This window comes from Bacillus rossius, chromosome 2 (assembly GCF_032445375.1).
Source record: "Bacillus rossius redtenbacheri isolate Brsri chromosome 2, Brsri_v3, whole genome shotgun sequence".
Classification (NCBI taxonomy): domain Eukaryota; kingdom Metazoa; phylum Arthropoda; class Insecta; order Phasmatodea; family Bacillidae; genus Bacillus; species Bacillus rossius.
In genome coordinates this window covers 121,361,895-121,483,790 of record NC_086331.1, presented here as the reverse complement: position 1 = coordinate 121,483,790, position 121,896 = coordinate 121,361,895, and the positions used below count along the sequence as shown (strand labels likewise).

The window sequence follows — 121,896 nt, the reverse complement described above, 5'->3', positions numbered from 1 at the left end:
ATGCGGACAGAAATGTCCAAGCGCCCGCCCTTGCTTAGTAGATATTTTCTGCTCTTCCAACTCTTCTTCCTGAGCCATCCTTCTACTCCCGTAGCTAGAGGTGGGTTGTTACAGCAATTTTCGGTTTCTGTTCCAACCTGATACTGATACAGTAATGAACCTAGTTACAAGTCTCTGATACTTTTGTATCAGAACCGTAGGGGTTCTAGGAAACGACAAGGTACACATCCTCCGTGCCGTCATCACCAGCGTAAAAAAGTATCGGTGTCTCTGATACATTATTTATCACGCCCGGTAATTCTCGACCTCTGTTGCTCTCATGCCCGCCTGATACAGCCAGTATCAATCAGTTCAACATTCACTGCAGTTCGTCCTGGCCGTGTATTAATTACCACCATGTACATTGTTGCGGGCTGTCATGCTTTGTAGTTAGTATCTTTATAGTGAAATAAGGAATGGATAAGTGCAGGAAAAAGACTTCATTTGTGTGGAATTTTTTTACGGAAAATAATGAGTTTGCTAATTGTAATTTGTGTAAACAAAAACTGAGTTATAAATCATCATCGACTAATCTGAAGAAACATTTGAAACGTAAACATTGATATAGTATGCTCACTAATGTACGTATCTGTTTTTTTTTATTTTTTATTTTTGATAAAATCGTCATCTTTTAATGTATGAAAACACTAGTTACTAATTGTTTTTGGAAAAATGTCCATATGTTGATTACATCTGTTATTAGTGTCAACTGAGAATTTTTTTGCATTTTCATAGCTGTTAGGTGCACAAATATAAATATTATATCTTGTATTAATGTACTTTTTAATATTAAAATTTCATTAGTTTTATTATTGAACTAGACTGTGCACGCACTGCGCACTGAGCGTACTTTGATGTGGGAAAATAACCAAACGACTCGTAACAATTTCGCTTTGCACCTCTCCTTCAACGCCTTCCCCTGCGCTTCCTCCCCTACATTATTTCCCTTCTTTATCTCTTATTCGTCGTTCCTGATCCCTCCCCTTTCACAAGCTCCGCCCAAGTGACCGTCATCTGCGATCGGGTTCTGCGCACATTGGCCGTGGTGTTGTTCCAGGCGAATTATGAACTGATACTAAAGTACTTGATACTTTTCAAGTGTACTCGTTTGCCTTTCCTGATACAGGAGTGTATCAGTAACAAAGTATCAGGTTGATACTTTTCGACCCACCTCTACCCGTAGCCAACCTGCATGTAATTAATGCATGAATTTTTGCATCCCGCATGTAAGTGCCCAGGGTTTTCCCTGTGTCTATGCAGGTTTTACCTGGGCCCAAATTGTCTAGAATAGTCAGTGAGGGGAGTTAGTCATGGCGCCAATCGCTGCCATGGCTGGCCAATCCCCTCCTAGCACACAATGCATGCACCCTCTCCCGAATGGCTACCCCTGCATGATTAGAGCGTATAGGCTGAGGCCTGAGACGCACTTAGAGTCTGTCCGTAATCCAGACCCCTCCCAAACACACCTACTTTAATTTAGGTTAGGAAAATAAAATAAAATAATCGCCTAGACAGCTCTCCTCTCCCAGCCAATCTGGGAGAATAAATATTGACACAGGCAAAAGTGGTATTATTGGCTTGTCTTCCTCATTTTCCTTTCCTCAGCTAGCGACTCTTAGTGAGACTGCGGGCTTCCTTCTCTCTCTCTCATTCTACCTCTCTCCGCCCACCCATCCGCTAGCGACTCTTCATGAGACCGCAGGCAATCCTCTGCTAGCGACTCTTCGTGAGACCGCGGGCATCCCCTCTCCAACTTCCATCCTTTCCGCTAGCGACTCTTCGTGAGACCGCGGGCATCCCTCTCTTCTACACCCAATCTTCCTGCTAGATACTCCTTGTCAGCACGTCCTCGGTCAGCTACACTGGGCCGAACGGTCCACTCCCGCCTCAGAGTGTGAGGCTGCTCTACCCAAGAGCTGGCGCCGGGCAAACAACACAACAACTGAACGACCGAGCGACGTCCACCCCGTCTCCACATCTTCACCAGAGACGAGGCCGCGACAAACTTGTCCTTGCTCAAACATTGTTATAAAATCCTAATCATATATCAGCATGTATTGACGTCGTACCGACCATGGCCGTTAAGCCTGTGCTCCGCACTGCCAGAACAGTATCCTGTTTTCAGAGCGGGCCCCTTGCCCAGCCAGATTGAAAAAGCGAGCGCTCCGGGCGTGACCACAATTAACTGAATTAAACATCAGGACACGAAACCCCGGGAGTTTTACTACGGAAAAAATACCCAAACGAGGCACTAGAACGAAATTAATTAATCACAAGCAGTGAGCAAGAGCGTCGTAGAGACTACGTGCGTGCTGCGCACGCACAGAACAGAAAACAATCCTTGTTACTAGCCACAGCGGCTACTGGCCTTGATTAATTGGCCTATGATATTGGTCTAGCCAAACTAAGGGAATTCAAACCCAAACAGTGCACATTGAGACAATTTGTAGTTAAATTTACAGTCGCCAACTTGGTGCCGCATTTTAAATTAGTAAATCAATTAAAACATCTGTTAAGCCTTAGGCAACTATTTACCAGGTGCAAAGTTTTGATTTGCCGTCACCCGACCTCTGTGAAAGGTCCGGGGGGTACCTGACGGGCGCTACGGGCGTCGCGATGCTCTTGTTGTCCGGAGGGGCGCCAGGCTAGCGGGCTGCTAAGCCGTTGATGTTGGGTCGTGGGTACTCTGCCCCCGCGTGCCCCGCCAGGTACACGGCTTGAATGCAACCTGAATGGTTTTACCTTGGTTGTGAAGGCCGCTCGGCCGTGTGGAGGACGGGAGATTACGAAAAATGATTGTATACGAGTTGGTGAGAATACATTTAATTTGGGAAATTTCACCGGATGGTCCATGTGTGTACACTGTACGCTCCACAAGTCCGCTCCGCGGTTCAGTCCTGCCACGAAAATTCTAACCAACACTTGGCGACGTCTAGCTGTTACACAATTAACACAAAAAAGAAATTACACTACGCGACACTAATGGTTACCGTGGCAGTCTCGCGGGGCGTGGGTCGATGCTCGCTGGAGATGGCCAGCGCCGAAAGTTAACGGGTGCAGTGGGGGCTCTATGAGCGGGCTCCTAAATTCGGCGAAACACTTATGTGTGTGCAGCCGGCAGGCATATGCACGGCGTCCTTAAGTAAAAACACTTTCGCTGGAGTCGGCCAGTACCGTACGTTCTGTGATACGATACGTAGCGCGGTATTACACTAATGACGGTCGGGATAGGCCCGGCTCCGCAAAATACGCGCCGAGTCGATGTGGGCAGCGGTGAATTAACAAAAGGTTTTAAATTTAAAGATTTAGTACAGAATAAAAATAATCAATGAAAGAAACTTGGATGCTGCCCACGGACACACGTCTGTTCCCGGCGCGGAGTGGTTGGAGACTGCCGAACATGGCCGCCTCGCAAGGAAGAGAAAACTTTCTCTTCTTTGTGAGTCGGTGTCAAAAAACCTATATTAATTGAATTTACTCTATTACCAGTTAAAACATGTTCCAGGTGCCCAATTAAAATGTAGCACCTGGTAATTGGGTGCTTAAGGCTTAACAATGGTTTTAATGTATTTAATTATTTAAATTGTGACATCAAGTTGGCGACTGTAAATTTACTAACATATTGTCCCACTGCGAATTGTTTTAGAGGGATTTCTCCTATTCTGACTTGATCATAGTCACGGGCATTTTAATTAAGGCCAGTGGCCGCGGTGACTGTTAATGGGGTTTTTTGTCTGCTCCGTGCGTGGTGTACTCGCCCGGAGTGGCTACGACGCACTTATTACATGTCGGGTAATTAGTAATTTCGTACTAATGGCTTTTCCCTTAATTGAATTATGGGTTCGAGCCTCCGGGGTTCCGTACCTTTAAATTTCATTATGTCTATTGGGGTCACGCCCGAGGCACTCGCCTGACTCAATCCGGCTGGGCAAGGGGCGCGCTACGAAAACGGGATACGGTACTGGCGGTGCGGAGCACGGGCTTAACGGCCATGGTCGGTACGACGTCAGATTAAGCACCTGGAGTATGTTTTTTACTCATCATATAACAAATTAAGTTATTATAAGTTTTTGGTGCCGACTCACAAAGAAGAGAAAGTTTCTCTTCCTTGCGAGGCGGCCATGTTCGGCAGTCTCCAACAACTCCGCGCCGGGAACAGACGTGTGTCCGTGGGCAGCATTCAAGTTAGTTTCATTGATTATTTTTATTCTGCACTACACCTTCAAATTTAAATCCTTTTATTAATTCATCGCTGCCCATGTCACCTCTGTGCGTATTTTGCGGAACCGGGCCCATCCCGACCGTCTTCATTGTGATACCGCGCTGCGTATCGTATCACGGAACCTACGGTACTGGCCGACTCCAGCGAGAGTATTTTTAATTAAGGACGTTGTGCATATGCCTGCCGGCAGCACTAACGTAAGTGTTTCTCCGAACTTAGGAGCCCGCTCATCGAGCCCCCTTGCACCCATCAACTTTCGGTGCTGGCCGTCTCCAGCGAGTATCGACCCACGTACTGCGAGACTGCCGCGGTAACCATTTCAGTTTCGCGTAGTTTTGTGTTTTTTTTTGTTAATTGTGTTGCAGTCGCCCGGGTTCTCGTGTTCGAGACTCGGCGGTGTTCCTAGCGGGAAGGCTGTTCTGTTGCGGGGAAACGTGTCCGGGAGGGCGCCAGGCTAACGCGGTGGTTAGCCACGAGTTGGGTCGTGAGGTTCGAAGGCCCCTGCGTGGCCCACTAGGAACTGTGGCGGTGGTGATGATGCTAGGGATCCCTAATGCTTGTTGCCCCACTGGCCCTACACAGCATAGGACGCTGATCCCTAACTGAATTGGTGAGGTTTTAGAAATAATGTACACAATTTTGTAGTCGTTCACACGTCTCGCACAGAGGGTGCGGAGTGGGCTTTAATTACGTTGGTAAACTACACGGCACTTACAGTCACACAAATTCCCTAATACAAAATACATTGTCCATTACACACTATATGCTCTGACGCGCCGTCACTGACATTATGCCCTCACGCCAGTTACAGCTGAGGGAGAGTGTTCGATTAGAGTCGGCTAGTCCCGTAATTGGTAAGCTGCGACGCGCGGGCCCACCTGTGTGGACCACGGCTTGCTATTAAATTAAGAACACGTCTATGCTTGGATGTAGCTAGTGCCTGTGCACTAAGCAATTAAGTAAAGTTCTGTGTTGGCGGGAGTCGGCCCGTGCCGTATATTGCACGGCCCCACGTAATGCGTTGTGTGGAGTGTGTTAAATTGACGCGGCTGAGTTAGGCCCTACACCGGAAAAGGACCGGGCGCACACGGGGAGTATTTAAGAAAAGGTTTCGGTTGTGACTATAATTACAAGATTAAAGTTCGATGAATGCGAAAGATGATTGCTCCCCGTGGGACGTGCGACCATCCCGGTCCGAGAGTCGCGCTGTACTGGCATCTGGCCCTGGCGCGAGGGGAGGGGTGAGCTCCCTGTCGCGTCAGAGTTTCCAAAGTTCCGTTATTCGTAAAAATCTAAATAATTAACTAAATTTAAGTGGCTCTAAATTCACATAATAAAACATAATGATTAATTTAATATCTATATATGTTTTAGAAATGACATTTAATAAGTTTGTCTAAAATAAGTTTGAATATTAGAGTCAAGCTGGAGACTGTCTTTCTTGATAACTACTCCAGTGGCGAATGATAATGCTAATTTGGGGCGGTTTGAGTTACGTCACATATTTCACTACTGAATTTAGGCTGAAGGTCGCAAGGGTTGCACTCACATCTGTTTTAGTAGAAAGCTACACGTGAGTGACCCGGGCACTCCTACGTCGCACTTGTGTTGCATGGTGTTACTAATTCAATGTGGCCGGTTCGTTAAAGTTTGGTGAATTTACTGTATACCTGGCTTGGTTTGTCATGCCAATTAATGAAGGGTGTTGAAATACCTAAGTACCGCGGCACTCGCCTGACTCGGATGGGCCATGGCTAGGGGCGCGTTCCGTTAGCGAGGTTGGATACTGGCGGTTGCAGGTCGGGCTTTAGGGTGGCCTTCGGCCGGACGACGTCAGTGTAACCGCTAGACGTCGCCAAGTGTTGGTGAGAGTTTTTGTAGCGGGACTTAACCGCAGAGCGGACGTGTAGAGCGTACCGTGTAACCAAGCGGACCCCCGGTGAAGCTCTTAAATTAAATGTAATTCTCACCATCTCGTGTACAATCATTTTCCGTAGTCTCCCATCCTCCACACGGCCGAGTGGCCTTCACAGCCAAGGGAAAGCCATTCAGGTTAGATTCAAGCCGTGTACATGGCGGGGCACGCGGGAGCAGAGTACCCACGACCCAACATCAATGGCCTAGCAGCCCGCTAGCCTGGCGCCCCTCCAGACAACAATAGCATCGCGACGCCCGTAGCACCCGTCAGGTAACCCCCGGGCCTTTCACAGAGGTCGGGTGACGGCAGTATATATTGTTGGAATGTGTTGCCATGTTGATTTTATTTTATAAGAAGTTTCTTAAACAGGAGTTGGGAAAAATTATTTTGGGTTGTACCGTTGGTACTTAGATCGTAGGTGCTTCCTCTATGAAAAAATTTATGTGGGAAGCGTTATGTGAAATGTGTTTTAATAAAGAACTGAAGTATGTGGACTGATACAATATTCTCTCATTCCTGCATATTATGGCAATAATCTTACAGGTTATGGGCCCAGGCAGTGCTCTAATAATTTGAGTGAAAATATAATAGGTGGTTCAGCGTGAATGTAATTATTGCTGTGGTATCAAGATGGCAAATAAAATGGAAGATATTGAAAAGTTGAGAGAAGACAATTGGTTTGCATGGTCGCGAAGAATGCAAGCGGCACTAAAGCAAAAACGATGGTGGGATGCTATTGAACCGGGATATCATCACAATAATGATGAAAATTTAACACCTAAGCAAGTGGCGAAAGATAAAGATGCACTCAACTACATTATTCAAAGAATTAGTGACTCGCTATTAATTGATGTGGAAACATGCGAACGAGCCAAAGACGCATGGCTTACTCTGCGAACGGTATGTATTGATTTGGATCCTCTACATGTTGTAACAACACTAGAAGAGATGGTAACGTTCAAAAAAACTAGTGACATGTCCATGAGAGAGTATGTAAATAAAGTGTTGGTGTACTGCAGAAGGTTGGAAGAGAATGAACTAGTGTTTACCGATGCTGCGCGAGCTGCATTCTTACTTTTGGGGTTACCTAGATCCAAATATGGGTCACTAATAAGAAGCATTCATTTGGCAGATGGTCTTAACCTACAAAACGTGAAAAATAAATGGTTGTTAGAAGAACGACAGGAGAGGCTGGAGCGTGATGAAGATGAAGCCAAAGCATTCACCGCAAGGGCAGAGAGAAGTTATTACAGACAAGACAGCAAGAAAAATTGGCATGGTAGCAGGGATGATGACAGAAGGCCAGATGAAAGGAAGACATTTGAAGCCAGAAGAGACAGTGACAGATTGGCAAAAAGAAATTATCATGAAAATAGTGGGCCTATGCTGTGTTTTGCCTGTAGTGAACCAAACCACATCGCCAGGTATTGTCCAAATATGAAGAGAGAACTCTATGGTGACCAAGGTCGACAGCAATATCAACTTGGCATGACACCGAGGGATCAACAGCGACATACTACATATTACCCAGAGAGCTTGAAGGCTAAAGCTCGTACGGCTGAGATGCAAGATCAAGATAACTGCAGGAGGAGGAACGATGACAGTAAGCAGGTTGAAGGTCATCATTCCGTGGTGAAGTATAAAGCATTGAATGTTAAAGGGGGGAAAGCAAATGGCCAAGGAAGTGGTATGTGGCTAATTGATAGCGGTGCATCTCATCATATGACATCAAACAGGTCAGTCTATAGTGAGTTTGTTCAAGCAGAAGGACAAGTTGAAATAGCAGTTGGAGAATTTATTGCAGTAGTTGGTAAGGGTACAGTGATAATGAAAATGTCAGACAAAAGTGGTGGCTGGACAATTAGTCTGAGCAATGTTATTTATGTACCTGAATTAAGTGGAAATTTATTGTCTGTGAATCAACTTGATCTGCAAGGGCTTGAAGTCATTGTTAAAAATAGATGTGTGAAAGTTTATGATAAAAATGACTGTTTGTTTACTGGTCATAATGTTAGAAATGAGCTGTATGTAGTAGAGTGTGAAAGTTACAATGTTAGTGAAAATATTTTAGGGTGTGCTGCACAGATTGAAAATAGTATAGGGGGATGTGTAATGAAAGCTCACAAAGCTGTATTGTGGCACAAAAGAATGGGTCACATGAGCATGTTGCCAAAAGTTTGTGACGTGGAGGTTGAGGATCATGTAGATTTTTGTGATACATGCGTAGAAGCAAAAATGAAACGAAAATAATTTAAAAATAGTGACAGTGAATCTAAGGAGATTCTGGACTTAATACATACAGATGTAGTGGGTAAACTACAACCAAAAACGAATGGAGGTTCAAATTACTTTGTGACTTTTCTAGATGACAAATCCAGGTTTTCACAGGTTACCACATTGGAAAACAAAAGTGAGGTTAAAGGTGCATTAGTATGCTATGTGAACAGTGTAAAGAATCAGTTCAGCAAGAAAGTTAAGTGTCTACAATCAGAACCTTGGGGGGGGGGGGGGGGGGGGGGTATTGGGGGGTGAATACTTAAATAAGGAAGTTGAGAAGTTTTGTAATGAAAAGGGTATAGTACATAGAAAAACAGTAGGATACAGTCCACAGCAAAATGGATGGGCAGAAAGGTTAAATCAGACACTTTTATCTATATCTAGATGTTTGTTGTTTGAATCAGGTCTACCTGCTGCTTTTTGGGGAGAAGCCGTTGAAATGGCCTCTTTTATCAGGAATAGATGTCCGCCAAAGCCACTTAACCTCAAAACTCCATATGAAGTATGGAATGGTAAAGCATTTAGTAAGGAAGATGTTGATAACATAAAAACTTTTGGCTGTGAAGCGTGGGCAGCAACCATACATCATGGGAAGCTGGAAAAGAGGGCGGAAAGGTGTGTGTTTTTAGGTTTTGAACATGGTGTGAAGGGTTACAGGCAGTGGAGTTTGAGGAGAAACAAAGTTATTTTGTCTAGGGATGTTGTGTTCAATGAAAATGTGTTTCCTTTCAAATTTCACAATGAAGAACCAAATACACCCATCCAGCTGTGTAAAACTCTAGAGGTTGAGGATGACATTGGAAATTTGGATGATGTAGGTTCAAGTGAAGTCGAAGGTCATAAAGGAAATTTTCATGATAGCATTCTAGAATATTTAGATACCTGCCCTGTTGTAAACACGAATGATGAACATGTTGCTGGCATTGAAAACATTGAGACTGAGACTAGTGTAGCTGCTGAAAGTGTAGATGTTCACGACAATGATACAAATCCCACTGAAATGGAGAAACTCAATGTTGACCCAAGAGTTGAAGTCAGGAATTCGGAGAGAATTAAAGTACCAAGACAGTCTTCCAACTGTGTGGGTTGTTGTAATTTGTCAGAGTACAGCAATAACAAGGAACCTCAAACCGTAAGCGAAGCTCTTAATTGTAAGGAGAAAGACTTTTGGAGAAGTGCCATGTTAGAGGAAATAGATAATTTACAACTTAATCAAAATTGGATAGTTGTAAAGAAACCTGTAGGAGTAAATGTGATTGGGTGCCGATGGGTGTTCAAAAGGAAATTTAACAAGGAGGGTAAGGTACAAAAATACAAAGCTAGACTTGTGGCTCAAGGTCATACTCAAAAGTTTGGTATAGATTACTGGGAAACATATAGTCCTGTTATTAGAAGAAACAGTATCAGAATAATGTTTGCACTGAGTGTACAGATGGGCTGGGATCTGCAACATGTTGATGTCAATGCAGTGTTTCTAAATAGTGTTTTGAGAGTTCCTGTGTTCATGAAATTGCCTGAAATGTGTAAAGATGATGTCTCAGATGGTGAATATGTCGTTGAATTAAAAAGGAGTATATATGGGTTACATCAGGCTGGCAAAGATTGGAATGATCATGTCTCTAATATAATGCTCAGTCTAGGGATGAAACAGTGTGTTTCAGATCTATGTGTTTTTTCTCTCTTCAAAAAATCTAATTGTTGGTGTGTATGTAGATGATCTGATATTGTTGGGTGAAATGGATGCAATTAATGAGTTTAAGATCAAATTTGGTAATCTGGTTGAAATAAAAGATTTTGGAAGTATGTCAACCTTATTTGGATGGGAAATTTGTAGAGATGGAAAGGATTGCCTAACTGTGAGTCAGTCAAACTACATAGCCAGTGTATTGGAAAAATTTTCTATGAGTCAAACAAAAGGATGTTCTTCGACATACTTGGAAAGCTTGTCAGCCAACTCTGACAATGAACCTTTTGATCAATCTATTTATAGGGAAGCTATAGGCTGCTTGTTGTACTTAGCTACATGCACTAGACCGGATATTGCCTTTATTGTAGGAAAATTGAGCAGAAAGTGCCACAACCCAAGTGTTACAGATTGGCGGGGTGTTAAACATGTTATGAGATACCTTGTTTCAACCCAAGATTATAAATTAGTGTATAGACGTGACAAGGGTTTTGTAAGTAGCTATTGTGATGCAGATTGGGCAAATGACAGTGATGCAAAGTATGTAAGTGGATATGTTATATTTATAGGGAAATATCTTGTTGCATGGAAAAGTAAGAAACAAGGGGAAATAGCAACTTCCACCACACATGCTGAGTATATATCCATGTTCGAGGCATCAAAAGAGTTGGTGTGGATGAAAGAATTTCTGTCTGAATTAGGTATGGGACTATGTATACTGATGGGTCATATGTTTTGTATGTGGATAATCAGTCTGCTAAACAAATAGCTGAAACTAAAAGGGTAGCAGAAAGAACAAAGCACTTTAAAGTAATGTATCACAAAATAAGAGAATACATAAATGATGATACTGTTATTCTTAAGTATGTTCCATCTGGTGAAAATATATCAGACTTATTAACCAAAGGTTTAGCAGGTCCAAAGACCAGCACATTTTCAAATTTGCTGGGTGTTCATAATAAATAAAACAAACAGGCAACAAGGGGAAGTGTTGGAATGTGTTGCCATGTTGATTTTATTTTGTAAGAAGTTTCTTAAACCGGAGTTGGGAAAAATGATTTTGGGTTGTACTGTTGGTACTTAGATCGTGGGTGCTTCCTCTATGAAAAAATGTATGTGGGAAGCGTTATGTGAAATGTGTTTTAATAAAGAACTGAAGTATGTGGACTGATACAATATTCTCTCATTCCTGCATATTATGGCAATAATCTAACATATATTACACTCATGTCTTACCCATGACTCGAACCCAGGACCCCTCACACTGTAAGCCATTGTGCAACTGACTATCCTACGGAGGTCGGCAACGAACTCTTAAATCTCTATAGGAATTTTGATTCTGTCAGCAAAAGAGGCGGCGGAATAATCCCGACAGTTTGTGACATAATTCCGATGTATAATTCCTCTATCTAGTGTTCAAAAATAGGGTTTAGCAAATCTCTGTCAGAAATAAGCAATTCCGCTAGCCGAATTATTCCAACAGCGTCAAGAATAGGGGCCCTGGTGGAATTTGTCATGATTACATGTGAGACAGTGCATGGTGAAACACTATAAGACTAGTGATAGGGGATGCACATGTTCTGGCCATGTCTGAGACTATATAATATTATAGTCTGGGTATGCGGCCGCAAATTTGTCTGAATAATTGTCTAGGACTCGTGTCATAATTATTTGAAGTGTTGCTGGTTTGTCTTGGAGGCCGAAAGGATTTCTGCATAACGGAAATCTGTCTGTTCGGAATCATAAAAACAGTTTTCGGGCGGTCTTCAAGCTATATAGGCAGCTGCAATACCCTAATTTTAAATCAAGTGACGAAAATATTTTTGTGTTCCCTAGTCCGGCTAGTGTGTCGGAGATTTTCAGAAAGGAAGCAAGGCATTTACCCTCACTATGTTTATCAGTCTAAAGTTCGTGCAAAAAAAACTATCTTCACATTATTTTTCTCTGCAAGTACAATCTGAAATTTGTAGAGGATCTCATTGGGCTCGATTATGCCATTGAACAACATTACTTGGTCCTGGTCTAGAATGGTTTTTCGGCTTGAGTGTCTGTAAATTCCTGGTGGAACGAACATTGGTTCATGTGGATGGGTTGGCATGGCATGTTCAGTTATGGTGGTACATTTTAGGGAGTCCATGGTCATGAAAATGTTACAATAATTTTGGTCAAGGACATGTTGGAAGGTTGCTTGGCACTCGTGAGGAACTCCATTTCTAATTTTTCTAGACTGACCTTGTTTTTAGTCGCTGGTGGTGGGTATGCAAGTCCGTAGATGGTGCAGTGGCCCTGAGTGGCGATGTGCATGCACCATTCTCAACCTCGATCCTTGCATCCTGCTCGTAGAGACATGCCAGCCCTAAGATGACATCGTCTCGCAAGTCATAGATCACCAAGGCAGTTTCAACCAATCTCTGATCCCATATGTCCATGTGCAGCATCACGATTCCCTGTGTGTGGCAGGCATCCTGGGTAGTGGCAAGCTAGAGTCGGGCTGGCCTAGGTTCAAACTGAGAAGGCTGGAACTGAGAAGGTTCAGTAAGTCTCGCCGAGATACAGTTGTGGCTGACCAATGTGACAATGAGGGTTTTAATGGCATGACCGTTGACAACAACTGAGGTTCAGAGTAGTTTATAATCTATGGCTTCCATGAAACCCAAGAGAGGTCCCATTGCCATTGACCTCTTGTTATCTAGAGGAGTAGGGGATGTGGGCTGGATTAGTTCGCTGTTCCCTGCCACCCTTTTCCCGACTGCTGTTGTGCCTCGAAGTCTGGCCGAACTTGTTCTACACAGTGTATTTGTGGTGCCACTTTAGTCAGCCGATTCTAGTAATCAACACCACTCATCTGCTGGCTCCAAGCTTCAGCGCACAATCGCACATATCACATGTTCGTATGTACAGGGCTGGTAATTAAGGTAGCTTTACTCTCTCTATCTCTCTCTCCTCACACTCTTCGGAGCCTTTTTCACAGTTCGGAGGGTTATATTTGGTAAAGAAAAATGTTAAAGTTGATGTCACCATATGATAAGGGCACGTGAACTTAGTGGAGACTCCTCTCAAGGAAGGATGTTACCTGTATAGGAAACGAGATTCGGACACTCCCTATACACTTACCGACATTACCAAGGTCTGGTCCACTCATGGCATTGGGCACACAATAAGTACCTATAAGATTTTACAGTGGGCTCTTAAGATGTCCCAAATGCCTGATATCTGTGGCTAGTCGGCACATGGCCAAAAAGTAACACGGTTTCTCAAACACATATTTATTCTCATTGCCAAATTTTCAACTCACTTTTGTATAGTTCTTGTTTGAATCAGTTATAAAGCCTTTAGGAAACCAATCGGTTTAAGAGCTGTGTAAGCCACCCTCATGGCCACACTGAAGATCTCATAGTTAGATTTCAAAGTGTAGGTTAAAAATAAATAATAATTATTTATACAGTCTGCCAATCGAGGCATGCACCTATGACATTAAGGCTAGTATTCCAAGATACAAAAATGAGGGTTTATGTATTTAATATGTTACACCTGTACCCTGACCATATTCCTAGTGCAGGAGAGGACACGGCCAGTACCTTATTTTAGGCTAAAGATTTTGGTGTCTTATCCATTGTCGATCTGTTGGCCAAATAATGCGCATGCGCAGAGCTCACTTTTTTGTTGGTTAAGTCCTAATGCCGGACTCTTCTGATACTATAAACTCATATAATTCAATTTTGTAAATATTGGGGGATATATGTACTATACATATTGGTGTGCTAAATGATACTTTATGGTTGCAAACTATTATGGAATACATTTTGTACACTTGAATGGTCACAATAAGAAATAATCACAACATTAAAAGTAGGTACTTGAGAAAATTAAAATAACACCATTTATTTCGTCCGATGTTGCTGCTATTTCCAGGATTTTGGCGGTAACAGGTATATCGATAGTTGCCAAACATCTGCCAGGTTTCTTTTTACGTTTACAAACTGTGAGAGCCAGCAGAATATTACCATCGTCGGAATCATCGCTTGAATTCCACTGCATTTGTCTTTACTACATAGTAAACTGGACTATTCTGTCTGGCCACCTGGCGCAGCGAACATAGCAAACAACGCAAATATAGCCAACATCGTGAAGTTTCCTTTGTGGTCTCGGCTTTACACAGAGTGTTTAAATTGTATTTATTGTTTGTATTCCAAAGAGTATTTTATAACATATCCGAAAATGCACGAATATGCTCGAACGGGAAAGTCGATTATGACCAGTGAATAACTTGGCTACCCGTCCGTGACAACATTTTTCACCATAGATGTTGGAAATGACAGCTGTTATGTTTTGCTCTCCGTGAGCTGACGTGTAGAAGTGGCGGTGTTTATGTATGTTGGTTAGCTGTTTACTTGCGGCAAAATTCAGACGTAATGGGAGGCCAGAAATTCCAATATGATGAAAGTGGAGGCACATTTTTCTATTTTCTTTTATCTTTTTTAGCGTTATTATTAATTCCTGCAACATATTATTGGTGGCCTCGGAAACAAAAACAAGGTACGGTTATTTATTGTACAAATCACACTGGCTCGAGTAGAAAGAATCAGTGTTAAGTATTTTGGTAATTCCGAAGGTGAGTCAATTTTCTGGGAAATATTTCAATTTTTTTTTAAAATATTTCCTGACATATTTTTTAAATCTTTTTCTAAGAGTGCGTTGTGATAACGTAAGTAATTTAGGATTTAAACCATTGGCTAGGTTAGGTGTATATATTACAAATTTGTGTTATGGTGTGTATGTTGAGATAAATTCTCCTTCTGCTTCAAAATTTTTTACAGGCCAGGTTAGCTACATTAAAATACAGTACTTAAAAATATTGTGGATGGTTAATAGGTTAGCAATATTACAATACTTAAAAATTATATGATTGTTTGGTTAGGTTAGCAGCATTGAAGATAATGTAAAATCATTTCAGTATTTGATTAGGAATTACTGATTTAAAATGTAGTAAGCTTATCATATGTAACCAATTGCTCTTATTGTTGTTTAGTTTTTTTAATGTAGCTAATTTAACCGAACTGACTGTACATGTTAAAAGTATTTTTAATTTATCTAATCCAAGCCAACAGTCCATTCTCATGTAACAAAGATTTGTAATATATAAGGTAATTTTCTTACATTGTGGCTTTTCCAGAAAATAATAATAAAATTCAGAAAATACTTTTTTCAAAAACAAGAAATGTTAGTGTATGAGAAATCACCATTTTTAGCTTACATTATAATACCTATGCATTGATGCAGCCATCGCCATAACTGTTTTACGTTCTTATGCATGGACAATTACAGAATCTGCCATTCCGAGGCAGCATTTGTGTATGTTCGGAATAAATATTTTAAATTTGTTACTTTGTGAGAATTGTCTTTTGGAATAAGGTTAGCTCCATTAAAAATATTTCAATTTATTTTGGATGGTTAGTTAAGTTAGTATATATTTTTAAAAACATTTTAAAATTATTTAAAGTTTGCTTAGAAATTACAACGAAGCATAGCAACCAGTTCGCACAAGTCCATTCAGAGGCCCGAATATTTCCGAAGTTCACAGAATGTTACCAAAGTCCGTAGCTCGCACAAGCAACTCAGTAGCACACATTACAGGATAAATACGTACATGAAAGATGCCCATGTTGTTATTCATATTTCATAGGTTTATGTGAAGGAGAAATTAGAAAATAGTCAAGGTACTTGAAAAATACTTAAAAAAAAGTTTGGACAGTTGATAAGGTTAGTATAGCTACATTAAGAATATTGTGAATGGTTGTTTAGGTCATGATAGCTCCATCATAAATTGGTTATTGCTTATCAACCATTCAAATATTGGAAAGTTTTTTAAATGTAGCTATACTAATCTAACTAATCATCCACAATATTTTAAGGTATTTTTTATGTAGTTTACCTAAATGACTATTCTCAATATTTGACTTAAGTTCTCAGAAAAATAAACACAGACCCACATGGGAAAGCAAAAAAATAGCGGTGGCCGCATCAATGCACAGATATTGTAATGAAACCTATAAGTGGTTATTTCTCAAAAACCAGTGGGAATTTAGAAATGCTGTTTTCAGGGTAAATATATTTTCCAAATTTTATTATTTTATTTACGAAAAAGCTTCAACACGAGACATTTAACCCAAAAATTATTTGAAAAATTATATGAAAAATTATAAAGCATTTTGGATATTTCAATTTATTTTTCCAGACAAGTGGCTCCAATTCAAAATTACCAGTGTTTCTATTAAAAATATAAATCCATTTTCAGTGAACTGATATCAGCCAAACATTTTGGCTAACACAACAAATCAATCTTTACTATGTCCATCACATTACAATCTTGTGATAAAGGACTGTTACTGGCAGATTTCTCTGTTTGCTAGTCCCCTCCTACCTGGTTGACTGAAATTCATCACGGCCCAGTTTGTGGCCGGGCGACAACGGTACGGCTTGGCTGCATATGCGTGGATCTAAAAAATTTGCTTTTTGTTCTTGAGTAACTACAGCAAACATTAGAGAACAGTACCGGACACAGAGGCATATGTTAGCTACAACATATAACAGTGTTCTTGTGTGTTTCAAGTCAGTTATATAAATTTTGTTAATTTTATGCGCCCAAATATTGTAACAGTAAGCATCACTTTACAATATTGTAAGAAAGAACTACCACACTTAAGGGAAAGTTTGTAAAGTATAATCAAATAAAAATTAAGAATTAGGTTTTTAACAATAAAACATGCATTAAATTTTTTCTGAACTAAAAATGTACATACAGTTAGAAGGCACAGATTAAAATGTATAACCACGCATTCGTACCAATAAATTAAACAACTCGTACAAATTGTTCTAAATTCAAGCAACCACAAAATTTCTAGTGCTTATAAAATATTTACGTGGGTTTAATAGAATACAACAACATAACTTTTTAAAATCGACTACAAATACTTAACTGACTGAAATATATTTATAATGTCAAATACTCTTTGTCAATATTTAACAAACACTTAAAGAATATTTACGTTTAATATACTCTATAGCCTTCCCCGCAACTGAACGAGTAGCTGATGTTTTTAGAACAGCTGATAGCATTGCCTTACCTGCATGCCCATCTATTCCCCCCCTCTTGTTCCATACCCTGCTCCCCCCCCCCCCTTCCAACTGAGGTATGCACAGACGTCCGCTGGTACCAGTAGTGTACTTGTATTTTTAAAAGTAACAGCAATTGTTAATGATAGTTAATATTAAGAGAAAATGAAATTGTTAAATTTTTGGATGAAATTCTTTGAAGAAAAACCTAAAATGTGTTGTTACCCCTCGTCATTATTAGTTTACTTTTCACTTTGAAAGAACTCTGGTAATTTTTTAATTTATTAGCTTCTGAATGAAAAGACTTAAAATGAATTATTTTTCAGTTCTACTGACCTTTGTGGTGTTTATTTTGAGGCAGGAGAGCAATATTGTTAGATTTTAATTACCTGCTAAAGATGTTCATTTCTACTTGATCATTTTGTTTGGTTAGCTGCATAGTTATTATGCTATAAAACAGTTGCTGAAGCAGGTTATAACTTCAGGTGTTTTCGTAAGGGCTCGGGAGTATGTTAAAACTAGTTTTTTTAAATATTATTTCATAGTTAAAAACATGTTTTCTTACGGTATTGTGTATTTTGTTTTGGTTTTAATGTTTTTATAGTGTGGTTTTGATATTATTTATAGCTAACTTCTTTTATTTATGGGTATGGTAAATATGTAGTTAGGCGGTATTTGCGAAAAAAAAATGTTAAAAATCCGAAAATACTTTTATTCTATGTTCTTTAACTTCCTCTTTTCAATAAAAGCGGCGGAGGTAAGAAATTCCAAATACTTTAGGAGATATTAAATTTTTAAATTTCATCATATGTAGTTGAGCTGTATTTGCGAAAAAAAATTTTTAAAAAATCCGAAAATACCTTTATTAGATGCTCTTCAACTTCCTCTTTTCATTAAAAGTGGCGGAGATAAGAAATTCCAAATACTTTAGGAGATATCGAATTTTTAAATTTCATCACAATTATACCAGTGTATTCATGTGGCTTTCACAATTGTTTCTTGTTTACGAGTATCTATTTTTTTATTGGATAATGATGTCACGTGATTGTTCGTGATAGGCCAGAATTAAAATGAACCAATACGTGATTATTTAGTTCATTTATTGTTTAAAACAGTGTTTAATTACCGCCTCCAACTTAGGCGAGTTTCTAACGTTTCTAATTTTAAAGTCTTATTTGTTATTGTTGTGCAAGTAATAAGTAACAAAAAAATTTTACGTGAGTTGTTACTGTTCATCCTTTGTCCCGGTTTGTTAGGTCAGGTCAGTTACATTATAAATACTTTAAAACTAAAGAACCATTGAAATTAATTCATATTATTTTTAATGTACGCTTAGTTTCAAAGTATTTATAATGTAACTGACCTGACCTAATCAACCATTTTCATTAATTAGGCATTCACAAACACATGGCAATAAAAAAAATTGCGGCGATCAATTGATTACACAGGTCTTGTATAGCAAAATAAGAACAGCGATATCTCCTAAAGTATTTGGAGTTTCTTATCTCCGCCGCTTTTAATGAAAAGAGGAAGTTGAAGAGCATCTAATAAAGGTATTTTCGGATTTTTAACATTTTTTTTTCGCAAATACCGCTCAACTACATATGATGAAATTTGGAATTTCTTACCTCCGCCGCTTTTAATGAAAAGAGGAAGTTGAAGAGCATCTAATAAAGGTATTTTCAGATTTTTAAAATTTTTTTCCGCAAATACCGCTAACTACATATTTACCATGGGGATATTTTACAGGTTGTTAACATTGCGTTTTGTCATTTTAAACTATTTTTTCCGTTTGAGAGTTCAAACTTGCTGCAATTGGAGCCATTTTCTCCAAGTGAAATAGTTGAGAGAAGAGGTATTTTACACAATATTTAATTGATTTTATAGGGAACACATTTTTGCACATTCCTATTATTGCTAATGGGGTGAGTTATTTAACTGGTTTTGGGTGTTATGATATAAAAAAAATTTCATGAAGGGTCTGGGTCATTTTCTATGTTAGATTAATCATTCATTCCTGAATTAGGTATGAACAATATTTAAAATTATGATATTTCAAGAACTTCTCATGTAATTAACCATTTAAACGTTTGCCTATGCAGTAACGTGGGCACCACCATGCGTGACTGTGAGTTTCTACTGTGCTTGCAAACAGTTTGCCTTAAAACCAGAACTTGTTGCGAAGCGACAGGTATCAAGTGACGTAACAGAGATATTTGCTGCAATCACATAAACCACTATAAATTTTTTTCTAGCTGGATTCTAGGAATTTTGATAGTGGAGAATGACTTTGAAGTCAGCAAAAATTGTGTGGTTTGCCAATTTTAAAAGAGTAAATCCTACTTAAGGGACAACTATTTCATTTGTTTTAATTTTCTTGTTAGAAATATTTAGTAATATTTCAATAACTATTTTTCTCATTTTTAAAGGCTTTAACCCCACAATTTACCCTGATTCATGTCATTCCTTATGAAATCACGAAGATGTGGTTGCTTGACCATTTTAGAAATTTTTTTTGTTTACCAAATAATTCCCTATTAATCAATAGCTTAGTACTAATTTTATTTAATTTTTTTTATTACCCAATAATTCCCTATTAATAAATAGCTTAGACTAATTTTATTTAATTTTATCTGCCACCATTTTGAATCAAGACTTGATTATCTTTGCTACTGCGTGCAGAAACAGAGCCTTGTAGATGTTTTGATAAAAGTTTATTGTTGGCCTTGTCTTAAAAAAAGTTTCTCTTGTTTTTGCTGATGAAAAGAAACATTTATAGGTTTACATACAATTTATAAAAATATATTAAATAATTTTAGGAATCTGAAGTAAAATGACCTTGACTCATGTGAAAATATTGAACATATTCAGCATTTTTTATGACCCTCTAAGGTTTTGGAACCATAAGACAAAAATTTACATGTAATAACTATGGCTAAAGTATTTTCCTGCTGTGTTGAGTTAAAGTATGGGTGTTAACCATTTCCTGCTTCTTTTTTTTTCCATCAAATGTTTAAATTTTGCTAATTTCAAGGTCAGATATCTTAAAAGGAGGACCGGATAAAAATTTTCTGTTTATGCCAAAAATGCTTGTGTTAATGCTTATCAAAATCTGCAAGTTTCGTTTTGTGGTTCAAACTAGTTTTAAATTCACACGTTTTGAAACACGTGTTAAATTACTATGTGTATTATTCTAACTTAAGAGTTACTTACTTGTTAAGATAGGCAGGACAACATAAATGTTAGAATTTTGATCTAATTATATAACATTTTTATTGAAACTAATAATTTGGGCATCTCTGCAATTCGGCCAGTCAATTTGTTTATTTTATCTTGTTTTATGAGAGACCAGGGGAGATACTCAATACAGGAGAGAAACTAGATGTACAGTGTAGGTTACTTGTTGAACAGGAGAGGTATTTAATAGTTGCTTTATGAAAGAAAACAGACTTTCTTTTAAGAATCAACTTTATTTTATTATTTTATAATTATTAATTATCAGACCTTTTATTAATAATATTGTGAAACTTTATAACAGAAATTTGTAGTTGAATAATAATCTTAGCATTGACTTGAACATAACACAGATATCTCTTACCATAAAAAAACAAAAATTTAAAGGTACCTAAAGGTTTTTGGTTCTTACAAACAAAAATCAGCACAAAATAAACATGAAATCAAAAATACAGTTATTAAATTATAACTCACCGTTCAATGTCAACTTTAAATTAAACAAAAAATCACTCTTACCATTAAAACAATTCTAAAGGAAACTAACAAAACACTAACTGAAAAATTAAAAGGTAAATGTATTTTTTTATGACCTGCTCATAGATATTAATATTCTCATTGAATGCATAGAACATTCACTGTCCTTTAATTTTTAGATTTGGTGCTCGTAGATCTTCTATACTCTGATCCCATGTGATAAATGAAATATCATTATTGTCAATTTTGAAATTCTTTTTAGTGTTATCAAAGATTTTACAGAATATTACTTGAACTTTATCCTCTTCTTCAACACCAGTGCACTTGGCTACATAATGGTATTCTGTATTTCTCTGTAGATGTTTGACCAGCATAACAATTTTTTCCCTGATGTTGAAGGCCTCAGGTCATCTTCTACCTGTCTCATCTTTTTGCAAAATTATGGGTCAGAGAGCTGTGGAAATTCTTGTGTCTTCTCCATGTCATTCTCAGATAGTGATGCTAGTGGTTAATCATCAGAATCAGATATGGATCCATATATATTAGACGTTTAGGATTAATTTTTGAATAATCCAAGGTACCCAATGTAAAATGACTGCAGTTACCAAGGTTGCAGAAACAGCTTAACTTTTCACTGCCAAACGATTGGGAAGAAATACACTTCCAATAATTTGGTGAACTTTTAGTGTGCCTGAAAATGTTTTTATATTTTCTACTGATTCCAGTTTCGTTTCTTGTCCAAAATGTCTGCATCATCAGTGGTAAAAACTTTGATGTTCAGCAAATTTTCTGAAGTGCCTGGGATAAGTCTTCTAACGATGAAATATCGGTGCCACTTGTAGCAAGTCTATCTGCGGTCCTTTTACAAGTTACACACACCCCATCTGGAGCTCCCTTTCCATGGCCGGCCTCGTGATAATTCCACGTAAAACTAAGCAGATTAAGGTAAAACTCTTATAGGTAATGTAAGTTTTGCAAATTATCCAGTCACATTCGGTTGTGAATGTCAAAGTTTTTGTTGAAACATTTTTCAAAAAATTGGCACTTTATTTGGAATTAAGAATATTCTTGACTCCGAAGAACCCCGTCCCTTTTGGCCAAGATGCTTTCGATATTTCTTTGGAACATCTTTTCCCTCGAGTTGGCTTCACCCTTCACCCCGAGCATGACCTTTCCAGATGGTTACTGTAAACAGCTATTGTAGAAATACAATTTTCACATGGTTACTTACTTGTGCTTTATTTACACCATGTATTTGTCAGATCTTTTTTTTTTTTCTTTATCAAAACCCCCCTTTCTGTATTTTTTTTTGTATGACACAAAACTCGCTAATGGAAAATCAAAAATAGTTTTGATAGTTTGTATAGAAAATTTAGCTGTCAGTGACGAAATGTCAATTGAAACACCAGTCGAAAATTGGCACTTTATTTGTAAAGAATTTTATTTTGCAGCGCGTAGAACAGCTGCTATCATCGCTCAATCCCATGCACAAAACTTGAAACTGTGGAGGTTTTTTTTTTTATAATAGGACATTTTTCATTAACACTTAGTTTTAGATATTAAACCCTTATAATATTCTTCTACACAGAATTTAGCTATAAAAAACATTAACTGAATAAACTTATCAAACTGTTGCAGCAGATATGTTTCCAACTAATATTATGTTATGCTTTGTAATATTTTCTGACTATTTTATTTCACAATGGGAGGGAGTCTCCTTTTTTTTTCTTGGGCACGGCCATGTAATCACTGACATCTACATAACCCATTAGTGTAACATTCCACAGATATGTCTATGACACTTTTTCATTGGTGGCTTTAATGTTGTACTTTTGACTTTGTTACAATTGGCAATATGACAGAGAAACACAAAGGTTTTGTGGCAAGATAGTTATTTCTTTTAGAAAGTGAACAACTTAATAATTTTTTTTTTTACTTAAATTTAACTATGTAAGTAGTCTAAATTAAAGTGTTATTATATCATTGAAACTGGTACATTTTTTTATGGACAGCCTGTACTTTTGACATTACATTTAAATTATTTGATATGACTTGTACAGCTGCTGGGAAAATATGCAGTTGCTCTTGTATTCCTTCATTCAGCCACTTTCCTGGCAATAATGGGGTTGTGGCTTAATAATACAATATAGTATATACATAAAGAACCACACACGAAACAACCCTATATTTATTGAAAATCATGTTAAAAATGATGTGACTTATATGTTACTCGCTTGTCTGCAATGCAGAGTATCTGGCTAGTTATGACTGGTGAATTGTGGCTACTCAAGAACACTCGAGGTCTGTTATTACAGTCACTCTTGATACTAGCTTTACGACCCATTGTTATTTTTCTTAGGAATTGACTTAACAATTTTACCCTGCAAAATAAGGCAATGTATATCACCACCGGGAATATCGGCGTATTGTTATGGTGGTTGCTCGCCCGATTAAACGCTGTGCTCTACGGGGAATGGAGATATCCCGGACCAGTGAGTGCATCGCACCCTCCTGGTATGTTTGTCGTGGGATATGGGCATCGGGAGTGACTTTTTGTGGGTGCACCCCGCTCGGCACTCGTTCCATAGTCCAACCAGCGAGCACTACTCACCTGTGCTTAACTCACTCTGTGAGTTGTGGTGACGCCGATGGCTGCATCATCTCCTTCCAGCTCCAAATCACCTCATGAATCGTTGCGTAATAACAAGCAGTGACTACTGTTTGTCAGTGGACAACTTGCTCTGCGAGTTGTGGTGATGGGGACGGCTGCATCTCCTTGCTGCTTGCCACTTGTTGGGTCGTGTATGCAGTGAGTACTACTTGCCCAGGTGCCTGATTGGTCTGCGACTCGTGCTGTGTCTGGTGTCTGCGATTCGTTGCAGGCCTCACTCGTGGCTCCTCTCCTGGCGTGTATCACAGCTTGCCCACTGGTACCTGGCTCGCTCTTTGGAGCCTTCACCTGTACCCTTCCTCTGGTGTGTGTCCCCTCTGCGACTTTCTGACTCGTTCAGCAGTCATGGCCTGCGGGACTTATACCACCAATCCCCTTGGAGCTGTAGCATTGATGTTATACGTGGAAACAGACCAGCATGACAGCTAACTGGCTGACATAACATAGTGCGAAAGCACAGTGGCCTTTGCAACTTCGGCCCTTCTGGTGCATCATGTCAACTCGTAGATGGTGGTAGAGTAAAGTCAGTCTTGCGACTGTTCCTATTTGTACACTCTGGTGCAAACTATTTAATTGCTGGTCGACTATAGTAGAAAGTTCTTTATTGGCCTGGGCAGTGGACACATCCACAGGCCCAGACTCAGGCTCGAACATATCAGAGCTTAAGCATCCACTGAGCCCCATTCAGGTTTCAAGTGAAAGGTGCTGGGGAAAACCGTAACGGTCGTGCATACTCACTTGGTATACTGAAATTTCAAGCATATTCTTCTCATTTAATCTAGAAGCAAGTAATTCAGATGATTCTTTTGAGGGACTGAGGTCCCTTATTAGTTAACTTAACTCATTTTGATTGAAACGCTAGGACTTGATGATGCTCCCTCATAATCATAGTCGCTCCTTCAGTCCTCATTTCAAGAAACATCAGGTAGATGAAACTCATACTCATAGACCTCTGGAATATAAAAGAACGATGGAATAGAAATTTTGCCTAAGTGAGGAACAGGCCGTCTTGAAGATGCTAAATCAGGATATGTCCATTTGCTGTGATTATTTCATTTCAAGCTGGTAATATTCATAATATAAAAATAACAGTCGTAAAAAAAGGTTTTTTGGTTCTCTCCACACCATTGGGACACCAAGTTTGATACATTATTTTTCCACAAGTCCACTGTCACAGGTGTGCAGTATAAGTTTTACACACAATGTGTAAGCAAAGTTTGATAAATAATAACTTTATGTATTTTAGACATTTTGTTTAATGTTGCTCCAGAGAAACTAAAATATATATTGGTGCTCAGCAATAGAAACAAACATAACATTATTAAGGGCTCAGTTCACTGTCATGGTTGTGATTCTGTTTCACTGGAGAGCACTAGTAGTCATGTTTGGTAGAAGACTTATCATCACAGGCATATCATCTTCCATGAAGGTGTGGCATTGCCATGCGTTATATGAAGGTGCATATTTATTTGCGAGTCAAACTGTTCGCGAGCCGCTAGTTCTCATGATTAGGAGGGAAAGACGTCACTTCCATGTTGGGGATATTTCCTATTGGATAGTCTCTTTTGGGAGTGGTGGGTGAGCAGTAGGTCTCCGTATACATACCAACCTCAGTCTATAAGGACAAGGAAAATCTATTAAATCATATGTAAAAAAGAAGCATTTTTAATACTTAGTGGTGCTCTTGTTGTGCATATTAATGCCAGTAACTAATATATATGTTCATGTTGAATGTCTTCCTTTTGTCAAAATATATTTTATGTCTTTATGCTCAAAAAATGTATTTTTATGGCCATGCAAGTGGCATTTTGGTTGATTTTTTTTTTTTTTTTTTTTCATAGGCTAGGTATTTTGTCAATAGTCTGTCATTATGTTGAGGTTTTTGTTTATAACTCACACTCAACATCTTTTCTGGCCAATTTTTGATTTGTGTAATGAATTTAATTAGAATTTTCAAGTTGTCTAGCAAATATTTGTGTGTAAACTATAAACACCTGTCACAAAAACAAATTTGAGTGTAACAGTGCAACCACTTTTAAAATAGTTTTATATATATCCACAATGGAGGTAATATTTTAATATATGTAAATTTTTTTCGCTCAATTATAAAACATACCTTAAAAGTATATGGCTTGGTACATTATTTTGAGGTTGGTAATAGCGTAGGTACAGACTTCAGATAAAAGTTTCATAGCCCCTATCTAGTATCATCCCTCTGATTGGGACAGGATTTTTAGCACAATGAGCTGCTCGCGAACCGCTCTTGGTGATCTACCTGATTTTTCTCTGACAAATACAAAGACAGCATCTTTGTGTGTATTTTATCTGATATCTTTCTGCTCACAAACCTCCAGACTCCATTGTTTGTTTTAACTTGTGCTTCTTGATTTAGTTTCACCATTTTTGAAGTGAAACTTCTTTACAGTTGGTAAAGTAAGGTGAGGTGTTGAAGTATAAATGCATAGCCAAAATTATAAAGTTGAGTGGGTAACGAATAGTGCAATGCGAATTTGTGTACCACACTTAAGCTATAAAATTACTTGCAGAAAACACAGATGGCAACAGCTGCGATTGATGGTATGTTTGCATTATAACACATTTATATACTTGTGCACTAGCACATTTGCATACTTGCTCACTCGCATACTTGCTACTCGCCTGCAGATCAATTCTTTGTTATACCAAACGTATAAAATTTATCATGCTTTCTATTGCTTCTAGCTTTATTAATCAATGAAAACTTGAAAAATAATCCACATAGGATAAACAATGTTTTTATTTCATTGGTTTCGTTTGTTTCCGTGTATTTTTCATTAATATTAAATGTAAATTATTTTTTAGTCTTAATATTACATTTAAAGAGTTCAATCGGCCCAACAATAAATATTTTATACATTTAGCACAAGCCGTGTTATTTGTTTTGAACAAGTGTTGCTATATTTCTAGCATGGTAAATATTTATATATTACATTATGTTTGGATCAATAAGAAGACACTCAATTGTGCAATGAACTAAAATACTTCAGTACACTATACACAAGTGTGGGTCTTATTGACAGTTATAATAAGAGTTAAAATAAACTCATCTGCATATTGTGATGTTTTTCATTGTCTACCTTTATTCCCTTCCCCTTTGAAAAAAGAAGCTGAAGCTGCCCACATTGGGTGTTTTTCAATGTGCAGAGCTTTGGCTGCTACATACTTGTTTAATGTTGACCTCTCATTGCCACCTCTGAGACATTTATTAATAACATTTAGCGATCATTCCATGTCTGTACACACATCACATCTAATTCATGTATTCAAATTAAATTAAACAACTTCTGAGAACATCAAAACTAGACCTTACAATTAAATAATTGTTTTTCGTCAAATATGTTGTGACAATCCAGACCTCCGGCTGGCTCACAATTGATCTAGATTGCACATACATAAAAACTTGAAAAATTATTACATCAGAAGTTGCAGGTAGTCTGGTGTAAAGTTCTGTTTATGACTGTTAAATGACTCAAAACAATTAATGGTGATTCTCAAATAAAATCAATTGAAATGAATTTGGACTTTTATTTTTCTCACAAAAAAAACTACAGGGCCTTTACATGATAGCTCTGAGTAAAAACACTCACTCACTTATGCTGATCGCTACTCACAGTCCTCTGCCTTTATGAAATGTCCCTAGCGACCTCGTTGTCTAGGTACGAAACAACATGGGAACTACGTCCCAGTGAACCAACAGACCATCGGGGCCTGTGCTGTACGTTTGGGGCCTAATTTATAATTCAAACGTCCAAAACATAAAAAGAAAACAAGATTAAAACTTAGCAGCACTTTATTAAAACTCCTTATATTATCATAACTAAAAATCAAATATCTCAATTAATTTGAGGAAAAAAGTACAAAAGTTCATACAGGTAACTAAAATGACTGAATAAAATTCTGTACAAAATTTTATTAACATCCACCAAATTTGTTTTAACTAGCGCATACTTTTAAACCTCACTACTTCCTTGAGTAAAATATATTGTTTAGAAGTTTTGCTGGTAAAAAAAATCTAAGATACAAAATAGAGAAAAACAGAGGTTAAAGCACCGAAGCACATTAAAAATTTAGTTTTAATGGCATTACATAATTTGGCCAGGTGAATCATTAAGTTAAAAGTAAAATAAATATATAATAATAAAAAAGTAAGTAGGTTTTATCTTTGGCTTTCAATAGTTTAAAGTTCTGCAAACTGTAAACAGCTGTATGGCAAATGAGAGTTTTAAAAAAACTACAAAGGAAATGTGTTTGATTATAAATGCTCAAGAAAAACCTATGAAACACTGGAGGGTTTACAATATAATTTTTATATTAGAAATAAAATTGAGATTTTGATTAGCATTAGTTGTTTCATATTATATGTAAAACATATTAAAGTTTTTTTTACTTCCATTTATGGCACTTATTTGCCTGTGTACCCAGCCGCGGTAATGAGGGATGGATATTGGCCCGAGGAGGTTATCTACATCGCAAAGTGGCTCTATGTCTCGGAGGCAAAACCATCCTGGGTATACAGATTCGAACAGGGGCTTGAACTCTGACTTGAACAGGTTATTGAACCAGTAGATGAACTTGGTAATTGAACCCCACTGCGACAGTGTAAAGTATCGCAGTGATAAAGAGTAAACCAGGCGAAGAACAAAAATGGTGGCAGAAGGAAAATAAAAGTCTTTACAAGTGAATAATAGTTTGGTGGGTTCCACTTACCACTGTGGGGAGTAATTCAAAATCTACATAATTGCAGCACTAAGACAATCACTACAAATCTGGAGAAACTGGTGAACCATTTAAACCAATTAAAAACAATTTCTTCATGGTAAATAGAAACAAAGTGGATAGGAAAAAAAAAAAAGGAAAAAGACTCATTGTAGTCCCTTATTATGTTTATTTTTTATTCATTTATTTACATTTGTAACATGCCCACTGACATCAGGGAAACTTGTTTGGCGAGCACAATATAAAAACACAGAAACAACAATTACATAAAGAAAACAAATACAAAAGTACAAAACAACACACATACATTAACAAAGACATTGACATATACAAGACATGACAAACAAAACGGAGAGGAATATGTAATATGCAATATAATAATATTTGAACAAGTAGAGACTGATTGCAAAAATAAAAAATAAAGGGTAGCAAATAATTAAAATATAAAATCCTTATCTGTTTTATTAAATTTAGAAATGTATCTATAAGTGAGATCATTATTGTTAAGTAATGTACAAAACATATCAGGTAAACAGGTCGGCTCCACAGTCCCGAAATCTAGGACCCTAAGTATTACACGTGTTAGCTTAATAATGACTGAAGTTTTCATGAAGATTGCAGTAAAGGGGTAAAGGCTGAATATAGTTAAAGACCCAGGGAATAAAGCGAGAGAGAACCGAGAAGCTAGTTGCGTCAAGCCACCTGGAGAAAACAAAAGTGGAAAAGTCCATACAAAACATCAACATTCAATTGAAAAATTTAGAAATATTAACATTAAAAAAGCATAACCTGATATTCTTTTAATATCCTCAAAAAAGTTGTGCCCATTTATTAACTGATTAGCAGTGTATTTATTCTACCACATAACTTTACTTATAATATAATTATGAGTTAAAAAATTTTGGTAAACTTATTAGAGAATATAAATTATTATCACTTTTTTTGTAATTTCCCATGTTCAATTTAATAGCACCCAATTATAGCTGGAAAAACTTCTATAAACTTAGTCTTCATAAAACCAAACAAGCTTAATAAAACTAACTGAGTTATAAGTTAACCATGGTCAGCCATGTGAGTTCAGAGGCTCTTGAACTTATTTGTGACATGAATATCAAACTTTTGTCTTTCTCCATTAAGTCGAAACAATTAATTGTGTTCAATAATACACTACAATCCCCAAAAATGAGTTTAGTGTAGCAACTGAATCAATATTGCTATAATTAAACACTGCGTGTTTGTAACACATCATAAATATTTATTACAGTTTTAAAGACTTTTCTATGAGACTGCATATCTTATCGAGGGCATCATACCAGAAGGGCGTATCAACACTTTTTGCAATATGTTGATACGCCCTTCTGGTATGATGCCCTCGTTATGTTGCATCCAAATATTGAAAATGTATACACTAATATCATCACATATCTCTTCTTCATCTTCTTGGAAAATAAATATTTGCTTTTCCTAATAACAAACACAACACACACATTTAAAATTTTATTTTTTAAAGTTTGTAAAATATTCTGATTATTACAAATGAAATAATTTAATTTATCAACATGGCACTTGCACATGGTAAACAGCTTAAACTAGAAAGCAGCCATTTTACAACATATTCCAAGTTTAAAAAAAAAAGCTTGTCACTAGAGCCATAGTTGAAAAACGAACTAATGAGACTGTCCACAAAATACTTATAGGATAACATGTCCTGATTGGCACATGAACAGAGATGATGCATACAGATCAAGTAATATCTGGAATTATTTGTTCTGCTATAAACATGAACATTCACTGCCAAAGAATTAGCCACTGTCAATGCTTCTGCATCGACAAAGCAGACTCACCTTATTGGCCAGACCATCCTCCAATCATGGCCGCCTACAGGGAGCAATCACAGCTTGCTATGAGTGGTCCTATAAAAATTCTGTGCCAATTACCAGGCCTTCACTGGTTAATAGCCCTTAAAGATGACTGCAACAAGACATGGTTCAACATTAGGCTTATCAATGTTTTCACAGGGCTCAACCTAAAAGCCAAGAATCTGTTAACTAGAGTTTTGAATAAAGTTGGGCCGTATCTGCTATTCTACTTTAAAGTAATGATGCAAGCTAGTTTTTGAGGAGTTGCTACCAAATTTTTAGGAAAACAATGCATGATTAGAAATTAATGCAAAATTAATAATTAAAGATTTTTAATTTAAAGGACAATGCATTAATTTCAGGGCAACAAACTTTAAAATATAATGACCATGTTTAAGGCACTGCAATGGCTTTTATTATGGCAATGAATAAAAAAAAACAATATTCCTATGTGAGTTTTACCAGATAAATGCAAGTAATTTTGGTGGTTTGATTTGTGTGAAAGGAGACTGCAATATAAAATTTTCATTTCCCTATTTTTTCATGTGGCAATTGATTGTATTTTTTAAGTGAAACTTCTCTACAACCAGTAGGGTGTCATGGTGATGACTCAACTGCTAAGCTCAGGAGTGGGGTGCTTGAAGGTTGGGGGGAGGGGGAATAGTGAATAAAGTAATCTGACTCTTTGTAGGTTTTCATCAACATGTTTGTAACAATTGTGAACCTCTTTTGTCTACTTTATGTAAAGTATATATAATAATTTAGCTATGAAATTACTTGCTGAAAACACAGATGGCAGCAGCTGTGTTCAATGGCATTTAAATTATTGCACACTTGCACTCTCGCATACATGTGAACTTACATACTTGCTTGCTAGCGACTGGTTCATGTGCAGACATCTGTACTCCGATGCTTGCACATGCTATACACTCGCATACCTGTACCTGCCTTTATGCTTGTTTACTTGCACACTTGTACATGTGTTTCAAAAATTTGTGTACCTGGCAAATTTCCTAACTCTATGTGTGAAGTTTTGCTTATAATGCACATGATGACAGTGCACACATTTATTTTTTGTTTTTATTAATTTTATTTTTATTTATTGGTGTGGCCAGCAGCTAGAAACTACTAAATGATAGCAATGATTTTTATGTACATCCTTGTGTTTATGTTGTAGAATGTAAAAACAAGTTATTCTTGTAAGCAATTTTTATTAATGAATTAAAAACTTAAAAGGCAAGATAATTATTGTAATGTTTGATTTTTGTCTGTAGGATTATAACAATTGGTTTCTCCATGCATTGCTTCCTAGCAAAGGAAAAGAACTGAGCTTTTAAAATATCCTAGCAAGGTATTTTCATTTAATTAACAAAAATCACAGTTACTACAAAGAAAAGTATTTTTACTTTATTTTTTAATTTTATTATTTTGTATTTTTTAAACTCTTAATTTCTTTTACATATTTCACCATTCACAAAATATGAGTCAAATTACTGGTATTTCTGGACATTTAAGAACCTACTATTTGGATTTAGATTGTTCTAATAGCAAACTATGAATTTCAAGGAATATAATTTGTAAATTTAGCAGGACCTACTTTACACTTACACGCTTAGTTTAATTTTTATTTAAATCTTTCTAGCTAGCAAAACTTAATCAAATTACTATAGCATTAATGTTTATTATTTGTATTGAATGACACTTTTATTATTTTATTCTTTTTAAACTGTTATTTAAAAAGGGTTGAAATACTATGCATTTATTTTTAGATCAGAAACAACTAGAAAAAGAATGTCAGTGCCGAGGATGCCAGAAGAAAAAAGTCATGCTTCTCACCAAACAGCCATGGAAAGAAACCAAACAGATTCTGCAGTAAGTCTGAACAAACCATTAATTGTAACAGTATAGCCTGGGGTGCTGTTATGTAGTATTAAGTGTAGCACTAAATTTTACACATGCACCTTGCCAGGAACTGGGAAATAGTGCCACAGATTATTCAAACTATTTGATAAGACAACGTTTGCACCAGATATTGTAATAATCTTGAGTGCAAATACTTTTTCTCTCATAAAATGGCAGTTAGCTGGACTGTTTCTAAAAAAAATGTCTTGAAAGAAGCGAGAAAATTAGTAAAGCACTTTTCTGAAGTTCAAATAATAAATGTATACAAAAATGTTGAACAAGGCATTCATTCATTGTTTGTTGTTGGGGAAATGACATTCTATTAAGCACTATAGAAAAATAAAAGATATAAGTAAATAGTTCATAGATCAGTAATCCAAAATAGCCTAATGGTTAAATGTGATGAATATATGGTGTTAAAATATTTCATATTTAGGGGTAAATTGCAGTGATATGGATGATTTTTTTTTAATTTGTAAATGTTTTTCAATACTAATTCCTTATAAAATCATACAAAAGAGTAAAACATTTTCTTGTTTGGTTGTCATTTTGTGTGAAATATTTTCGACTTTGACAGTGCATACAACAAAGAACTTGACAAAATAGTTTTGCTTATTATGTGTAGTTTTGAACTAAACATAAAAGAAAAAACAAATCATATCAATGGGGTTGGTAAATATGCAGCTATAATTTAATTTTTCATCAAAATATTAAAGACTATACACACACATACACTCTCACTCTCACTCTCTCTCTCTCTCTCTGTCTTTCTCTCTCCCTTTCTCTCCCTCTCTGTCTTTCTCTCTCCCTCTCTCTGTATTTCTCTCTCCCTCTCTCTGTATTTCTCTCTCCCTCTCTCTGTATTCCTCTCTTTCTGTCCCTGTTTCTCTGTCTGTCTTTGTACCTGTCTCTCTCACTACCTCTGTCTCTCTCTCTCAATCTTTCTCTCTCTCACTCTCTCTCTCTGTCTCTCTTTCGTGCTCGCTGTCTGTGTCTTGTCTTTCTCTGTGTCTATCCCTATCTGTGTCTCTCTCTGTATGTCTTCTAACATACTGATTTATGCAGATATTGATATAAATGGTGTATGTAGATACTTGAAATTTGTTATAGTAATTTGCTACTAGGAGTATGAAAGTTTAATATGACCAGTTTCAGAATATATTTACTACATTTAACTTATAATTTTATGTTATGCACTTTTCCAAATATATGTTTTCGAGTTGCTAAATACTGATCCTCCATCTTGTGGCATTTTTTTACGTAGTGCCAGTTGCACGAGCTCGAAAGGGCATGCAAATAGCATCCGGATGATTTTGTGCCTTGATGATGTCCAAGGTACATATGTCTAATGCCATGTGGTTTTACTGAATAGCTGTGGAGGTGCAAACAAGCAAACTGACTAGCGCTCAATGCAAAAGTTAAAGAATAGCACCCCTGGTTTTTTTTAAGAAATTAACTATTTATGTTATTGTGGAACACTTACAAACTTCTTTCCAAAAACCTGCAATATTTAATTTATTTTTATTTATATTACTGCCTGCTGTTAGTGCACATAATAGTGCCTGAGCAGAAGTCATTATCCCACCATTGAGTTTTTTCATTTCTGCCAGTTTTAATTTTCATGAACATTGCTATACATTTGGTCCTAATTTCATTGAAAATTAATGGGAAATGTGATATAAATTTTATTGAATTTGCTAGTTTGGAAAAATTATAGGCTTTGTCATTATTGTTTACTTTTGTTGGTGGGTGCTAGAGATAGACTTTTTTTGTTTAGATATAAGCCTCACTAACATTCAATTAAAATTATTACTTTCTCTTTAATTATAATTTTTTATTTTAATATAAATAACAAAAAAAAATTTTTATTTGTACATATGTAATTTATGCCACTAATCTCAATCATAATAGTTAAAAATATTGCATACACATTTGTTTGGAAATCATAGTTTGTATCTTCTCCTGGTAATATAACAAGAACCAGAGGAGTTGTTTTTTAATTAATGTTATATTCATTTCATTCTTCATCTCCTCTTGGTCACTCTTAAGTCCCCTGATTTCATCCTTCATTTTGATCAAGAAAGCCATTATGTTAAGTTTGTTGGCCAACATTTTCCTTGTCCACATACACTATTAATCTGTCACTATCACTACTGTCTTATTACTACACTCAAAACTTAACTACAGTTCTTAACACCAATTTTAATCATGAAAATCTAAAGTCTAATGTTTTTTTACTTTCTTTAGTTATTTTTATTCACTAATTAATTATTCATAAAGCCTTTAATTAGGGCTGTCCCACTTCTGACACTGAGATGTTACGAGTGGGGAAAATAGGGTTCATAAGGATAGCCTAATTAATTTTATACAGTTTTATTTGCTACTAATATTTACATGACTAATTAAGCCACTACACTCAATGCCCGTCCACAAATCACTAAGTATCTGTCAAGTCCACAGTTCACACTCCTCGCTGGAGCTAGGCTCAACAGTGGTTCACTCCTTACCTTATGCCTGTCCACACACACATACACAGTCTCGCTCCACATGCATGGTCCCTGTCCACTCACATGGAACCTGTCATATCCGCTTTTATACCCGTGGCAGTCTTTCTGGAACTGACTGGAGTGGTTGTGATGTGTCGTGTCATCCCGGCCCGACCCGACGCTCGAAGCATCCAGAATAGCGCCGCATTATTCACGCCACTTAACACGGTGGCCTCATTAAGCCGGCGGAATTCGCAGGTCGCTAAGGGATAGAAAACAGCGGGGGGGGGGGGGGGGAGGCCGGGCCACTCTGTTTTTCAAACTGCATGTGTGCATGACGTCAGTGGCGCCGTGAGTCCCTGGGCCAGACTGATGCTGGAAGGTCCATTCAGGTACCTGGCACGCATCGGCCCTGCTTCCCAGCTCATAACAGTATTCATATTTGACTTGACTTTTGTACCTATTAACATTCATGGTGAAATATTCATGATTCACAATGAATGTGGAAAATAGAAACCAATAACCACTTAAATTATATATAATTCTTTATCTCAATAAATTGCTTGTAGGTTCAAATTTATTCCAGCTTCCTTTTTTCTTGTTCCAATGAACAAATAAAAATAACTAAATACATTTATAAAATCTCTTTATGTTGTAAATCATGCAATGACAAACAAATTAATGTAAAATAAAATAGTTCACGGGTAAAATACTTCTAGTAATATTATAAGACTGTGAAGTTAAATAACATAAAGTCACTGCTGTGAGCATCTTAACTATGGTAAATTCTTGACTGCTCTGAGCATATAAAGTGTGGGTATTATAGAGTTCTTCCTGTTGCATTCAAGCAATATAATTTTTTGGCTGGTATGAGGGTAGTGGGGGTATATATTTCTTTTTTGCTTGAAGTGTAGTTGACAGGAGACATGGTGCAGTAGAGATGACATTGTAGTGGCCTTTTAAAAGATGTAGACCATGGTGTTGCTAATTTGTTTTTTAGTATGCGGGGTCTTCCTGGCTGATTGTAGCCAAGGATTGAAGATATTTGTTTATTTTGAATTACATTAGTGTTATTGAGGTTCAGTTAAGTTAAATAAGTTGATACTTTTAATTTGGTATATAATTTATCTACTTTTCCCTGTAAACATGTTTAAATCAAAGAAGATTTAACAAAAGTTGAGAGTTTTTAGTTTTAATCTGTTTTTATTTCAGCTAGGCTGTTCTCATGGTTTGTTTTTTTACAAGAGTTACCTCGAGTTGAATGCATTTTTGCAATGGTTGTGTTTGTACACTGTGTATATGGCTTAAGGAACAGCCGTGTTTTTATGTTATAGTTTTAATTTCTAATTTTTTTCCCCCCTCTTGTGTTCAAGAGATAAATATTTTATCTAGTTTTAGTGACATGTTAATATTTCTTTAGGATATATATTTCAATATTGATATAAAGTATTTGATTTTTTTATAGTTGTGAAATTTTCCCGATTTAAATCTTTGTATGAGTTAATGTATAAATTTGATTTATTGTTATCACTTTAAATTAAGGCAGTAAAAATAAGTCCTTTCGAGTCAGCAGTCAAATTTATTAATTTGTTAGCTAACACTGGTTATTTTAACTATGCTGTTTGTTGACTTTAGAAGAAATCAGTAGCTTCAGTTGGTTCAGCCTCAGTATGAACCCATCCTGTAGAGAGTGTGTGTGGACCAACTTCTCTGGGCAATTCGAACACTGATAAGAAATTTTATTTGTTTTGAGAGAGTGTGATTTTTTTCATTTGTTCTAGCCAAGTGAGTAAATGAGTCTCAAACTATGTACTTACTTCTTGAGCCACAAACTCCAACTTATATTTTCCCGTCTAATACTCTACCATTAACCTAACATACCCCACAATGTTAGTTGGCATAGTTTTTGAACTTGGTCTTTGTTTCAGAATTGTACTTATTCTGAGTGGATGGACTGTATTGATATTGCTGGCGTACAAAGTGTCACAGTTTGATTATGAATATGCCAATTTTGATCCGTATGAAATTCTTGGCATAACAACTGTAAGTACTGTAAACAGCATCATTATGGTAGATTGTTTTTTTTTTTCCAGAGGTATGGTGCTTTGCTGATCAGTGCTTTAACCCCATTAATTTTTAAAATATATTTTTATGATATTTTATGTTTGGTGTTCTAAAAAGACAATGGGAAATTTACAGATGTGATAAATATGATTAAGTTTATAAAAGCACTTATTACACCATACATATGTTTAAGTAGACATGCATAATTTGCTTTGTCAAAATTGGAGTTAACAATATGGTTCAAACAGGTATTTACATGGCCCTTATCATATGGTAACAAAATGCTTTCACATTGGTTGACTCTGATCTGGCCTTACTAGTACATGGCAAACTGTAAGCTATAAGCTGTTAGTGTCCAGATGTCATGATTTCAAGGACTAAATCTTTGACAGACCAGTTGGCAAAAGCTTAATCTGATAATAAACTACAAGTCGATAAAGTAAGAGAAAATATGATTTAAATGTAGATTAATTTGTGTACCTGAAAGGAAAGTAATTATATTACAAAAGTTAGTGTGCGTAGCTTTTTATTTTGTGATCTAAGAAAGGTCTTAAAAATTGTCCAGTATCCTACATAGGTTTGGGCTCCAAAAGCAACAACAAAAGGGTTCCCATTTCATTCATTAACTCCCAACTTGGTCACAAAGGCCAAATCATGCTTCATATCAGGATTGATAGTACACTGACGATGTGTGTAAATGATATCCAAGAGTTGCAAATATTTAGCCTTACCTAACTACTGAAAAATATAGGCCTAGACCACCTAATAAGATGACTTGTGTTGATTATCCCTATGTGCAAATTTCTTGCGCGCGGTTTTACGCCCTTCTTTAAAAAATTCAAGAATTCTCATTGAACTATTGTGATTAGGCAGTCAACATTTTTTGTATTAAGTTTAGTATGTGATAGTATGTGTGAGTATGTGAATGATTGGACTAATTAATTATTTAATTTCATATTAAAGTAAACCCTGGGCCGCTGGTATGAACTCCGCATCAGAGCACTAGGAAACCAGAATTTCTTTTCAAGTCAACATACATGTGGTTCATCAAATGACCAAGTGCCCATGAAAGTACTAGCCTGAAAAAAGAATATAGGCATGTGTGTAAAAAAAACTTATATTCAATAATAATATTTACATGAAGGATAGTCAAGAAAATGCATATATCAATTAACACGAAAACATGCAGAAAATATGACATACAAATGCACGACAATACATTACATCAAATACTGTAATAGCCTGAACACAAGGGCTTATTCTTTACTTTAAAAATACTTCACTCACTTATATGCTTACACAAACTAACAAGAAAAGTCTTTAGTTGCCAAACAGAATGAGACATACATCTGTTCTGCACTGTTTTGCATACAATTATGTGGCATGACCTTAGCTTTATTGGCAAATTACAACGAATAAAAACAGGTATACAGAAAACCATTGGCTTTTATCATTATTCCTAAATACTTAAGTGCAAGTGTGTACTATCCAATTTAAAGAAAGTTCTTTTAAATGAAAGACCTTGAACGCAACACAAGCGCGACAACAATTTGAACTCTTTACAGGAACCACACAGTGCTCATAAAACTTAATGCGAAACTAAGGCTGCACAGGTGACCTGTTGCCTGCACATGGGGCAATTCAGCACCCTCCACAAGAGCCAAAGAGCCACAGCAAAATTCCAAACACAGGCGCTTAACATACACAGCAATTTGAAGCTACACATGCAAGACACAAGCAAACAGATTAGACAATTCTTGCTATACTTCATAAAAATGCAATATTTACCATGTGGCCCCAACAAAGTTATAAAGTTAACATGGCAGACACAAAATGCAAAAGAAACCTACTAGAAAGGAAATGGCACTAATGGCGAACTTTTTTGCAGTAAGCTTGTGAACTCTCACATGCAAAAAGTTACAGACAGTGTGATCGTCACTGATTGATAGACTGGTAAGATCGACTAAAGAACCTGTGAAGTAGTAATGCACTTAGGTACATAAAGCACTCATCTCGAAAGATTCAGAAAAATTGTACCTTCTTCGAGGATTTGAATGTGAAAAACCTTGTTGGTTTATTTTTTGATTAAACGTTTAGACGTTCTGATCTCATACAAAAACATCCAGGTAGATGTTTTGTCAAGTGTTCAATATAACTTTTGGCTATGTTGAACAGAAACTAAAATCACTTACCATGCTTCAGTAGATGAATTTATTTCACATTTACATTTTTTTTTACAATCAACACAAAAGTATTTTTTTAACAAGCCAACAAGTTAGTTGTTGAGAACATTTCCATGATTGTATTTATTGTTTCACTGCTACAAAGTTTGTGGTTCTGCCATTTTATCTGATACTGAGCGTGCATTACTTTACATAAGTACAATTTGTTCAAATGTTGAATTTTTTCTAAAAAGAATATGAAAAGACAAAACTTATTTTTCTAAGGTTAATATGGAGTTGATTGAAATTAGTTTATAAAGGTTTAGTTGCATTAATTTTATTAATAAGTACACACTTTTAACTTTTTTGTACAGGGTGCATCTCAAGGAGATATTAAAAAAGCATACAGAAAACTATCACTTATTTATCACCCTGACAAGGAAACTGGAGATGAGAAGACTTTCATGAAGCTTACAAAAGGTAACTTGTTTAGACATACTTTTAATCTTTTTAAACTTAAAGTTCCCAGTGTTTTATGTGCCCAATGTTTATTTCTTATAGATTTTCTTAAGTTTTTTGTACATAATTATATGTTTGTTGTGAAAGGCCATTATATGCTATAGTTAAATAAAAAGATTCCTCAAATTTTGAAGTTAAATGCAGTTAGTTAAAGGTAGGTAGTGAGGAAGGGAACAGCTGAATACCTCTTACGTGTTAAAGAATAAAGATATTTTGCTGTAAATGAATTATTTTAAATACTTTGTTAATATTTTATTGGGCTCAGTATCTATGTTGTGTACAGAATGTATACAGGTCTAGAAATTCATGAAAAAATAACGAAACTGAAAGGCTGGTACAAAAATCTAAAAAAGGTTCTGAATTAAACAGTAAGTCAAAAAACTTTAATTTTCAATAGAAGTTTGCTAACTTGCATTTTGTTTTTTGATGAAAGGTTTTTAAATTACAAAACCTCTATAATACTGAATGTTCGCACACCCTACATATTTTACCACAGCATTTATTACTGTGAACTTCTTTGCTAGTTTTTTTGTAAGGTTTTTCATCGCACGGTTATGCACAGTGGCTTTAGGTGATGGTACCTTCAAGATTATAGTGTGCTCCTAACTACCTGGGTACCAACTCTGTGCTCATACATTTTGAGCCATGGCCATAACCCTTGTCACATGAGCGTGATGCATTTATGATCAGGTTCACAGAGGACCCTTTTTTATAATAGTTAAATACAATAATGTAATCAGTATTAAATTGTAAATATTGATTGTTAAAATTAAATCAATACTGAAATGGTATGCTAAATGTAGATCATGAATTAATAATCTTCTTTTGTCTTGTTTACTGCAATTACGTAGACAATTATTTTACTTGTTTTTTTTCGTAAAAATTTGTAATGTTACTTTATCATCATGTCAGTATGTATAATTTTCATTTGTTGTTTGTTAACAGCGTATCAAGCACTCACAGATGATGAAGCTCGTCGCAACTGGGAGAAATATGGCAATCCAGATGGTCCAGGGGCCATGAGTTTTGGTATTGCTTTACCATCATGGATTGTTGAAAAAGAAAATTCTGTTTGGGTGAGAAACATTTTAAGTTGGTTATTAATAGACCTAGAACTGTGTTAAGTTTCTGGTGGTAGTCTTAAAACAGTACAGGATTTATACAATACCAGTATTACATACACTTCAAAGAGTACTTTGATAATAAGCAATTTGGATACACCTATATTTTTACAAAACATTGAATTTGAGCCATTAAGTGTCAATGCTATTTGCATTGTTTTACGAAAATTTATTTAATTTTCATAACATTGAGGCATGTGAATGTTCTCTAAGATCTAATGAAATTCTGTATTCTAGAATGATCTTTTTTTTTATGCTGCTGCTATATGAATTATTTGTATTGCCTAGCCATTCAATTTATTTCAGGAAAAGTGTTTTATTTGTTAGTGTAAGGGTTTTATGTGCTGACTCATTCAAAATTATTCCAAAAGAACTATGAACTAAAATTATTTGAAATTTTCATAAATTTTTTTACTTACCTTTCACAATAGGTTATGGTTGTTGGAATAATTTGTAAAATATTATTTTATTTTAATGGAATGAGTTCTAAATTAATAAGATTTATTATTATTTTTATTATTATTATTATTATCATTATTATCATTATGTTTGCAATAAGGCAGATTTTACAAAGTAGTTCTAGACTTAACTTGTTTGCTGTTAGCTAATAATAGCAATGTTAATGCAATTTTATGCTGAATAGAAAAAGTTATGATAGTTAAGCTACAAATATTCTTTGCAATGAAATTAGACTAGCAAAAAAAATATTTTTTTATTGTTTAAATATTGGCCATTTAAAAATAATAAGTTCCCTGTTATTTTTATTAAATTACTGAAATTTTAAAATAAAAAAAATATTGTTTTACAAATTTATGTTGAAAATATTTATAGTTTCTCTAATTTAAATGAAATTTAAAAAAAAAATTGTTTTATGAACACCATTATGCACTCAAAGTGATTTTTATGACTAAATTTTACCCATAAATAGTTTACATGACATTGTGATGGTAATGTAGAAAAATACGCACATAAGAAAAATATTTGAAGAAAAAATCAGAATCAATATTTGATTGACTGTCATAGCTAGTTTTATTCACAGACCAATTTTAAATCACAGTGGTACTAGTTGGGTCAGCCCGGTTAGTGACTCAACAGTCAAAATACTAGTTAGTTAGACGTTCACACTTTTGCATATCGATGTCTACAATTGAAATAGATCTTTGTTGAGTATTTGAACCATTGGTCCTTTCTGAATTTTTTTTTTCATAAATGATAACTTATTGTGCTAAGCCTTTCTGTTTGAAAATTTAAAATTGTGTTAGTATTCCTACTCCTTGAAGCAACACCCTAATTCGTCCCAGGAAAACAGAGTGCTAATCAAAACAGCATTAATAAAATAGTATTTTCCATAAGAGAGTATGTTAATGAAAATGATTTGTTTTCCAATCAGGTAAGTGTGTTGTCAACTACCATTTTAGTCTAGACACTACGCATAAAAATTAATTTACATTATTAATGTATGTCTAAATACATTTGTAGTACGTACATTTAAATAAATATGAATAACATTTCAAGATTAAATAACTTAAAATTACATTTAAAAAAACTCATGTACCGCATTGTTTACATAATAGGGCTTGGGCATAACATTCCTTAGTAGGCAATAACAACATTTCTGAGTTACAACATAATAATGTTATTAATATAGGAGATACATTTCAGTTCTAATAAGATTTTAAAAGCATAAACTTTGTTTTATATTATTAGAAAGATAAGTTTTACCACTTAACTTAATTCCAGAGTTTTGTTTGCTAAATGCATTTCTGCCATGATTTGCCACTAGCACATCGTAGCAGGCATGAGGTAAACTAGCCCTGAAAGCTTCTGGCTTTACTCGCTGCTGACATGCAGGATGGCGGAATCTTGTCTTCAGAACTGCTACTCTTACTTTAATGCTTTTTATTACTTTTTGTGTACATCCAAAGGGAAAAATTTGTATGTTTTTGCATAACCACACTTTTGCAATCACATGTGCTAAATGTTTTATGCACTCCTATTCTACTGGATTGTTCCTAATCTCGCATTGTGGATCTGTTCATGCAGAACTTCCTTTACACAAGGACAGATGAGTTTGCATTCTTAGAATACTATTTGTTTTACAGGTACAAGTTTATCAGGACACATAAAAATATGAAAATACAATAAGAAGTACTGGTGGTTTTTACTAATGGTTGTTTTTTTATTTTGGATTTTTTGGATTAACTTCCAACATAATTTCGGGATTATTTTTGAGTCACAAATACTACTTCAAATGTAATAATGGCATACTTTTTGTTTGTTTGTAATATTGAACTTAATTTTGTTCATTAAGTGGACAGTTTATTTTATTTCTATACATATATCTTTTCTCCAATTTACGTTCATGCATTTTCACAGGTATTTTTAAAGGAGTAGTTTTTTTGCAAATATGGAAGCATTTTATTTCCACCATTCTGTAGCAGATTAAGTAAAGTATTTATGCTTTTTTCGGTGCCATATTTTACTATCAAAAATTTTATGAAGTTTGGTAAATTGAGTAACAATTTGTTTGTACGTAACAGCATTCAATGTTAACATTATTAAGATCGAGGAATGTGAGTTTATTTTGTGTATGTCAATAGTCTGCTGTGTCAACTAAACACTGTTCTCTAGACAATATAAAAACATTACACTGGACCTATAAGAACAATTTTGTGAGATATGTATTCTTTATGCTTGTTTGTTATAGGTTCTTGGTTTGTATGCACTGGTGTTCATGGTTGCCCTCCCAACGGCTGTTGGCATGTGGTGGTATAGATCTATCAGGTACTCAGGTGACCAGGTAAGATTAATTAGTTTGTTAATTTTTTAAATCTCTGTAACATCTTAAATCTGCACCATATGAATCCTGCTCAGTTTCCATTAATCCTGTCTGTACTCATTTTATTCTGGTATTGCTTTTTACTCTATTCATATGACTGCTCATAGAATGGGTCAACTGGACCACAGCCTGTGTAATATAGTCAGTCAAATGGACAATTTCATCACTACATTTGTAACTTGGTCAAACAAATTTTAGTCATATAACACAAAAGAATTAAAGTTATGCTTCCCTCTCTGTCTCTCTCTCTCTTTGTCTTTCTCTCTTTCTATCTCTATCTGTCTTGTCTCTTTGCCCCTTCCGCATCCAGAAACCTACCCCTTTGTTCTTAAACACAATCTTTATTTAGAAAAGAAGCATTCTATACGTACGTTTTCATTATTTACAAAAAAAATAGCATCACAGCAATATTACAAAACAACTTTGAAAGTATACTAATGGCTGGTTGTTACACTATAACAAAATTTTAAACAAAATTGTATGAAAAAAAATTGATAAAATCATATTTTACATAAAGGAGAGTTTGTCTGTCTGTAGTGCTAGGAGACAGAGAGGCCTAGAGCTGTGAAATTTGGTATGTATATTTTTTGTTTGAATTTTGTTAAGTAGATCTGTTAGACCCACATAATATTTTTTTAAAAATTAAATTAATTGATTTGTATTTATTTTTTTTTTTTTTTTTTACCTATTTTGTCTTTCAATATTGTGTGCAAGGGTTTAAGTAGAGAACACTGTCATGTCTTAGGTGCTGTTGGATACAACTCAGATGTACTACTATTTCTTCCACAAAACTCCTTGTTCTATGGCTGTCAAAAGGGTGATCATGATCCTTGCAGCATCTCGGGAGTTTGAAAAAAGGCACAATAGTGAGGTTGTCGAGCGACCTACTGACAACGTAGAAGTGCCACAGGTTGGTAATCTTAAGCTAATGAGTTTTACCAACAGTCTGAGTCTTTTTTGTTCACTTGGCAAATAATGGTTGTGACTTACAGTTGATAAAACAAATTCCAAATCTGAACGAAAAAAATCGAGAACCACCGCTTTGCCATCTATACTCCATCAAAGCTCGGGCCTTGATACATGCTCACCTGGGCAGAATTCCACTGCAGGCAGATACGTTGGACAAAGACAGACAATACATAGTGAAGAAGTGCCCATATCTTGTACAGGAGATGGTGAACTGTGTCTCTCAACTTATCCTGCTTGCATATGCTCATAGAAGTAAGTATTACAGTGACATTTAATAACATTTTGTTCAGAAAGAGAGAGAGAATTCAGTATATTTGTAGTAATGGTTCATTATGTATATTGATTAAACAGAGTTGGGAATTCAGCTTGTGCAGAAACGAACATACAAATGAGACTTAAACCAGCTCTTTATTATTTTTTGACATTTATTAGTTTTTTATGTTTTCTGCAATATTGTGTTTTGAACTAAAGGAAGGTGACTATTGATAACACACGCCATGAGTTGACTAGTTTCCTGGACGTCATTGCAAGACCCCTCTAGGGAGTATGCTACGTGTGCTACGAATTATTAGTTACAGTTTTATTAGAAGAATAAACATTTCCAGTTATTTTTATTTTAAAAACAGTAATATTTTGGAACTTCCATTTAAGTGTTAATGTTTGTTTCATGTGTCTGCTGAGTCTGTCACTGTGACGTTTGCGCAGCAGCGCACCAATAGGCGATGACATTTCTAAAACCCAGGAACTTATAACTATTTGAAATACACTCAATCTTCTATGTTTAGCCGCCAGATGTGTGGATGCAGCAAGAGAAGCATTGCAATAATTAGTGAAAACTAGTAGGAAAGTATTAGCATCTATAAAATCTATGATGGTCAGGAATAAATATAAATGCATCTCAAGTTAGTAATATAGAGCAGCACCCTAGAGTGTTGTATGTAGGTGTGTTTTCATATTTTAAAGAACTATATCATAAGACCCTATTCTTCCTCTACATTGTCAGTTTAGTAAAGACAGTTAAATGACGCCAAGGACATGATTCAAAACCGGAACGTCCTATCGAATGAAACCCAGAGTTTTTATAAACTAGAAAATATTGCATAATTAAGACAGTAATTTATTAAAATGAGAGTGAAATACTTATATTTCTAAAAATTCATATAAAGAGCAGTGAGAACACTATAAATTCATTGGTCCTGGGAGCAAGACCTTTTCCTTACCACATAACTAAACATGTCGGAGAAATTCTAAATAAAACATCTATTGAAGTTATTGTGTTGTGCAGTAGTATAAGTTTGGAGTTAACATTGAAATTAGTGATTGAAAATACTGTTATGAATGCTTGTTTTAGTAATGTACCCATCATAAGTCCTGTTAATTATCAAGTTTTGAAGTAATACAGTTCTGATATCTGGTTTTGATAAACATATTTTAAATAATATATTAAAATTTATTGAAATGTTTGTCAAAGAGATATTAATTATCAAACCTGAATTTTTGTGTGTGTGCTATTCACTATTACACAAAGAGTCTAATTATTTGTATTGACATATTGCAAACAGTATTTATAGTTTTTTCTTTAGTTATTGTAAATATATTTTATTATTAATGTATTTTCCCCCCCTCTTGTACTGTAAATCCAGGATAGACTTCATTATTGATCTTTTGAATTGAATATCACACACACAGTGTATAACTGTATTAACTGTACACAGACAGGCTATAGTAATATGAGAAACCTCCTGTTCTATATACTATATCATATTACTCACCTACAGATTTTGATGTACACAAGCTGGGTCATTTAACACCTGTTTTTAAATTGTACCATTTTTGAGAAGTAAATTTTATTAAGCTGTGTTGAAGGTAGAGAATGTTAATGCAACCATAATGAATTTTAAATCTTTTTCTGTTAGCCTTTTTTTTTTGTTAATGCTTTACTACAGTAAGTAATACTTAACCCTATAAGATAAGTATTTCAGGCCTGATGTGTGATTTGTACAAAGAATTTATTTTTTAAAAATTTAATGATATAATTTTTTTCAGTTCCGAGACTTCCCAACATAGAAACCATAGAGAACTGCATGAAGCTTAGTCCAATGATTGTACAGGCCATGTGGGAGTATAAGAATCCACTTCTTCAGCTTCCTCACATTACAGATGAGAATCTCAAGTATTTCTCCTCTAAAAAGGTACTTTATTAGGTGTTAATAAAAATTAATAGAATTTTAAACATATATTATGGAGCTGTGCAATTATTGATATGAAAACAGTTCAAAGTGTTTACTGTATGAAATATTAATTATCAAAATACATGTTGAGTTTTTCTGAGGCATATTATTTTAAATTTTCCTTTTAATATTTATATTTTAGATGAGCTCTAGTTTTATCAGTTAACATTTGAACAACTAAAACTCTTTCTGTAATTAATGTCTAATTTCTTTATGCATTATGCAGTGCTGCCAAGTATTATACATTTCCTGTAGTCATTACTGATTTAGACGTCCAGTTACGGAATTATGGAGTGATATATTTATTATTGAACAGAGAAATTGAAATGACGAGTCAGAAGTATTGTACGTCGTATCAGCGTTTCGAACAATAAATACTTGTTCTATGATGTGATGAATTCGCAAATAATAGTGAGTCGATTTAATGTTAACAGCAATGTTTGTTTACAAATGTGACATTTTATGAACATTATTTATTGAAAATTTAAATGGGCATAGAAATTTTGCCTGGTTGTATTATGCATGGTAATTATTTAAATGTCATTAGCAAAACAAAATAATTTTATTAAAAATTTTTGCTATTCTAAAACGCAGTATTTTATTTTTTAAAATACTTTTCAAAAGTAAATTAGAGTTTTTTTTTCCCCCACAGGTTTAGTATTAAGTTAAATAAGCATCACTGTCTCATAATGAAAAACGTTAAATAATTACTAGGGCACTGCAAAATAATTTCATTTTTATGTTGCTTTGGGACACTTCCTACTACTAGGGGTGTGCAAAACTTCGGAAAGTCGAATTGAAGACTAATTTTCTTTGACATTGTCTTTGAAGAAGCTAAACAACTTTAAAGAGAGTCCAAAGATTTTTTTAGAGCATAGTACTTCAAAAGCAGAATTTGACATCATTGTCTTGAGCCATAAATAACTTTGTAGGTGCCAGCTCCTTTTTTTACCGGGAAGAGGACCACTCAAATGGTTAAAGATGGATGAGAACTGTTAGCAAGTTTCGGGGGTAGATAATACGCTGCGCCGACTGGCCACTTGCCCGGCAACCAGATGCTGGCCCACCCCATGCCTCTTGTCCAGCTCAGGCATAGCGTGGGCAACCAGATGCTCGCCCACCCCATGCCTCGTGCCCAGCTCAGGCATAGCATTGGCAACCAGATGCTCGCCCACCCCATGCCTCGTGCCCAGCTCAGGCATAGCGTGGGCAACCAGATGCTCGCCCACCCCATGCCTCTTGCCCAGCTCAGGCATAGCGTGGGCAACCAGATGCTCGCCCACCCCATGCCTCTTGCCCAGCTCAGGCATAGCGTGGGCAACCAGATGCTCGCCCACCCCATGCCTCTTGCCCAGCTCAGGCATAGCGTGGGCAACCAGATGCTCGCCCACCCCATGCCTCTTGCCCAGCTCAGGCATAGCGTGGGCAACCAGATGCTCGCCCACCCCATGGCACGTGCCCAGCTCAGGCATTGCTACAAAAAATAGGTGGACTCACGTTCCACATAAGCAAAAAAAAAATTGCTGGTGCCTTTCACACAGGTATGCTGGCGTTGGAGAATAAAAAAAACTTGCTAAACTTTTTCTTCAGCCTGTTCAAGAAGAGGTGAGACATCTTTGGCAAGTGTTCAGTGGACATTTAGACCTTGGAAGCTGGCTATTCTTAAAAAATTAACAAAATATTTATATAAAAATGATTTGTGTTTTTAATAACGATAATGAGGCAACACAGTGTGAATATTTTCCAAAGGACCGGTCAAAAAAGTCTCATTTTACTGGGGAAAGAGTGGATCTTCTCTTTCCTACACATAAGTTAAACTAAAAAATACTCTTAAATGTTTGATGCTACATTGCATGATAAACAGGGTGTCCCTGAAGGGCAAGCCAGCCATGAACTGTTTATAGGCTAACTAATGGTTTTGAATAGAACAAAGTTTCATAAATAATATTTATCAAGTGAGAGTTTTTTTTTTTAACTTCTACCCTTCACTAAAGTGATACTGAGACTACAAATTTCCATATTATACTATTCTATTTTTTGTTGTGGAATCTTGAATAACCTTACCATTGATAACAATTCAAAAGAAAATCAAATACGCATACCTGGCAACCTTTTAAAGTCTCTGTCAATAAATGTTTGGAAAATATATTTAGCATAAATCATACGCAGCACATTTTGGGTTACAATTACAATTTCTCAATTTGGGGCAGTTTTTTTTACATAGCCTAATTTTCTTTTAGTGCTACTGAATGTGCACAACCAACTCTGTCTTTAAAACATGGTAAGTATTTTTATAAATATATGTTATTTTTAATGCAAAAATTTGCACTCACACTTTCTAATAAAAATAAATGTTACATATATGTACCTGTAAGAAACACAGTATGTACATGGATTTGAACTAAAATATGAATCTCTACACATGGTGCATAAAAATAACTAGCCTAATACACAAAAGACTTACTTGGCTATGTCAGATGCCTTAAATTTATTGCAACCTTTATTTATTCTAACTCATTTCATTGCAGAAGTTAACACTCGTGTACAGCACATTTGTTTAGGTACTTGTTACCTAAAAAATTTATGACCTTGACAAAAATAAACCCCTCATATAAACAAATTAAGGGAAAAACACACAAATATATTTTCTTAAAGTCTTTTTTAACACGTATTCGCATAATGCACCAAAAAAAACTTTAGTGCCAAAAAATCTGGGCAAATTCAAACTTTAGTGCCAAAAAAGTAGGCTACATGCAGTGTTTAAAAGGCTAGTAAGAACTCTAATATAAATTTTTTTTCTTAATACAACATTTTTTACAATAAAAAAATAACTAGTTTAAAAAGTTCTATGTTACCAGTAGCCCAATATCCTATGTTCTTGAATAAATTATAGCGTGTTTGGCCAACATCTTGGCCACCATCTTTTCTCTGCATATTTACTCTTACTCCCCATGACGACAACTGATGAAATGAAGTATAGAAAAATTAATGTTCAATTAGACACAAAAAAAATATTTGTCATAGATGTAGGTTAGCACCACTACAAATGATATGCATCATGGAAATGCTGGTGCAGTATGGGAGTAGTCAAGATGGCGTCCTGAATGTGGAAGTGACGTTGATATTTTAGAAATGATTTTATAACACGTGTCCATGCAGCAGTATACTGTTACAGGGTGGCCACCAAGCTTGAATTTGTGGAAAAGCAGGAAATATGCATGAATTTTCGTCATCAGGAAAAAAAATCTGAAATTATGCTTGAATTACTTGTTATCGCTGGGAATTTCATGTATCACTCTCGCAGACAATATGCCTGCTAGTTTGACAGGTTATGTCAAACCCAGACTTTTGAGGAAATTGGAATCACATTTCATTGTAGCAAAAAAACAGTAATAGTTTTTTTTTTTTCCATTTGATAATTGGTGGCAGTTTTGCATTAAAGTAGTTTTGTCAACTTTTGTTTAGTATGAGTTATTTCATACCTTTATCATGTTTATTGTTTTTGTATTTGTATCTTAGGGTAGTTAGGCCATCGGCCTAACCATTTGTGTGTCCTTATGCTGCTTACACTGGGCTCCACGTTTTTAGCGGTGGAGTATGTGCCACAAATCAGTGCTTTTGTGGCAGAAATTTTAGTTTTTATTTTATTGGTGTTTTTAATTGTATTTAAGAGGTCCTGATTGGTTTTTTTTTCCTACTGTACCTTCTAAGTCCCTCTCGACTTATACTACTTTACCCAACCAATTTAAGACTGTGTCTCGGCGCTTTGGCCGGACGTGCTACGGGTCACATGCAACGGTAGCTGCACGATTCCCGTTTCTCCTGCTTCCTTGCATGAATCGGGGTGTTAATTTCCTCCGACTTGCTACCCGTCTCGAACCTACAGCCAATCTCAGCACCCCCAAGTCATGGGGCTTGTTTGAATACCGGCTGGTCTCTGAAACTTTGGGTCAGGCGGGCAGATCCTGTTTTTTTGTGCTCCAGAGCACGGCAGTGCAGCATTTTTGACCGCTTTTGCGCAGTGCCACCCTGTTACCCCGTACCCTGCACCCTCTCTGTTTTTTGCTGTCTCTCTGAGAATTCTGGGCATGGGCCATGATCATTCCCTTCCCAATTTCCTCCCCCCTCCTGTGGGGCACCTACCACACCTATGCTTGCGCCCAGCATGCCCTGTCTGTATGTGTGATTCCTCTGTCATCTTCAGTACTAAGTGCTTATTAACTCTTGTGTTTCCTGCCAGGGAGCCACACCTCCCAGAGCCCCTTGCTCCAGGCTGCATGTACCACTGTTGCCACTCGGCGCGCAAACTGTAGGCTGGCACAGCGTTGTTTGTTTTCTTGGGCCCCTACCACTCGGGACCATAAAAATAACAATAACCTGTGACCCAGTAAGTCATTTTACAAAACCTGTACCTGGGCTAGTAAATATTATGCCAAAAATTCTGATTAATAATTTACCAAAATGACAGTAATGTTATTACATTATAATAATTACTGAAACTCCCCTCGTAAGTGTATGACTTGACAACAACAAGTGAGTGGTAAATAAACAAATGAATAACACAACTTAATATAGTGTAACAATAAAGTGAAGTGAACTATCAATTATCCCTACTCGCTTAGCATTCATACTGAAGAAAACAGCAGAGCAGAGTTCAAAATGACGTATGAAATACTCCAACTTGCTCCAGCTGAACAGTGTCGTATTATTGTTCCAACTATTACTTGAAGAACTGGATATTATGTTAGTCACTATACTCCACCCGAAAGGCTTGGCGTACTTCAGTAGACGTTGCTCGCCTGGTAATAGTTCTCCAGAACTGCCTCCGTGCTGAACTTGGACGGTGCCTAGTGAGAGGGTTACTCGTGGTCCTATGCGCCAGGACCCCTCACTCGTAGGTTCCGTCCGCAGTCCCGTTCCCCTGCAGCTGGTTGGACTGATGACTGACGGCCTTGATGATGTGCCCAAGTCTCCTGGTCACTACGGGCCGGTGGTCCCTTCTTGGTTAGCGAGCGTGGCTGACTCGCTCTCTCTGTGTCCCTCTTCCATCGTGGAGTCTGATGTCTCGTGTTCCAGCACTCAAGACAATCACTAGCGTAATCATACTGATGTAGTGACATGGTGACAGCCGAGTGCTGCACTAACTGTTGTCTTCGTAGAGGGTGGGTCGCGGACCACAGCTTGATAACCCCTGACTCGTACATGTTCATCGAGTGACCAGCACCGCCGCGCTGGGCGCACTTATATAGCTAGCCGGGCGTGCTGTTCGATTGCTGGTAGACTAGTCTGTAGAGTTCTTTACTAACCTCATCAACTGTTGGCCTTACACATCCCCACTCAGGAAAATTCATTACAACCTGACTATAGGTCAGTGAACTATGTTATTTACCAGTTGTATTTCCACTTACCTCATCGCCAATGTTGTGTTCCGTATACACATGTTTATTACTTTTCACAATTCTTCTTGCAGATTGGCGACATTGCCACACTTGTGCAACACAACTGTCTCTCAGCCAGTATTGCCACATTGATAATCCTAATATTCCCTCACTTCTCCAAATATACCACAACATGTCCCACATAATCACAGAGTATGGCTGATGAAATGATTTTATAAACTGCCATACTGCCAAAAAAAAAAGTCTTACATCACGGTCCACCTCACACTTCTGTTGAATAAAATATTTCTTTGCACTCATTGTGTATTAATCCGAACAACAAGGATATTTTCAGTACGAAACCTGAAAAGTAATGTTTTGTCTTCACAAACGGGCAGTTGCAAAACTTACCTACAAATAAACGTCAAATAAACATATCTGCAAGCAAATTCATTGACTTATTTTCTGTTTTTATGAGCAGTTAAAAAAAAAAACTTATATTGAGACTATAGTAATAATTACTTAATATCTAAGAAACAGTTTCATGAAATGAAGATAATTTAACTGAATGTTGCTTTTCATATTTTTCATGGCATAATGTACTAAATTAAAAAAAAAAATTAAAAATTTAGTACATACATTTGGATCACACAACTTGTCATAATCATATGGCTTTAAAATATTTCCTAATGTTTTAATTCTAATAGAGTGTTAGTTAGCAATGAATATAAATTTGTTGATATGTATATAAAACTGTTCATTTATCAACTTTAATAGTTATATTTTAAACTTTATTTGTTTGTTTGTATTTTGTTTGTATTGTTTATATGCTGTCGTTGTATATATGAGTCGTGCCCACCGCTAAAGCCCTCAGCTATTGGTGGGCATGTTACAATATTAATAAATAAATAAAAATAATAATAATACTAAAATCAATTGAACTCTTGAAACCGGGGTAAAAGTCTGTAGGATTTCCAAGGAGGGCCCGAGGGGTAGCATTTATCATTCATTTCACAATTACGATTTTGCATGCACAAGCTGTACCTTTCCCCCTCCCCTCCCCACACCAAGTGATGGGCTTATTAATTCCAAGGGGGCCATGGCCACCTTTGGACCCCCAGGATTTACACCCGTGTCTTGAAATATTATTTCTAACACAATATACCTAAATTAAAACAAAAACTGGAACAGGAAATTTACAATTACATGTTTTAAACAAACAGTTTTAATTTACAGAGGTATGTACTTAATAATTTATTTTTGTGACAGTGTGGATAACAATGATGCTAAACTATTTTTTTCATGTAAAATAAGGGTAATGTATTTTTAAAATAAAATTGGTGATTTTTATTCCAAATCATCATTTTAGTTCTCAGGAATACTCTGTGAACTTATGCACAAAAATGTAATTCGTGTGTATCTAGTTTGTATTCAGGCAGTTTTGAGCTGACTATAGTTATAGATTTCCATCATTAAAATCTTTGTGCATAGCAGGTTAACAAAAATCTTAAATTTAATTTAATTTAAAATAATCTTTGCTTTAATAAACCATGGGTGGAAACTCAGAGAACACACCACCCCTTTTACCTGCTAGTAAAGCCCAATGTGCTGTTGTATTATTGTATTGATTAGCATACTGTCTGAGTCCTCTCTTGCCACTGTTAGCAGTGCTATTTCACAATGTGTATAGTTTTTACAATAATCCTGCTACCAAATTAATTGGAATTTTTATTGGAAAACATTTCTTTTTTACTTTCTGAACATTTACAGAAGGAAGTTGCTATAAAACTGCAGATTGTGCAAACAGCCACTTATGAAGATGCCATGGCCTTAAATGAAGAATAGTTAGCAGAGTCTTTTACAGGTTCAGCTAATAATCATTCCACAAGCACCTGAAACAATACTAATAAATTAATGAAGCCATACTTTTAAACTATTCATAAGGCTGCAATGTTGAATTTATTATAATCTATTGATAAATATTTTAGTTAGACTTCACTTAAATAAATCATGTTTTTGAAAAATAGCTTTCTTTAAAATTTACACATTTCTTCAGCAAAATTTTTTATTCTAAATTCTGCTTCATGACAAAATTGAATAAGTATTTTAACTGCAAAATCATCTAAACATGACCAAATATGCTTATGTAATTAGGACTAAAGCTGTTTCTGCCAAAACGAATTTGTCTGAGTGAGCAAAAATGAAAAGAATATTCTTTATTGATAAGTTATTGATACAGGAAAGCAGTTGAAAACCAAAGAAACGGGTTAAAAACATGTATAGGGTAGCCAAAATATAAATAAAAAATTTACCAGTACTGAGGAAATGGTTATTTTTGCTTAATATACTCTATAAAATGGTCATTTTTTGTGGAAATACATGGACGATGGTTGTTTTTGCTGAACACATCATATTTCAGGGCTTTGTACCATACAGTGGTTTTTGCTTTAAAACTATGCATGCCCACCAGGGATCACCATAGAATGAACCAAAAAATGCAATATTTTATTATTGGGACTATGGTGGTTTTTGATTTTTACCTTTCTTCTCATTTACAACTAGCTGCCTCCCTTGCTAACATTATTGTTGTCAGTTTAAAATATACTGGAATAAATTTTTCGAGTTTGTCCCAGAACTTTTTTGTTTCATACTATCAAACTTGATTGCATACATTCATTCACAGCATTCATATGTCACAAAATAAGCTATTAAAACTGTGTCACACAGTCTGTGTGTGTATTATTTTGGTCCAAACATATGTTTACAAATGCTAAAAATTCAATAGATTCCATGTCCACATTCTAGTCTTTCCTTCTTGATACTTGCTACTGAAAAACAAGCTCAGCTGAACTAGAAGGCTCTAAATATCTGCCAAACACATGTTCTGAATTGCTTCTTAGATGAAACAGGTTAAATTTGAATTTAAAATTTTAACTTTGTTTAGCTACTTTTGAATTAGCTAAAAAGAGGTGAATCCATTTACATTATGAGATTTGGGAAACAGTTTATAACAAGAATTGTAATTTTTTTTCTATTTTATTGCAATGTAAATTTTTTTTATGCTGATTTACAACCCATGAGTTTCACATTTAAATTATTTAACTGGTTGGTAATTTATTCCTGTTACGACTATGGTAATAATGGGTGATAGCATTTTCTCTTTCTTGGATTCCCATTTGCATTCCCATTTGATACATCTTCTCTGTAGCTAAGTAATGCTAGGCAGCTGATAATTTTTCCCCCTTTTTTTCAGTTGTATGCCTAACTATATGTGTGGAAGTTCCCTGCCACCATACAGATGTCTACATATTTTGAGTGTTTTCCTAAGCTTGTTTTAACATTTTAATTCAACCGAAATGGTTCTAGGCAGACTCTGATTCCACTGGATACAACATTTGATGTTCTTTAAATGTGTTCTTATTTATTTGTTGTCTTCAGTCATAATTTCCATTGAAAGAAGTTTGAAATTTAGAAAACTGCACATGTTGTATACTTTTCTTTTTCTTTTCACAGCAACGAATCAAAAGTATCCAACAGTTTGCAAGTTTGAAACATGAAGAAAAACAACATATTCTTCGTTTCTTGAATGATGACCAGTTTAATGATGTCATCAAAGTGCTTTCCAAGATGCCTTTGGTAGATTTTCAGGTGGTATCTGAAGGTAATAATTATGTCTTGTTTAAGTGGTAAACAAAATTTCTTTCACTAATATAATTTTAAATTAATAGTTTTATATTTGCTGCCAAAAATAATACATTAAGGAATAATTTTTTACAGTTTTATTGTTTACAGGAAAGTAGATTTTGGTTGCATTCTAAAAAAAAACAACTTTATTCTTCCTTTGTTTTCCATCTCTTTAAGGATATGAGGGTCCTCATCGGCATGATCTCCAACAAATTGTGCTGTGGCAAGGGACATGGATTCAGTCCTAGCACTCCAACGTGATTTAAATTCATGAGCACTAGAGCTGTATGCAATGTTGTAGGTCCTGTCACTGTAAGCCTCTTGCAGTTTTGCACTGTTTGTCATGGAAAAATTCCGAAAATAAAAAAAAATAAAAAAACACCAGAGCCACATACCAGACAAAACCAGGTGCATCCAAACACCTCACAGCAGTACGCCACCTCATATTTATGACCTACCAAAAATCCACAAACCAGGCCTGCCTTTGCGACCTCTTGTAATTCTCCATGCCAAAAACTTTCCAAATTTATGCTAAAAATTGTTGAACCACTCACCGGCCAAACGCCTAACTTCATTAAAGATTCTGGTCACTTCATCTCCATAACCAAGACACTGGAAATAGCACCAAATGACATACTCATAAGCTTTGATTTTCAAAGCCTTTTTACTAATGTGCCTATACCGGAAACACTTACTGTTGTAAAAACCCAATCTGAAAATGACAGCACCTTGAAAGAAAGAACAGAAATACCCATTCCATCACTCATGGAACGTATTACTCTATGTGTCAATACAACCTATTTCCAGTTCAAATATGAATTCTACAATCAATAGATAAATTTCAATGTCAGAACTGTATGTATCAGATCCCCTGTGAATGTGGTTGCATGTACATAGGAGGAAATGGCAGGGTCCTTTCAACACACATTAAGGAGCACAAAAATAAGATGAAGAAGGGTGAAACTCAAAAATCTAGACTTGCCGAACATGCTTGGGACAATAGCCATACTTTGAGGTAATTCTGCACCACTCGTACAGGAAGAACACCCAATAAAAAAGAAACTTAAGCAATCAGCATTTATTGTCAGCAATAGCAATGTTATCAGTCAACAAAGCATTGTATAAAAACATATATGGCTACCTTTAATTAAAAAAGAAACCAATTTACTACACAACTTGGTTGCAAACCAACAGCCCTCACAGCAATACATCAGCCAATAATATCACCCCTTTTGTGTGGGACCAATCAGGATAGCCCTTACCTGTCATTGGCTGTGCAAGGAGAGGAGCTCTAACATATATAAACCCATGGTTTTCCAGTGTCCAATGTCAGTCTGTTTGTGCCTGATGACGGGAACAGATGTCAGTTCCCGAAACGTCGCAACTGTTGTCACTGGAAATCTTCTGTGTTCATCAGCGCTATCATCAGTGTGTTGTCCATAGTACTTGTTTATCTTCATCGTTGTGTTTATATGTTTGCTGCATTGTCCAGGTTTGTTGTCTGCCTGCATTTAATCTGTCTCGTCATTGTTAGCCCACTGTATTCCTCTGTGTTGCCATATTATTTTTTCCATGACTAAGTTCCTTCAATGGAATTCTTGTGCTGTATGACATTTATATGTTGAACATTTTTTGTGTCTGTGCTGTCATTGTTGTGTTGTACATAATACTTTTACCAGCAGGCGCCTGGTATTGGCCATCATGGACTTATTACTTAACTTTCACGTCTCTCGCATAGTTCTTTATATAACAGGAAGAAAGCCTTGCGGCACAAATCTGTATACTTTGAAGTCGGTCACCCCCATGACCAACACCTTTTCCGCCTTGATTTCAAACACCTCTAATGGAGTAAAAATATTTAAGTGAAACAGCTTGCCGGCCAAGACAGGCTCCGGAGGTATATAAGAAAACAAAATGATTTGAATTCAGAAACAGAATAAATTATTTGTGATTGCAAATAATTAGATGTCTGGGTGTACACGCTGTCTGTCTCATCGGGTGATGGCTTCGAAACTCCTGGATACTGGACAATGGCGAATGACTAGTATTCATATTCGTGCCACTTGTGTCTGAGAATTAATACATATTAAACTCAGGAAACTTCCCACGTATGCAGATACACAAAAATAACCCTTAATAGTAATGCCAGTCATTAATTAAATGTCAAAAAGTGTTCCATTTCGGGAACTCTCAGCTTCCCTTTCGGAAATGTTTGGGATAGGCCCTTGTAAAATCATTTACTATAAATGGAAGTAATGGAACATTTTGGGATGCTGTAGAAAGAAACAAAACACGGGGGTCATAAGCAAACTAATTACAATATTATTTTAAGTTATTAAATGGCTTGCAGCATTGTGTCTAAATGCTGTCGCTCACTCCCTCTTCCGGGTTGGCGGTATATGATTTAAATTCAATTGTGGCACACGCTTTATTCGTCACGCTAACAGGGTGGAAAATATAAGTCTTGGGAAATGGAGAAAGAGGTAGAGACATATTGGGCTTACAGGCGCAGCCCTGGTCAATGTCACATTTAAATACTACTTTACTTTTCATAGACACTGTTGTTTTAAAGGGGGTACATACTTAAGTTCCCCTTTGCCATGTCCTTGGTTATGCCCCTGATATTTCAACTTATACTCAATTAATAATTTGAAAAAATATATATTATATTATAAAAAATGTACTCTTATTAGATAAAAATGAGCTGTTTATGGAATTATAAATGTTGTCTAAATCTTATAATTTATTTTGTGGTTAGCTGAAAAAATTATCACCACTTATTTCTAAATTATACTTTAACAATGTATAAAAAAATATTTTGTGTTTGAATAATAATAGAAAAAAAATATATGCATGGAAATGTTTTTGAATTAATGTTAATTGTGTAAATGCTTGCATATATTTTTATAAAATTTTCCCAGCTCTAAATATCTTTACTTCCTTGCAAATAACAATTTTTTTTTTACTAACAATTGCTGCTAAGTAAATAATTTTTCAGTCACAGGATTTCTAGTAATCGGTAAAAATGGGAAAACTGGAATTGCACAGAAATTTGATTGTATTGAAAAAGTACATTAATTGTACATGATTTTATTTGAATACCCAGTTATTTTTTTTGGATAGGTAAAATTGATTGCTAGGAGCATGCATTCAAAACATCAAGAGGTACTTAAAGACAGCGGAAAATATTTTATGCTGTTTCGCTATCTTCATAACTTCCAGCAGTTTGTAGTTATTTTTTTCCTTCCCCTGCTAGGAAAGAGGGTGGGGAAAGGATTGGATTATATCCCTACCTATTTGTGGGTAGTGTTTGTGTTTGCTCTAAATAAGCAAGAAGGGGTTAAAAATTGATCATTAGGCCACCAGCTGGACTCTAGTAGTCAAAGGTTCTGCAAGGAGAAAAATTAATGCCCTTTATTTTTGTATCAAGTAAGTGTTTTCTTTGAATACGTTTATGGAAACCTAGGAAAAAAATTATTTTGCTTCAGTGTTTATATAGGCCATGTTGTAGATATAATTAAACCTGTATAGGTATTATTAAAGATCACATGCTTTCGTGGCCACTGTCTGGAGTTCCTTGGCTTCTGGATTGTAGCCGCATTGACATTTCGGTCAACATTGCAGTGGCCATCATCAGGTAGGAGAGAGGTAACTAATTGCTTCCTGATGATGGTGACTATAATGTCGACTGAAACGCCAGTGTTATCTTCACCTTCGATGCGGCTGTATAAGTATTGTTATTTTATATTCCGTTTTAGTGCAATAAATTTTATAATTTTTTCTTTAAAATTAATATTATGAAGATTAAAGGAGAACTTGATGCATTTTGCTGTACAGTTGTGAAATTTAAGTTACCACATACTTAAATAAGTGTTTCCATTCTTTTTTTTTTTAGTTATTTGTATGTTTTATTAATAGCAGTATTTCATAGCCACGTGCAATATACAGTAAATCCCTGTTAAAAAAATTCTCAAGATACTTATAAATTTTGACTAACTTAGAGGGAAATTTTTTTAAAAGGTTAAAATGGTACATATTTATAGATCAAGTGCTAATTTTTTTAAGCTTATTATACAGGAAATTTTCATAAGTAAGGTTTTCGTAAGAAGGTTTTACTGTAGCTATCTGATAACCATATTTGTTTGTGATAAATATTACCAGTTTAAATTTCAGGTTTTATGTCATTGAGATTAAAATAATTCTTTGTTCATTTTCCAGTAATAGATGATGAGAATCCCACTGTCGTCACAGCAGGAGCCATTGTCACAGTGACTGTGACATTGGTTAGAAAAAACATGAGTGATTTATTTGAAGGCTTTAACGTTTACAATGATAGTGATGGATACCAAATGGAGAGAGATCAAGAGGAACCACAGCCAGACGAAGATGAGACAGCAAAGAAAGAAGAGCATCTTAAAAAGCCAGTTTGGCAAAAGCAACCTAAAAAAGGAAAAAAGAGTGGTAAAAAGAGCACAAAAAGTCAAAGGCAACTTCCTCGATCAAAAAAAGGTGAAGAGAAATCGAGCCAGTCTTTGATACCAGAGGTATGCTCACTTTGCACATAATGTACAATATTTTAATTTTAGCGAGTAATAGAAAATTACTGTTAAGAAATCAGAAGGTGTCAGTTTCTGTTTCACTTATTACTGCCTTGCTTAAGACTTAATTCTACACACAAGGTTATTAATTGAGTACACTCTTTGTTAGTATAAGGTAAATTATTACTCTATGCAGATCCTAGGTCTCTAAATCTCACAAGCCAACTTTTCCATTTTTTTTAAATCTTTTCTGTTAATGGTATTGGTTTTTACATGTTTTTTTTTTGTGGGGTGTGGTGTATATTGGCTGTGGCTTCCTGTGCAAATGGATTTGGTTGTGCTATTTTGTGTTTCATTTAAAATTGGTAAAGTAGTACTAAGAAAGTTTTTCTGCTACAAACAGTTTAATCGTAATTTTAATTTCCTCTTGATTATATTTTTCATGTTAAAAAATATAACTGCTATTTTGGTGTTTTGAGGTATGTTTTTTCTGTAAATCTAAGAATAAGAAGAATCTGCAAGAACACATCATCAAGTTCCACTTTATTTGTCTACCAGGGAACCAAACCTGTAAACAGTCAAATGTAGTAGATAAGTAATGTGAAAACTAGCCATATGTAAGAGTCACCATAACAACTTTCTCCGTCTAAAGGTACTGAAACCTACGCTGACCACAATAAGTCAATGGGAACTCCAATCCTGCCACTTATGACATAAGTACGATTGGATTCCTTGTATTAGGGATATTAGAAGTAGCATTAGGGATGACACACTCAATAATACGGGATATAAAAAGTTTATTTTGAATGTTGAAACAACATTAAATCAAATGCTGGAAAACACAAATAATCATTTCATTAACATTAAATACTGCTCACAATATCTATGTGCAAAACACATGAAATTAAGTGTGCACTGGAGTTGTAAAGTCAATGATACCTCTTGCAAAAATATATTAAGCAATTTCAAATGATAGAAAATTTGTGCAAAATTAAGTTTATCATCTTACATTTACAGGGGGAAAATCAATTATTAGTTATTAGTTAGTTTATAATACGAAGACTACACGATAAATACGATCCCAAAGGGAATCAGGAAAACATTAAAATTACAACTCAGAAATAGGCCCACAAGTGACTGTCAGGTAGAACAATCTTAATCAACATGCTTAATAAAAAAAATGAGCACTGTATTGTATGCAAACTCTAAACAAAGAGTACTAAAACCATTAAGGCTGGTTCAAGGAATAATCTTGACGAATGCTAGCAAAGGATCTGATCATGGTGCTGTGATACATTCAAACAGTCAAAAGATTAAACATGCAACATGATTTTCTATGATTCTCTGATCTTAGGTGTTTCTAAAGTATTTTTTTTTGCGCTGATTCCAGATCTGCAATCCGTTTTTCCCTATCACGTACAGTTTTTTTTGCAAATTGAGGAAACTTGTTTTTTATTTAAACGTAAATTTTACAAAGGAAAAATTTTATTTTGGTAAGAGGGAATAGTTGGCAACACTTGTTACATCCAGCTGGCTTTAGGAGGGAAACCGTAATTAATTGTTTACATGGTGTAGTGTGAGGTTATATTTGAGAAATGAGTTCCCATAAGTGTTTTAAATAACCCAAACATGTTCTGTTTTTATTTGTGGTAGTAATATAACTTCTAAGCAAAGACAAGACATCAGTAGTTTTGTGAGGAATGTCTATTATGCTTACTTCGGCATAAAACTTGGTTATCAAGACAAAAACTGGCCACCGCACAAGGTATATAGTACATGTGTCGAGGGACTGAGACTGTGGAAAAATGGTGCAAAAAAAAATCAATGCCCTTTGTAATTCCAATGGTTTGGAGGGAGTCACAAAATCATTTTAATGATTGTTATTTGTGTATGGTTAACGTTCAATGTCATAACACAAAAACTAAGGACATACAATATCCGAACATTCCTTCGGCTATACAACCAGTTATACATTGTGAATCTCTTTCTATCTCAGTTCCACCTCCCGTTCTCAAAAATGTGCTACAGGACACCATTTCAGAAAATGAATGTGATAATGCTGATGTTTACAAGCCCGAAGAAAATTCTGCGCCAAAATTATTCACTCAAAATGAACTTAACAATTTAACTCGTGACTTAAATATTACAAAGGATGCTACTCAACTGCTTGGCTCAAGATAAAAGCAAAAAAATCTTTGACCTGGAGTTTTGTTATCTTGGTGTAGGACTCAAGAGAATGAATTAATAAAATTCTTTAAAGAAGAAGACTCTGGTTTATTGTTGTGATATTGAGAGTTTATTGAATTTCTTAAATGTCACAATCCAAGTGAGTGGAGGTTGTTTAAGACTCGTCCAAAAGTAGTCTCAAAGGTGTAATTTTACATAATGGAAATTTCTTTGGTTCATTACCCATTGTGCATTCAGTGCATCTCAAGGAAACACATGAAAATCTGAAAAAACTATGAAAAACATTCTTGGACAATTTGCGGTGATTTAAAAGTTGTTAGTATGCTACTTGGTCTGCAATCTAGCTACACAAAAATGTCGTGTTTTATTTGTGAATGGGACAGCAGAGCAAAATATAAACACTGGAAGCAGACAGACTGGCCCAAAAGAAATACCCTACAACCCGGTTCACAGAACATAATAAATTTACCATTTGTTCAACAAAGCAAGGTACTATTACCTCCTCTTCACATTAAACTCAGATTAATGAAGCAGTTCAATAAAGCACTTCCAAAGGGTGTTTGTTGACTGCTTCCAGCATTTGATAACAAAATTTCCGAAAATATCTTGTGCGAATCTGAAAGACGTCTTTGTGGGACAGCAGATTAGAAAATTATGAAAAAGAGTATTTTCGAAAATACAATTAATCCTGTATAAAAATAGGCTTGGGTGGGTGTCTTTTAAATAAGTTGTGGCCAAATTTTTAGGTAACAAAAACTATCTAGAGTACATAAGAATGGTTAAAGAAATGTTGTAGGATTTCATGAAAATAGGATGTAACATGAGTGTAAAACTTCACTTCTTACATTCACATATTGATTTTTTCCCTGCGAATCTCGGCGATGTTAGTGAAGAACAAGGAGAATGTTTTCACCAGGACTTAAAGGACATGGAAAAGAGATACCAGGGAAGGTGGGCTGTAAAGGTTATTAAAAAATATTTTAACTCCAATCCAAACTTTGCTGGGAGTTGACCATTGAAAAAGTTCTTTAAAACTTTCATTGCATGAGTTTATAACACCTTGAAATTCGTTGTATGGCAAAGTGTGTTCCTTAAATATGGCATTGCCGTGCGCACATAAGGCGTCGAATGGGAGTTGACGGTTGTGACGTAAATTAACAAACACTTGCAGCTTTTACAAAGTTTATTCCATTACGGCGATATTTATGTAAAAGGATAATCCTATACTACCGCTTACACCCCAAATGCTATAAACCAACATAAGCTCACTTGTTGATAAATGTATAACAACAGTTAAAATTCCTTTGTCTAAAGAGATTTTCTTTATGTATGGTAATACACAGTGTGTTAAAAATACTTTAACCATACCAACTTAGGCTGTCACCACATGTCGCTGGTAGAAATGCATGCGAAAACTTACTCAGAAATTTATGTAACGTAACAATCAACGCTAAATCCAAGTTTCTGGTGAAAGTTTATAGATTCTCCAATACGTAACTACATAAGTGTTAAGTCATAAACTTAATGTATATCTCAGAATGAGTTCGCTGAAGAGTATTGTAATTCTCGAGATAGCGGCGGAGGTGTAGCCCTATACACCATGTTTCTACACGTAGCAGCAAGCGTCCCACAGTTGACATTTTCGCCGCTGGCATGGATCCATAAATTCACGGAGCTGCCCACGAGGGCATGCGTTCCCAGTCAGCTCCGGGAGCCACTCAGCACCACCCGCGCTGGCTTCGCGTGACGTCATACGTGACAAGTCGTGCTCCCAGCGGCCGTCCCATGCAACAACACTGAGGTACAGTAACTAAAAAATAATATATAAAATAAGTCCTGTATACTTAACCAAAAACAAAATTATTCAAGCAAATACAATACTGAAACAAGAAGAAAAAAATCAAAGAAAAGTGGATTGTTGGACCACAGCATAAAACTATGAACCAAATGATACTCATCGCTGACCTTCTTAGGTACTTAGATGGTAGGAGTGAATAATTCGAGACATATGGCCAATGACTTCACCTTAAGCATTTTCGAAATCGCCATGTGGGAGGGGATATTTGAAAATAATTAGCATGAACATTTTGTTATCTTTTAGATAAAGCCTGTAAGGCAGGCAATCACACTTCCCAAGACATTTAGAAATAATGCCAAAGTAAGCGCAGACTGATTCTCCTATAGCCTTGGCTTCAGAAGTTTCTGCCGACAACACAATCGGGAAAACTTGCTCAATTATCATTACTGTAGAAGCAAAATTGAAGAATAAATCATGAACTGAAATGTTCAGCACAGCCTGGGTCTGGCCTAAAAAATCCAATCCTAAGATGATATTATGCGACAAATTAGGCACAATCAAAAATTGCCAATTCCATGATAGTCTGTTAATTTTTACGTGCAGCATCATTGACTTGCAAGTATCAAGTATTTCCTGATTGGCATCACAAATGCTAACTCGCTTCCTCTCCTCTATGAAACAATAAAGCTGGATTTTTACGACAAAGCTACTGAAAAAAGTCCGTGCTCAACAAGGAGAGCATGGCACCAGTTTCGACCAAGACTGCAAAAATATTGCTGTACAACCACAGCTGAAAAAAATTTATAAAATCTCTCAGTCTGGTGGATTTCCTGGGTTTATGATCGCGTGATCATTGTACATTTCCCGTACATTGTGACCGATAGTGCCCCACTCGTTTACAGCAAAAACATTTTCTTTCTTCGAAGCTCAACACAGGGGTCAGTCAGTCTTACACAGTGTCTCAACCTGCAACATTTGGCCCACCTGAACTGTGCCATAAGCAGCATGGTCACATTCAACTGCTCAGCCAGGTTCTCTCCTGCTTTGCCCCAAGGCTTGCCTACACTGGGCCTCCCAGTTACACCTAAGCAACCAACCCAAGCATCTCTGTTCACAGTGACCTGGGCCGCGAAAAATTGTTATGCATCTGGGTTTTCCACTCTCTAACTTGAGCCTTATAGGCAGTCTCCAGGGAGGAAGATGGAAAAACCTCTCGATATTTCTTTTGCTGCCAAGAGCCTGATCTCAATCTTTCCACTCCATTTATGAAGTCCAGCATGAAGGTTTGTAGAGTGAGTAAGCATAGCACTGTGTTGCACAACTCTGGGTGAAACATTGTCTAAAACAACCTGAACCAGCTTACTTCTGTCAGCAACAACTAGAGCACCTCGGCTTACATCACGACTGAGTTAGCAAATTCTAGAACTGGCTCATCGACATGCTGGAAGGGGTAAACTAAATCCTGCTTACAGCTTTCCAGCACATCTGGCACACAACAAAATTAACACATGCCTTTTAAACACTTGAAAGGAATGGTTTTGAGCTACAACTTCACTCAAGAGCTGCACATAAGCACTACCACACTTACTAAGTACGGGATTCAGATATTCAACTTTGCTAACTATGTTAAAATGAGTGAGTAGCATAGCTTCACTCAAGAAGGCTAAGTCTTCGGATCTTAGAAGAGACTTTAGTCCAGAAAAAGAATGTTTAAGACTAAATGAAGAGCCACTGGCGTGACTTACATTAATTGATCCAGATAGCTGAAAGTGTGTGGTTTTATTTTATATATATATATATATATATATATATATATATATATATATATATATATATATATATATATATATATATATATATATATATATATATATATATATATATATATATATTCGTGAACATCGGGGGATGAACCAAGTCTTTTGATGTGCCAAATTTTATAAATGTTAATACAAAATAAAAATAAAAATTCTTTAAGTTATGTATTTATGTAAAATTCAGAGCTTAGTATTTCAGAATTCTTACTTTGTTGTAATATGAGCTATTTATTTTTGAATAGGATAAAATTAAAATTGTTTAAATCTGACTTATTACATTTTACCACCAGACCATCCAATTAATGTATTTTCATATCCTATTAATTATCATGTAGCTGAATACTGACTTTTATTTCCAATCCCAGTTATCATGGTTATTTTGTATTAGTGTTTATTATAATTATTATTCTTTTTCTGCCTTCAGTGTTCCTTTTTTTCATGCTCTTTGTTCTATCCTAACTGATGTTTTGTTCATTCAGGTATCTTTGTTTTCCTGTTATCTTTTTTAGTCATTTCTCCTCTTTTGGTCATACCACCCATGGTGTTATATATGTAATGTAATAATGTGATAACTCCATGCTCTTTCCTGTATTATTTATTAATACTTATCTCCACCTACCTTCCTTTCTTCAATACAAAACTGCCTTCATCAATATATACTTTTTTAGTACATCTTACCTTTCCCAGGTTCTGAAATTCCACTATCTCTCAGTTATGTTTAACTTATTACAAACATATCAGTGTTCTTTTCGGTTTTCTGCCTAATTTATTTTTAGTGTTTCCTATAAATGTTCCAATAATGGCTGTCCCTTTCAACCACTGACTTTTGTTCCTCAGTGGTAGCCTCTGCTAACTAGTATGTAGGGTCTACCATTTCTCATCTGACTTATCCCAAGCCTATTAGTTTACGTCCTGACCAGCCTTTTTTTCCCCATTCACATCAAACCTGGGTTTCTTATTTACAGTTAGAGTGGGTTTTACAATGTCTGGTTTTGTTCAAATTATTTTCTGATTTAACTATAATTCTTGGTTTGTCACATTTTGGTTTCCCAGTGTATGGTTAACGGTAACCAGTGTTTAACTTTCCTGTAACCATTGGTTATTTTAAAACACAAGACAATTTCCAATAGCCAAACTAATCGAAACATTCAAAACCAACTGGTAGAAATTCTTGACAGAATTGAGGTTATGTTGTGTATCATAAAGGTCTTAGCACAATATTTGCTATCAAAGTTAGTTTTGGTTCTTGGCTAAGTTGAGGTTTCATTACAGTAATAAATTGTTTAATTTATTTTATCATGTTAGGTCATTTCAACTTTGAGACAAATAATCATCAGGTTGTTAACTAGTTTATCTCATCCATTTCCAGCAGTAACAAGTATTTTATTAATTGTAAACTTAACAAAAATGAAGAGGCTGTACAATCATGTTTCGAAACTCTGAATATTTCTAGAACTGTAAAACGAGTTGCGTAAGTGACAATTAATTTATCATGTTTTGCCTATCAAAAATTAGCTACGTACTGTTCTGACAGTTTGGATAAAATAAAATTGTTGGAAGGTGCAATTTAACATTAGTAATGGAGTTTATTCAAGGTTATATTGGCTGTTTGTTCAACCATACAAAAAAAACCTTCAATGAATGTATTTTAAAATATGTTTATAGGTTATTTTATGTATTTAGTTGCACAAATTAATGATATTTTGTGTCAATTTTCCAATAACTTTAACCAAATTTTAAAATAGTGCACCCTAGTGTTTTTTTAATCATTCCTTCATCTATTAATGTAATTGGAATTTTCTGTAGTAACCTTTAACTTGTATTATAAACTTTACCACCCTTTATTGATTTACATTATTTAATTTCCAGCATTCAATTATTATGATTTTATTTTTAAGAAATTAAATTTATGCAGCATAGTTAACCATATATAAAATCAGTAGCCAATCATGGGGTGAAAAGTTACTCCATTATTGCAACATCTATTTCAACAATTTCTGCTGAGCACTGATTTTTATAATGGTAAAAGTAAGTTGAGAAAAAGGCCACATTAATCACTGATTAGAGGTTTTATTTAAACTTATCATGTGGTAAGTAAACAAAACAAAGACTTTAAACACACATTTTGAAACTGGTTCTAGTTGTATTTACCATAACATGATTATCAGACACTTTTTGCCTACATATGATCAGCTTAGGGAACTGGCAGAGTGATATTTGGTTTGTTACATTAACCTTACAAGTTTATTTATGAAGATAATGTTCTCGTTCAACAATTAAAATTTTAATTTTTGGACTGGTTTTTATAATATATTATATTATCGTACATACTTCGTAGTGTAGTGCAGTATGTTGATGAAACTGATTCTGTGAATGTTTTAGTAAATACGTGTTTCAAAAATATGTATACAAACATGAATAGTTTATTCCTGGCCCCAAAATTGAAAGATTGAGATGACATCTACAGCCCATTTCCAACAGGAATGGCTGTATAAACATTTGAAGATGAGCAGCGAAAAGTTTATTATAATGATAAAGTACATGAAGTAGAGGAATTAACTTTTGTATACATACTATCTAAAACACAGTCTTCAATAAAATGTAAAACAATTAGTGAATGTAGTATTCTCACCCATCAAATAAAAATAATAAGTAACCCCCCCCCCCCCCTTTTTTTTTAAATTTAATCAGTTCAACCAATAATTTTAGGTGTTTAGTTGCAGATTAACATAAATTGTGAACTAACTAACAAAAAGGGTATTTTAGTGCAACTCTCTTAACTTTCAACATTGTTTAGATAAAAGCATGTGACACATGTATTATTGTACTGCATAAACACTTGCTATGAGAATGACATTTACTCATTATGAACATGGTTATGTGGTTATGAACAGGCAAGTGAGGCATCTGTAATATCTATGCTATTGTGCTTCCAATTAGTGCCATCATTGCCAACACCAACAAGGCAAATTAAAAAAGTATATTATCACATTGAAGATGTTTTGAACAAAATAAATGCATTTCTTCTTGACAACAGTGAAAGTTAGAGCATTTCATAATCTTTTTTTTTTCTTGTAGTTAGTCCCAAATGTTTTATAATCATAATCAGCATTAAAACATATGCAACTATTTCTTGAGGAATTTTATATTTATTTATTTAATTTTTATTGTATATCTTGTTTCAACTAAAATGTACACAATTATTTATGGCTAAGTTACATGTACATAATATTCCATGTTGCACTTAAGTAATATCATCATAATATCATAATATCAACACCATCCGCCTTAAAGTTTTTATCCTTCCTGTGGTCTCTTGGTGTCTTATCACAGTCTTCCTATATTTGTGTCGGGAAAAACTGGTCTATTGGAATACTTTTTACTGAAAAATTTGGTATATTTCTTCAAAGTTAAAGCTTGTGAAGTTTTATTATATGTTACATATACTGTAATTTATTCTTTTAAATTTCTTGTAATAATTATTGTTAAATTTTCTTTCATTCAACATCACTTTTTTGGTTAGAATAGATATTTATCTAAGAATAATTCGGTTTGTGTTTAATTTATCTAGGATTTATCTTATTTTCAGCTGTTGTGTGATTTTGATTTCTGTATGGGAACTAGTTTTTATCTATGTATTTAGTTCCTTTTGGTGTGAAATAGTGTTTTCAATAATAAAGGGGCAAATTATTTGGTTATGTTGGCATAAGAAAATGTGATGTGTTTATTGACGAATAGCCATAATAATCTGTTTAGTAAATTTTTGATTTTAGGCTAAGGAAATATTAAGGAAACCTTCTCATGATTCTGGAGATGAGAGTGATATTTCGGAAGATGAAGTAGATCATTCCAATGATGAGTGTTACGAGGATCAGAACAACCAAAGTGACAATAAGGTATTGTGCTTGTATGAACTTATTAATCTTAACATTTCTTGTATGATTTTGTTTTGTGACATTGAACATTTACATTAATAGATGTACTGTTACTGCTTACCTGTATCGTAAGCAGTACAATTTATGGAAAAAAAAATTGTTTTAACCTGCTTTTTAACCATCTTAGTGTGTTAATGGCTGAGAGTGCACTTAAACCCTATAAAAACACCTCATGGATATTCATGCTGACGTCGTACCGACCATGGCCTTTAAGCCCGTGCTCCGCACCGCCAGTACCGTATCCCGTTTTCGGAGCGCGCCCCTTGCCCAGCCGGATTGAGTCAGGCGAGCGCCTCGGGCGTGACCCCAATAGACAACAAACCAAATTAACAGTCACCGCGGCCACCTCATTAATTTATAGCTGCCCACGTCGACTCGGCGCGTATTTTACGGAACCGGGCCTATCCCGACCGTCTTCACCGTGATACCGTGCTGCAGATCGTATCACTCACGTAAGTGTTTCGCCTAATTTAGGAGCCCGCTCATAGAGCCCCCCCTGCACCCGTTAATGTTCGGCGCTGGCCGTCTCCAGCGAGCATCGACCCGCGTCCCGCGAGACTGCCACGGTAACCATTAGTGTCGCGTAGTGTTATGTTTTTTCTGTGTTAATTGTGTAACGGCTAGACGTCGCCAAGTGTTGGTGAGAGTGTTTTGTAGCGGGACTAGATTAAAGGTAATTCTCACCAACTCGTGTATACTAATTTTCCGGAGTCTCCCGTCCTCCACACGGCCGAGCGGCCTTCACAATCAAGGGAGAGCCATTCAGGGTAGATTCAAGCCGTGTACCTGGCGGGGCACGCGGGGGCAGAGTACCCACGACCCAACACCAACGGCCTAGCAGCCCGCTAGCCTGGCGCCCCTCCGGACAACAAGAGCACCGCGACGCCCGTAGCGCCCGTCAGATACCCCCCGGGCCTTTCACATAGGTCGGGTGACGGCAATGCTTGCTCTTTAATCGTAATTGTTCCAGAATCTAGTCCAGCATTATTTTACCTACCAAACTTAATATGCCTAGTTAACCAAACTTGAACTAACACTGGACTCAAAAATATAAGCCAATCTTCCTCCGCCACTATTTGTACCAAATCATTATTGTAGTATTTCTAGCCAGCACTCTTCAAAATCTTTTTCAATTCTTTATACAATTAACATCTGTCATAACTGAAAATTAACTTTACATTTAATTATTAATTTTTAACTAATCTTTATGCAGTTTTTATGGTATTTTTTCATTATTATAACCATTTTACTAGTGCAATTTTATCTATATTAACTCTGACCAATTTAAAATATACTTTGATAAAATATTTCACATTTAAATAAAAAACATGTAACATTGCAAGACCCTACCTTCACCAGCTTTTAAAAGAATTGTTGAGTAATTAATGTAATATTTATTTATTTATTCATTCAGAGGAAACAGCTGATGATATGGTTTCAAGATTATAGTAAACTAGTTTTTATACTTTTAATTCCTTTTATTAATATTCTTGTAAATAATTTTTGTGTTAAGATGTTATATTTAGAAAAGCCATTTAGCTATAATTTTACTTGTTCTCATGTTATTATGTGGGTAAATGTACTTTTTCAGTATGTTATTTTGTTTAAATGCCTATATTTTATGTTTGAATTTATTCAGAAGCCTTCATAATAATTCTAGAACATTTGCTATTGTTTGAGTAAACGAAAGGATGGGAGACAGGTGTGCAACTTGGCTGTGCCATGGTTTTTACAGACTTTTTTCAGTACCGAGGCTTTCTGGTGTTTTCGGTATGTATTCTTATGATAGGAAAGTGGAACGCGTGCAGTTCCCACAGTATTTTTTATCTGACTAAAGAAAGAGAGAGACAGTAAAGGAAGCATGGACTTCTGGAAGTTTCTCTGTAGTGAAATGTGTTCTGATTGTTTCGTGAATACTGTGTGGTGATTGGGCAGTGGTCACGTGACTTCTTCCTCCCGGTGATGGCTGGAGGCAGTGGGGTCATCCCGCCAGTTCTCTTCTCAATGTCATAATAAGTTGTGTTTGGCAGGGGCTCAAGCCATTAATTAAAATGTCCTAAGGAACAAATTTTACGGCTGTGGTCCGGGCTGCGCCAGTACTCAACCTCATTTTGGACATTTATTTTGAATTTTAGTGACCATAGTTGTCAGCAATCAGCCCACGATGGGGATTTAGTGATTTTAGCCGCCATCTCAAGGACAACTTTGTCCTTGGCCTGTACCACAGACACAAAGCGACTTCAGGACTGATATGCGAGATGTAAAATCTGTAATTGAATATTAAGAACGTTTTGGACATCATCAAAATTAATAAACATCACGTTTTCAAGCAGGGAAATTTTGTTTGTATGTTAATGAAAACTTTGTGGACCTGTTTTAAACGTCGTGTAATGGCGGACTATGTTTTGTTTTTGTGCCGATCTAAAAGCTAAATCCACGCAAAATTTCTGGAAACTCTTTTTTTTTTCCAGTAAAAACTTCATAACCATGTTCGAACTTAACCTCTAAATTAAAAACATCAACAAACATTTTTGGCGAACATTCTCTTTATTTATTATTTTTGAAGTGTTTTATGAATTTTGCGAGTCAGGTCTTCTTTTAGCGGGGCCAATCTGAGTTGTAATATATGGTGCCCCAAGCATTTGTCACTCCAAAATCTTGAGATTTTCAATAAATTAAAATCCAAAATGTTTTCAAAATCGTACAAAAAATTTGAACATGGGATTTTTCTCCTACCAAGTTACTTAGACTTTTTCGTGCATTTGAAGTGTTCTTTTCATGTAAGCACTATAAAATCGGCCACAATCTTAAACAAACTAAGAAGCATTGATTGTGATCACAGGTTGGATTATCAAATGCTGTGTTTCGGCTGGTTCCACACTATGACAAATATCTCAAAGTGGATGGTATTTATGCAAAAAAATTTATAGTTTTAGTTTTTAGCTAGATTACAATGATGTCATTATCATATTGTGATTTTCAGAAAATTTTCTACCCTTATGTTTTCATGATCCCTAGACCCTGAAACCATTGTCAAATAAAATTTTTATAGGCATGTTAACAGCTGCATTTTAAACCTATTACTTTCAGGTTGATGCATAAAATATAGCGAAGAGATATCTGTGTAAATCTTGTTAATGGGCAAAATTGGACCAAGAGAAATGTGAAAGGTTTTTTTAAAAACTTAAAAATTACTTTAACTTCCTCAATATGAAAAAAAAATCATCTAAAGTTATACCTCCTTAGAGCAATACCAAAAACTTTAATTTGAAAGGTTTTTTGATATCACCAACCATTAAGCTCAAGGGCTAGAAAAAATGGGGATTGAAGCACAAAAAATGTATTACTTCCACAGTACCAAAGCCATTCAGAATTATTGTAAATCTTCCAGATATTATCTTAAATTTTTGTCTGAAACATTTTTTGATACCACCAGCCCTTACTGCAAAGGTTGACCAAAATAATGTCACAGAAAAAAATGTATTACTCCATTAGTAGATACAATGTAAAGCACATTAAAAATTCTTGTATATCTGTGAATATTACCAAAGTCTTTTGTCTGAAACCTATTTTGATAACTGCATTCCTTAGTCTTAAGTGGCAAATAAATTTGTCTAGTGCTTAGCTTATGGAATTAAATAGATATGTTATCTTTTTCACTAGCGATATAGCACAGAACTTTCCATCCTGTTACGAGCCAATGTTAATTCATTGGCCATGTTAATCTTATTGAGAATATTCTATAAATGCTACAAAATGCTATTTGAATTGAATAGAAAACATTCAAAAAAAAAATTATGTTTTTCTATTACGCGAAATCTTATTGTATACATTATATTCCGTGTTTTTTTTCCCCCTCCATAATTTATCTGACTCAAAGAAACAAAGCTCAGTAAAAGATTATTTACCACTGTAAACTATTTTATTGCTACAAGTCAGTGCAGCACCTCTATTGGAGGTTTAATTTAGCTATGTTATAAGGTTAAAAAAATGAATACTTCATCAAAGAAGTAAAACATGTATTGGTAATAATTTTTGCAATGAATAATAATAATTAGGTTTAAAATTACTGTTTTATATTATATAGTATAGGTTTTGTTACCTCTGTAACGGTTCGTTACATACAAAAATAAACAGATGTTCAACGCCGATTGTAATTTTTGTTGTTTTATTTTTTCAAATAGAATGCGTAGACGAATCTAATCATTTTCACAGTTTTTCTCACTCGTTCAACACGTACATCTGCCCGTCGAAAAATGCTCGCAGCTTGCGCGATGTGAATTAACAAAAAATAACATCCTTCAGTAAAATCTTAATGGTAATTATCCGAAATCTGTGCGGCCTCTAACACAGCCGCACCTAGCGAAAAAACCGCGAGCCGCCGAAACGCGGCCTCGCCTGGCAGCGATCGCCCGACGACTACTGATGAACTCATGACACGTCTCCTCCACGCAGGGAGTAGAAGTCACATGACCTCACTGACCGATCACACGCACGCTTCATTCACTCTACAAATCACAAGCCGATCACAGAACAAATTACAATACATGAAAACCATTTTCATATATAGAAACAGGGGATTCACTTTCTCCTTCTCTCTCCCACACCGTGAGACAGCAGTTATCACACAGTTCCCACGACCAGTGGGGAATCCCAGCTTTTATCTCAGTTAGCGGGGAAGCACTGTTTCTTTCTCACTCACACTTACATGTCTCTTATGTCTCTCTCTTTCTACACATCACCTCAGACACAGTCCCGTGATCTATAATTATATTGCAACACGTTAATTAAAATTAAGAACAACAATCATAATACAAATTACTTGACAAAATTCAACTTATTGAGAAAAACCTGAAAAAGTAGGCCCAAACAGGCAAAAATCTAGTACAACGACTCATTTGTGAATAATTACATAAAAAATAGTAATGATTAAAAATGTCTACTAAAATCCAAAATACCTTCTTAAAACACATAGCAAGTGAAAATAACATATATTAATAGCCATAACGTCTGATTATACTGTCTCATAACATACACACCACTCTAAAAACATTGACTTATTTATATTTACCTATACAAAAAGAAGTTTAAAAGAAAATTATTTAATTAGGAGGGCAGGGTTCTTGCAACGTTACACGTCCTTATCTTTAATCTAGCCTACCTCACTCGTACTTGTGTCCAGAATGTTATAAATATTATTAAAATAAAATGTTGACTATTTAAGAGTACTGTATTTAAGGTACTCTTTAACAGAGGTAAATAAATTCCTTAGAAATTAGAGAGAAAAATTCATCTTTCATACACTCTAGAAGCAATAAAATGTAATTGTAATTGAAACTAGATACATTTTAAATGCTACAAACAAGAGTTATGTGCATATAATATTTGTGTATTTTTTTATACTATAGGTATGTAATAATATTTTTTAATAATAATTTTCATTTTCATTTTGGTCTTCCACAGTATCAAAACACAAATATTCAATTATTTTATATTGCTTTCCTGATAAAGCTAATGAATTTAATTTGGTAAGCAGGTATCCTCATTAGAAGATGATGATACCGAATGGGAGAAATTTCAGTCTGCACGCTTATCAAAACGTGAGAAAGTTCTTGAAGGTCGTAGCAAGCAATCTCACAGCGTCCACTGTCCATATTTTCCTGAGGTGAGTATCAAAGAGGTGCTCGTGCCAATCCGTTGTAAGAATGTGGAGAAACTCTATACTATACTGAGTTTTATACTGTATGTGTTATTCAGTACATGTACAGAATATTTATATTTATTTGTAAATGTACAGGATCTTGTAAGGAATGTTTTTATATTTGAAATATCTGTGCTTAAATATAATGTGTGCACACATTTAAGACACCAATATACTTTGCTCTAGTTAGCATGTTGGAAATGCATTCATATCTTCATCCCATCTTGAAACATGCAGTCGAGACTTTTGTTCACTTGTGAACCTTTTGTTTAAATATCTATTTCAGAATTTGATGTGCATGCTTTAAACAAATAATGTGTGCAGATAAATCAGTTATTCTTGGTTATGCTTAAGGTGCTCAAGAATTATCTTTTTCTTTACTGGAGCTTGCCTGCCTATTTTTACATTAACTTTTCATTAATAAGTAACTTCTCATCAACTTGTAAACATTATAAAATTAATTGATAAGTTTGGGTGGTGTTAAAACAGGCTGCGATACTGAATATGGTGCATTGCTGCAGGCAGGATCCGTGTTTTACTGTTTAGTAAGGAAATGAGACATTATTTATTATTGAAACCTTAATTGTTTTAAATATACATGATAATATTAAATATGCAGCAAAGTAAAAATACATGGTGGCTTGTAACTAGGAAAAATGAGAAAATAGGGAATTGTAATGAAATTTTCTGCTAGGGTAAATTGGGAAACTTTTATTGATAAAAATAAATAATTCCATGAAAATCTTTTGAGTAAATAAAAGTGAATCAATCAATGGAGCATGCTTTCAAAATGACAAGACAGATGATTTGATACCATGGAAATTTCTTGGTGCGTTTCTGTGCCTCCAGAACTCGCTTCTGTTTATTTGTTGTTTTCCTTTCCCTGAAGTGTAGAAAGAGGGTTTAGGATCTGCTTTCCTCCTACACATCTTTTTTGGGGCAACTATTAATTATTTAGGCTAGACAAGAAAGTATGGGTGCAGGAATGTGGGTGGCCAGCGGGACTCGGGTAGTATTGATAACTGAAACTACTTTGTTAAAAGATAAGTCTCTGATTTTGGCTTTTATTATATTCCCCTCACCATCTTCTAATATGGGAAAGAAAATTCACATCTTGAATGGTGTGTACTACATTTCATTTGCATGCCAACTCATGAATGCAAAATATTATCCTTTCTGTAACACTAATAGTAATTATGATGTTGTTTGTATAAATTTATACCACATAGTTGACATGAAAAATTTTACGAATGCTAACATAGGCAAAATTAGGCGCCTCTGCACAGTAAGATCTTATTCTGCACTATTATCATGTAACAGTATCACGATGCACCAACTGTGCTCACATTCATCCCATAACTAAAGATTAATCTTGAGCCACCTCTAGGCATCTGCTGTGATGCCTCATTTAGTGTGTATGTGAACGAAGCATGTGTTGATTGTTTTGTAGCTACAGAACTTCTTGTGTAAGTGTGAGTGCGTATGTAGTGCCAAGTGCTAACAATGGTTGGCATTATCAGTAAATGGCATGGTGATGTTCTGGACATGAACACGGAACATAACATTATTCAATAGATATGCAAGATTCAGAACCATTCGTGGGGGATGTTTGTTTCTCCACACCAGAACTAGATACAATGGTGTTAGAGGGACAGGACACTGAATTGCCCGAGACAAACTACTGCTGTATATGTACAAATGATTATTCAGAAAATGTTTTGGTGTGTTATCAGTGGCATCAGGCAAAGAAATCCCTGGATTAAATATTTTAAATTATGAGTGGAAATTTTTGAGACAGCCAACTTATTGCTACTCACATTCCATTCCTTAACTTTCTCTCTCCCTAGCACTCAGTTACTCCAAAAGATAGCAGCTGGTAGAACTCTCTATTTTCTCCCCTCAGATATTGCTCCCAGCGGGCAGCATTTACTGGACAATCCGCCCTCTGCCCTCTAACCATGCTTTTTCTCGTACTTCTCGTTCTCTGCTCATTGCCTAATGCCTAGACAAGTTGATGGACCTTCCAGTGCTGTATGAGACTAGGACTTCCACAGCAACTCTCAAACATGGGGAACTGGCTGGAGGTGATGGACCACCGCGGTACCTGCCTCACTGGAACAGTCAACATCCCTTGCCAAAGGCCACCAATTTCATAACCACACCTCAGTTATGATCTGTAGTACTGAGTACTGTCCCTCTTCACACTGGCCTGGCAGAAGAAGGAGCTGGTCTTGCTAAGCTTCATGAAGAAGGCATTTCTCCGCCGACTTTGTTCCCACCCAAGAGTCCTAGACGCCTTCTTGCGAACCTGCTCCTTTTCACTCCTATAGCATACATACCTCTCTATCTCTGTGCTTTTCCAGCCTGTCAAGGGTTATAGGGTCGCCGGCTGGAATGGAGCAGCGCGGATAATTGTGTTTTTTACTCTCTTACCTGCCGAGTAACCATCATCCTCCAGGTGCAAGGAGAGCTGATGCATTAGGGAAAGAAGATAGACTCAACTCATTTAAATGAATATTGAGTAACATTTTGAGATTAAACCACCTAAAATTAAATTTAATAATTCACGCAATGCATTGGTTACATAATAAGATGTGGGCATAACATTCCTATGTAGGCGCTACCCATTTTTCTGTGTTGCAAAATACGTAGTAATGTTTTTGATATAGGAGATTTATTTCAGTTGTAATAAGATTTTAAAGAGCATAAACTTAACGTTTTATATTATTAGAACGATTATTTAACCTGTTAACGTAATTCCTGACACTGTTATTTAGTAGATGCGTTTCTGCCATGATTTGCAACCAGCGCATCCTAGGAGGTACGAGATAAACTAGCCCTAGCCCTGAAAGCTTCTGGCTTCTCTGTCCAGAGTTACTGCTGACACTCCTGACATGCGTGATGACAGAATATAAACATTGACTGAAACTCTGGTTACACAAGTGTTGTTGCCATTGTGCATCCATGGAAATAAAAAATTTAAAAGTCAAAAATTGTTTTTATGGTTTATGGAAGTGAAATATGCCACAATTAACCAGCAAACCGGATAATCCGCACCCAGATGATCGGGAGTTTACTGTATATTCATTGATGATGTTTCTTATGTTCCCAATCACTCCACTGGAGTACTGTTTGCTGATGACCTCGGAATTTGTAGTAAAATTAACTATTTTTATGATTGTCTTTTATTACAAACTTATATCAATGCAATTTTCAATTGGTGCAAACTTAATTTAGTATCTCTTAATAAGGAAGAAAAACAAACATCATATCTTTCACTAGGAAATATTTCCCTTATAAATATGATTACAAACTAGATAATGCTGTAATTCTCAAATCACCCAGTCAGTAGTTCCAGAAAAACTTAAGTCGTAATCAGATTTATCTCCTTTTATGCTACTACTTCTGATTATATTCTTTCTCTATATTTTTCATGGTCTAAATTAGAATATTGTTAGTAATTTGGAATTTTTATCAATTCATCCGATAAAGAAAAAATTGAATCAATTCAAAATAAAATATTCAAACTTATAGATCTAAAACATTTTTCTCAATCTAACTTAACTGCTGTTACAGACCAAAGAGCATACCTACATTCACTTTTTTTTTAAATTGTTATAGCTCAAAAATTAATTGCAAATATATTCTTATAATACTGGATTTAGAGTGCCACAGTTTCACAGTCGTTTAATATCATTTTTGTCCACACTCCACAAAAAGAATGATAATTTTTTTAGGTTGATTTACAATTTTAACAATTTATAAAACCTGGCAATTTAACTGTATAAGTAATAACTTCACATATTCTGTTACTAGTTGTTACTACTAGCTCAATTATCCTAACCTTAGTACTAAAGCTTTATATCATATTATATTTTTTGTATTTAAATTCATTTATTAGTTACCCTACATATACTCTGAACATTTTTGTAAATTATTCATTCATTTCTTTTAAATATTGTTATGCATATTTCCTTTGTTTGGCATTAATATGGTATTGATAATTTTTATTTTTATTTTTAATATTAGCTTTGTCATTAAAGTACTTGATCTCGGTTTATGTTGTTCTTTGTTTGTTCACTGTATTTTATGCCTATCAGATAAGGTTTTAACTGTAGACAGCATGTTGCAATAAATAAATAAATTTACCACGTGAAATCTCCAAAGAGAGAATATATTTTTTAAATATAATAGTAATGCCAGTAATAAATTTAGTATTATATAATGAGAAGATGTTGCATGTTGTTACATAAACATATTAAAGTCCTATAATAATTTATGCATATGTTCGAATTCATTTTTCTCAGAAGAAAAAAAAAAGCAGAACTGTGAAGGTGAAGTGACATAATTATTCATTAAAGTTTGTTATCACTGGAAATCAACAAGCATGCACAATCTCAGGGTATTTACTATGGCATTTGTTCTTTTTTAAGTGAAATTGAAAGACATTCATGTCATTTTTTAAATATGTATCATGTTGAATGAATACCAATAGAAGTAAACTAGTACTTTGTAGAAATCTTTCAAAAGGAGAAAAGTTAATAGGATGTTGGGACACCTATGTACATACATGCATACATAGTTGCGTGCTTACGTATGTACATATATGTACAAATTATTAAAAAAAATATTAATTTTTCTTTTGCAGGACAAGCAAGAATACTGGTGGGTGTATGTGAGTGATCGAAAGAGCCACACACTCTTAACTGCTCCTTATCACTTAACTGCCCTTGTGGACAAAGAGGAAGTACAGTTAAAGTTCACAGCTCCAAGATGGCCAAATCTCTATACATTTACAGTTTGTCTTCGTTCAGACTCTTACTTAGGCTTTGATCAAACACATGACATAAAGGTATTGTATTGGTTAAAAAGAATATTAGTTTTAATTGTGCATAGATTTTTCTAGAAAAATATGTGCATAGTTCAATTTTTATTTTTTTTTATTTTTTGTTGAGATATTTGTTTTTTTAACTCAGAAGAATAAATCTAATGTTTTTTTTAAAACTGGTTATGTTTTTTTTTATTAGCTCAACTGTTTTCAAAATATTTTATTTTACATGCTAGTTATAACATTGCCAATATTTCACAGTATTTTAATACCTTGTTTAAAAAATCACACCAAGCTATTTCTTTTTTGTACAGCTTCAATGGTTAAACAGTAAATGTTTGTTAGTTACTGCATTATTGAGGTGCTTTCTAAATGTCTTAAGGGCAATATTTATGATTTACACACACATTTACTACATATAATACTAATAATTTAGTACAACTCAGATTGGCTCGGCTAGAAAATGACCTGACTTGCAACATTCACAAAACACTTCAAAAATTATAAATAATGAGAATGTTCGCTGAGACTGTTTGTTAATGTTTTCAATTTCAAGGTTGAAAACATATTTAGTTGGGCAGTTATTACTGAAGAAAAACATTTAATAGAACTTTTGCGTAGATTTATTTTTTATATCTTGCATAAAAACAAACACATTCCGCCATTACACAATGTTTAAAACAGGTCCACAAAGTTTTCATAACAATACAAACAACATATTTGGGCAGGGTCTTGCAATGTTATAAATTACACAGGCCAACAATAGTTTTGGTGCCAGGGTATTTGGAGCTGATTTCATATAAAGTTGGTGCCCGGAATTCATATATGGTATTAGTTTTTGCCTAGGAGGGTTAAATTTCTAAGATATGATGTTTCAGTGAAATGTACTTTTATGTTATTTTAGGTTAAATACATGAATCAAATTTAAAAATTAAAAATTAAATTCTTATTATTAAATTACACAGATATTATTAGTATATACTAATATTATATATACAAAGATAGTACCAAGTCATCGATGGAACCAACTACTCACTCAACACTTTGAAAGCTTCTTTTTTGTGAACTTCTTGAATATATTTTGGAACAGTCCCTTTTTAAACTCCAGCAATAATCTGCCATCATGTGCGTATCCCATCTTCCTTGATAGCGGTCCTACATAATTTTAATATCGTGATGAAATCTTTCACCTTGCTCCTGACTGCTGTCTCCTAAATTTTCAGGAAAAACGGTCCAGGTGGCTGTTTAAATAATGTACCTTAATACTCATGTTGCACCCAAGGGATTTGAAATTTTTAAGCTTATTGTTTACCAGTTCAACATGGCTTTCTGCTTTTTGTTAGCCCAGAAAATTTCCGACAACTGCAACAAAAAAATTCCAGGATTTTTGCTCAGCCTCATTCATGGAATTTTCAAAGGCTTGGTTCTTAATGAATTTTCTTATTTCTAGGCCGTTAAATTTTCCTGCTTTAATTTTTCCTTACTCAAGTGAGGCTTTTTTCCCCCTATAAATACAAAGCATGATCCGCCCTTATCAAGAGCCTTTACAAACTGCTTCATAAGGCCCAGCTTGATATGCAGTGGAGGAAAGATGATTTTCTGCCGTTCAAATAAGTGTTTGTTAATAACTTTTTTTCTCAAATGGCCATGTCTTCTCTCTTAGGACACACTTGTCTAACTTAGTGGTGTGTTTTGTCTCTGCTATCCCAGAGGCACAAGAAACAAGGATATTTGGTATGGCCACTTTGCTGTCTGATGAGAAAGTTTACCATTTTTAAGTCCACACAAATCACTTATTGATGTTCACGATACCTTATCTTCTCCAAGACCAAAGCCATGGTGCTATATGTTTCTTTCATTGACGTTTAGTGAGCAATTGGTATTGAACAATATTTGTTTCCATTGTGTAGAAGAACACATTTTATGCTTTGCTTTGAGCTATCAATGAATAGGCACCAATTATCTGGAAAATATTCAGGAAGACTCATTTTTTCCAGGAGTCCTCTAATATTGTGACAAAATACAAGATTTTCTTCTTGAGAGAAGAAATGTAGCAGACCCTTTTCTCAACTGTATGGTAATAAGTAATTTTGGTTCCTTGTTCCAGTAAATTTTATCCTTCAACCTGGAAGCTAGTAATTCAGAAGCTTCTTTTGACAAGTTTAAATATCTGATGAGGTCATTTAAGGACAGCGTTTACAAAAGTCGGCATGTGTTAAAAATATAAATCCCATTTACTTCCACACAGCAATCTAAGAATGGGACACTCTATAGGTGACAGCATGGACATTTGCCTTTGTTTCAGAGGAATGGTTGTTTTTATTTTAATATAAATGCCTTCAAAGTTTGGATTTATATATTTATTTAATTAACACTGATTTAGTCACATCATTACATTGTAAAATTGAGTACACCAAACCTATGTAGTGTATTTGAAAATAATAAGTTGTACACAGTGTGTCTTTTTTGTACTAAGAGGGCATCGAGTTATTCTATCTTCTGCCAATCTGTATTAGTTCCGAAACAACAAATGAGAAAGCGAAGAATTGATGTAATAGAGTTATGGTTTTTTTATGAAAAATTATTAATTTTTTTTTAGATTTGTCATATTATAGAACTTTGTTATTTATTATGTTTTGTTATTATTATTATTATTACCTCTTTTTGGTGGAATAATCCATGAAATCACTTGTTTTATAGAAACCTACCGGTTTAGTTTGTCTGTAATTTTCTTTTTAAAAGTGTCATTATGATTTAGGCTGAGGTCCATATTGGTGGGTGGCACTTCGAAAACCATAAATATATTTTTTAGAATATAATTATTTTATGGAAATTTTTTATGTTTATGTTCAAAAATCCTTACATATATTTATATTTTTTTACATGCTTTATATTATCTTCACCTGTATGTTTGTCTGTCCGTCTGTAACTCTTTCGACTAAGAGTGAGTGGCTGATCACTGTAAAATGTCCCACCAATATCATTACGTTCGTTAGCCGAGCGGTCTAAGGCGCGCGACTTCTGTGACATCAGTTTTCGGATTCAGCGATCGTGGGTTCTACTCCCGGCCACGCCGAAAAAAAAGAAATGTTTTTTTTTTTTCCGGTAAATTCTAAGATTATATCCATACATCTAACTGTAAATGATTCGGAGAGACTTTACCATTTCTTTGTGACGTTGCAACTCCAAATAGTTATCTCAGATGGTAATAGGTAGTGTCGGTAACTCATTTCCCTATGATAATTATACATAAATATAGTTTAAAAAACTGAAAAAACATGCTTTTAAAGAATATAAAACTAAAAAGTTAAAAATAAATATAGTTTAAAAAACTAAAGAAACATGCTTTTAAAGATTATCAAACTAAAAAGTAAAAAATAATTTTAAAATTTAATTTATGACAATAGTATATAAGCAATACTAGTATAAATGAGAAAAAAGCATGGGGAGCTTAGTATACAAAAAATATGGCATAAATTTTTTACTTTTTAGTTTGATAATCTTTAAAAGCATGTTTCTTTAGTTTTTTAAACTATATTTTTTTATATATAATGCAAGTAAATTTGTATTAGAGCATCACAAGCAATTTTTCCGTTGTACAACTGGTAATACTTGGTTGCAGTTGGATGTGAAAGAGGCACCAGAAGTCCCAGTTGAACATCCACAGTGGGACATGTTGGATGATGAGGAAGGAGATAATGAAGGAGCCGGCAGCGATGTGTCAGAGTTCACCACTGATGAAGATGTTGAAGAGGATATCTGACATCAGTGTGAACGATAGCATTTTAATTATATTTTTATTACATTCGTTCATGATGAATTTGGACTGAAGCAAATATTTTATATTTGTGTTATATAAATTTTAGGTATTGTCGTAACCTGTTATCTACTTTTTTCAGACCACTTTGTAAAAAAAAATAGTTTAATTATGTATGACTGGTCTAAGCTTTGTAGGAATATGAACTTACCATATTTACCCGAATAAGCCCTAATATTTAGACCATAAACAAAATAATTTATTGTGTGGAATAAGTCGTGCACCAAACTTAAAAACAGAACCTGTGATGATACTTCAAATATCTGTTAAATGTTTATTACCGACTTAGAAAATTATTCAAAATAAAATATTTTTCTTTGAGGTTTTGTGTAAAACTAATAGCATTCTCGGTACCGGTGTTGAAATATGCCTGTTTCTTTTTCAGCACTCTTTTTATGCTTGCCATAAGAGTACTATTAAATATATATATAAATTAAATAAATTTGGAAATTGCTAAGTAAGCATACGCAAGAAATGTTCGCCTTTTTACTGCAATACTACCATCACTCAAAAACAAGTCTTTTTTTTTTTCTCTCCAGTCACGTATATGACTTTTGTCGACAATGTCCTTTCTCCCTGCAGAAAGATTTTCCTTGAGCATTTTCAATCATTATTGGTTTTTTCAGCAACCGTATTTGATCTCAACCATAAATCCTTGGTAACATTGCAATGTCTTTCTCACAAAAACACACTCATGAACCACATGCAAGATGTCTGTCATCCATTAACAACAGCAGGTTAACCAACCTTGAGTTTGATGAACTTGCATTGTACAACATTGCCATGTAGGGTTGTCAAATTTTGAGTAAGCCATGCACCATGATTTTTAAATGTCACATTTTGCTAAAAATTGTGTGAGGTTTATTCGGGTAAATATTGTATTGGTTTTTTACGGGTACTGGTCATCACTTCATTTTTTTTGTCAGGTGAAGGGCAGTAAAGAAATTTCTGCAGATATACATAGCTTAGAATCAGCTAGAAACAAACCACTTCAAATATTTCAAAGGAGCAGACATTTTTTAAGTTACCAAAGATATTGTTCAATATCTTAGCACATTAGTACAAGGTAACCATGGAAACCTTCTGCAAGCAGAGAAGAGTAGAAAGAGAGGACCGTACTGTCAGCTGTACATCAGAAGAAGGCAGATACCTTCTTCTGAAGTTCAGCTGACAGTATGGGCAACTATCCAGTTCCAGGTTTTGTAAATACCTATGTCCATACTACCTAGAAAAATAGTCTCTAATGAACTGTTAAATCATAAAATATTTTCATTAGTTGAGTCGGACGTACTGAATTTTGTCAGAGCTAAAGAAATTCCTTCCATAATAAATATGTTGTGAACTCAAATCCAAGAAGTCCAATTGATTTTTTTCTGAATTTAAAATTAACAGTTGAAAAATTGAACTGTGTTGTGTCGAAAAGGTAACATACATAAATATTTGTTACGTGGTTTTTGTTTTTCAAATCAGATGGACATTTTCCAGTTTTTGCATAAACTTTATTCTAGTGTAAAGAATTTTATTTGTATCTAGACCTGAAAGCTATCCTAATTAGTAGGGACATGCAAATTTCGCATTTACGATAAAACGAATTTTTACGCGAAATTTGTAAGTTTAACACGAATAACCTCACTTTTACATATTTTCTGATACCGCAAATTTTTTGTGCGAAATATGTCTGTTTACCACGAATAACCACACTTTCCCGCCGTTTGGTAACTTAAAAAAAAGTAAATAAACAGTCGTTGTCACCACTGATAACACCATCAACGTAAAGAGTACACTTGCCAATGTTTACGTTTTATTATTTATTTGATACGACGCATTCTTGGCGAACTGCACTCCTGCACTAATACGCTCACGTTCTCTCGAAGGCACGTTTACAGAGTCAAAGAGTAATGTACGGCCATTTTGTTGGATATTTTGTGCATTACAGCGCTTGTGTCGCGAAGCAAATTATAAATTACGCTCAACTGTTCATCTTGCATCTACTATGGACTATGCAAACTGTTTTAATTTGTTCTCACTGTAAACAGACTTAACAATTACGTTTTATTTTTAAGAATGTTAATTTTCGTTTAAAAATGTTGTATACAGTGCAACTATTTTATAAAAACTGTAGTTTGTGATAGAAAACGTCTTCATATTTCTCAGCAGAAGTTCGAAAGTGTAAAATATGCCGAAACCTCAAGCAATCACCAAACTTCGTGAGCACGAATTTTGTGATCGTGGGTTATATGCGAGGGTTAATAAGTAGTTGGGCGATATGTGTTAAAAAAACTTTTTTTAAATCCGAAAATACTTTAATAACGAGGCTAGAAGGCTGGAGATACCCAAATGCTAATATTTTGCTTGGCGAGCTTACCAAGATGCAATGCAACTTTGAAAACATGAAGCAGTGCATTTTTTTGACAAAACAAAACCAGTTTTGGACCACATGAACACCACGAAAGCAGCTGCTGTGAAAATAAGTGTAGTGCAAGTGTCTACAAAATCTCTGGTGAAGCTTACCAGCTTGATGGCTACAGATCCAAGCAGACTTGACTTTGAAAACCCTTAACTGCCTTTGATCCAAAAAAATATTTTGATTACAGACATGATCCCTATTTTGCTTGCTAAGTTGTGTAATGTTTCTACTCTGAAAGAAATGGACCGCCAGGAGCTGATCACCGGTTTTGGAGAGTTGAAACAGATAGTTGAGAAACAAATGAAGGAAAGTAGTGTGGATGTAGTGAAGGCACTTCAAGTTGTAAAACTTTCACAACCTGAATTTTCTGACAGGTGCCTAGAAGCAGTGTGGATGTTGTGTGCAAACGTTGATTCGGAACGCTTCTTGTTACAATACATTAATGTTCTCACTGACAAGAGAACTAATTTGAAATAAGAAAATTTAGCTACAATGGCTATTATTTCATTTGAAAGTTAAACGTTGTGTCAAAGTACTTTGCTTCTGAAATTATTGGGTTGACTTAATTTAGAATCTGAGTTCTTAAACTTGTGTCTTTTTAACCTATATTTGTGTAATTTTAATTTATAATGTTTCAACTGATGGTGCAATTATATTACAATGTTCTCTTCATATTTCTTACACTTGAAATCGCAAAAATTAAAAAAAAAAATAAACCCGCTTTTAGGTAAAAATAACACCGATTTTAAGGGAAAATAACACCACTTTTCATCGCAAAATAAACACACCTTTTGCATGTCTCTACTAATTAGGCTTTAATTAAATGTTATATTGAGCATTTTATGTGGAAAAATGTTAAGTGTATTCTATTGTAATGTGTCAGGAATGCATATTGGTATGTAATTTTAACATATTCAACAAATCTGCTCACCAATTCACAAAAGAAACTTCATGGGAAGTTTCCAATAAGGAGCATTCTTATATTAGAAATGATGAAAGTCTATTGCTATTTTTTGAGTTAATTTTAGTACTGTGTGAACTCAGACTGGATTAAATACATGACATCAAATATCCATTCCATTGGAAGGCACAAATGTTTTATGCAATAACAGAGTTTACTATCAAAATTTTGTTCATTTGATAAAGAACATGATAGCATAAAAAAACTAGCCAAGCAAGGAGTTGTGTTAGTTTGCAAGATTTTTGATACTATCCACAAATAACATATCTAAACCTGATTTTCAAGCATGAGTGTCATCCTCAGGAATTTAGCTAGGTTCTTAGTGACATCTGTGCATACTACATCAGTTTCCATAATAACCACCTCCTGAAATAGTTTGGGTGAGTTTCTGAACAGCTTTTATAAATCTAGCGATTTATTTAAGTTTGATTTGTTATACATTGTGTTACAGGCTTAGTGGCATAAAGATTAAAGCAATTTTAGCACTATTTCAAGCCATAAGGGTACTTTTATACATTCGTAATTTTGACATGTACATATTACTCTAATAGCCTTTTTGTTAATATACATGAACATTCTGATGCATGGTGCAAGAGAACTAGTTTTTTAATTGCTTGTTAACGCTAAAATTTTAAATGAAATTGAATAAATAATGTTTAAAATTTACAGTTGTCTTGGTTACCCCACATGCTTGCTATTTTTGGCCTATGACTGTCAGTTTTCTCCAGAAATGTATTTAACGGTATTTGTGTGTGTAAATTTTTTTTTATTATTATTTTTATTGGAGGAAGAGCAATCTTTGTTTTAATCCAAGAATCTTTTCAACAATTCAATAAATTTATGAAAATTGTTTCATTAGTAAATAATTAAGTAAAAAAAAAAATTTAAAAAATCGATTTATTTTCACTGTACACTATTGTTGGATGATGCTAATCAAATACATCCAGTATCTTACATACTACTCGATTATATTTAGATATCTTATTTTTTATAAGAAGCCACAACTTACTTCCATTTCACCATCTTAGAGGTTGAATTTAAAAAAAAATAAAAAATATTTTTTGTGTCTCTCTCTTGTTCATGCCATTCATGCTCAATTTATTATCTTCACATTTAGTAGATTCTTAACAAAAAATAAAACAAACAAATGAACCCTATTTTTTACACATATGAATGAAATTTCAGGAAACAGTTAAGCGAATTTATAATTTTTTTGTGTTCATTATTCATAATAATATTTTAGCATCAACTTAAACATCAGAAAGTGGTAAGAAACAGTTGGTAGTTGTATTTTTTAATGCCCATAATTTTAACTCCCGAATTATTAATTTCGGAGCTATACTTTCCTGTTGTAAAAACAAAATTACAACCTTTTTTTTTTACCTAATTTACGGTTAAATTTATAGAAAATTGATAAGACGTAGAAAATAACTCTTTCCGAGTATCTTAAATTCCCCATAAGAAGATTCTATGATATGATATTCTCTTTATAGATACAAACCTACCCCATTTTCTTTCTCTTAGGGATGAAATTTCGTAATGACCTACAGTTTGTGTGTTAAATCCAGTATATTGGCTATTTCTGTTTTAAATTTTATCCAAATTGATTTGGTAGTAAGGTTGTAATTTAGTAAGAAACATTCAAACTCCAAAATTTTTACTTTCATGTTGATAGGGAATTGGACAAGTATGCTTAAAATCCATTAAAAAGTTATGTAGTGTATTAAGGTAATTCATAATACTGGTGATCATCATTTGCGTATTTGCAGTAGGACTGTATGCGAGTTAACCACAGTGGTGAGTGCTTCAGAACTGTATGCACTATCATCATGGTTGTGGTACTTAGCCCACTTTATAGGTTGTTGGTGATGTAACTTAGCTTGATTTTTCGGTCTGACTCAATTTTTTTTTGCACTTAGCCCTTTATTGCATAAACTTATATTGTGCACATGTATGGTCAAATACATGATTTTTTTATAAATTAATCACCAAAAGGCAAAGCTATATTATTGTTTTAGTCTTTAAAAAAATATGTCTACGGCTTATACTACAGCAGATTAAATTTAAATTTACTAGGGAATCACCTCAAGCATAGGACAGTTGACAAGGAGGTTTCTGTTTTTAGCGACTAAATGACAGTACACATGCCATTAGTTTCTATATTTGAATCTAGATAGCAGTGCAGATGTTTCTAGTTTCATGTATTGTTTTCAACTTTAAGCAACTGTTGTGGAAAAACCTCTTGTTTCTCATAATTTTTAACGCAAGTATCTCATTGTTCGACATTCCCTTTTCTGTAATATGTACCATATTTTTTTAGTTTAAACATGCTAACAATAGTCATTAGAAACATTTTTCTACCACAAATAACATAATCACAATAAGATTCTTAAATACTGTGTGATCTAATTCAGAACTGGTTAAATTTTACTATTTACAGTTAGACGAAATCACTCGATAGCTGTATTTACTAGTAGTAGACTGTCAACGTGTGCTATCGATCAAAGATTCAGATACAATTTATAATACCACTTATCAAAGCTGGCTTAGCTGACTAGTACTAGTCACAACTGAGTGGTTGTTTTAACATTGCTTGAGTTAAGAAGAGGAAAGTCAGAAGTTTAGAAATATTTAGATAATGAAAGATGTTAAAACAAAAATTTAATTGAGTTTAAGATAAATCTTATTTGGGTAGCTTTCATGATTAAGATGCAGGTATACTTTTATTTTTAAACAATTTAATTTCAAAGTTGCTCAAAAAATTAAGTTTTCAGACAAAAAATGGTTTTCTGGCTGATCATATTATGTGTATAAATGTGTTTTTCTGCCCCTGCATTTATTATATTTTTTCCCTTCACTGTTAAAAGTTTGTAATGTATGTCTGCATGATAAAGTAGTTTTCATCTTTACAAAAATGTTGTGATTTTGTTTTAGAAAATGAAATGAATTTACTGTACATGATTGATTGCTAACTATTTAATTTATTAAGTTTTCTTTTACTCAGTGTTATTATTTTCTGTTATTTAACTCATATAGTTTATAATTATGTCATAAAATATGTGCATTGTGATTATTTCTTAGTGTGTAATTATTTCTGTATAGTCTTTTGTAAAAATTGGTTTAAATAATAACAGCTGTTCCAAGCTGAACTTAAACTTAAATGTGGGGTGCAGTATACTCTTGAATGATAACACAAGCCAACAATAGTTTTGGTGCCGGGGTATTTGTAGCTGATTTCATATGAATTTGGTGCCCTGAATTCAAATATGGCATCAGATTTGCCTAGGAGGTAAAATTTCTAAGATATAATGTTTTAGTGAATTGTACATTTTATGTTTGTAATCTAAATCCATGAATGAAATCTAAAAATTAAGTATGGAATTCTTATTAATAAATTACACAAATATTATTATATATACAAAAATAGTACTATGTCATTGATGGAACCAACTAGTCACTCAACATTTCAGAAGCTTCTTTTTCGTGAACTTCTTGAATGTATCTTAGAACAGTCCCTTTTTATACTCCGGCAACAATCTGCCAACATGTGCACATCCCATATTCCTTGATAGCTGTCCTCCATAAATTTAATATCTTGATGAAATCTTTTACCTTGCTCCTCACTGCTGTCTCCTTAATTTTCAGGAAAACGGTCCAGGTGGCTGTGTAAATAGTGTACCTTAATACTCATGTTACACCCAAGGGATTTGAAATGTTTAAGCATATCGTTTACCATTTCAACATGGTTTTCTGCTTTTCGTTGGCCCAGAAAATTTCCGACAACTGCATCAAATGAAGTCCAGGATTTTCACTCAGTCTCATTCATGGTATTTATGAATGCTTGGTCCTTAATGAATTTTCTTATTTCTGTGCCATTTAATATTCCTGCTTTAATTTTTTCCATACTCAAGTGAGGCATTTTTTCCCCAATAAATGCATAGCATATATGAATGATCCGTCCTAATCAAGAGCCTTTACAAACTGCTTGATAAGGCTCAGCTTCATATGCAGTGGAGGAAAGTATCCATGATAAGCTCTCTTTACAAGGTCTTTCTGTTATCTTTTAATGTGTATTCTCCACATATGTAGCAAAACACTTCAAGTTGATTTACACAACTTCTTCTACTGGAACTCATTGTTTATCAACATTGATCTATTCTGCACGGCTAAAACTTACAAACTGACCTCAAATTTAGTTGAAGTGTTGAAATGAAGAATGGGATTTGCATCCTGGGGTATCCCAGTTATGAAGTGGGGATTCCCAGTCTGGGGTATCCCTGTGATGAAGTGGCTTGAGTCAAGCAGGCAATTTTACTTCTTTTTTCACACTTATCTCAAAACATAGAGCTGATAGGAAAAAAACTGATTTGATATTTAGATTCAGCACCCCAAATATAGCTAAAATCAGTTCCAAAATCCTAGGCACCAAAAAAAATTATTTTCTTGTTGGCCTGTGTAATTTTAATTGGCACCAACACAAACCTGTATTACCAAATTTATATGGAGAAAAAAATATATTATTAACAGATAGTTACGTGTATTTACTCAACACATACCTTTATTTCCATTGTAAATAACCAAATAACCATGATTCAGTAAACCTAGCTTCTGAAAATTTAATAAGAATATTAATATATTTTAGATGAAAAAATTAGAACTGCATATCAATCAATGTGTAACATGATTAATAAAAAAATATCTTCTTTTAACACATTGTTGTGATTCGTCTTCTACTGCAGAGGCTGACTCACTGCACTGCCAGCTGCTTATTAACTTATTAACTTTTAAATATATCGGGGCTGCAGAATCAGAAAAGCCAGGACTAGGATATAGGCTGCACCTTAACTATATTATTCGAAACACCATATATAAATAAATAATACAATACTTAAACTCAGCTCCATCACCTTATCATTTCATACCAAATGGATATATGAATTTATGGATTCTGTTATGTTATCCACCTACTCATCATACCTTTAGCAGTCTCTCACCTTAGAGTGCAGTTTTCACGACTGTGGCAGACCTCTTAACAAGTCGGTTGTCGTGGTGAGAGGTGACCCTAGCACAGCCCAGGGCTCTTGTCTTGCTGTGGCATCAGAGGTCAAAAGCCCTGTTTCTGGGTGCCGCTTCCATATTTTTTATCTCGGGTCTGCAGCATTGTCAACAATTTTTCACTTCCCCCTGTCGTAACAAAGCCTGTCCACCATCATGAGGCAATACTGCACTAATTCGCACTGACAATGCATCATTCCCTGTCTGTCTTGAGAGTGTATCTTACCAGCTGCATTTCTGGCCATTGTAACATCATGTCTGCTGTGAATACTGGAGCGTAATAATGATCTTGGATCTCAATTTTTAATACTTTCTGTTGTGAAATTCCTAAATTTATTTTGAATTCACTGGCTTATTTATAGTTTACAAAAATGTTACAGCTCTCCTTAAACTAAATAGCATCTCAGTTTGCTGGGATTATGCCATGTCTAATTTTGCACAGCTGAAGTGGCATAGGTTCATGAAAAATTACTGTATTTACTCGCATAATGTCCGCAGTAATTTGGCTACATTTTTGACAAAAAAAAATGGGGTGCGGACATTAAGAGGTGAAGTCCTAAAAAAAATTTTTTTCCTTAAAATTTTACATGTTTTGTGTAGAGTAAAAAAAATTGTTCTCTCATAATTAGTTTACTAGTACCCTGATTTTATGTATGCTCACGGTTCCGCGGATTGCATCAGTAAAATCGCTGCTTCGTAAAATTGGCACCCTTCCCTCAGCCCAGTTGAAAAATATTAACGGCGGCACACTACTTCGCAGAGCGCTGGTGACTGGCGACCCTCCGCAGCGGACGTGAGAAATGTGACAGGTGTCGAGATAATTGGGTGCCAGCGATTAGTGGAAGACGCCACTCATTTTTTTTTCTTCTCTCACTCGCGTGTACGCTCTTACGTTCAGAAGCCGTAGCCAGCCTACACAAAATAAACTCTTTGCGTGAAAAGATATTTTTTTAATCTTTCATTGAGATGGCCACTAACAGCACGAGGCAGATGTCTAATGTCTGCATTAGCCGGCGCCGGCGAGCCTCCCTCCCTGTCCCTTGCCCACTGAGTGTGTAAAAAAAGTTACCGGCAGACATCTGTGCATGCGAGTCCCCTCCTGCCCTGCTTGACTGAAGTGGGGGAAGGAGTGCAGAGCGTGGAAAAGGCTGAGCAGGAATTTTTTAACAAAAACAAAGCAGAGCCTTGTCTTCCTGACATGTAAGAATTTATGTATGTCCATTCTGTTACAGCTGACGTTTTCTTTACGTTGCGTATCATATCTTACATGAAAACAAAATTAAAGCCTCTCAGTAAACGCGATGTTAGATAAACATGTTGAAAAATTTACATACATTAAAAATTACTACCTAACTTAAGTACCTAAAAAAATTGACACTGTAGTAGCACTCAGAAAATTTCTACTAGGTAGTCTGCATTTTAACAACACTTTACGCCACAAAAAAAAAAAGACAGTGACCAAAGAATGTAGCAGTCTTGCTCAACAAAGCAGTTCTATTCGACTTCAGACTCGTTGCTGCTCCCGTCGTCGTTATCGCTATCTTCCCAAATAGCATCATCTTCAGTCCCGTCGAGAGCAACTGTGATGCCAGTCTTTTTAAAGCTTTTCACCACCACAGTGTCAGTGATAAGTGCCCAACTTTGTTTCACCCAGTCACATATCTGTGTTAGTGACTGTCTTTTCAGTCTGCCCCCTGGAGTGAGTTTATGACTGTCGTCTGCCATCCATTCAGAATACAGTCTACGTAAATGTCCCTTAGGCCCGTTCCACAATGACACGGAAACTGAGACGGAACACGGAAACGAAGACGGATTTCACGGAACAGAGCTTCTACAATAGCACGCAAACGGAGACGGACCCGTACGGACCTGCTCAGCAGTGCTGAAGTCTTCCGTTTACGTTACTGCGTTAGACCAATAGGAGCACGTTATTTATTACACTGCAGTTGTCAAGCTACAGTTGCGCGTTCATGTTAATTAAGATATTAGTTTTGACTAATTTTGGTTTCCGTATTTCTCGACTACTTTTTTTATGCGTGAACAACAAAACAAGATTTGTTTTGAAATTTGAATTGTGCACGTGGGTTTCATTATGACGAATTTTAATGAAATTTTAATTTTCATGGTTAAAGATATACCTGCTATATATGACAAGACGGAGGACTACTTTACCACCGCTACAACACAAAAAAAAAAAAAAAATCGACTTACTACATTACCAAGTTAACAACCATACATTTCAATTTAACAGGTAGTTAGTTCACTTGATACTCGTAGTTTTCAGTTACGTCACGCTCGCTCTTTCTTATTGGCCAAGATTTCTTACGGGTCTGTGTATTGTAGAACGAGAACAATACGGACGGAACGGAACAATACTCCGTTTTCGTCTCCGTTTCCGTCTGTTCCGTTTCCGTGTCATTGTGGAACAGGCCTTAAACGGCTTGTTTATAGACACGTCTAAGGGTTGCAGGACAGATGTCAGGCCTCCCGGAATGACAGCTATGTCAGTCTTGCCATCACTTAGGTCGTGTTTGACGTCTTCAACGAGATGTGCTCGGAAACTGTCTCATACGAGTAGAGATTGTTTCTTGAGAAGCGCACCAGGTCGTCGATCCCACACTGTTTTCAGCCAGTCTTTCACGAGTAGGGTGTCCATCCATCCTTTCTCTTGGACACGTACATGCACACCAGATGGGAAACTACCTATTGGTATCGTCTTCCTTTTGAAAATTATGTACGGCGGCAGTTTCCGCCCGTCAGCTGTCACCGCAAGCATAACAGTACAGCGCAACTTTTCTTTGCCAGTTGTGCGAACGGTAACACTTGATACTCCCTTCTGACTTATTGTCGTACACTGTGGCATATCAAAATAAACTGGGGTTTGTTTGGTCCGCATAACCTATTTGCGAAAGCAGGTAATCGTGAGTTTTTCTGTGCCTAATAACGAATCGCTGAAATTGCATCAACTTTTCATTGTATTCCTTAGGCAACCTTTGGCTCAAGGATGTTCTGCGTCGCAGAGAAAGGTTTTCTCTCCTCATAAACCGTGTGACCCATCCACGACTGGCCTTGAATTCTGTATGTGGTATGTTCAAAGAACAAGCAATTTCCCGGGCCTTCACCTGTACCATTTCATGCAAGACTGCGCAGGCATTATTTCTTAACTCGCGGATGAAGTTCAGAACTTGAGCGTCAAGCTCTGGAAACTTTCCAGTCTTTGGCCCCCGAAATGCACATCTTATTGCATTTGTTGATTCTAACTGTTCTTTCAATTTTCGCCACTGCCGCACACTTTTCTCTTGGACGTCAAATTCACGTTCAGCTGCCCTGTTTCCATGCTCTTCAGCAAAACGAACGACTTGCAACTTGAACTGTGCAGTTAAGGACTTGTACTTCCCCATCACATACCTACGCTAAAAATACTCTTGAAATAACGCCTGCCCTTAAAGTAACTACTTCGGCACGGGTCCGCTGCGTTTACAGTTATTTTATTACCTAGTAGTCCAGTGACCTTTCCCTTTCCCTCTCCCAACGAACCGTGGTGGGAGTATTGAGAAGGTGAAACCGTGCGCATGTACCCCCACCACTTCTCCCCTACTTTGTGACGTAGTGTGAGTTGCAGCTGCTTTGTCCGCGCGTCTGCGCGTGGGACGTGTACTGGCTGTGCTATATATAGCCCATCCCCTTGCAACTCGCGTGACGTCGCAGGCAGCTGCTGCCCAGTAGAGTGTGAGTTTCTGAGTCCGGACGGTTTCACCACACTACGAACCCTCTCAGCGACCGCTCCGGAGAAATGAACAACTCAAGGTCAAAGAATTGTTGACAGCATCAGTAAATTTCCATCCCGTTACTGTGCCTTACAGTGCCTGCAGTAACCTAAGTATTGCACAGTTTGTTTTTCTCTTCTATATTGCAAAGCTAGTTTTGCCACTGTTTAACTTTTACCTCATTTAAGTTTTACTTCCACTTCTTAAGAGGATTCATCATAGGGGGAAATTTTTCTACTCTGCCTTTTCTGTAGTCGTTGTACGCAAAGGTAAAGGAGCCCATAGGGTAGCAAGGCAGACAAAGGTGAGATGTAAATCAACGGGAGTTCTGAAAAAGAGGAGGGTTAGGGAGTTTTTGACAATCTGACAATGACTAAATTAATGTGGTGTGAAGGGGTGGCAAAAGGGGAAAGGTTCCTCTTTTTTACCATCCCGTGAACGAGAATGTAATTTTAGGAAAAAATTATTTGGCTAGAAAATAATAGTTTTTCTTTTCATGAGTTTATTGATATTGTAATGAGGCTTTTGAAATAGATAGTTTATATCTCAGATAGTGCTATAAGTTAACTGCTCAACTACATGACCACTTTATTATTTAGTATATGTAGTTTTTCTGTTCCAACTTATATTTATGAACAATGTGACGCCGTCTCGCTGCCTGTCTTAAAATACTGGATTTAAATTACATGAACAAGGATTTTGACTCAAGGGCAGGGTTCTTTGCCTCGTGGCTGCAGGCAGGGACGCGTCGACAAAGGACTCCCCGGGCTGTTGAGGCCACCTAGGACGCTGTAACTATTAAAAGCACACGTAAACATAACCGATTTTATTGACACGTCACACATACAGTACTTCACCTGGTACAGTACATCTTCACGTAACTGGCTGTATCATTGTCTACCTTCTCATCTCCGCACACATGGCCCTCAATTGGCGGTACTGATTCACGTCTAGCGGAATTCCTGAGGACTAACCCACCGAGGGTCGTACGCTATCTTGAGATGGATAGTGACGACGATGAAGGCACGTGGCGAATCTAGCTGTTAAAGGAGAGTGGTAGTCCGGAAGGTGAGATACAAGGATAGCTTACTAGTCACTTATTAAATGACTTAGACAAAACAATGAAATTATACACTATACATGGCTGATGGCGGAAGCTAATACTAACATTTAAACCCGGAAATAGAGTTTACCATGGAAATGTCCCGGAGATCGGGATGATACTGAGACGGCGGTACCGCTCAGGGAAATTAATATAATTATCGAGAGTTCGTCCTCGTGGTGGCGTGGGGCCACGTTAAGCTGGGTGCGGGCGCAGTGGTACCTGATGTGGAAACTCACTCGCGACCGCGGCACTTCCCAGGAACTGATGTGTTAGAGAGTCAATGTTCGCTTTAGGCGTAATGCTGCCCCGCGTGGCCAAAGTTCAATTTTCCTGTCGGAGTGATTCAGGCGTGAAGTGCTGGCACCTCGGCGGGCTGCCCAAAACAATGGAAATACGTATTGCACTAAACGACTCGTGGACGAGTCACACATATTTAATAAAAAAAAACGTACGACACGTACGGTCGATTTACGACCGGCCGTGGAGCGGATGAAAACGGATTTGAAAATATTACCTATTGAAGCTACATGCTGATTTTGGCGCGAGAGGTGAAGGCTCCACGTACGCGGAGCTGCCTGCCCTGATGAGTGCTGGAAGGCTACTGACGAATCTCCCTGGCAAACGGGCCAGGGAGGGGGCGATTTCCCGCGGAAAGCTACGGAGCGCGGGAAGATGTTGACGGCCAGTTTTGTGATACTAAAACAATTACATTAACATTAATTATTTAGGAAAATTATATACATCAAAAGTCTTAGTTAATTCTTTTAAATAGAAATGCATGTCTCAGTTACGCATTGCCACACCCGACCGGGCGCTTTGCACAACACAGCCAGCCGTGACTAGCGTCACGCCGTTCGGTGCACTGCACTTCCTACGCTGCTCGGCACGCGTGGGCATGTTCGTTATACATGCCCTAATTCAGGTGTTGAGGACAAAAACGGCCTGGGCTCTCAGAGGGAGCATTGACAGGCGGCGTCAAGGGAAGTTACAGTGGTGAATTTTAAGGTTATCAAGGTTCATGTTCAAAATCCACCATATTAAAGGTTAGAACAATTTGATCGCCAATTCATCATCCAAGATGTTTAATCCAATGAGTTCATCACTGAAAAACCCCATCATTGTCTCCACCCTTGTAGCAATCAGTAAAATTTTCCAGAATCATGAGTCAATTTGAAAGATTGTTAACATGATGACTCATTGTGCGCTAGCATCAGGAAGGACCTGCAGGATATTAAGGCTGTTCCTTATGTTGCGAAGGAGGCAGTGGCGTAGCCAGGATTTGTGTATGGGGGGTGTTAAGAAGCATGGCCCCCCCCCCCCCCGCATTAAAGCGGGGGGTCCGGGGGTCCTCCCCCGGGAAAATTTGGATTTTAAGGTGTAAAATAGTGCTATTTTAGCAGTTTTCGGTTCTTAAATTTAAATATTGTAATAATAAAAATTTTATTAATTTTAATATGAAATTTGTTTGAGTGATGAATAAGAAATTAATTAAAGATTTGGTGCTAAGGGGGGGGTTTGAACCCCTAAAACCCCCCCCTGGCTACGCCCCTGGAAGGAGGGATTGATTTTTACTAGGAAAAAAGGTAAAGAACACAAGTTCGTGGGTCCCTGCGGTCTTGCGACCGGTGGTATTACATTATTTCCATGCCTTCTTTGTTGGTAGACATCTTCGTATTGAAAATACTTTTCAACATATAGTCTTGCATTTGGCATGTCCATCCCTTCGGGAGGGCATACACAACTTCGTATGTTCCTGTTCCAATTGCCAATAATCAAAGTCAAAACAGTGTGCAAAAGTGGTTATGTGTGTTGTTAATCCACCCCCTGGTTGGTAGTACACATTGACATCATCTGTTTCCTGACTTGCCTTCGCAAGGGCATCAACTGTATTCTTGTAGTTCAGATATAGTCACTAAATCTGTTATTTTGTTGCCTCTGTGTAATATGAAGACCTTTTGTATCACCAAAGCCTTGAATGAGTGAGTCTGGAAGGTATTTGGCATGCCTGCATTAATAGTGTCAGATAATGACAAATAACTTCAATCCACATGACATAGGGTGACATCGTCCCGGGGCTGCGCCCTTCTGAGCCCGATATGCCACCACCTCCCCTTTTACATGCTGTGAGCCTCCTCCTTGCATCCCCACCCTCTACGACCCTGGCATTTATTATTTCCCACCGAAGTGTGTGTGTGTGTGTGTGTGGGTGCGTGCGCGTGCATGTATGTATGTATGTATCAGTCCGCACCCACTGGTGTGATGTCAGTGCTCCGCTCCCGAAAGTTGCTGGGCGAGGACGAATGGGCAGTGAGTCGCGATTGCTGTTAGAGGAAGGAGCTTCACGCATTTTAGTGATAATGGGGGGAAATGGGCCTCACCACACACGGGCTACGTCACGGCCCTGAGAACAGAGTAGCCGGTCTGTAAATTAGTCAAACTCATTGCAATCTAAAAAGGCCCTAACACTGCCTCTAAGGCCATAGAGGAGGCATCAACTTGGAGGCCAAATCTGTAGTCAAAATCTGGCAAAATAAAGATAGGAGACAAAGAGAGCTAGTATTTCAATGCGATGACAGCTTTTTCCTGTTCTTCAGTGTATAAAAATGTGCTCCACTTTTACAGAGGGAATTCAAGAGAGCACAAACTGTGGCAAAGTCGGGCATGCTACCATACTAGACCCAGAAATCGGTGCACATTCTTAAGATTTTAAGGTGGGGGAAATTTACAATAAGTGAGTCCTTTTCAGGGTCCATCAAAAGTTTTCCCTCAGAAATAATGAACTATAAAAATTTTACATGATTCTGTGCCACAAAGATTTTTTTAGGGTTCACATTTAATCTAGCTGACCTGAGTTGAGTGTAAACTTCGCCCAGATAGAGTGAGTGCACTTCAAAAATTAGTGCTGTAAAAATTATGTATTTTAAATGACTGAAAACTAAATGAAACTTTATATCTCCTAGAATGAGGTAAAGGAATCTATACAGTGCCTGGCTCTCAAAACTAACACCCATGGGGGATCCAATCAAATTGGAATTATCCCCAAAGGGTGAAAAATGCTTTGTACTTACGGAATGCGGGATCCAACAGGCATTGGCGAAAGATCGATAACTGAACAATTTTCTCCTTTCCTAGGATCAGAGCGCACTCTCTACCATCAGTACAGGAAATGGTCATCCACAATCTTATGATTCAGGAGTTCGAAATTGTGTACTAGCCTGAATTCATTGGAATTATTCATAGTCACCAACATTACTTTGACGCCGTCCCCGCTGCCTGTTTTGAAGTTACGTTAATTAAAAGGGTTTTAAGGAATTTTGATCTCAATGGCGGGGTTCCTGGCCTCGTGGCAGCAGGCAGGGACGCGTCGGCAAAGGGCTCCCCGGGCTGTTATGGCCTCCCAGGACGCCGTATTAGAGAAGACACACACGTACTTTTAACAGATTTATTACGTCGCACACGTTACACTTCTCTACGTCACATATGGCACTCTCACGCGACTGGCCGCCTCATCGTCGACCTCCGCTCAGCCTACACCACCCTCAATTGGCGGTACTCTTTACGGTCGCTCGGTAGCCCGGCGGCTAGTACTTTTAGAGGGGTAGGTAACACGGCGAGTTACGAGACGAATGCTCGGGAGAGCGGCAAGCCCGTTACTGCACACGTGGATGTTTATGCGGGACGTAACACGGATATATTAACGTCTGGTTATACAAGTTCACTTGACAAAGAAATATTACACTAGAGTCACTAAGGGCTAGTCCCGAGTTCGGGGTAAAGTTCACGTGTCCCACTCAGGTGGTCACACAATGGCAGCTACTCCGCGTGGTGGCGAGGGCCACGTTATGCTGGGGACGGGCGCGGCAGAATCCAGCGGCATATCTCGTTCGCGACCGTTGCACGTCCCAGGTGATGAATCGTCATTAAGTTCAGTTTCGCGTTCGGCACTGTGCCGCCCTGCGTGGGCTACGAACTAGTTCCCCAAGGGGAGGTTTAAAGCGTGAGGCGCAGGCGCCACGACGGGTCGCCTAAATAAGTTCACTTACGTAGCACAGGAAAGACTCGGTGGCGAGTCACACATTTTAATGAAAGACCGCACGAAATATCGTACGGCCTGTTTGGGCCGACCGGGGGGCTGATGAAAAGATTTAAAGATAGTTACCTCTTGCTGTTAATGTGCAGATGGCGCGAAAGATGAAGGCTCCCCGTGCGTAAGGCTGCCGGCCCAGGTGAGAGCTAGATCGCTACTGACTAACCTCCCTGGCCACCGGGGCCAGGGAGGGGGAAAATTCCGCGGGAAACTGCGGAGCGAGGGAAGATGATTCCGGCCAGTTTTGTGAACGATATTGGTTTACAAAATGATTATTTAATTATCAATAATTATTGGCTATTTTAAAAGTTTTAGTTTTTGATTGTTTTATCAAATGCATGTACAGACTACCTAGTTGCGCAGTGCCACACCCGGCCGGGCGCTTTGCACATGTAGGAGGCCGTGACTGACGTCACGCCGTTCGGGGCACTGCACTACGTTGCACGCACGGGCGTGTTCGTGGCACAGCACTGATCAGGTGTTGAGGACACGTAACGGCCTGTGCTCTCAGAGGGAGCACTGACGGCGGCATCAACTTAAAGCACTTCCCATGATCACCGGTGAAAGAGGCCCATGTGTCAGCTTAATCTTGACAGCAGAAGCTCAACTAAAGAGAAATTTATGAATAGAGAGAGAAAAGAGATATCAGATATCAGATATCAGAAATGCAACACATTTTGCCCAAATATCCAGACGTAAAATCAGGCTGAAAACCAGCTTATGGTGAATTCCCAATCCCACGAGAACCTATGTAATTTAAAAATTAAAGAATTTTTTTAAAATCAAATTAAGATTTTGTTATTAGCTCTGCCAAGACGAAAATTAAAAACTGTCACATAGATTTTGCTGATATTCCACACTAATTAGCGGTGCGGTGCACGGGCTTAGAGGCCATGGTCGGGACGACGTCAGTGGTATAGCACTAATATAATTTGTACCAACACATTTTAAAAACACTATATAATGACCTGCTACTTTTTTTGATTGGATTGGATACGTACTTTGATACATATGACATAGATTAGATGGTTGAAGATTAATCACATACACCCACTGTAATCATGGGTGTAGCTAACTTAGGGCCGATATTATGACCTCCGGCTAAATCCTCAGGTTAGCTAGCTTTCTGTTAGGCTAGCCTCCGGTTAACGAACGAGGGGTGTATTATGACCCATACTTAGCCTGCGGTTGGCTAACCGGAACCTGACACAGCGTGTGGTGTAATAATGGGTGTGTTGGTAATGAAATAAACCAGAATTTGGTAACTTTTGTTGCAAGACAGTTTTTTTTTTCTGGTAGAATGTTAGTCAGCTGTTTGTTTGTATTGTGATTCGATATGTTTACAGCTGCAGTAAAGAAATATGCCACGACTTTTATCTTGCAACAGATTTAATTAAATTAACCAAAAACTACTTTGACGTCAACCCTGCTTTGTATTAAACCATAAAATTACAATTTACGATTCAAAACCGTGTGTTTTCAACTTTACTCTTGTATTGAAACTCATGATTTTGTTAGGTTATATATTAAGCCAAAACTAACGAAGTAATTATATACAAACAAATAAATAGGGATGACATTTTTACTAGAGAACACTTATTTCTTTCATAAATTTATTTCATAATCAAATATAGACCCTGTTTCGGGAAAATACTTGTCGATTTTCATTTCACTGGTGTAGGTTTCAGGTTTCACTTTTGTACTAATAGTTTCATATCACGTATCCAAATTAATCCGATCCTGATGGAATTAGTTTGTGGTATAGGATGCTTGCTGTTTTAATTTAGTAGGTCGAGAGATCCTAGACATATTCACTGGGGAAATAATTATGATTTTAAAATGTTGACGTCCCTCGGCTTCTGGTCCCTATTTCCCCGTTTACTTGAAATTCCTATTGTGCCCGTACTGCTCTCGTAGGAGAGGTGTGGGTCCAGGCCAACGTGGCCGGGACCGGGGAATGCGGGACCTGGAGGGAGAGTGAGGTGAGGAGGAAGAATGATAGGCAGTTTTTAAGGACCACTCGATGTTAACAGTTCCACGAGCCCCTTTTATTGTAATTCTGAGAGCCTGCCGCGGCCTGGCGGATCCGTCGCGGAGCGAGCGCCCTTCCCACGAAGACCCGGACTCCCGAAGACAGTCTCGACACGAACTAGAAATCCTCCCACGTAACAAGGTTCCCGATTGAAAGTTGCTCCACAGAGGCGCGTGACACGTGCGCTCATTTACGTAACAGACTCGTAATGACGACGAAGGTTCGGCGGTTCGAAACTACGCTTACGCGTCCTAGAATGTTCGACTCGTGATGTAACTCGTAACTCGAAAGCTCAACCGTGTGAGTGACACAGCGAGGGCAGCTCAGCTGCCACGACAACCTGTACAGTGGCGCTGTCGCCGGACCGCGAGCTCGGAAGACGCGCCTCGCGATCAGCGCGGAGCGGCGTGCACGTCCGCTGCTGAACGAGCCCTGAGCAACACTGCCCTTCCCCGCCCGCCAGTGGGCAGTGACCCGCGGTCCGCGGGGGAGGGGAGGAGAAATCGGCCGGCGTGGGAGAGTGCCCCCCCTCGCAACGCGGACAGGCGCCAGGCCACGATTACATATTAGCACGGCGAGACATTTGAAAAAATTACAAGAATATTTACACAATAATTAATACATTACGGTTACATTATTTACACATTTATTGAGGTTCACGACCATTTGCAAAATACATAAAGCAGAATTATTCGTAACACTAAAGAAGCCCACTGGCATGCTAGGGCGCAGGCGGGTGCGTCCCTGGCCGTTGCACTACACTGATGGTTCACTGGGGAAACAAGGGAGGACGTTGACGAGGCATAACGGCCTGAAGGAGCCGAGGAGACACTTGGGTCGACGTCAAATGCCCCCCCTCCGACGAGGCCGTTATGTCCGTCAACGCCTCTCATTTACTTACATGGACGTGATACACCGAACCGTGGCACTGGAGCACTGACCTGCTGAGTCCGGTGCCCTCGTGGTCTCGGTGCAGCCCGTACCTGTCGCCATGGGGCCGGCCGAGGTGGGCGGAGGCGACAGCGTCGCGGCGCCTTCAACGTCAGGTGGCCTACGTGCCAGATGGAATGGGTGTGGCACCTTCAGCGGCGCGCGCGGCAGCAGGCGGCAGCGTCGTCGCGTCCAAGGTGGCCCACGTGACAGACGGAAGGGGCATGGCACCTTCAGTGGCGCGCGCAGCAGCAGGCGGTGGCGTCGCGTCCAAGGTGGCCCGCTTGACAGACGAAAGGGGCGTGGCATCTTCAGCAGCGCGCGCGGTAGCAGGCGGCGGCGTCGCGTCCAAGGTGGCCCACGTGACAGGCAGAAGGGGCGTGGCACCTTCAGCGGCGCGCGCGGCAGCAGGTGGCGGCGTCGCGCCCAAGATGGCCCACATGACAGGCGGAAGGGGCGTGGCACCTTCAGCGGCGCGCGCAGCAGCAGGCGGCGGCGTCGCATCCAAGGTGGCCCGCTTGACAGACGGAAGGGGCGTGGCACCTTCAGCGGCGTGCGCGGCAGCAACCGGCGTCGCTTCCAAGGTGGCCCACGTGACAGGCGGAAGGGGCGTGGCACCTTCAGCGGCGCGCGCGGAAGCAGGCGGCGGCGTCGCGTCCAAGGTGGCCCTCGTGACAGAAGGAAGGGGTGTGGCACCTTCAGCGGCACGCGCGGCAGCAGGTGGCGGCATCGCGTCCAAGGTGGCCCTCGTGGCGGCGGTCGTGGCACGCCCTTGGTATCGTGCAGTTGTTGCACGTCCCTGACGTGTGTGGCGAGCGGTTGTGGCATGCCCTCATTGTGCGTGCAGGGCGATTGTGGCACGCCCTCGTTGACGTGCGTGCTGAGCAGTTGTGGCAGCACGGCCGGTTCGCACCGCGTAGGCCCCTCGTGAGCCCCTACGGCAGTTGGGGGCGGCGGCGTCAGGGGCGGCGTGTCTGAGTCGGCCTGCTGTATCCACCCGGACGTCGCGTGCCAGTCGTACCACAGGGGCTGGATGGGTGCGGCTTTCTCCGTCTGCAGCGATGTCCTGCTCGGCGTCTCCACCCTATAGGGCGGGGGCTGTGTTGGAGGCGGTGTCGGAGGCAGCGTCGGCGGCGGTGTCGGAGGCAGCGTCGGCGGCGGCGTCGGTTGCAGTGGCATCGGGAGTATCGCCGACTCCTGCAGCGTGTCGGCGCCCGCCCAGTGTGACCACTCGATCCTCGTGGTCGAGACACTTGCGGCAACACCCACACACAGTTTCGCTCGGCACTGGTCACACATAAAGCCGGACATCCATTCCCCTTCTCGCGCGACCAGTTGTGACCACTCCCTATGCCATAGATTCCCGCACGTCCCGCAGATCCGCCCATCAGATGTCTCGCCGGGGCATGAATCCGCACCGCACATTGTCCTACCATACGCCTGGTATTCAAAGCAAAATCCGCACTCATAATCTGCGAAGTGCTCGCAGCACTCGCCGGGCTCTGGAAAGTCCGCTTTCGCCCATGTCTCGTACGCTTCCTGGAAATCGTCCATGCTTATCGGGAGTGTCTCGCTGATCGGTAATACAGTCAGTGTCTTCTCGCGGCCTTATCTTGCACCGAAGATCCTTGCTGCGTCACAATCTCAGGGTCGTAGAGCTCCCACGACGCGTTATCTGTCGCGCCAACGATCCTTGTCGCGTCGCCCGCCGTCTCCGGTTCACACCGCTCCCACGTCACGTTATCTTGCGCCGAACGTCTCCGGTTCGCGACGTTCCCGCGCCTTGATAACTCTCGCCGACGTCTTGGGTTCCCGTCGCTCCGACGTCGCGTAATCTCGCGCCGACGTCTCTAGTTCACTTCGCTCTCACGCCGCGTTATCTCTCGCCGGCGCGCCGGCGCGACATCTCGGGTTCGCGTCGCTCTCATGCCGCGCGGCTGCACCTGCCTCCGTCCTGTCTGCGTGCGCTTACGTGCGCTTGCGTGCGTTTGCGTGTGCTTACTGCCACACTAGTTGGGCGCCGAATGACGTCCCTCAGCTTCTGGTCCCTATTTCCCCGTTTACTTTAAATTCCTATTGTGCCCGTACTGCTCTCGTCGGAGATGTGTGGGTCCAGGCCAACGTGGCCAGGACCGGGGAATACGGGACCTGGAGGGAGAGTGAGGTGAGGAGGAAGAATGATAGGCTTTTTTAAGGACCACTCGATGTTAACAGTTCCACGAGCCCTTTTTATTGTAATTCTGAGAGCCTGCCGTGGCCTGGCGGATCCATCGCGGAGCGAGCGCCCTTCCCACGAAGACCCGGACTCCCGAAGACCATCTCGTGCAATCAACTCGTCTCGACACGATCTAGAAATCCTCCCATGTAACAAGGTTCCCGATTGAAAGTTGCTCCACACAGGCGCGTGACACGTGCGCGGTTCTTTACGTAACAGACTCGTAATGACGACGAAGGTTCGGCCGTTCGAAACTATGCTTAAGTGTCCTAGGATGTTCGACTTGTGACGTAACTCGTAACTCGAAAGCTCAACCGTGTGAGCGACACAGCGAGGGCAGCCTAGCTGCCGCGACAACCCGTACAGTGGCGCTGTCGCTGGACTGCGAGCTCGGAAGACGCGCCTCGCGATCAGCGCGGAGCGGCGTGCACGTCCGCCGCTGAACGAGCCCTGAGCAACACTGCCCTTCCCCGCCCGCCAGTGGGCCGTGGCCCGCGGGCCGCGGGGGAGGGGAGGAGAAATCGGCCAGCTTGACAGGCGCGGACAGGCGCCAGGCCGCGATTACATATTAGCACGGCGAGACATTTGAGAAAATTACAAGATTATTTACACAATAATTAATACATTACGGTTACATTATTTACACACTTATTGAGGTTCACGACCATTTGAAAAATACATAAAGCAGAATTATTCGTAACACTAAAGAAGCCCACTGGCATGCTAGGGTGCACACTGGTGCGTCCCTGGCCGTTGCACTACACTGATGGTTCACTGGGGAAACAAGGGAGGACGTTGACGAGGCATAACGGCCTGAAGAAGCCGAGGAGACACTTGGGTCGACGTCAATGTATACGAAAGAAATACATTTTTAGAATACCTGACATAATTTGTTTGCATCGTTATATGTTAAGGTATTTTGTGTTATGTACAGGATTTTTCAACATTCTAAATTAAAACAGCAAGTATAATGTTAAACAAGACCAACATTTAAAGGGTCATGCCGATAGGATCAAGGGATAAACTTGGATACGGGAAACAGAATAATTCCAGTGCTGTTTTCGTTTTGCACTTGCGTGGCAGGTAGTTAATAAGTACCTAAAGGTTTGTAAGATAGGGAAGGGATAATTGGGTAACATTTATTTTCACATTCAATTGTGGCAACTCTGACGATTCCGTCTTTGCCTGGGTGCACCTTAGTCACTCTGGCCAAGCACCACCCTTGAGGAGGCACACGTTCCTCGCCAATAAGGACAAGGTCACCCACAGTGAGTCCAGGTGTCTGAGTGGTCCACTTCCCTCGATGCTGCATCTGTTGCAAATATTCTCTATACCAGCGTCTCCAGAACTGGGTAGCGAGCGTGCACACCATCTTCCATCTTCTGGAAAGACACAGCGTCTGGTCGTCCTCATTGGGTTTGGGTATGGCTACAAGTGGAGCTCCAATCAAAAAATGACCTGGAGTCAATGCAGCGATGTCACATGGATCTGATGATAAAGGAGTCAATGGTCTGGAGTTCAGAACAGCCTCCACTCTGGCACAAAGTGTCATCAACTCTTCAAGAGTGAGGACCTGTTCACCAATAACTCGACGAAGATGGTATTTGGCAGATTTTACTGCAGCCTCCCACAGACCTCCTTGGTGAGGACTTGCAGGTGGAAGAAAATGGAAGACAATGGACTGTGACAATGCAAATTCTTGTAATGCTGTGGATTTCAGAAGATGTTGGAAAAATCGAGTCAGCTGTCTGGATGCTCCCACAAAATTAGTGCCACAATCTGAGTAAATAGCAGTACATAATCCTCTCCTCGACACGAATCGTGAGAGGGCTGCAATGAAGCTATCGGCAGTCAAATCAGTTACGATTTCGATGTGGACAGCTTTTGTTCCAAAACAAATGAAAATGCAAACATATGCCTTTTGAATTGGACCGCAGTCCATTCAATCGGATTGAAATTGGCCCTGCATAATCTACTCCTGTTTGCTCAAATGGCCGAGTATGAGTAACTCTAGTTGATGGCAGCTCACCCATTAGTGGTAATTGGTTAACAGGTTTGCATCGAAAACACCGAACACATCTGAATATTCTAGAGCGAATCAAACACCTTGCAGATAAAATCCAGAAGTGTTGGGAGATAAGAGAGTGAAGAAGTTGGGGTGCAGCATGAAGATACTTTAGGTGGTAATAATCTACAAGAGTTGCAACCACAGAATGGTCTTTAGGTAATAAAATTGGATGTTTGGTACAAAAATCTAGGGTGGAGTTCTTTAATCGACCGCCCACCCTTAGCAAACCATCATCATCCAAAAATGGAGAGAGTCGTTGCAGCCTTGTCGAACACATTCCCTTTTTTTCTTAGAGCGTGCACATCAGACTGAAAATGTAGACCTTGGATATTTCGGCAAATAACCTTTGTTGACTGCTGGAGTTCACAGGAGGACAGAGGTCCGTGAGTGCGAGCCTTTTGTCGAGCACATTTGACAAAACGTAACACGTAAGCCATTATCCTTACAAGTTTAGGCCATGCAGGGGGGTTTTGCAGGATGTGCAATTCTTCACAAGCCTCTTGCTCTGCGAGTAACGTGACAGTAGAAGATTTTAAATCAGGTAACTCATCTGGAATCAATGGGACACTAGACTGAGGCCAATCATCTGGTGAGCTAGCAAGCCATTGTGGTCCATGCCACCACAGATGATGAGATACAAGCTCATGTGGGAGTATGCCACGACTAGCACAATCAGCCGGATTGTCCTTGGACCTGACATGTATCCATCGTTGGGGAGGTACCCATTCTTAAATTTGAGCCACTCGATTTGCAACAAATGTCTTTAATAAATAGGGTGGAGTTTTTATCCAAGCTAAAGTGACGGTTGAATCGGACCAGGCCAGGACTGAAAAAAAATTTACATACTGGGAAAGAAACTTTAGGCAGTAGTCCAGCAATTTTGCCAACAGATGAGCACCACACAACACAAGTCTAGGTAGCGACACTTGTTTCAGAGGAGAGACCTTAGACTTGGCCATTATCAGATGGACAGAAACCTTACCCCCCATATCAACTGATTTAACATATACAACAGCTGCATATGCCTTTTCAGAGGCATCTGAGAATCCATGCAGTTCTACAATTGTAGCCCCTGGACATACATAACGGGGCAATTGAAGCTGTTTCACCAAGTAGAGGTTCTCTAGGAATTTGTTCCAAGGGGTCAACACTTGAGAAGGTAAGAGTTCGTCCCAATCCTTGAACCCAGATCCATTGCATCAGGATTTTCGCCCATATCACCATAGGAGACAACCAACCAAATGGATCATAGATGCGGGCAATCTGCGACAATACAAAACGTTTAGTGGGTTGACCACTAACAATATTCAAATCATATGAAAAGGTGTCATTGGTTGGGTCACATTTTAGGTCCAGGACGTTTATGACAGATCCTTGGGAGAATTCTAACACCTGAGGGTTTTCACAATGGCTAGGAGGTAGGTCTGCCAAGACCTTAGTTTGGTTACTTGACCATTTCCGGAGCTCAAACCGCCAGAATGTAAAAGATTGATGAGCTGATCCTTCAACAAGCATGCTTCTTCCACAGTCGTGGTTCCTGTGATAATATCATCAACAAAAATGTGGTGCTTCAAAACATCCGCAGCTAGTGGATACAAGTGGCCATCATCATCTGCTAACAGCTGCAACGTACGAATTGCTAGGAATGGAGATGGTGACAATCCATATGTGACGGTGTTCAATTGATAGACTGAAAGGGGTGCCGACGGATGGTCACGCCACAGGATGAGCTGATAGGGACGATCATTTTCATGTACTTAAATTTGTCCATACATTTGTTTTATGTCTCAAGTAAACACAACACAGTAAAGCTTAAAACAGAGAACAACATCAGTGATTTCATTTTGGAGTTTAGGTCCTGGCAGAATAATGTCATTTAATGCCAAACCATTTGACGTTTTGGCACTGCCATCAAATACAACTCTTAACTTTGTAGTAGAGCTGGAGGTTTAATTACCCCATGGTGAGGGATATATCATTCTGAACTTGTGGCAACAGCAACAGTACTGTGTAACGACTCATAACGCTCCATATGACCAGAGTCTACATAATCTTGCATGAAGGTCCTGTACAAATCGTTAAGAGATGAGTGGCCTGCCAACCTTTTTTCCAATGCGTAAAATCTTTGCTCTGCATAAACACGAGAGTCCCAAGACTCTGAGAATGAGGTGATATGGGTAATCTAACCTTGTATCTACCCGAGGTTTCACGAGAATGGGTGTTCACAAAATCATTTTCACAATAATCATCATCAGGTGACTTCACATGGGCATGAGGAGGTTCTTCACATTCCCAGAATCTCTTATGGGTGGAATCAAGAGCTGGTTCCATTCCTACAAACATTGAGATGCAGTCTTGGGCTGAGGTTCCAACGGGATGAGATTCTGGGCATTCGCCAATAAGTACCCAACCAAACTTAGATTCCAATGCCACTGGCAATTCAGCACCCAGCTCTAAGCGTCCACTCATACAACTGCGGGCGTAGACGTCAGCTCCAAGAAGGATATCAATAGGTGCAGGCATGTCAAAGTTAGGATCCGCGAGGGGGAGAGAGCCCAACTTGGTACGAATACTTGAGCTAATTGCAACACGGGGCAAGTCATTAGTAATCTTTGACACAATGAACAATGAATGATTTATCTCAAATTGTGGCTGTGCTACCGACATCATCCTGCAATCTATCACGCCCTTTAAATGTACAGCACTGGTGGACAAGCCAGAAATGCGTTCAACAACCTTTCGCCTGGGTAACAACAACAGTTGAGATGCTGATTCAGTGATGAACGATGCTTGTGCTGCGTTATCTAACAGGCACCTCATGACATGAGATTTACCATCAGCACCATAGACCCTAACCAATGCAGTGGCAAGGAGGACCGTTGTCCGAAATTCATCAGCCGAAATACCTACAAATTGTGAACCTGTCAATTCTTTGTTAGATGACATTGGAGGTTGATCTAAAACATCAGAGCCCTGAAATTGTAGCCGTGTGTGATGCCTTTGTGCACACTTTGCACACGTATTCGGTAATGAACATTCTGCCAGCCTATGAGCGATACCCAGGCAATTAAAACATAACCTCTTATCCCTAGCTATTTGCTGTCTTTCCTTTGATGAAGCATCCAAAAAGTGAGGACAGGTATAGATTGTGTGTGTGGTTTGTTTGCATAGTATGCATTATCTGGCTGAGCTGGATGAATTTGCAACAAAGACTGACTTCTGAGCATTAATGTTGGGTGGCTTATTTTGTGCGACAATTGTCTTATGTGACGTACCAGGTTGCAAATATTTTGACCCAACATCAAGGGCAGAGTCCATTTTAATTGATTCCTTTTTCAGAAACTCCTTCAATTCTATCACTTCAGGGAGAGAGTCATTATCCTTGTTAATAGCATGTTCAAATTTTGTACGCAGGGATAAATCCAATTTTTTCATCAAGATAATTAACAGAACAGGATTTTTCTGAGTGATACTATGGCCTAGTGCATCCAATGCTCGTGCATTTTCATTGAAAACAGTGACAAAGTTAAACAGTGATTTTAAATATGAAGAATTGACAGTGGGTAATTCAAGAATCCTATTTATGTACATGGTGGCCAGCTTTCTGTTATTTTGATATTGAGATGTCAACAACTCCCATGCAATAGCGTAGTTTTCGCCAGTAATGAGTAGATTCTTTACAAGTTGAGCAGCATCACTTGTGAGGCATCCCACAAGGTATTGAAATTTTTCAACATCGGCTAAAGCCTGATTATCGTGTATTGTTGCCTGATACAACTGTGAAAATGTAGGCCAATCCTCCCACTTGCCAGAGAACATAGGCAGATTGAGTTTTGGCCATTTCACATTCATGTGAGACACAACAGCAGTGGGGGCCACAAGGTCAACATGGTTAGCTAGGAATGCAAGAGTCACCGAACGGGTATCCGACACTAGGTCACAAAAATCATTATGGAATGAAAAAACACATTTTCGTCATAGTCTGGAGGCATTTGTTCTTGTTGAAGAAACCGATCGTACAAAGTCATTGTAGCCTTTTCAATCTCGCAAATTTGTTCCGCGAAAACTTGCATTTCATGGACCATAGCCATTGTAACATCCGATGTGGTAGCAATAACTTTCACTCGGGACTGTATGTGCTTAACCTTAGATTCGTGCAGCTTAGCGCAGACCGAAAACATCGTAAACCTTGACGTCGTTCCAAGTACTCCCTTCGCTCGCACAGGTCGTTATGTTCCCTCGTCGCCTCACCAGGGGGGGGGGGGGGTAGTTCGCGACTTGAGGAGTCCTGCTGCACTTGGGACATTTTTGCGGGAAGCGGGCTCCGGGTGACGCGCAGCGATGTGGAACGCAGGCAGTCGAGCTTCAGACCTGGACCAGGCAAGTTGTGTGTCGCGCCTCGCAAGTGAACAGTTCCGCCGGGAACTGAGCAGCTCCGCCCTCACCGGACCACCACCTCTACCGATCCAGCTCCCTGCCAGCCACGTGGCGAAGTCACGACCCCGAGGATCTCCGCTCTACCTGTGAACTGGCCCACAGGGTCTAAACTTAGGCTAGTTAGCGCCCTCAGCAACAGCAACATCGTAGCAGGGACCGGTAGGGCGACAACCTCATCGTGCTGACGGCAGAAAACAAAACAGCAACAAAAAAAACAAAGAAAAGAACTTCACGATTTAACAATCAGTAACAACAACGTAGGTTCTGGCAGAAGAGAGCGAACCACAAAGACAAGCACGAAAACACTGGACTTAACGAATGTATTGTAACCTGCCCTCATGATTCAAAACCAAAAATAAGAAAAGAAACGACCTTACAATTTCTCCATTCCTCCTTAGTCCGCAATGTGACGAGACATGACTTAAGATGCCGACGCAGGATAGTTTCACACACACGTAAACGCGCGAACACAAAATGAGACGAAGAACAAAAAAAAAAACACAAAATTATGTGAGTACAGAAACTCTGGCTACTAGGGGTGATAAATCCGGCCCGGAGGACCAAAAATGTTACACAAATTCATGTTCCACGAGGCAAAAAGTTCCGGAGGACCACGCGCGCATACACCACCAATTGTAGGCCATCTTGATGCACTGAATCACACCCTAGGTTCTTATGTTGTTTGTTACATCTGACCAGGGTGGCCACACCACAATAGTTAGAAAACAAAATTTCTTAACATCCAATATCAAACACACATATTCTTAAGCAGGAACATTTAAGTTTATCTAGATTGCGTATGTTTATGTACTTCGTGATCAATTAAAGTCAAATAATAATACACGACTCGACGAGAATAGAAAAGCGTGACTACACTTTCATGCCATGTAATTTTTTATAAAACTTTGATGAATACCGCGAAGCATTTTATATTTAGTAATAAATTATTCCATCGCATCCTGCAAATATTCAATAGAATTCCTCAAATAGTCATCATCACTATCAACAATTAACCTCGCCTGATACATCGCCATTTTATTTTCTGTTGCTTAGCCTCCGGTTAAGCAGCTAGCGGCCGGTTCATCCACCCGCTAGGTTAGCCGGAACTTTAACTGGAAGGTAAACGGTAACAGGGAGTCATAAAACCGAAATAAGAGCTAGCCTGCGGTTAAATTTTAGCCGGAACTTTAGCCGGGGGTCATAAAACCGGCCCTTAGTGTTAGAAAAGCTGGCAAAACATGTTTAGGAACATGACAAATGAAAAAAACTGAAAAAGGGGCAAAGACCGATATATGTGGGGTCCGACACCCACCTGCCTAGTGAATTTCGTTGACATGCCTCAGCAAAATTTGTGATATCAAGATTCAACACACACAGGTTTGCTAAATACATTTATGTTTTAAAATACTCAACTATAATTTTATCCTTTTTGTCTACCACTCCCTTGATTTTAAATTTCTCAGAAATCCTTTTGTCAATACAAATGGGAAAAAATGTCGCACACAGTAAACAGCAAAAAATGAACGAATAAATTGGAAATTTGTTGATCCTATGTTAGAATCCAAGAAAACATCAAGAAAATTTCCCGCGATACGTACTACCATTTATAACCATGTTGTTTAAGCAGGAGTTAAATCAAGGTTCTGTGGACCATTAGGTTATCTAGCTCTATTTGGTTTATGAATTGCATTGCTTTTCGAAATGGCTTTCACATTAACTAAAACTATGAGCGCAAAAAAAAAAGAAATGTGGCCGGTATTCGAACCCACAACCTCCTGATCCATAAGCTGATGTTTCACCGAATACACAATAAAAACCATCTCCAATATGCTTATAAAATTGCATAATAAGAGTAAAGCTGAACATACATAACTTAAACAAAAAAAGTAAAATATCGAATGAAAATTAGAATGTTATATATTTTAAATCCGTATTTGGAAATAAACTTGACGTTCTCCTGGCCATGGCTTCTAAGCCCGTGCTCCGCACCACTAGTACCAGATCCCGTTTTTGGAGTGCACTCCTAGCCCAGCGGAAATGAGTCAGGCGAGCGCCTCGGGCGTGACCCCACTAGATTCGAACAAACTTCAGGGCACGAAATCCCGGGGGCTTGACCCTATAAAACAATTAAGGAACAAGACATTAGGACACAATTATTAATTCACAGGCATTTAACAAGTGTGTCGTAGCTACTCCGTGCGAGCACCACACGCACGGAGTAGACAACGAACCTCATTACCAGTCACCACGGCTACTGGCCTTAATTAAAGTGTCAGTGACAATGATCGACTCTGATTAGGATAAATCCAACTAAAACATTCACAGAGAGACAATGTGTTAATAAATTTACAGTTGCCAACTTGATGCCACAATTCAAATAATTAAATACTGGAAAACAGTTGTTAAGCCTTAAGCACCCAATTACCAGGTGCTACCTTTTAATTGAGCACCTGGAACGTGTTTTTAGCGTATAATAGAGCAAATTAAGTTAATGTAAGTTTTTGGCCCCGACTCAAAACGGAAGTGAAAGTTTCCCTCCCTTGCGAGGCGGCCATGTTCGGCAGTCTCCAACCACTCCTCCCTGGGTCAAGTCGTGTGTCCGTGAGCAGCCTTCAATTTTGTTCCACCGATCGTTCATTCCGCACTTGATTTAATAATCAAACCTTTTTAATTTATTGCTGCTCACGTAGACTTGGTGTGTATTTCGCGGATCACGCAATTTACGGCACTGGCCGACTCCAGCCAAATCGTTTTTGTTAAGATCGCCGCGCATACACCTGCCGGCTACAACCTCACATAAGTGTAGAATATAATTTAGGATCCCGCTCATTGAGCCCTCCTAAGACACTTAACTTTCGGCACTGGCCGTCTCCAGCGAACTCGTAATCACGTCCCCGCGAGACTGCCGCGGCAAATTCACAGTGTTATGTTGGTGTCGTGTTTTGTTTTGTAATCAGCATGTGTTAGTGTAATTGTAAAATGGCTCAGACGCCGCATAGTGCATTATCATAGCTTTTGTAGCGGTTCTGCCACCGTGTAGTGTGTGTGTAAGGAGTACAGTGTACCCATGCGTACCACCAGAGAAGTCCGTGGATTAAAATCCAATTTAATATAAACTGTGTCGTCTACGATTATTCCGCAGCATTCCGCCCTCCAGACGGCCGAGCGGCTTCACAGCCAAGTAGGAAGTTTCAGGGTAGATTTCCAGCCGCGTACCTAGTGGGGCACGCGGGGGCAGAGTACCCACGACCCACCATCAACGTCCTAGTGTCCCACTAGCCTGCCCCCCTCCCCGCACAACAGCAGCACCGTGACGCCTGTAGCGCCCGTCAGGTACTTCCTGGGCCTTTTACAGAGGCCGGGTGACGGCAAACTATCACCTCTAAGTTTGTAGCATCACATTGCAATACTCAAATCGCATAAAACAAATAGTTTAATTGTACATTTTTAAATTCGGGAAGTAATTAATTTTTACATATTTCAAATTGTTGCTTCGACACAATTCAAACACATAAAATAGAAATGTATTTCTAAAACATTAAATTCCATTGTTTCATGTAAAATTGAATGTTATTTTATTTCGATCATGGACGAGAAGCCTGAGGTTTGCGCGGAATTCGTTTACCCATTAATACTTTGATGTTAAAAAAATGAACTTGAAGAGAAAATTTAAACCCTAAATTAAAGATTGCATTTATTTCCAGAGACTTCACCTCACCTTACTTCTTCCTAAAAAAAAACTCCACTATGACCCTTAAACTTTGACAAGTGTTTAATTTGTGTGACTAATCTTCAAGGTCAGACAGCAGCCTAATGTTGCCCAAGGTGAAAGGGAGACAATTATGTGGCCTAACGGCAGGGAGTGCCAGTGGGGTGTGTGCAACACAGGCACAACTACTGTACAGTCTAAGAGAAGAGTTGACATGTCCCGGCAACAGTGTCCGGTGCTGGAGTGGATTAGGTGGGGGGTGAAAACCCCCGGGGTGGGACCACCTCAGTCGACACTGCCGAACAGTTCTTGCAGCCGGGCAGTCAGCCTGGCAGAGAGGGGCTGCGGCCTCGGGTCGCAAGTTGGGTCGCTCGCTGAGTAGAGCGCCGGAGGTCGGCGAGCCGGGGAGGTGGGTATTTCGACCAGAATCAGGGTGCTCTTGTGGGGTTTGATGGGCGAAAGAAGGGTTGGGGTGTGTGGGAAGAGCGGATACCTGGTTGGGGAAGAGTCCTGAGAGTAAGGGATAGGGGAGAACTGGTAGGAATGACTGGGGAGGTAGACAGGGCTCGGCTCGACCAAAAGAGGTTGGCTGGTGAAGTAGCCCTGCTGGGAGGCTGGCAGCTGCTCCTCCTTGTCTTCTGAATGTTGGCATTGTCGGAGATGCCTGTGACCTGCCCTCTTGCTAGGCATGGGAAACGAGGAAGAGGAAAGAGGGAAGGGCCCTAGAGCGTAATCCTCGAAAGGCTGCTCCAGGAGGAAGGTCCTAGAGCGTAATCCCAAGGGCCGCTCCAGCGAAGGATTCCAGAGAATAATCCCGAAGGCGGCTCCAGAGGAAGGAGAGAGAGAGAGAGATAGATAGTGAGATCAGAGGGAGAGGAGAGCAGAAAGCAATACACCAAATTGTAAATTCACGTTATATTTCCCCAGATTTCTCTTGGGTAAAGATATCTGACTGGTAATTTTTTTTCCTAACCTAAATTATTCTAAGTGTGTAAGGGAGGGGTCCAGCCAGGGCCTTCGCGAGAGGGGGGGGGGGGCAAAAGGGGCAAATGCCCAGGGGCCCGGTAGTCTTAGGGGCCCGGGCGCCCGGCTGGGAAGTGGAAAATAAATGGCTGGAAAAACATTTTCCCCCTGCTATTAAAACATCTTGTACAATATATTATATATATATATAAATAATTGATTGTGTGTTCCTAAAACTACAGTCGATAACCAATAACCTAACCGAGCAGTAGGTACTTGTAACATTCAGTTCACACCAAAATTCTTTAGTAGTAGCAGAAATGGGATCGTTACATGGACGTCGGAACAGGGGGGGCAGCAGGGGCGAGTCGCCACTGTGCTGTTATGCTTGTTTGGGGGGGGGGGCGAGAGTAGCATTTTGCCCCCCTCCTTTTCCCAGAATAAATGTTTGGTCCTAGTAGTATTTTTCTCAACCAGTAGTTACAAACGTTGCATTGGTGATCACATTGATTAGGAAATCAAATTTATGATTGTCAATATACTGTAAAATGATTGCAAATTCCTAGATGGTATTTTATTTAAATTGTACTACATCTACTGTCAAAGTAGTATTTAATACATACTACATCATCAAATTCTTGGAATGGTATATTTAACATTTTGGTTCGGAAACCCATTAAATAGCACAATTTTGCATCTAAAATTCCAAATTTTTCCGGGGGAGGGCTCCCCGACCACCCACTCTATGACTGAGGTAAGTGTGATACATCTGTTCGCCCCTCCCCCCCCCCCCCCAACCCTTTTAAAAAAACGTTCCGACGTCCCAGGAACGTTATAAATAATTAATATGTATTACAAATTTTTCAAGGTAATCAACATGATTCAGTGTGTTTGATGTTTTCGAAGTAATACAATTGATTATTACTTTACATTATTTTAATAATATTTACATTCAGAATAAATTATTATACTTATGTATTTTAAACACTCATATAATAATGCAATTTCTGATTACCATTTAAGGTTTTTTTTGTTTCTTTTTAGCAATATATACATCAAAATAAATTATTATTTGTATTTTGATGGGATTAACAATGTAAAAGTGCACTGAGATAATACATGCAAATGCTCTATTTTTTTTGCGTAACTAGGAAATCGTTATGTATGTTCAAATGAAGGATGCAATTTTACGATACCATATATATTTATGGTATAGGTCTACGTAGTAGTGGTATGCAAAAAAAAAGGAAGGGGGCCTACTACCCCAGCTGCCCAGGGGCCCACAAATTCTCTCAGCGGCCCTGGATCCAGGTTAGGGGAGGACCTAAGTGTGTCTCAGGCCGAAGCCTATACACTCTACCATGCGGGTTTCGAACCATGCAGGACAAGGGCGCGTGCATCGTGTGCTATTGGGGTTTACTGGCCAGCCATGGCTGCAATTGGCGCCATGACTGACGCCCCATTGGTCGCCTAGCTTATAAGCTAGCTAATGTGCCCCAGGTAAAACCTGCATAGACACAGGGAAAACCCTGGGCCGGGTCATGCGGGGATCAAATATCATGCATTAAGCAAGCAGGTAACTACTGGACAAGAGGGAAGAAAGGGTCCAGGTAAGAAGAGTTGGAGGGGCTGAAAAATCAACCATGCTGGAGTTGGGTGCTTGGGCCTTGCGGCCCGCATTTAAGTGTTGGGAACTCCTGGGTTATTATCAACCTGGGGCGCATGGGCCCCCAGGGGCGGGCGACTTCACTCGTCAGCCCAGCCCAGCTGCCCAGGCAGCCACAGTTAAAACAGAAGTGGGCAGCACAGAGCGAAAGGCAGCCTGACGTTGCACCATCTTCATCTTCCTTCTTCAGGTCAACAGCAGTGTACCTTTCAAGCCATGGTGGGAGGAGGGAACCAACCTCGCCACCCAAAATCCCCGAGACGGTTGAAGGTCGCGCCACTCGAGGCTACTACTGCCAGACCTACAGTAGCCTCAGCTGAAGGTCCCTGATGTCTTTCTTTAGAGTTCCGATGCATTTCAGTTCCGTTGCGCACGCAGCAGTCCACAGCTCCGCAAGTTCCAGCCCGCAGTTCGTCTACACTTCGCTACTATGGCACATCGAGCTCCCCTGTGGTGCCTACGCCGATGGAACTGCTTCCTGCCACGCGCCGAGCTTCATTCAGGCTACCTTTCGCCCCGATAGCCGTGATAACGACTCCACAGGACTGCTATTGGTTATTCACAGTCACCCCAGCGAGATTGCAACTCTTGCTCTGGGCTCCCGTATCCGCCACCCGCGGGACGCGGTCGGTAGCAGTTGGCACTGCTAGGCCGCCTCCCGTACACCCACAAATCCCTCACGCATTGCCAGCCTTTGGTTACCCAATAGGGTGCAGGGAACTCCAAGCCAACAGCCCGCGAGAGAGATGCGCGCGCTCCGAGAGACGACCGCCGAACCTGACTGGTACGCCGCCGATTCATCATATTGCCATCTGGGGCAGTAAGCATGGGCGAGGCCAGAAACCGAAGTTTCTATAACTCGCTAAGTGCATAGTAAATCAGGTGCACTCCACACTGGTGAAGAATCATTTGAATCGACGGCGGGGTGCGTGTCTTGTGGGATAAGTTTGGCACACGGGCCTGTGTGTGCGCTGGTAGGTTGTGTAATGCTATAAAAGTTATGTGTACCTAATTCGGCGCGGGAGTGAAGCTCCCCACGAGTTAGATCGGCTAACTGGCGTGATGTAGTGTCATGTTGGTGTGCATTAGAGGCTTGTCTGTGTGCTGTAATTTCAAGTGACCTAGTTAAACTCGGGTGTGGTGTATAGTGTAAAGCTGTGCGAGCCGCTCCTACGAACCCCTGGGAACACAGAACATGCATGGGTAGTTAGCCCATTAGTGCATGTAACAGGTAGTTCAGGCCGACACTCGCGCAGGGATATAATCGTGTGGTCGTGTTGGTGAACGGTAAAAGAAATTACATGGATTAGTAAACTTCTGGCCGCCTTAGGGCGTAACTATTGCGTTCCAACATAGGTCGGTCAAAGTTAGGCTAAGCCAGTATTGGTGTAGCTAGCCCCCTGGCTGTTGTCTGCTAGAACCTGTAAAATAAAGAGTGGAGTTAGTGGATTGTATTCCCAATGAAGGTCGTCCTATTTTATTATTATTAGGGCGGAGTAATGCCCTCGTCCAAAATTTTTTTTGTTTTATTTTATATATGTTTTTTATTTTTTTTATTTTTTTTTATTTTTTAATTTTTTTAATTTTATTATTTTTATTAAATTAAATCTAGGCTTAAAACTACTGTACAAGCCCCCAGAGCCCTGCCCTGACAGGCATGCATGCCTCTCGGCCCGGATCCCCAGTGAGGGCTGGGGCAGCTCCCTCTACCAGTTCACCTGCATGATTCTGCCTTGACAAGGTGCTACGACATGTGTGTGGATTGTCGGGCGTGTTGTAGTGGTGCGGCTGTAAAATGTTATGTACCCCGGAGAAGGGAAAATATATTTATTAGGTAATGATAAGTTTACGGAACTACCTTTGTTAATTCAAAATCCCATGCCTTCCGAAATGCGGCCGGCACTGGAGGTGAAGCCTGCCAGACGGATCGCGCCCTTCAGACATAGGGAGTCAGCCCTAACAACGCTGCCAGTGAACCCGAGGGGGTTGTACATACACCTTCATGCTGGCGGCCCGACCAATCAGCGCGCTCCAAGGCCCGTGATTGGTCGGTCCCCCGCAGGCCGCCGCACAAGGTGTTCGGAATGCTATTTTATGTAATTTTAAAGTTATTGAAGACTTTTTAAAAACTGAATCCATGTCGCTTTCGTTTTTAATATTTATTGTTTTAATTGAAACGAGGTGTTTTATGTTTACATTGCTCGGACGGGTCGTAAAACGCTATTGAATTTATCAGTGCGTTTTCGTGCTGTGGTAAATCTAGGTACATTTT

The 121,896-nt window shown here is 37.7% G+C and overlaps 1 protein-coding gene and 1 long non-coding RNA gene across 2 annotated transcripts; one reads left to right on the top strand and one right to left on the bottom strand.

The window, feature by feature from the left end:
• Positions 1-14,444: 14,444 nt before the first annotated feature.
• Positions 14,445-92,118, top strand: LOC134529711 (translocation protein SEC63 homolog). The gene is made up of 15 exons (XM_063364081.1): positions 14,445-14,676; positions 32,016-32,118; positions 36,563-36,677; positions 39,235-39,340; positions 40,325-40,455; positions 43,208-43,300; positions 44,085-44,249; positions 44,332-44,560; positions 46,355-46,500; positions 55,431-55,578; positions 59,820-60,145; positions 69,715-69,837; positions 75,413-75,541; positions 80,226-80,429; positions 84,028-92,118. The coding sequence occupies exons 1-15, from the start codon at positions 14,553-14,555 to the stop codon at positions 84,166-84,168; spliced, it is 2,283 nt and encodes a 760-aa protein (XP_063220151.1). The 5' UTR covers positions 14,445-14,552; the 3' UTR covers positions 84,169-92,118.
• Positions 92,119-96,913: 4,795 nt separating this feature from the next.
• On the bottom strand, positions 96,914-98,298 carry LOC134529712 (uncharacterized). The gene is made up of 2 exons (XR_010074678.1): positions 98,032-98,298; positions 96,914-97,890 (listed from the first exon to the last, which is right to left on the bottom strand). It is a non-coding gene; the product is annotated as an uncharacterized LOC134529712 (long non-coding RNA).
• Positions 98,299-121,896: the final 23,598 nt, after the last annotated feature.

Coding starts and splice junctions, on each gene's coding strand:
- LOC134529711 (XM_063364081.1), top strand. CDS start 14,553: ATGGGAGGCCAGAAATTCCAATATGATGAAAGTGGAGGCACATTTTTC. Junction 32,119..36,562: donor GAAACCAAACAGATTCTGCA/GTAAGTCTGAAC, acceptor TCTTTGTTTCAG/AATTGTACTTATTCTGAGTG. Junction 75,542..80,225: donor ACTGTCCATATTTTCCTGAG/GTGAGTATCAAA, acceptor TTTCTTTTGCAG/GACAAGCAAGAATACTGGTG.